General features: G+C 37.5%; 1 pseudogene; it reads right to left on the bottom strand.

The window, feature by feature from the left end:
* Positions 1 to 25,103: 25,103 nt before the first annotated feature.
* Positions 25,104 to 100,300, bottom strand: LOC122747306 (annotated as a pseudogene).
* Between the last annotated feature and the right edge of the window lie 43,879 nt (positions 100,301 to 144,179).

Here is a 144,179-nt window from a genome sequence, read left to right on the forward strand (position 1 = left end):
AAGATATTTCTTTGAAATGAAATACCCTAAGTGGAGTTTCCCAGATGATATGCCCAGAAAGCAGACATAATTGTGCTGTGGTACCTCTCTCTGAAAAAAAAAAAAGTAGCTCTGAATGCACATGGACCAGGTTCAGGCTTGAAGGCTTCTTAATAATTAATAGTGTTTTGACTCATGATTTCCCTGCCCAGGTCTCTCATGCCCAGGGAACATATTGGTCTTGTTGAATCCCAAGCTTCTTTCAAAGCATGGCTCAAGGGGGCAGGTAGGTGGTGTAGTGGATAAAGCACCAGCCCTGAATTCAGGAGGACCCGAGTTCAAATCCGGCTTCAGACACTTGATACTTACTAGCAGTGTGACCCTGGGCAAGTCACTTAACCCTCATTGCCCTGCAAAAAAACAAAACAAAACAAAAAATCAAAGCATGGCTCAAGGGCCACCAGCTATATAAGGTCTATCCTAATTTGGCCTAGCTGTTAGTGCACTATCTTGAAATGACTTTGTGTAATTTGGTATGTACATAATACACACATGCATATATACATGTATCTGTGCACACGTTTTGTCCCCCCAGTAGACCAAGTATCAATGATCTCATAATTATCAAATCTAATAGCCTTATTTCAATTTTCTTCCTCATTAACCGCTCTGTAGCACTTGACAGTGTTAACCTATCCCACCTCCCCTTCCTGGATACTCTCGTGACATTGCTTTCTTCTGAATTTCCTCCCAACTATCAGACCACTCTTTCTCAATCTTCTTTATAGATTCATTATCCATGTCATACCCACTAACTATGAGTATGCCCGCACAAGGTTTTGTCATAGATTCTCTTCTCTTTTATCCTTATACACTCTTGGTCACCTCATCGGCTTCCATACAAATCAGCTTTACATACAAATGCCTTAGAAAACTCCATACATTCAGCTTATTCTCTCTTGTGCTACAGTGCCAGTCTATTGGACATTTCCAAAAGGATGTGTCCCAAGCATTTCAAACTCAAAAGGACCAAACTTCCCCATTATTGTCCAGGGTACCACCATCCTTCCAGTGACCTAGGGTCATAACCTTACTGTAATTTTCATTTCCTCATTTTCACTCAAATCCAATTAGTTGCTAACCCTTGTTATTTTTATCTCTATTACATCTCTTGAATATAAACTCTCCTCTCCACTCACACAGCTACCATCCTAGTTCAGGCCCTAATTACTCCTTGCCATGACTATCATCATACTCTCTTCCCACTCTAATAAAACTTCCTGAACAATTTGGTTTATCTGAACTGGATTTCTTTCTTTTCGGCACAAATAATGCACTCTTTTCTCTTTGCACTGGTTGTCCCACATACCTATAATTTACTCCTTCTTTACCTCTTCCTCTTGGAATCCCTAATTTAAGACTCAGTTCAAGTGCCACTCTCTATAGGAAACCTTTCTTGATTCTCCTATCTTCTAGTGAACTCCTTCCCAAAACTACCCTGAATTTATTTTGTATATAGCTATATGTGTATGTATACATTATCTATCCATCTGTCCATTCATCTATCTATCTATCTATCTATCTATCTATCTATCTATCTATCTATCAATCAACATGTTTCTAGGATTAGAGTATAAATTCCCTGAGGGCAGAGGGCATTTCATTTTTGTGCTTGTGTCCCAGACACTTATAGTGAATATCACATAACAAGTGTATAATAAATATTGGTTGATTGATTGAGGTCACCTTAGAGTTAAATAAGAAGGGAAATAAATAAGAAGGAAGACATGATAAACAATCATGGACACCATTCTAAAAAGACCCTAGCACTTGGGAGTGGATTTTTAAAAGTTCAGAAAATTAATAAACATGATCTCAGGGACTAAAATTCTGTAAGGAAACTGATTCAAGAGAGATGGATATTTTCAACAACAAAATTCAAACAACCCAAACACAGGTTATCCTGATGAAGAGAAAAGAGAGTCTGACTAAAAAAAATGTAGATACACAGCCAACTCATAGGTCAACATACACACACACACATATTTTTATATATTATATACACATATATTTTAAAGACATGTACACAAGTTGGAGGTAAAGGAAGGGAACTGAAGAAGAAAGCAAAAAATTGGTACAATACTATAAGAGTAATGGAGAGGATCACAAGAAAACATTTAGCTGTCCTCAATGAATTCAAATCATTAGGCCCAGAAAAACTCCATCCTTGGGTATTTGAGTGATTTGAGAATTCAATTGTTGAACCATTTTCTCTGATGTATAAAAAATTGTGGAGGATGGGAGTGGTTCTATAGCCCTTTCTGGGTTAAATGTCTAAATATTTATACACACATACATATGTGAAGGCACTTATACACACATACACATACATGCACATACCCATACTGTGTGTGTATGTATATAAGTACCTTCTAAACCTTTGAACTATAGGCCAATAAGATTGCATTCAATTCCTGCCTATTTTGCTGAAGCAGCATATAATATACCTCTTTCACAGAGAAGGGAGGGACAACTTTCAGTTGGCAGGCAGGTACTCAAAGAGAACAAAAGCATCTTTATCAGGAGAAATATTACATCACAGCTGGAAGACTCTAATGAGACCACACCTGTAGAACTTTGGTCTTTTTGGAGGGGAGCGTAGTTACAGACAGATTTAAAATATTTGGATAGATGCCAAGAGGGAAAGGAAATGAACATAATAAATCATGAAGAAAGATCTTAGGACTCAAACTGGACACCTCTTATATATATGACTAGGGAAGCAATAGTCTATGGATAATACAAATATTTCTAGATTTTTCACTACCATGTGGAAGAGGGATGCTTTACTATTAATATTAATTGATTTGCCCCCTGTCCCCTCTGACCTTGAAATCTTAAATGAACTTAAGATTGTGATTTTATTAGACTGTGTGAGAAAATAATGGATTTTGGGATGCCCAGAGGCCCCACTGGAGGGGATAATATTAAGATTGATTTGATTGACTTTGCTGATAAATTGACTTAAAGTTAACAATTAAAACCACACCTAAAAAAACCCACAAAACAGTAGGGGGCAGCTAGGTGGCGTAGTGGATAGAGCACCAGCCCTGGAGTCAGGAGTACCTGAGTTCAAATCCGGCCTCAGACACTTAACACTTATTAGCTGTGTGACCCTGGGCAAGTCACTTAACTCCAATTGCCTCACTAAAAAACAAAACAAAACAAAACAAAACAAAACCACACCTACCTGAAAGCCTGGCTCTCAGAGGGTGTATTCTCTGAACTCTGACCTTTCTGTTCATGGATCACCCTTGAGCTAAGTAAACCAATAGATTTGAAGCAGTGTGTAAGGGCTGCCTCTCCTCTGAACCCACAGAAAGCTTCTGCTCACACAGGCACAGGGACTTCCTCTTGGCCTGAGACAGAGGAGGTGGTGGTGCCTTGCTCTCTCTCACTCTTCTCTCCTAGGTACATAGGGCTTCTGAACTTTCTGAGTCATGTGCTCTCTCTTTACTAATATTTAATATACTTTAATAAATGCTTAATGCCCCCAAACTGGTGCTAAAGCCTCTAATTTATTACTATATTACTACTATATTATGAACCCCAGCTAAGTTTCCTAAAAACTTGGGACAGAAATAGGGTGACCAAGGTAGGTATCTCAGAGCCATGCCTCTGTGCTATGCCTTCTCCCCATGAGAAGAAGTCCAGGGATTTCTCTCTTGGTTTCCCTTCTCCAGCCCCTAAATAAACTATTATCTTATTCTTATTGGATTTGTGTGCAAGAGGGTATAATTCTTTAAAGAGGAATTCTTGGCGGAGCCAAGATGGCCGAGGAAAGGCAGTGAGCTCTCGAACTCATGACACAATCACTCCAAAAACCATCCAAATAATGCCATAGGACAATTCCTGGAGCAGCAAAACCCACAGAAGAATGTGCTGAAATCATATTCCAACCAAGGACAGTTTGGAAGGGTGGAAGGAAGGAGTTTCTGTGCTGAGACAGGAGTGGAGCTCAACCCCACAGTCACCCTGACACAGATCCAGTCCCAGGAAGGCCTCACCAGAGAAAGAGAACTAGGGCAACCACATATAATTTTAAACACCCCAACTGTATGTTCCTTAAGGGCAAGGACCTGTGTTTTATCTGAATTTTTTACAACGTTTTCCACAGTTATTGTGTAATTAAATGAAAGGGGCAAATAAGGGTTCTGTTCCAACCACATGGGCATGCACACATCTGAGTAATATTTACAGTGGAAGAAGGAGACAAGGACAATGGGTTACTCAAAGAGAACCTTTAAAGACTTTCAGAATTCCATGTCCTTTACACAATCACAGATTTGGAAGGAATCTGAGAACCCATTTAGGACCCATTCAGGGGTCCAGGGATCCTAAGAGTCTCTGAAAAGATTTCAGAGGATCCACAAACTTGAATGGAAAAAAAATTACATCTTTGTTTTCACTAATCTATGGGATTTAGCATTCCTTCAATGGTATACAAATATTCTTAGAAGGGACCCATAGGCTTAATCATACTGTTCAAAGCATCCATTACACACACACACACACACACACACACACACACACACACACACACACACACACACACACACATGCAATGTGAGCAACTTCTGATCTTGTCTAATTGATTGTCTATGAGATACTCAACAAGTGGTCATCCAGCCTTTGCTTGTACCTCCTATGAGTGGGAGCCCATTATCTCTCAATTCAGCTTATTTCATTTTCAGACAGCTCTCATTTCTAGGAAGTTTTTCCTTATATCAAGTCTAATTTGGGCCCCAATTTCTATCCATTACTCCAGTTTCATTGGTCCTCTTTGAAAATGGAGGATGACCAAGCAGCTCTCTGTGGACAAAAGTCCAATCAGTCTTCCACTGAACAGTCTTTCAATTACTTGAGGACAACAGTGGTGTTTGTCTTGAGTCTTCCCTTCTGGCTAAACTTTCACAACTCCTTCAACTGACAGAAGTCATATGGCAGGCACACTAAGCCTTTCACTACATGGCTTATTTTTCTCTGGATTTTCTCCAGCTTAACCCTGTTCTTCCTAAAATGTGGTACCCAGATAGGAACACAGTGTCCTTGGTTTGTACCAACCAGAGCAGAGTATGGAGGAACTATTGCCTTATAACAAAATGAACACAATGGAAGTAAAAAATTCCTCTAGACTGATGAGGACTTCATTTTCTGAGCTTTCTTCTGAATTCCAGCTGAGCCAAAGCCATGGTTTAGAGGACTATAGGGGTATACTGGTGACAAAGTTTAATCTTTATTATTATTTTTAAACCATAAAAGTGTTTTATTATTTTACACTTACATGTAGAGATAGTTTTCAAAATTTGCTTTTATAAGATTTTGAGTTGCAAATTTTTCTCCCATCTTCCCTTCCCTCCCCCCTCCCCAAGATAGAAAGCAATCTGATATGGGTTATATATGTACAATCACATTAAACATATTTCTGCATTAGTCATGTTGTGAAAGAAGAATCAGAACAAAAGGAAAAACCTCAAAAAAGAAAAAAAAACAAAAGTAGAAGCAGTATTGGTTAAATCTGCATCCAGATTCCACAGTTCTTTTTTATTAATCTTTATTACTAAGACCATATTAAGTCTAGATAAAAATAATTAAAAAAAGAAAGTCAGTCCTCACCCTCAGTGAGTTTGTATTCTAATGTGGGAAGATAAAACATAAATGGGAGCTGAAAGTGGCAGGCAGAGAGAAAGTGTGCCAGGGAGGCATGCTGGAGAAGCCTGGAGAATTGGGAGTGAGTGAGGCATAATTGGCCTGGACACTTCCTCAAAATGAAGGCTCTAGGAAGAACTTTCCATGCAGGGCTGGGGGAGGAAGGGAGGGGATACATTGGACCAACACAAGCAGGGACTGGTCTTCCAGGGTTAGAATGGTGTAAAAGTATGGTGAGTCAGAAGTGGGGCCAGAGAGTGACGAATTCCCTGACCCCAAGTTAAGGACTCCTGTTACGCGGTGAAGCACTGTTGGAATTCTACATGTTTCCTCAATTGGGCCAGGGAGAGATCTAAGGTGGAAAGGAGGAAAGGGACGGGCAATAGCTGGGGAGAGAGGGAAAACAGAACAGTTGACTGATATACCTTGAAAGAGCCCAGTAGCCTGGATTTATGGGCATTTGCCCAGCTTGGTTCAGGGAGCTCCACATACCCTGGCAACACTTTGGTGGTAGGAGCCTGTGATCTTGTAAAAGGCTCACATTATCGTGTTTCCTGGGGGTGGGGTATGGACAAAGCTGGGGTGGTACATTACAAAGGTAAGTGTGCCTCTCCTGCTGCAGCGAATGTAATGGTTTGTGTACATATAAAGCAGCAACATGTAGATGTAACCTGAGCACAAATTCTGAGTAAATCCTCTAAACACTCCCAGACATGTCAGAAGAGACCCAACAAGTGGGTCTGACAGTGCATCTGAGGAAAGGGCTAGCAGGATGGCCAAGTGACTTACAAAGTCTTTCTTTTCACATGTGAATATTACCTTGGAAACTCATCTTCACATCCATTGCCCTAGAACCAAATGGAGTGAGAACAATTTCCTTACTGTAGGAAATATGAAATGACAACTTGGAGGCAAAAACCATCCTGACTGAGTGGGTTTTGACTTTTGGGGGCATGCAGTTTTCCATTTTTAAAAAAATTTGCAGCCTAAAGAAAATGATATTCACCATATGACTTTAGAAAAAAAGCTTCAAAATAGACTAGTTAATAAAGTGAGGAATGCAGCAACAGAAGGAACTTTGATACCCAAACTAATTTATCCACATCCTTTTGTTAAATTATAATAAAGGATTTATGGTTATCAGATCTCATTCTGAATGGGTCTACCATCCCCAAGGGAAGGACTCCAGGCTCAGTAAATGGTACTATTCAGTCTCTTTGTCTGGCTCCAAACTACCCTCCTTTTCCCTCCCCCTCCAACCTCCATGGATTCTAGGTCCTAAGGGACCAGGATATTAAACCTACCAGTACTTTAGGCTTCCTGTATTCAACCACAGAGTACCTGATGATGCCCAGTGGATGGAAAATCACTTTAATGTGTTTCATAGAGTATTTATAGAACATTATATTAAGTTTACCGCCAATGGAGCAGACACGACTTCTGGTGCATCTAAGAGCTTTGTTCCCATTTAATTATCTTAACTAGACTTTAGGCATCTTCTACCTTTATGCTTCTTTCCACAAGCCTCTGGATCAGTGATCATAGGATCTTTAAAGGTCCTCTAAGTTCCTGGCACATAGTTAAGTACTGAATAAATGCTATTCCATCCATCCATTCATTCATTTGTTCATTCATCTTATCCAACCCCTGCATTTTACAGATGGGTAAATTTAATCACAGAGAGGCAATGTGACTTACATAAAGTCACACAGACGAGTCACGTGCCAAAAGCACAACTTAGGACTTTCCCAGGATTTTCTAAAATATAACTTACACTGAAGGAACTAAAGAAAATAAAGGAAATATTTATTCTCTGTTCCCTATGGAAGGTCACACTTAGGTCATCTTTGGGATTGTTAAGGATCCTTTTAACTGGGTCGATCATGAAATCATTCTCTTAGGTGTTAAGAGAACTAAAAAAATGGAGGGCAATGCTGAAGACCAATCATTTCAGAGTTTTTAACCTGGCCTGTGAAAGGCTGGGATGAATGTTGCATTAATCTATTGGCATAGCAGTGCTAAATTAGGCAAGGAGAAATGTCCAGGAAAGAACATTAGAAAGCTATAATAGATGCTATCCAGGTAAATTCTAGGCAAGGCTGGGACAGATGTTCAATTGAATGGTAGAAATGCAGCTCTTTAAGGAAGGCAGGCAGACATTGTCTCAGATGTCAGGGTGAGGTGTTTGGTTCAGTGCCAGAGGGATGTACCTGCCAGCGAGAGGGAAACTAGCTTCTTGAAAGGAAAGAAAAAAAGAATAAACTGAGGCTTAGTTAACCAATCATTCAACCAACATGCATTTTTTAAAGAACTCACTGGGTTTTTTTTTTAAAAATCGCTTGTCTTTAAGGAGCTCATATTCTATTGGGGGAACAGCACATACATACATACATATATGCATCCATATCTACATACATATATACCAAAACCATGGGACTTCTACCTGGGTAAAAGAGGTAGATTCTGGCATCCCCACAAAAGGCCAAGAAATTGGTTGGAGCAAAATTAGTCTGTAAAACTTAAAAATATCTTTGTCCCATTGTCTCCTTTACTTTTTAAAAAATATAATAAACATTTAAAAAAATTTTGGTGAGGCAATTGGAGTTAAGTGACTTGCCCAAGGTCACACAGCTAGTAAGTGTCAAGTGTCTGAGGTCAGATTTGAACTCAGTTCCTCCTGACTCCAGGGCCAGTGCTCTATCCACTGTGCTACCTAGCTGCGCCAAACATTTTTATTTATAGTTTTGGGTTCCATTTTTTTATTCCTCCTTCCCTCCCTCCTCTCCCTGAGGTGTTAAGCAATAAGATATGGGTGATACATGTATAATTATGCAAAATATTACCATATTTGTCATTTTGTACAAGAAAACTTAATTAAAAGAAAAAAATGAAAGTGAAAAATAGCATGCTTCAGTCTGTTCCATCAATATCAGTTCTTTCTTTGGAAGTAGATAGTATGTTTCATCAATAGTCCTTTGGGATTGTCTTGGATCATTGTATTGTTGAGAAAAGTCAAATCATTCACAGTTCTTCCTCCAACAATATTGCTGTTTCTGTGCACAATGTTTTCTTGGTTCTGTTCACTTCAGTATACACCATTTCATACAAGTCTTTCCAGGCCTTTCTGGGAATAATCCTGCTTGTCATTTCTTATAGCACAATAATATTCCATCACCATCATATACCCCAGTTTGTTTAGCCATTCTCCAATTGATGGGCATTCCTTTGATTTCCTATTCTTAGCTAACCACAAAAAAGAGCTGCTAGATATATTTTTGTACAAATGGGCCTTTTCTCTTTTTGGAGATGTCTTTTTCTTCTTTCTTATCGTAACGTTGTTTTTTGTGGGGCACCTAGCTGCCCCCCTCCTTTCCTTCTTTTTTTACTGATAAAAGTATTTTATTATTTTCCAGCTACATGTAGAGATAGTTTTCAACATTTGTTTATATAATATTTACAATTTCAAAATTTTCTCCCTCCCTCTCCTCCCTCCCCCCCCCCCAAGACAGCAGGTAATCTGATATAGGTTATATATATATATATATATATATATATATATATATATATATATATATATATATGACATTAAACATATTTCTGCATTAGTCATATTATAAGAGAAGAATCAGAGCAAAAAAAGGAAAAACCTCAAAAAAGAAAACTGGCAGCACCAAAAACGAAATAAATAGTATGGTTCAATCAGCATCCATATTCCACAGTTCTTTTTTTTTCTTTCCTGGATTTGGAGAGCCTTTTCCATCATGAGTCCTTTGGACCATTGTATTGGTGAGAAGAATCTAATCTATAACTGTTGATCAACACATAATGTTGATGATGCTGTGTATAATGTTCTTCTGGTTCTGTTCATCTCACTCATCATCAGTTCATGCAAGTCCTTCCAGGTTTCTCTGAACTTCTCATGCTTATCGTTTCTTATAGCACAATAGAATTCCATTACATTCATATACCACAACTTGTTCAGTCATTCCCCAATTGATGGGCAACCCCTCAGTTTCCAATTCCTTGCCACCACAAAAGAGCAGCTATAAATATTTTTGAACATGTGGGTCCTTTTCCCTTTTCTATGATCTCCTTGGGAAGAAGACCCAAAAGTGGTATTGCCAGATCAAAGGGTATGCACAGCTTTATAACCCTTTGGGCATAATTCCAAATTGCTCTCCAGGATGGTTGTATCAGTTCACAGTTCCACCAACAATGCATTAGTGTTCCAATTTTCCCATAGCTTCTCCGACATTTATTATTTTCCTTTTTTGTCATATTAGCCAATCTGATAGGTGTCAGGTGGTACCTCAGAGTTGTTTTAATTTGCATCTCTCTAATCAGTAATGATTTAGAGCATTTTTTCATATGGGAATAGATAGCGTTGATTTCTTCATCAGAAAATTGGGGAATGACTTGGATTCTTATAAATTTGATTTAGTTCCCTATATATTTTAGAAATGAGGCCTTTATCAGAAGTACTGGCCATAAAAATTGTTTCCCAGCTTTCTGCCTCCCTTCTAATTTTGGATGAATTGCTTCTGTTTGTACAAAACCTTTTTAATTTAATGTAATCAAAATCATCCATTTTGCATTTCATAATATTCTCTATCTCTTGTTTGGTCATAAACTGTTCTCCTTTCCAAAGATCTGAAAGGTAGACTATTCCTTCCTCTTCTAATTTACCTATGGTATCACCTCTTATGTCTAAATCATGTACTCATTTTGACCTTATTTTAGTATAAGGTGTAAAATGTTGGTCTATGCCTAATTTCTGCCATACTATCTTCCAGTTTTCCCAGCAGTTTTTGTCAAATACTGAATTCCTATCCCAGAAGCTGGATTCTTTGGGTTTATCAAACAGTACATTACTAGTGTCCTTTACTATTGTGTCTCCTGTGCCTAGCCTATTCAATTGATCCTCCACTCTATTTCTTAGCCTGTACCAGATAGTTTTGATGACAGCTGCTTTATAGTAGAACTTCATATTTGGTACAGCTAACCCACCTTCCTGTGCATTTTTTTCATTATTTCCCTTGATATTCTTGACTTTTTGTTTTTCCAGATGAATTTTGTTATTATCTCCTTTCCTTCTTAACTAAATGCCAACCCCTTTTATTTTCAGCACCTTCCTCTGGGGGTACCTAAGAGCTGAATGTCCTGTCTTCCAGGTGCTGCCTCTTCTGGTCTGTGTCTTGGTTCTATTTGAGCTTTCCGAGGTTCCTACTTATGGGTGAAGTAATGGAACAGTTTTCCTGACCTCTGGTGTTTTTGTACTGAGTTTGCCATTAACCAAATGTGTATCTCTTCGGGCCTCAATTTACTCATCTATATGTATCAGGGTTTAGAGAATGTGTGGGGATGTGTCTAGAGAGGCTATCCAATGAAGCACTAACAGATCCTTAGTTCCCTCTTAGTTCCCTCCCTCTCTTCCCAGAAGCAGGTTGTGTCAGTATTGTTTGAGTATGGCTCTGGAAGGATGAGGGTGGTAGCCTTCTCCCCACCCTGGCAACATGTTGATTTTCCATGGCAGTGAGAGTAGGGAGTTTGCACCTGTTTCTTTTCCTGATTGTAGGTGATTGAACAGTGATCCTGAAACGTATCTAATTGTAGAGGAAAACTCAAGAGTTGGAGAGCTTGGAGATTCTGAGTGCATTAAACTCAAACTTTGACCTAGCTGTCTAGAAGGCAGGAAACTATAGAGAATTGTTTGGACAGTACAAAGCTGATGTCAAATTTAAAATATCTGCCCAGCAGTCCTGCCAAGTGCCTAATGTTTTGATGGTGTTCTTTTGGAAGAATTGAACAGGAGGTATAAGTTATTGAATCTTGTTTTAAATATTTTTTGCTAATGTATATTTTTGAAAGGTTTTTTATTTTAAGCATTTCTTTTCTGTAGAGGAAAAAAATAGCTGTACCACACCTGATTCCCATTGTAAATTGCATACCTTTGTATTTCCCATCTTTGGGGAGATCTTAAACATGAATCAAACCTAATCCATATATAAATTTTCCCTGAGGTGCTAGAATTGGAGTTTAATGAGCTACAGAGTATTAGAAAAAAAGATCTGGACCATTTTATAAGTGGTCAGGATCTCCCCCCACTTCCATCCCCACCCACTCTCCCCCCCTCCACTGAACCCAGTTACTGTTTATCTGGGTACTTAGGGTAAAGGAAAAGAGTACAGCACACCAGTCCCCTAGGCTTCATGGTGAATATTCATTGTTAGGCATAAAAGGGGGGAAAGAATCTGACCTATGAGACATCTAAGGTTATTTTCTATCCTAAAATTCTAAGGCTTATCCATGTCATTTCTCATAAGTCATGTCCATGTATGTCTTTCCTTTTCTATAAGTCAGACATTAGAGCTGAAAATTACCATAAAGATTTAGCCCCACTACCTCATTTTAAAAAGCTTTATTTTCTCTTCACAGTAATTTCCTGATATGCTTCCCCTCCCCTAACTTTCCCTTGTATGAAAGCAAAAATGTCAAATTAAAAACAACCGACACAGTGACCTTTTCTGGTAATGTATGCAATATTCTGCCCCATGGTTCCTCACTTCTTTGCCAAAAGGAAAGAGAACTGTTTCATTTTCTGTTCTCTGGAATAATTATGTTTCAGTTATTCAGAATTCAACATCTTTTTTCAGTTATCTTTTACATATAAGGAAACTGAGGCTGGGAGAAAAACTAGAGGTCACCCACCTAGTTTGTAGCAGAGCTGGAACTCAATCCCCGTCTACTACTTGGTGTTCTAATGCTATTTTCATTACACCACATTGTCTCTCCCATTAATAGTTACCTGTCCTATATTTCTATCTCCTCATCCTTTTGTGCCTTCTGAAGTGTCCAAGGTGACAAGGACCTAATCTGATAAACTAACCTGTGCTACTAAGCTAATAGAAGACCTTTGAGGAGGACATTTCTCTCCCATCAAGCCCCCTCCCTTCCTTTCCAGCTAATACATTTATTTGTCTTTTAAAGACAGGTCTTTGCTTTTATTATCAAACCTCAGGGATTAAATTCTGGGGCGTTATTTCAGGTCAGATAGGAGGGGAATATGGAGAATATTTTCAAAGAGGAGAGTCCACCTCTATTTAGGTCTTGTCCAGATGATTCACAACAGCACCATAGTGACTTTTGGTTGCTGAAGGGTATGCCAGAGGAATGTAATCTCTGGTCAGTCTTTCCAAGGTGGAAAGGCTTCTTGTATGAGCTGAATGATGGACATTGTATATATTTGGACAAATAGTCTGGCTAAATTCAAAGCAGCCACTAGGTGATGTTTCTTTTTGGCCCTGAGCTACTCACAAAGCTATTCCGGAAGTCAGGAAAGAGCTACAACTTGTCTTGGTGCAAGAAGAGGCCACATTGATGAAATCACCCAATGGGTTGGAATAAATCATTTCCCACACCCTTCATCTCTAAACCCTTGTCATTCTATGATTCTTAATTCTTTGTGACCTCTAGTGGTGGAAGAGTGTCTCTGCAACTGCTTTTATTGGGTTACTATTTCCCCTACTCCAACCCTGCCTACATCATCTCTCCTTTCTTTAGGTTTACAGTTTGGAACAGGTTGTTTTTGTTTTTGTTTTGTTTTGTTTTTTAAGAGAAGCACTTTGTATATGTGTGTATGCATATATGACACAAACATATATGCATACACATATCCATTACTGGTGGTGGTGGTCAGGATAGAGTTTTAATCAGTCAGCCAATAAGTATCTATTAAATCCATGCACTGTGCTCAGCATTAGGCAGAGGCATTTAATTTTTCAGCTCTAGAAAAGCATGATAGCATGATTTTGTCAGTGTAAGGAATTTCCAGTGAAGAAACTCTCTACCAATGTAGATGGGCAATAGAACTACAACTTAAAGTATTAGAAAGTGGCCGCTAAAGTGAAAGGTATTTTCCTTAAATTGAATTTGTCTTCTGGTACAAGGACTGAACAAGTATTTTACCAAGTGCCTACCATGTGCCATGCACTATACTAAGTGCTTTATAAATATTATTTCAATTGATCTTGTGAGGGAAAAAATCCATCCTCTTCTCAATAATTCTCAGGAACTCAGCAGCGAGGTGACAAAGGCTTTATTTTCTTCTCATGAAAAGGAGGCACCCTAGTGTGCAGCTAGTGGGTGCCCCAAAAGGGGGCTCACAGGCCCTGTTTTATACCCTAGTCCCTAACATGAATGGACCTTCCCCTTTTCATCACAATCTATGAGCAAAAAACTAGCTAATCGGAACGCAGTATTCCCACCCCTCTTCCTTGTATGGGCATAACTCAGGAGTGGACCTTATACTTCCTTATATGGACAGAACTCTGGAGAGGACCTAATTGAGACCAGGGCTCCTTGAACCATGTGACCTTGCTAACCTGAGGGGGAGGAGGGGATCTGAGACCTTTGTCCTACAAACAGGTCAGGGGAGTATGACTGACTGTTATATCCAAATTGAGAGGAGACAATTACCCATTTCTCACAATCTTCACAACAGCCCTGGGAGGGAATTGCTATTAATACCGCAATTTACAGTTGAGGAAACAAAGGCAAACACAGGTTAAGCTCAGGGTCAGAAAGGTAGTGTATGAGGCTGAATTTGAATTCAGGTCATCCTGACTCCAGACCAAGCTCTCTACCACTGTAGCTGTTTCTGTAAAAGCCACTGACCAAAGTTTGCAGTCCTAGTTCTCAAGCTTAGACTTGTAACTGGGAAAGTCACCTTCCTTCTCTGGGTCTAATCTGTAACATGGGACCAATAACACTTGTACTACCTAACCTATAGGGCTGTTGTGAGAAAAATGCTACATACTCATAGAAATATTTTATTCTATATTTCTATTTTTATAGAAAAATGACCCATATTATGTAAATAAGTATTTTTCATATATACATAGTTGGAATTTTAGCGTAGCTTTTGTGGCTCTTTAAGTATAGGTTCTGAAGTAGAAGATTAAGGACCATCCCTTTTTCTGACTTCCACCTATGGAATGTGGTATTGGCCATGTCTAGCCATACCTTTTCTCCTCCCACCGGGCATTTCCTACTTCCTTATTACCCCTCTCAATTCTGCAAAGAGATTTTCTCTGCACATGTCTGAAAGAGAAGGGAAAAGGAGTGGATGACAAATTGTTACCCAATAGCCCAGTATTGTCCTATTCTGCAAAATTCCTCTTCAGCCTTCTAACCCTGGGAAATCCGGCTTTTCTGTAACCCTGTCCTCTGATTGGTGAGTTCTTCCCAGAACCTCCAGTTTGAGAAAGTACCCAAACCCTCCTCATGTTTACTCTTTTAATCTTTCATGTATATAGTAAGTGCTTAATACATTTTGTTGATTTGACACAGATAAGCCTAAGATCCAGTTTAATTCTGCCTTTGGCGAAGTTTATAAAGAATATTAATGATCAAAACCATAAGATTTTCTTCCAATTTGGAAAAAGCCTGGCACTTTTGGATCAGGTTTGGTCCTTTCTGTATCTTTATAGCAATACCAAACACAGTTCCTCTTTGTTGCTGTTTCACTGATCACAAACAAGCAAATACACAGCTCAAAAGCAAATAAAATTAATCCTTTATGTCAAATGGGCTCACTTTGATACTGATTAAAACAGCAAGTAAACAACTTTAAAGAAAAAGAGGGGCGGGGGAGTGGTGCAGAACTACACCAGCTGCCTGAATTCTTGGCTATAGGAAACCTCAACAATAATTAGACACTCCCAAGTCTCTGGCCACAGCTGTCCCATCTGCCCCAGTACAGCAAGGACTCAGCTGGCCTAATGGAACCTGGGCTCATCCACCATCAATCTGCTCTCAGCTCAGTCTGTCTCCCAGAAGTCCATACCCTACTCTTTCCCCCCAACCCTATCTGGTGTGTTTGTATGTGTGGTGTCTCTCTGTCTCTCTCATTCTCTGTCGCTCCATTTAGTTTCATATTGTCAAACTACTGTTGCTTATGCTAAAACTAGGGCCTAGTTTAAAAATCCCCACACTGTTCCCAACACCATTCCTGAGAGGATGTGAATCCCTCCCATGTCAAGCTGAAGACAAAGCTGTCTCCTTCAAATTACATCTTCCTAGACTTCTACCAGTTTTCCCTGCCACCAAAGGCCTAACTGAAATCATACTACATTTTGTAATTTAGAAGGAAAAGCACTGCCCACATTGATCATTTCCTCTGGGAACTCTTACTCACCTTGCATGGAACATCACTATTCTCTGAAATAGAAATAGTTTGGGAAATTCTGATCAGCCATATTTGAATAACAAACACAGAGACTCTAGTCTTTGAGAAAATATATTGACAACCTACTCTGCCTTCCCCCATCATTCTTCCAAGTTTACATTTTTTTTTTTTTGGCAGGGCAATGGGGGTTAAGTGACTTGCCCAGGGTCACAAAGCTAGTAAGTGTCAAGTGTCTGAGGCCGGATTTGAACTCAGGTACTCCTGAATCCAGGGCCAATGCTTTATCCACTGCGCCACCTAGCTGCCCCCCAAGTTTACTTTTAAATAGAATTTGAGGATTAAAGACCCCCAGGATGATTTGTTCCCTCTTGTTCTAAAACTAATTACTTCTCCAGAGAGTGAGGCCTAAAAAGCACCAGACGTACTCAGAGAGGACTGTTTAGCACACCTACTTCTGCCACTCACTGGACTGACCTCTGCCTGCTCTTCCAAGGAGGGCAGACATAATGCAAGTTGAATGTGGGTAAGAATCCCTTTGGGGCCACGGCTCTAATCTCCAAACAAAGTAGCCAATTTGAAAACATGAAGGTTTACTGTAAAAGTATCCACTCTGTTACATACCCTGCCCCTCCACAGCCATTCCTTTTCTGGCTAATCATGGAGTATTCATTGAGTGCTCCCCAAGTGAACAGCAGGCCCAGACAACCTGTCTCCAGACTCACGTCCCTCAGTCCTAGAAACCATGTGGGAAAAAAAAATAGAAACTTTTTCAAGAGCTTGACATATTTTGACATTTTGGCAGCATTCTTGAACATTGATTTTTGACTGGGGTGGAGGGAAGAGGAGGAGGAAGAGAGGACAGAATTTCAACTTGCACAGCTGATTTCCATGATAATAATCTCATCTATTTATTACTGGACAGGGGATAGCCAGGCAAGGGTGGGGCAGGGGGGGAAAGAAGGGGAAGAGGACAGAAAGAAAAAAAAAAGGAAACAAAAAAAAAGAAATTTACATGATAATTTATTATATATTTAAAAGGAATAGCAAGCTGTACAGTTTCATGTGCAATCATCTTTTTTTTCCTTTTTTTTTTGTTTTTAGTTTTAGTTGGGTAATGAGGGTTAAGTGACTTGCCCAGGGTCACACAGCTAGTAAATGTCAAGTGTCTGATCCTGGATTTGAACTCAGGTCCTCCTGAATCCAGGGCCAGTGTTTTATCCACTGAGCCACCTAGCTGCCCCTCACTTCCTAGCTGCTCCTCACAATCATCTTTTTTTTTTTAAAAAAAAAATACTGTTATAAAAATGCTTGTTTTATTCCATAAATTAAAAATAAATTTAAACATTTAAAAAAATAAATAATAAGGGTATTTCCAATAGTTTTGTTGACCAGGCCTGCAGATAGGGTAATTTCTTATTCAATTCCTTTATACTTATTTCCTCCTTCTCCCATCCTCCTCCCTCAAAGTCCAGGGGCTTATACAGGGGTTTGGTAGGAGAAGACTCAAGTCTCTATGCTTCTATACTAATGGAAAGGTATAGGGCCTACATCTGTGATTTTCTGGGTAAAGGGGAACATCTACCAATTCAGTGCAACCCCCCTCTCTACATCTGTAGACTTTGAGAACTGCCCAGAGCACTGCGTTGAATGACTTGCCCAAGGTCACACAGCCAATATGTGTTGGAATTTGAATCCATACCTTTCTGGCTTCAAAGTTAGCTCTCTATGCACTATACTTCATACATATGTATTACAGTAAAGAATGAAATGGCATGTACTCCCTCTCTTGCATTACCATAACATTTAGATTATAGAAGGCCTGAGAGTTCCCTGGAAGGCAGACTCCACCCCTTGGGCTTGGGAGCCCATGGCATCACCCCCTAGGGGATCTTGAGGGCAAAGAACCTATTGCATTTGTGAGTGGGATGGGAAGTACACCCACTGACCCCTGTAATAGAGACTCGAGGAGAAAGGAGGCCGAAGCATTGATTTTATTTCTTTCGAAAGAAAGGTGTACCACACTCACTGGGACAACCAGGAGGTGTGACACACCGGGGATTAGAAATCAAGCAGTTTTTATACTTTTTACAGACATCTAACTTGAAGCAAAAATGCGGTAATTGGGTTCAGCAATAAATCTTTCTCCTGGGATGTTCAGTGATAAGTCCCTCTCTCCTGGGTCAGAGTGCCCCAACCTCAGGGGTTCAGCCATAGGTTATTTTGCAAAATTTCATGTTTCAGCAACAATTTATCATATCTACATAATGTCTCGGGGCAGACCCTATGAAGCAATTTTTAAGTTGATATGCCTATATTTAGAAAGGGGGGATAGTAGCTTCCTGTTATGCCTCTCTCTAGAGAAAAAACAGAGAGAGAGAAATAGGGGGCTTTAAGGGGCTTTAAGACTTTGAGATCAGATCACTAGGCCGTAGGGCAGGGCACTTTCCATCTCAGTGGAGGGTCACATCCATATGTCCCTCTCATTTGGAACAAGGGAAACATCTTAGTGATGGGTTAGGCCAGTTATGCCTCCTGGTGTTTTAAACTGAGTGCGTATCAGCAGTTAGACAACCTGGCATGAAGCCTTTCCTGCAAGCCGAGATGATGGCTCACAACCAAAATGGAGAAATATCTAGTAAGCTCTGTGTCATTTCTAATATTCCAATTGACATGATAAAATTAAAGTAGGCTGAGGCCAAGTACATCTCTCTTATTATTATTATTATTATTTTTTTTTGCAGGGCAATGGGGGTTAAGTGACTTGCCCAGGTCACACAGCTAGTAAGTGTCATGTGTCTGAGGCTGGATTTGAACTCAGGTACTCCTGATCCAGGGCCAGTGCTTTATCCACTGTGCCACCTAGCTGCCCCTCTCTTATTTTTAATAGAAGGTTTTCCTTTATTTTAAATATCGCTTTATCTGGTATTTTTGCTGTGATAATTCGAAGGGAAAGAGACTACACCTGAAATTTCAATGATAGAGGGAACTCCTAATTGAGGTACTCCCACTACCAATGTAAGTCTACATCTCTGCAATTTAAAGTCTTTTAGGTTGGCAGTGAGAGGTTTAGTGACTGGCCTAGGACCACAGCCCAGATGTCTCAGTGATGGGACTTGAACTCAGCCATCTATCTCCTACGCCATGCTGCCTCTTATAGTTGTATATTTTTATTTTTTTAAGGTACCAGTAAATATACTGCTTCCAGGTGTCCCAAGTATGAAGATAGCTAACCATTAGCCATTGTTACCATTATCAAGTACCACCATTTATCTTCGTGGAGGCTGGAAATAGAAGTGAAACTATTAGTAAAGCCCTCTGTGGAACCACCTGAAATCTTAAACACTTAGAAATGATAACAAATCATTGTACTATCTTTTGAGGCTTAGCCTAAATTCCCACTCCTCCACAAAGGCTTCCCTAATCATGCCAGTGGCTTCCCTCCTCTGACCTGTTACTGAATCTTAGCTTCTAGTTAACGCTAGTTTTTTACTGTACTTGGTTTAAATAAGTGTGAACTTCATCTATTCAACTAAATTGCAAGTTCCTTGAAGGTAGGACTATGTTTTTTTATTTCTTAAAATCCTGTTCATTACTGAGTCCATTGAAGTTACTCCATAAATACTTTAAAAAAAAATTAATTTGGCGGGCATCTAGGTGGCGCAGTGGATAAAGCACCAGCCCTGGATTCAGGAGGACCTGAGTTCAAATTTGGCCTCAAACACTTGACACTTACTAGCTGGGTGACCCTGGGCAAGTCCAAGTCACTTAATTCTCACTGCCCTGTGGGCAGATTTGAACTCAGGTCCTCCTGAATCCAGGGCTGGTGCTTTATTCACTGTGCCACCTAGCTGCCCTCTTTCAATAAATACTTATAACTATATCTATACCTATGCACCAGTGGGGGCCCATCTGTATAAAATGCCATTATTCCTTACCTTTACTTTTAAGACTCCCTAACTTCCTATTAAATGATTTCCTTGTTAGGTAATTCGGAAGCTAAGTAATATTCATTTATTTGTTCATTCATTCAAGAAAATATTTTTTAAGAGTCTCTTCCATGATAGATGCTATGCTAAGTCCTGGGTATACAAAGATGAAATTAAAAACCAATTTTTACCCTCAAGTAAATTGCATTCTACTGAGGGAGGGGGATGGGGTGGGAGGGAATAGAATATTTACACAGATAAACAGGACAATCTGCAAAGAAGAGATCTAGTAGTGTAACTAATGGGAAAGACTTCTCATAGGATGTGACATCTGAAGAAAACTAGAGTCTTGGAAGCAGAGGTGGAGGAATATTGAATTTACATATACACACATGGACCCCCAGTAATGTACAGATATACAATATACACACATATATCTGTTATATGTATATATACCCATACATATACACACATATATCTGTTATATGTATATATACCCATAACCCACACACATATATCTGTTATATGTATATTTACCCACACCCACATACATATATCTGTTATATGTATATATACCCATACACACACATATATCTGTTATATGTATATATACCCATATACACACATAGATCTGTTATATGTATATATACCCATACAGACACACACATATATCTGTTATATTATATATACCGCTACATATACACACATTTTTCATGCACATACACAGACATATAGAAAGCTGAGTTGGATTTCCCTGTGAGGGATAAGACCACAAGGGAGGAAACTGCTGCAGATCCATCAGACAGGGAAAAAATGATTTTTTAAAAATGTGTAGCTGGGTGGGGGAGGGGAGGAGCAGTTTGGTGAGATCTAGTTGAATGTGGAAAAGTAGGTCAGGAACAGGCAGCAGGCAGGATGCTCTAAGGGGAGGGAATCCATTTCATCAAAGTCTTAGGTGGCATTTTAGGAAATGAAGACCTCAGAGATCTCTCAGAAGATGATTGTTTTCCTTTTTTTGTTTTTTTAATGTATATATTTTTAGGTTCCCTGTCCTCTTCCCTGCAGTCGCCCGAAATAGTAAAACCGCTTTTTAAATGCTAGTGGTGTGAGAAAAGCACCCACCTTAGAGTCCACTGCCACCCACCCAGGCAATACTACATCCATATTAATAGACTTTTTTACACATTTGCTGTTCTATACGTAGTCTCAGGACATATTCTTCAGGGAACGTCATTTATTCTAAGGGGGTAGAGAATTAATATTCATGAGAGCACCTCATCAAGAAAGCATAATGAGATGCTCTCCTGCTCCTTATTCTAACTTCATAATAGTATTTAACTCTAAGTGGTTGGGGATACATTAAAAAAAAAAAATCCACACTCTCTCTAATAGTGTCACTTGAGTTCCTGAGATCATAATCACAGCCTGAGCCGTTCTTGCCTATTGGTCTTGACTCTCCAGGGTTGGTCTTCTCTTAATGGTTAATGAAGAGTAGCAGGGGCCAGGAGACTGAGGAGAGGGGGGAGAGGAAGGAGACAGAGCTCTGACTTCACTTTAATTACTTTTCATAAACATGCAGTGAGTTTCCCACAGATCCTATATAGGGATTTTTAGCTTTAGCTCAAGATTTTTAGAAATCCTTCTTCTTTTTTCAGGCCCATCCTTGCCCAAGCCCCAGCACTACAAGCTTGCATAAGGTAGAGCACCTCATTCCCTTTTATATCTCCTTACATGGAGAGGGCAGATGAATAATACTAAACACATTTAATATAAATGCTAACTATTACTACCAATAATTATGAAAATTATTAAAAGCTAACTTGTGTATAGTGCTTTAAGTTTTGCAAAGAAGTTTACATATGGCATCTCATATGATCCTCACAACAGCATTGGGAAATAGATACTATCATTTCCTGGTTGAAGAAACTGAGATAAACAGAAGTTAAGTGAGATAACAAAGCTATTAAGATCTGAGGCAGGATTTGAGCTGCAGTCTGACCTGGCTCCAAGTCCAGCACTCAACCCACTAGGTTGTAACCTGGCTGCCCCATAAAGCCCTTTCTTCTTCTAAGAGCTGAGTAGCTATTCCAGTTAGGGTTGTTATCAAGTAGGCCTGTGTTGGGGGAGATGCCAGCTTCCCTTGCCCCATTGTCCTGCTGATCATTTGGTAGAATCCCTAAAGGAGCCTGAAGGTCAAGAGTCCTTAGCCTTTCTTTTATTTTTATTTATTTATTTTTTGCAGGGTAATGAGGGTTAAGTGACTTGCCCAGGGTCACACAGCTAGTAAGTGGTCAAGTGGCAGGACCTCAGAAGGCCAGATTTGAAACTCGGGTTCTCCTGAATCCAGGGGCTGGTACTTTATCCACTGTGCCACCTAACTGCCCCCTTAACCTTTCTTTTTAAAATTAAAAAAAAAATTTTTTTCTTAGTTCTTAGCCTTTCTTTGTGTCATGAACCCTTTTGACAGTCTGATGATCTTGTAATCGTGTTTTTAATGTATAAAATGAAATTCATGGGATTAAAAGGGGTTACTGGTATAGTGAAATACAGCTATCAAAATATTTTAAAAAAAAATAACAAGTTGGGTCAGCTAGGTGGTTCAGTGGATAAAGCACTGGCCCTGGATTTAGGAGAACCTTAGTTCAAATCCGGCCTCAGAACACTTGATACTTACTAGCTATGTGACCCGGGCAAGTCACTTAACCCTCATTACTCTGCAAAAAGAAAAAAAAGAAAAAAAAATAACAAGTTCATACACTCCAAGTTATTGATGGATCTCTCTCAGATAAAAATTCAGTTTCTTACCCTCCTCCCAGCCACCAAAAGTTGATATTAATGAGGTATGGCAAGTGAAACAATCTATGTAAAGCCTTTGAAAATGTTAAATTTCTTTATAAATGCTAGCTGTTTTGTTGTCACCACTGATGCAAACAGTATAACTAAGCTTGGCTTCAGTAGCCCTGGTGGAATGAAGCCCATAAAGTTTGACTAGAACCTATTAGACCAAGCCAGCCATTTGACTCAAAAATATCTGACTTTGTGCAGGAAAGGTTCTAGGTGAACAGAATGATGCACCACTATATGATACTATAAATCAATCTACCAGGACTGCCTAATTCTAAAGGCAGAAATTGTTTGAAAGTATAATGGGGAGAAAGAGGCCTAGAAAAGGGACAAGGACCCACATGTACAAAAATATTTATAGCAGCTTTCTTTGTGGTGGCAAAGATTTGGAAATCAAGGGAATGCCCATCCATAGGGGAATGGCTAAACAAGTTGTGGTATATGAATGTAATGGAATGCTGCTGTGCTGTAAGAAATGATGAGCTCTTTTCAGTAGTGCAATAATCCAAAACAGTTTCAAAGAACTTGTGATAGAAAATGTTCTCAACATCCAGAAAAAAACTGTGAATTATGAATGCAGATTGAATCATGGTGTTTCTACTTTTGGACTGGTTTTTTTTCCTTCATTGAGGTTTTTCCTTGGTGCTCTTATCTTCTTTCACAAGATGACTAATGTAGAAATATGTTTAATGTGATTGTACATATACAACCTATATCAGACTGCTTTCTGTCTTGGGGAGGAGGGAGGGAAGGGGCGGGGGAGAAAAAAATTTGGAACTAAAAATCCAGTGAAAACAAATGTTGAAAACTATCCTTACATGTAATATGTAACTGGAAAATAATTAAAATAACAAATTTTTTAAAAGAAAGTATAATGGGAGGATCCTGGATTTGTAGTCAGATTGATGTGGGGAGGGATTTAACTGATCAAATTGATTGAGAAGCATCCCAAAGAATTACAAAACTCAGTGACTAGTTTTCCCAAGTTTATTAGAATACTGTGAGGCTACAGGGAGAAGCGCCCAAAGAGATGTGTCCTCATTTTGGGAGATGGAAAAATGGTTATATTTATAGTGTAAAAAAAGTATGTTATCTCCTCATTATCTTAGGGAGGTCTTATCCCTAACCCCTGAGCCAGGTACCTTTTTCCTAGGAGGTGTGTTTTGGGGTTTACATGTCATAAAGTGAATCTAAGGACACTTTGGTCTTTTCTGTGCATGTTCATAAAGAAATGCTCAAACTTGTCAGAGCCACTGTGTTTATGATATCTCTTTAACTTTAAGATCTGGTTTCTAGGTGTCCTGTCATTCTAGGTATATTAATGGCTATTAATAGCTAATGGTGGGGCAGCTGGGTGGTGCAGTGGATAGAGCACTGGCCCTGGATTCAGGAGTACCTGAGTTCAAATCTGGCCTCAGACACTTAACACTTACTAGCTGTGTGACCCTAGGCAAGTCACTTAACCCCAATTGCCTCACTTAAAAAAAAATAATTAATTAATTTAAAAATAGCTAATAGTCCCTGGTTACCTTCCCTAAGCTTCTGTTGATATTGTTGGTTGATAGGGACTTGAACCCTCTTGGTTACTGTTGATAAAAACTTAGATATAAGTTTCTCTGTTAACCCTTCTAGCTACTATTGATGGGTTGTCTGTTAACTCTTTTAGCCTCCTCCACTGAATTTCATGTCATTATAGACAAATTCTATGAAGTGATTTGGGTTTTATGAAATTAGGGTAATGGTATAGATAGAGCACTCTATACACACTGTAGAAACCAGAAGAAAGACAATCACAACATATTTAAAGTCTTTTAAAAAGGTATCTGCTAGGGGCAGCTAGGTGGCACAGTGGATAAAAGCACCACCGGCCCTGGATTCAGGAGTACCTGAGTTCAAATCTGGCTTCAGACACTTGACACTAGCTATGTGACCCTGGGCAAGTCACTTAACCCCCATTGCCCTGCCAAAAAAAAAAAAAAAGGTATCTGCTGACCAGAACCAGAGTTAAGGGTAAGTGAATGATTTTACAGTTTCTCACTGCTCAAAACAGCGAAACCTACCTATCCTGTATTGTTACCTTTACCCAGGGAACCTAGCATTTTTATTATGAACACTGGGTGCTCCTTTAAATATTGGTTAAAGATGAATGTCACAATGCAGGGAGTAGCAGGTTAGATGAAGAGTAAATAACACTTGCATCAGCTTGGGTGTAGCTTTAATTACCTGCGACTGTGAACTCATGCCATTATTTTTGCTCAGTCCTGATTTGTGAATGCTGGTGGAGCCACCCATTGGAGCCTGAATGGTACATTGTCATCAAAACATCAACTTAGTTACTGACAAGAGTTACTTAGGGGAGATACTGGGAAGCTGTCTATTAGTCAATGCCTACTGATGCAAGCTTACCACGAGGGTGATGCCTGCTTGTTACTTGAGGGGACAGCTCTGCACACAGCTGCTCACAGCTGTTGGGTGGCAACAGCCTTGGCCAGAAAGACAACTCGAGAAATTTCCAGGCACAGATGTGCTGGCAATTGCTTGAATATCTTCCAATGCTTAATTAGATCAGTACAGCCCGCAGAGAAACATGCTCCAGACAATGTAGCTGTCCCACTATGGGGGTTTATCTGGAAGGCAGACTAGAGGAAAAAAAGACATTACAATTGGTGAGAAGATAGAGATAGCACTCAATAAGAGGCTAGAGGGAGAAGGGAATGAAAAGAGATGATAAGATAAGTTACCTTAACCCCTTAAATTTATTGGAGTCACTTCCTACTAAGAACATTTCAGTATGATGTGGTTATTTGAATGAGCCTCTTGAAAATCATCTTACTTTTAGAAAATTTCCCCAGCTAATTACTCTTGCCCAACCACTAATCTCTCCCCCTTCTATTGTTTTCTCTCATTCAATGCAGTTTTATGTTCAAACACTCATTGAAAACAAAGGGACAGCTCCCTAAGAGAGAAAATTAGATAAATTCCAAAATCAAGTTTTTGGTCTAGATGGTGGAAGGCAGAAACAAGATGTATATGAAGACTTTCTAGTTTATAACCTTGTAAAAAAGTGAAAACAGGTACAGATAAACCTCAGCCTTGTCTTAATTACATTTTTCAGTAGAACTGCCTAGAATCTCCATTCAACAATAAAAGAAATTATTAAGTGCCAACTATGTACAAAACAAGAAAAGCCAACTGTCATAGGATCATAGACTGAGACTGAAAGATAGCAGGGAGCTAAGTCATAAAGGGTTTTGAATGTCAAACAGAGCATATTTGTTCCTGGAGGCAACAGGAAGTCAGTGGAGTTTATTGTGGGGGGTAGGGGTTGGGTGGACCTAATTGGACCTGCATTTTAGAAAAATTACTTTAGTGAATGAATGGAAGATGGATTAGAATGGAGAGAGACTTGAGATAGGCAGACCCACCGGCGACTGGTGATCCAGACATCAGTGATGAGGGCCTGCACCAGAGTGGTGGCAGTGTCAGAGAAGGGGTTATATTGGAGATATGTAGTAAAGATGAAATCAGCAAGCTTTCATAAAATATTGGAGGGGTGGCTTTAGAGATAGTGAGGAATCCAGGATGACTCCTAGGTTGCAATATAACATAACTTCCAAGAACTTAATTCTTACTTCTTCTAAGAATTTAACTCTATACCATGATTCCGAAGAACTTCATCATTGTTAGGACATTTAGAAGGATTCTACATAGAAGGTATGGGAGAGAGTTGATTATGTTTGGATGATGTAAAAAAAATGGGTGGGCAAGAAAGAGGGATACCCTAGGAGAAGGGGGAAGGGAGAAGAAGAATGGGGAAAATTATCTCACATAAAAGAGGTGGCAAGTAAGAGCTTTTACAGTGGAGGGGAAAAATGGTAGTAGAGTGATGCTGAAACCTCATTCTCATCTTTTTGTTTGTTTGTTTGTTTGTTTTTTAGTGAGGCAATTGGGGTTAAGTGACTGCCCAGGGTCACACAGCTATAAGTGTTAAGTTGTCTGAGGCCGGATTTGAACTCAGGTACTCCTGACTCCAGGGCTGGTGCTCTATCCACTGCGCCACCTAGCCGCCCTGTCCTCATTCTCATCTAAATTGAATCAAAGAAGGAAGTGTGTGTGTGTGTGTGTACACACACACACACACACATTCAATTGGGTTATAGAAGTCTATCTTACCCAATGGGGAAGTAGGAAGAGAAGGGGATAAGAGAAAGGGAGGGAAGTGATAAAAGAGATGGCAGATAAAGGAAGGCAGTGGTCAGAAGCAAAACAAACTTACAGGGAAGACAGGATAAAAAAAGAGAAGAAGAATAAACAGAAAGAAAATGGGAAGGAGAGAAATGTGCAGTAGTTATCATGAACTCATACATAAAAATGGAAGTAGATAGCAGAATGGATTAGAAAAACCAGAATCCAACAATATGTTGTTTATAAGAAACAAACTTGAAACAAAGAGACACACAAAGTTAAATAAGGGGCCAAAGTAGAATCTATTATACTTCAGCTGAAGTAAAAAAGGCAGGGGTAGCAATCATGATCTCAGATGAAGCAAAAGCAAAATAGACCTAATCAAAGAGATAAGCAGGGGAATTCATCTTGCTAAAAGACACCATAGACAATGAAATAAACGTGTACCAAATGGTATAGCATATGAATTTCTTTTTTTTTTTTTTTTGTGGGGCAACGAGGGTTAAGTGACTTTCCCAGGGTCACACAGCTAGTAAGTATCAAGTGTCTGAGGCCAGGATTTAAACTCAGGTCCTCCTGAATCCAGGGCCAGTGCTTTATCCACTGTGCTACCTAGCTGCCCGAATAGCATATGAATTCTTAAAGAAATAGTTAAATGAATTATAGAGGAAATAGGCAGTAAAAAGTATACTAGTGGGGCACCTCAAATTTCCCCTCTTAGAGCTAGATAAATCTAACCAAAAAATTAGAAAGAAGTTAGAAGATGAATATAATTTTATTTATTTTATTTATTTTTTTATTTATTTTTTTTAGTGAGGCAATTGGGGTTAAGTGACTTGCCCAGGGTCACACAGCTGGAAGTGTTAAGTTCCTGTAGGCCGGTTTGAACTCAGGTACTCCTGGTTCCAGGGCCGGTGCTCTATCCACTGCGCCACCTAGCTGCCCCCGATGAATATAATTTTAGAAAAGTTAAATTCGATAGACCTCTGGAGAAAACTGAATGGAAATAGAAAGTAGTATACCTTTTTTCTTAGCTGTATATGGCACCTTCACCAAAACTGATCATTTTTAGGGCAAAAAAAACCTCATAACCAAATGCACAAAAGCAGAAATAATAAATCCACCCTTTCAGATTATAATGCAATAAAAATTACATTCAAAAAATGGCCAAGGAAGCATAGATTACAAATTAATAACTAAATAATTTAGTTCTAAGGATGTCAAAGAACAAATCATAGAAACAATCAACAATTTCATTAAAGTAAATGACAACAATTGGACAACACAGCAAAATTTTTAGAATGCAGCCAAAACTACTTAGGGGAAAATTTATATTTTTAAACACAGGCATCAATAAAAGAAAAAAAGAACATATCAATAAATTGGCCATGCAACTAAAAAAACTAGAAAAAGAACAAATCAAATGTCCTCAATTAAACACCAGAAAAGAAATTCTGAAAATCAAAGCAGAGGGTAATAAAATGGAAAGTATTTTTTTTTAAATGTGGGGGGAAAGCCAGCAAAAGAAAGCCACTGGTTAATTAAAAAAAATTTTTTTTTGTAGGGCAATGAGGGTTAAGTGACTTGCCCAGGGTCACACAGCTAGCAAGTGTCATGTGTCTGAGACCGGATTTGAACTCAGGACCTCCTGAATCCATAGCCAGTCCTTTATTCACTGCACCACCTAGCTGCCTGATTAATTTTATTTTTAAAAAAGAAAGAAGAAAGTAAGATTGCAGGTATCAAAAATGTAAAGGGTGAATATACTGCCAAAGAAAATGAAATTAATACAATTATTAGAAGTTATTTTTCCCAATTATATGTAAGTAAAACTGATAATATAAGTGAAATTGATATTTACAAAAATATAAACTATCCATATTAAAAGAATAAATCAAATACTTAAATAATCCTATCTTAGACAAAGAAATTGAACAAACCATAAATGAGCTCATTTAGGAAAAAAAATCCCAATGACCAAATGGATTTAAAATGGAATTCTACCAAAAATTTAAGGAAGAATTAATCCCAATACTTATAAACTATTTGGCAAAAATAGATAAAGAAGGAATCATGCCAAATTCCTTTTGTAACACAAATACAGTTCCTATACCTAAACCATGGAAAGCAAAAACAGAGAAAGAAAACTATATACTAATATTTTTATTGAATATGCAAAATGTAAATTAAACATCAGCAAGGAAATTATAGCACTATATCACAAAGATGCATACGACCAGGTTGGATTTATACCAGGAATTCAGGGCTGGTTCAATCTTAGGAAAACTATAACCATAATTGACCATATTAATAACAAAATCAACAAAAATCATGATTATATCAATAGATGCAGAAAAGATTTTGAAAAAATACAATACTCATTCCTATTTTTAAAATGCTAGAAAGTTTAAAAATAAATGGAGCTTTTCTTAAAATGATAAGTAGTACCTATCTAAAACCAAGAGCAAGTATTCTCTATAATGGAGACACAATTGAATCCTTCCCCAAAAGATCAAGGGTGAAGCAAGGATGTCTATTAACACCAATTTTATTCCGTGTTGTATTAGAAATGCTAGTTATAGTGATAACAAGAAAAAGAAATTAAAGGAATAAAAATAGACAATGAGGAAACAAAATGATCATATTTTGCAGCTGATATTATGGCATACTTGGAGAACCTTAGAGAATCAACTAAAAAACTAGTGAAAATAACTAACAACTTTAGCTAAGTGGCAGGATAGAAAACAAATCCACAAAAATCATCATCATTTCTATCTATTACCAACAAAGTCCAGCAGCAAGAGCTAGAAAGAGAAATTGCATTGAAAATTATTGCAGAGAATATAAAATACTTGGGAGTTTACCTGCCAAAACAAACCGGGGAACAAACTGTATGAAGACAATTACAAAACAACCCAAATAAGGACGGATCTACAAAATTGAAGAAATATTAATTGCTCATGGGTGGGCTGAGTTAATATAATAAAATGACAATTCTACCAAAATTAATTTACTAATTCAGTGCCATGCCAACTGTTAAAAGTTATTTTATAGAAGTAGCAAAACTAATAATAATATTCATCTGGAAGAACAAAAGGTCAAGAATATCAAGGGAAGCAATGAAAAAATATGTAGAGGAAGGCAACCTAGAAGTACTAGATTTCAAACTATATTGTAAAGTGGTAATCATGAAAACAATCTGCTACTGGATAAGAAATAGAGTGGTTGATTAATGGAATAGATTAGGTACACAGCACAGCAGTAAATAACCATAGTAATCTAGTGTTTAATAAACCTAAAAATCCAAGCTTTTGCCTAAGAACTCATTATTTGACAAAAGTTGCTGGGAAAACTGGAAAGCAGTTTGACAGAAACTAGGCATAAATCAACAGTTCATACCACATGGTAAGATAAGGTTAAAATGGATAAATGAATTATATATAAAGGGTGATATCATAAGTAAATAAAGGGACCATGGGGAAAATGTACCCGTTATATCTATGGATAGGGTAAGAGTTTGTGTCCAAATAGAAGATGGAGTAGAACATGAGAAGTAAAATACATTATTTTGATTACACGAAATTAAAAAGGTTTAACAGAAACAAAACTAATATAGTCAAAATTAGAAGGAAAGCTGGAAACTGGGGTTTCATGGAAATTTAGAGCAAGTGTCTCAGATAAAGGCCTTATTCCTCAAGAATATAGGGAACTAAACCAAATTTATCAAAATATAAGCCATGTTCAAATTGATAAATGGCCAAAAGTTATGAACAGGCAATTTTCAGAAGAAGAAATCAAAATGCAATAGTCACATGAAAAAATGCACAAAATCATTATTGATTACAGAAATGCAAATTAAAACAACTTTGAGGTACCACCTCACACTTATCAGATTGACCAATATGACAGAAAAGGAAAATGACAAATGCTGGGGGGGGGGTGTTGGAAAAATTGGGACACATGAGCTGTGAACTAGTCCAACCATTCTGGAGAACAGTTTGGAACTATGCCCAAAGGCATGCCCTTTGATCCAGCAATACCACTACTAGGTCTGTATCCCAAACAGATCAAAGAAAAAGGGAAAGGATCTATTTATATAGAATATTTCTAGCAACTCTTTTTGTGGTGGCTAAGAATTGGAAATTGAAGGAATGCTCCTCACTTTGGGGAATGGATGAACAAGTTGTAGTATATGATTAGAATAGAATACTATAGAAGTGAGCAGAACAAGAAAACATAAACATTGCACATAGTAACAGCATATTGTAAGGATGATCAAGTATGAAAGACCTAGCTATTCTGATCAGACAGTGATCTAAGACTCAAAGGACCCATAATAAAAATGCTATCCTACCTCCAGGGAGAGAACTGATGAACTCTGAGTGCAGATTGAAGTATACTTTTTTTTCCACAAATATGATCTCATTTATTTTTAAATATATTTCCACATTAGTAATGTTGTAAGAGAAGAATCAGAACAAAAGGAAAAAACACAAGAAAGAATAAACAACAACAACAAAAGTGAAAATAGTAAGCTTCAATCTGTATTCAGACTCCAAAGTTCTTTTTCTGAATGTGGAGAGCATTTTTCATCATGAGTCTTTTGGAATTGAGAAGAGGTAAGGCTATCACAATTGATTATCACACAATGTTGTTGATATTGTGTACAATATTCTCCTGGTTCTACTCATTTCACTCAGCATCAATTCATGTAGGTCTTTCCAGGTTTTTCTGAAATCCATCTGCTTATCATTTCTTATAGCACAATAGTATTCCATTACATTCATATACCACAACTTGTTTATTCATTCTCCAATTGATGGGCATCCCCTCAGTTTCCAATTCTTTGCCACCACAAAAAAGAGAAGCTATAAATATTTTTGTACATGTGGGTCCTTTTCCCTTTTTAATGATTGCTTTTGGATATAGTAGTGGTATTTCTGGGTCAAAGGGTATATGCACAGCCTTTTAGACATAGTTCCAAATCATTCTCCAGAATGGTTGGATCAGTTCACAGGTCTACCAACAGTGCTTTGTGTTCAAATCTTCCTACATCTTCTCCAACATTTATCATTTTTGTTTTTTTAAAAAATCATATTTACCAATTGGATAGGTACCTCATGGTACCTTAGAGCAGTTTTAATTTGCATTTCTCTAGTCAGTAGTGATTGAGAACATTTTTTCATATTGCTGTAGTTAGCTTTAATTTCTTTATCTGAAAACTGCCTGTTCATATCCTTTAACCATTTCTCAATTGGGGAATGACTTGTATTCTTATATATTTGATTCAGTTCTCTATATTTTAGATATGAGGCCTTTATCAGAAACACTGGCTGTAAATTTTTTTTCCCAGCTCTCTGCTTTCGTTCTAATCTTGTTTGCATTGGTTTTGTTTGTGCAAAAACATTTTAATTCAGTGTAGTCAAAATGATCCATTTTGCATTTCATAATGTTCTCTATCTCATCTTTGGTCATAAATTCTTCCCCTCTCCATAGATCTGACAAGTAAATTATTCCTTCCTTTTCTAATTTGCCTATGGTATCACTCTTTATGTATAGATCATGTAGTCATTTTGACTTTGCTTTGGTGTATGGTGTAAGATGTTAGTCTATGCCTAATTTCTGCCATGCTATTTTCCAGTTTTCCCAGCAGTTTTTGTCAAATAGTGAGTTCCCTCTTATTCCCTCTTAGAGCCAAATCAGATGAGAGTAAGGTTGAAATAATTCTTACCCCTCCTTCTTTCCCTCTATTGTAATAGGTCTTTTGTGCTTCTTCATCTGATGTAATTTACCCTATTCTCCCTTCCCTTTCCTATTCTCCCAGAATAATCCTTTTTGTTACCCCTTAAGGTTTTTTTTAATATCATCACATCAGAACCAACTTATACCCACATCTTCTGTCTGTGTACTCCTTCTATCTGCCTTAATAAAGAAACAGTTCTTAAGAGTCACAAATATCTTCTTTCCATGTAGGGCTGTAAATATTTTTTAACCTTATTGAATAACATATTTTGTTTTTTCCCCCATTTTACCTTTTCATGCTTCTCTTGAATCTTATATTTGTAGACTGAATTTTCTGTTCAGTTCTGGACTTTTCATTAGGAAAATTTTAAAGTCCCCTATTTCATTGAATGCCTATCTTTTCCCCTGAAAAATTATGTTTAATTTTGCTGGGTAGTACATTCTTGGTTATAATCCCAGTTCCTTTGGATATTTGGATAGTCCAAGTCCTTTAATCCTTTAATGTTGAAGCTGCCAGATCCTGTTAATCCTGATTGTTGTTCCTTCATATTTAAATTGTTTCTTCCCAGCTGCTTGCAGTATTTTCTCCTTTATGTGATAATTCTGGAATTTGGCTATTATATTCCTTGGAGTTTTCCTTTTGGGGTCTCTTTCATGAAGTGATCAATGGATTTTTTCAATAACTATTTTTTCCTCTGGTTCTAAGACATTGAGGCAGTTTTCCTTGATAATGTCATGAAATATGCTGTCCAGGATTTTTTTTTTATCATGGTCCTCAGGTAGTCCAATTATTCTTAAATTGTCCCTCCTGGATCTATTTTCCAGGTCTCTGGTTTTTCTGAAGAAGCATTTTATGTTTTCTTCTACTTTTATATTCTTTTGATTCTGCTTTACTTCTTCCTGTTGTCTCATCAAGTCATTAACTACCATCTGCCCGATTCTGAATCTTCAGGAATTATTTTCCCCAATCAGCTTTTGTACTTCCTTTTCCATTTGGCCAATTACATTTTTTAACGAGTTGTTTTCTTCACTCAATTTTTGTCCTTCTGTTAATCCACTGTTGGTAGAGTTGCGAAAAGATCCAACCATTCTGGAGAGTAATTTGGAACTATGCCCAAAGAGCTATAGAACTGTATATCCCCTTTGATTCAGGAATGCCACTGCTAGGTTTATATTCCAAAGACATACCCACCAAAAGAGAAAAAAAAAAACCTATTTGTACAAAGATATTTATAGCAGCTCTTTTTGTGGTAGCTAAGAATTGGAAAACAAAGGAATGCCTATTGACTGGGGAATGGCTAAACAAGCTATGGTATATGATGGTGATGGAATATTGTGCTATAAGAAATGAAAAGGAGGATGATTTCAGAAAGGCCGGGAAAGACTTATATGAACTGATGTATAGTGAAGTGAGCAGAACCAAGAAAATGTTGTGCACAGAGACAGCAATATTGTTTGATGAAGAACTATGAATGACAACTGTTCTCAGCAATACAATGATCCAAAGGACTATTGATGAAACATACTATCCACCTCCAAAGAAAGAACTGATATTGATTGAACAAATGCTATTTTTCACTGTTTCATCTTTTTATTCAAGTTTTCTTGTACAAAATGACTAACATGGTAATGTTTTACATAATTGCACATGTATAACCTCTATCTGTTTATTGCCTCAGGAAGGGGAGGGAGGGAAGTAGTAATACAATTTGAAACTCAAGACTATAAATAAAAATGTTTATTATTTTAAAAAAATTCTCCTTTTTCCAAACTATTGACTCTCTCTTTCATAACTCTCATTTGTTTTCCCTATTTTTCTTCTACCTCTCTTATCTGGTTTATAAAGTCCTTTTAAAACTCTTCCAAGAGGGTTTTTTGGTCTCAAGACAAATTCCTCTTCCCCTTTAAGGCTTCACATGTAGGTATTTTGAGATTGTTGTCCTCCACTGAGTTTATGTTTTGGTCCTCCCTATTACCATAGTAATTTTCTATGGTGAGGGTTTTGTTTTCTGTTTCTTATTCATATTTTAGCCTCCTTCATAGCTTTTAAAGTTTAGTTCTACTTCTGGGGTACAGCATGCACTGTCCCAAGTTTCTTTTGCTGGAAGTCAGGGACCCAGTCACTGGCTTTCTGCTCTGAGGCCTTAGCAGCTTGCAGCTTGCTCACTGCACTAGAGTGGCTTAGCCTAGTTGGGCCTGCTGGGTAGCAGATACCCCAGTAGGCAGATTGCCTTCTGTGTTGGGGATGGAAGCCTCACAACTGTCCTGCTGTACCACTAGCTTGATGAGCTAGGGCTGAGGGTCCTCAGCTGCTGATCTGTGCTGTGGCTAAGAGCCTTTTGCTGGCTTGCCCAGACACCATCTGTACTGAGCTGTGCTCCCCTTTTACCCAGGTGCGACAGACCTTTACTGAGGACCTCCCAGGTTATCTTAAGCTGGAAGACTGTTTCACTTTGTCTTTTTGTAGGTTCTGCAGCTCCAGAATCTGTTGTTTCTGAGGGAAATTTGGGAGAACTCAGGCAACTTCCTAGATTCACTGAAGCATATTTTTAAAACTTTCTTTATGGTTTTTGCTTTTTTTTTACATGTCTAATATGCAAATATGTTTTCCATGACTTCATATGTACAATTGATATCATATTGTCTGCCTTCTCAAGGGGTGCAGGAGGGGCAGGAAGGAGGCAGAAAATTTGGAAATCAAACCTTAAATTGTGAACATTATTTTTTTAAATGTAATTGGGAAATATTTAATGAGATAAATAAATAAAATACATTAAATTTTTTTTTAGTGAGGCAATTGGGATTAAGTGACTTGCCCAAGGTCACACAGCTAGTAAGTGTTAAGTGTCTGAGGCCGGATTTGAACTCAGGTACTCCTAACTCCAAGACTGGTGCTTTATCCACTGCACCACCTAGCTGCCCCAAAATATATTTTTAAAAAGAAAATTCAAAGATTTTTTTAAATGACATCATCACTTCCCTTAGGGAATCTTGCATGACTACAAAAATTCTGTTTTACTGCTGTTAAGTCTAATGTAACTTTAGAGTCCACATATTTTTTCAATAACACTAAGTATATAAGGAAAAGTATAACACAGAGAGAGAATAAATACCAAATATTTAACTGAATTCACTAATTAGAAAGCTATCTTGCATCTCCAGTTGCCACACCCTCAGGGTATGAGTCAAAGCTAGAATGGACTCCACAGAGGCAATGCAAGTTATAACCTTTCATCTTCTTTAGGACAGAGGCCCAAACTCTTGAATTCACCCCAACATAGTTTCATATCTTCAGGAATGTTCTAGAACTTCCTTTGAAAATCACCAGTATTTATGCTGTTGCTGACCTGGTTTTAGTCCATACCTACTGGGTTTTTTGAAGTTAAAGGACCTGTCAAACTAAACAAGTACTGGTCTACAACCAAAGTATTCTGATCACATTTTTTCCCTTTTCAGAAGTTTGTATTTGCTCCTAAAATCTCAAACAAAATGTCAGTTCATTTCTTTTTGTAGTTGGGGGATGGAGTGTAGAGGGATTCTACCAGCTGTCTCTTAGCCTATCTTAATTGTTCTCATCTGCTACAACTCTCCTAGTTGTACCTTTAAATCTATCTTTAAATCTCATCATCAAAAAAAACAAAACAAAGCACAACAGAAATCTCATCATCTCTGTTTCTGTCTCCTCCTGCTCCTCTTTCCCCTCTTCTCTCCTTTCCTCCTCCTCCTTCCAAACCATTTCTTTCCCTCTCCCAAAATTCTAATTGTCTCACCTGGTTCACCCCTTTGCAAGGTAGTCACATCACTTCAATCCCTTTAGTGAACTTCTCATTTGTTAATACCTATGTAGCTATAATCACAATGCTTTACACATTGTGTATGCCTACTACATATCTATTTAGTTGAATTGAATCCTTTACGTGTTTTCATGTGTCCATTACTTGTGTTTATGTTTGATTTTCTGTGCTTTTTAGAATTGAAACTCCTTGAAGACGCTTTATTCTTTAGTAATAGTATTCAGTGGATGCCAAAATGATGTTGTTGACAACTAACCAATTGGCTTCAAGAGCGAGATTTCTACCAATTTTATTTTGTTACTAAAATGATAACCTCCATCTATTATGCACAAATAGAACCTTAAAAATAAGTTTTCAGTTCAGGATTTCATCCCTACATCTGAGCTTAAGCTTTAAAGTCAGGTCACTTAGATTTAAAATGACTTTGTCAGGAAAAATACTTGTCATTTCATAGCCTGCTTCTGTCAAGTAAGTTTGATTCTTCAATTTTTAATTCTCCAGGGAGATTTAAGGACATAAAAGGTTTGAGCTCTGCTTTCAGAAATACACATGTGACTCCTACTATTTAAGCATTGTGTGCTCATCAGAGTTTAATTTGACTTCACCTTCAATGGTTATCATGACCTTGGAAGAAAAATTTGAAGACTTCATTAACTATTCCTTATAAAATAACTAACATTGTAGAATGAGAATTTGTGACTCTACTTAAGATATAGTATATAAAGTCTTAAGATTAAACCTTTGAATTTGACATTGAATGTTTGCTTGTGATATTTACTTTATAGTAATTATTTCTAGCAATTGATCAGAATGCTATATTGAGAGGGCAGGGATGTAAATCAGATAACGATTCCAGCTAGCATTTTCAGAAAAGAGAAGAGAGTAGAATCTACAATCCAGTAAGTTTGAGTTGCTAGCAAACTTTTAATATGTCTTATTAAAGGGATGCTTGATGAACACATAGACAAAGAAGCAACAATCACATAAAGCACATCATAAAAGTTTATACCAGACTGTTAAGCTCCTTGAGGGTAGGGACAATATATTTTTTACCTTGGGTCTTCTCTATTACACCTAACAATGCTTTTCACTAAAATGAAATTTAGAAATAAATTATTCATTGAATTAAATTCTTCACATGATATGAAGTTTTCTTTCACTGTTTTTCTTTTCTTTTTCTTTCATTTTTGTTTTATTATCATTTTATTTTTATATAGAGTTCACTTCTGAATATATCTCTCCCTTTCCCCTACTCAGTAAGCTTCCCTTGTAACAAACATAAGAAAAAGAAAAAAATTATTTAGCAAAACCATTTAATGTGTGATGTTTAAAATCTAGATTGTGTGATCGCCTTAAATTAAAAAGCTTCAGTACCAGTCTTTGGGCATTAAACATTTATTAAAAGCATACAGGTATTCACATGGAGTTCAGAAAGTTAAGAAAAAGAAGGCCTACCTAGTGTAGAGGTCTAGCCTTGTCTGGTTTCTCCTCAAGTCCTCCATCACCAGCCTGCTTCAACCACGAACTCACTAGCAAACTGATTGTGGAAGCTTTTTATAGGTCTTGAACAGAGGCGGTCCTTACACACTGCTTCAAACTGATTGGTTGGTGTCCTCCAAATCCATTGGTTCACTGAACTTGAAGGTGTTCTCAAGTTAAGTTCAAAGTCTAGCTTCTGAGAACAATACCTTCTTAAGGCCTAGCCAGGTGTGATTACAATCTAGTTAACTTTGAAGTAGACTAATCAGCAGTCAGTCACTCTCACTTGATACAATCAGTTTAGATTAATCTCCAGGTGGGTCTTTGAGTATCTGCTAAATCCCATTATTTTATCACAAATGGCATATTTAATAGTTTGTTTCCACTTTCCTTCACCTCTTCAATGAAAGAAAGGAAATACATCTCCCTAGTTCTTCTCCAAGGCTAGACGGTGATAATTTCACAGATATCAGTTTCATTTTATTGTGCTTTCCCATTGTGCAGTTATAGTTAATGTGCATATTGGTTTCTTGGTTCTTCATACTTTAGAAGGCAGTGAGCTCTCAAACTCATCACACGATCTCGCTCCAAAAAACATTGAAATAATGCCATAGGACCATTCCTGGAGCAGCAAAACCCACAGAAGAATGTGCTGGAATCATCTTCTAACCAAGAACTGCTTGGAAGGTCAGAAGGAGGGAGCTACTCTGGTGAGAAAGGAGTAGAGCCCAAGCCCACAGTCACCCTGACACAGATCCAGTCCCAGGAAGGCTTCACCAGAGAAGGAGACCCCCAGAGCCTCTGAATCAGCTGCAGCACCAGTGTCATCTGGAATTAAGCTGATGTCTGGTGAGAGGGCTGAGCCCTTGGAAGGGGGGAGACTACAAGGGTCTATGCTGGTGGTGAGGCAGAACTTGGGAACCTGCTGGGAACCAGGAGGTAGGCTTGAGTAGCAGTGACCTGGGTTGGGGAGAGGCTCGTCAGAGCTGACAACCACAACACACAAAGCTGGTTGATTAGCAAGTTGGTCTGGGGTCATCTATGGAACAGGGAACAGGCCAGGTGAGTGAAGAACCTGATCCTCCTTAAATCATACCACGTGGGACTTCTGAAGCTTGGGATACTGCAGCCTGGAGGAAACAGTGCCCACTTTAAGGAGCTAAAAATCAAAGTAAAAAGAAAGGCAAGATGAGCAGACAGAGAAAGGTAAGGAGGGGCAGCTAGGTGGTGCAGTGGATGAGCACTGGCCCCTGGAGTACCTGAGTTCAAATCCGGCCTCAGACACTTAATACTTACTAGCTGTGTGACCCTGGGCAAGTCACTTAACCCCAATTGCCTCACTAAAAAAAAAAAAAAAAGAAAGGTAAGGACCATAGAAAGTTTCTTTAGTGACAAGGTTCTTCATACTTTAATTTGCATCAGTTCATAGAGCATGTCCTCTCAATTTTCTCCAAATTCTTCATATCCATTATTTCTTATGGAACAGTAAGATACCATTATAAGAATCTACCATAATTTGTTTAATAATTCTCTAATTGATGAACATCTACTTTGTTTCCTGGTTTTTCTTTGCTAACACAAAAGGGGTGCTATGAGTATTTTGGTGTAGATAGAATACATCTCTTTGTCTTTAACTTCTTTGCCTAGCAATAAGATTACTGGATCCAAGAGTGTGAACATTTTATTAATTTTTGAGCATAATTTCACATTACTTTCCAAAATGGTTGGACCAAATCACAGCTCCATCAAGAGCATGTGTCTATCTTTCTGGTGCCTAACACCTACTATTCCATGTTTTCCTTATTTGCCAATTTGCAAAAGTATACAGGGAAGGTTAGAATTTTTAAAAAAATCACCAAATTATTCAATGGTAACTTCATAAACGTCAGATTGACAGAGAGGTTTAAATTACTTCCTTCCTTCCTTCTTTCATTCCTTCCTTCCTTCCTTCCTTCTTCCTTCCTTCCTTCATTCCTTCCTTCTTCCTTCCTTCCTTCCTATCCTTCCGTCCTTCCTTCCTTCCTTCCTTCCTTCCTTCCTTCCTTCCTTTCTTTCTTTCTTTCTTCATATCTTCTTTCTTTCTTTCTTTCTTTCTTTCTTTTTTTGGTGAGGCAATTGGGGGGGTTAAGTGACTTGCCAGGATCACACAGCTAGTAAGTGTCAAGTGTTTGGGGCCAGATTTGAACTCAGGTCCTCCTGAATTCAAGGCTGGTGCTCTATCCACTGCACCACCTAGCTGCCCCCTGGTTTAATATATCTTAATTGTGTTAGACTACATAGATTACTTAGAAATAACAATTTAAAGACATAGTGTAAAGGATGTGGTTCTTTGGCGCCAATTTATCTCTTGTTATTCTTGGCTTTGTCTGATTAGTTTGGATAATTGTCTTCAAGACTATATAATTTTTATGTCTGTAATCAAATTATTTAAATATAATGAATAACTAGATACATGGTTTTATTAATTAATTAATTAATTTTTTGACTGGGGCTATGGGGGTTTAAGTGACTTGCCCAGGTCACATAGCTGGTAAGTGTTCAAGTGTCTGAGGCCGGATTTGAACTCAGGTACTCCTGAATCCAGGGCCAGTGCATTTATCCACTGCGCCACCTCACTGCCCCCCCAATTTAATTTTTTAAGAAACAAAAATTATTTTTTCTCTTTCCACTATCATTGGAAAAGAAAAAATAACCTCAAAACCTTGTAACAAGTACACATTGTCAAGCAAAACATGTTTCTCCATTGTCCCATGTCAGTAAAAATGTCTCATTCTGCATACCAGCTCCATCACTTCTTCCAAAGCTAATCACCTCCACAGTAACCCCAGAAAGGAGGAAGCACATGTATTTTCTCTATTTTACAGATGGGCAAATTAAGAATATTTACCCATAATGACACCCTTATATAATATCATTTCAAAACTGATTTTTGTTGACATCTTTAATTTTTTTTATATCACCAACATTTTGCTCAGTATCCAGTCCATTCCCTCCCTCAAGATTGGAGTTGATTATTAGTTTCCTCTCTTCCTAAACTGGAAAGAACTACAGATCCTAGAGTTGTGTGATCAGCCACCCCCCCCCCCCCGTAAGAGATCATTAAACTAGAATTTCCATAAACATATCAAATTAATAGAGGGGAAAGTGGGCATTCTTGCTTTATTCCTAGGAACTACAGAAGTATTTCTTCTAGTGTATCCACATTGGATATGACGCTTGCTTCTGGTTTTTGATAAATACCTTTTTGTAGTATTAGAAATGGTACCTCTATGCCTATACTTTGTTTCTGGAATAAAATGAATATTGAATTTTGTCAAAGACTTTTTCTGCCTCCATTAAGATAATCATTATGTTTGGAATGATTTGTTTGTTTTGTTTTTGCTAGGGCAATGAGGGGTTAAGTGACTTGCCAGGGTCACACAGCTAGTAAGTGTCAAGTGTCTGAGGCTGGATTTGAACCCAGGTACTCCTGAATCCAGGGCCAGTGCTTTATCTACTGCACCACCTAGCTGCCCCTGGTTTGAATGTTTTTGATTTTAACATGATTAATTGTGTTATTGTTTTTCTAATCCTGAATCATCCTTATAGCTGTGTAGATAACCAACTTGATCTTAATAAATAATGTCTTGGAATAAATTGCTGACATGATTTTATTTATCATTTTTATATCTTATATCATTAATGATATTGGTTCTAGAGTTCTGCAGAGCTTTCTTTTTCCCTGCTTTAGGTATTAGGACTATACTTGCCTCACAAAAGGATTATAGTAGAATCTTTTTTTTTCTTTCAGTCCTTGGAATATAAATTAGCATAGTATCACTTTTAATTATTCTTTGAAAGTTGGATAGAATTCTTAATCCCTTAAGGACTAAAGGTCCTTTTCTCTCTCCCTTTGGTAGATCCTTTATCATCTACTTTTATTTTCTTTTTCTGAGATGAATAAAAGCTCTATCTGATCCTCAGTTATTTTGGATATTTTATATTTTTGAAAGTATTCCTGTATTCCTTTTGTGTTCTCAGTTTTGTTGACATAGGTTATAATATTATTTTTGCTTTTTCTTGTTTTGTTGTGATTTTAACTTATTTCCAATTTTGTTGATTTGATTTTCTGCCCTCTTCAATCAGATTAGTAAAAGGTTTATTTAAGTTTATCAACTTTTTCAAAGAACCAAACTTTTAGTTTTATTTATCATTTCTATAGTACATTTTTGTCCAGTTTATTTTTTGTCCAACTTCTAATATCTCTGCTTTTTTGGTTCATTTTATGTTGCTTATTTGTTTCTGTTTATAAGTGCATGTTCAGTCCACTCATTTTTCTATTTTGTTAATTAGTATACTATTAGAAAAATTCAAACCTGGATCTCCTTATTCAAGTCCCCCAATCCTATCTAATAATGGGGGGAGGGATGAAGGCCCTCTTTATTTTATTCAGATGCCAACTTATGCTTTATGTTCCCCTTTTGATAACATACCAAGTAAAAGATGCCTTGGATAGGTGGAAAGTTCAACTCTGAAGAATACTTTGAGGATCATAAATTTAGAGTTGGAAGAGTCATTAGTGGTCATCTAGGCCAAAGCTTTTTTTTTTTTTTTTTTGAGGCAATTGGGGTTAAGTGACTTGCCCAGGGTCACACAGCAGTGAGTGTAAGTGTCTGGGGCCAGATTTGAACTCAGTACTCCTGACTCCAGGGCCGGTGCTCTATCCATTGCGCCATCTAGCTACCCCTGGGCCAAAGCTTCTTAAACAGTGGATCCCAACCCCATATGGGGTCATGTAACTGAATATGGGGGGGTCACAAAAATTGGCAGCAGTAAATAGTTATGTATACCTATTTAAGTACCTATATACCTGGGGTAACATAAAAATTTCTTGGGTGAAAAGGGATCGTGAGTGGAAAAAGTTTAAGAAGCCCTGATCTAGGCCAATCCCTTTATTTTAGATATATGGAAACTAAGACTCAGAGACTTGCCCAGTATCATTCTTTGGCTCACATAAGAGTCAGGCTTTGGACCCAAATAAGATACTGTGACTCCAGAGTCAGCGATCTTTCCACACTACAACACTGCCTCTCAACAGAAAAAATTTCTTGAAGAGAAATTAATTTAACAATGCTAGGCCAATGGAGCGTGTTCATTGTTGTTCATACGTTTCAGCCATGTCTTACTCTTTGTGACCCCATTTGGTGTTTTCTTGGCAGAGACAGTGGAGTGGTTTACCATGTCTTTCTTCAGCTCATTTTACAGGTGAGGAAACTGAGACAAACAGTGTTTAAGTAACTTGCTCAGAGTCACACAGCTAGTAAGTGTCTGGGGCCAGATTTGAACTCAGGGAGATGAGCCTTCCTGGCTCCAGGCCAGGCACTCTACCCACTGTGCCACCTAGCTGCCTGTTTAAGATAGTGACTCAAGGTCAAATTATCATCACCTAGGAAATATTTGTATATGACTTAAGTTGCTGTCAGCCATCAGCTGATGGGTCACTTTCATGTGTTTATCAGTGTCTTAGAGGATCATAGATCTTAAGCTGGAGGGAACCCTAGAAATGATCAAGTCCATCTCCCCCATTTTGCAGATGAGGAAAACTGAGGTCCAGACGAGGTTAAAGGACTTGGTCAAAGACATTAGACCTGAGAGCTAGCTGCCTGATTCCCACATTCCCATATTTTCCAGGTAGAAGTAACAGAGTTAGGATTTGAACTTAGGCCTTTTGACTCCAATTCTCTCCCTGTCTCCACTGTGCTGCATTGCCTCCCACTTCCTCTTCTGTCATTAATGCTCTCCTAACATTTGTTGGGGGAAGGGGAATAGATTTTCCCATTTTCACAAGTGCTACTTATTAGCAAAGGAATTTTTTTTGTTATATCATGATTGATTTTCCTTCGTGAAGAATCATTTTTACTGTACCAAAGATAGCTAGCTAATGTATGCAGCTTCCCTTTTATACCATTAGTATTGTGCAAGTAAAGGAATCGAAACCTTTTTATTATCAGTGGATAAAAGCTAAATTATTTTCTTTATTTGAGAATTTTATGCAGAGAATTTTTAAAAAAATCAGACCAAAGAACAAACCTAATTGACAATTTTATTGTGTCTAAAAAGCTCTTGTCAAGTCCAAATTTAAGGTAATGAAATGACCGGAAATCATTCAGGGAGATAAGACAGGACTATATTTACATATATGGCATGGAGGTCATCAATGTTGATTAATTTTTTTGTTTTGTTTTTTGGTGTGGCAATGAGGGTTAAGTGACTTGCCCAGGGTCACACAGCTAGTAAGTGTCAAGTGTCTGAGGCTGGATTGAACCCGGGTTACTCCTGAATCCAAGGCCAGTGCTTTATCCACTGCACCACCTAGCTGCCCAATGTGATTCATTTTGAAAAATGTTTTGAGTAAACTTTATGGTAGCAAACAAATTGGTAAGCCATTGATATGACAAGTTGTTTCTCACCTTGACATTTATGACAACATTAAGTGTTAGGCATTTTGAAGATAAGGAGCTATTATTAATTTCTATCTAATTTGCTGGCAAGAACTTCAGCCCCCACATGAGCATTTTCCCTTCTTTGCAGAAATCATGTGATTGATTCTCAGGTTAAGAAGTATTGAAATGATATTACTGAGCTCTCTTGGATTCATATGCTAGAAGTTCATTAGTTAATATGGATAGATGATCACAGGATTTAGAGCTAAAAGAAACCTTAGAGATTGGAATCTAACCTTCTTATTTGAAAGAAAGGACTAGATGCCCAGAGAAGTAGAATCCGTTGCCCAGGTCCATGCAGGTGAAACAGGTCCTCTGTTTTCATTTCTACTGTTCTTTTCACAAACATTATGGTGACCACAGAAGTGGATGGAACCACAAAGAGATCAATTAATTCTTTCTCTGACCCTTAAATTTGCAGAACTTCTGAATGATATCATGGTAGAATAGGGGTGGGAAGTGGGGAAAGCATTAGGAAGCTGGGACCTAAATTCTAATTCCTCCTCTAGAACTCTGTCATCTCAGGTAAGTTGCTTAACTTTTTTTTAAAACCTCATTTGCTTCATTTATAAAATGAAATAAATGGTCCTTGGCTACTATCATCTAACTGACTCTTTTTGTATCTCTGAGATCTGAGAATCTCAAGTGACTTAATGTTCATACATGTAATACACACACACACACATATAATTTATATACATAGGGATGGGGCCTGAACCTATAATTTCATAGGCTGGCAACTCTAGAGTCTTACACAGTTGCCCTAGACACTGAGAAAGTTAAAGGGATTTGCCTAGGATCACATAGCAAGGATGTGTCCCAAAGTAGGACTTGAACCCAATTCTTTCTGAATACCAGGTTAATGCTCAATCCATTATTCAACAACTTTCCTTCTTATCCTAGATGTATTAATGTTGTCTGTGCCGAAGCTGTTCAGATTCAAATAATCAAAGTGTTCTTTTTAAAATTTTTTTTGCAATTGCCCCTATCATTTGGTTAAGAATACATATCTTGGGGCAGCTAGGTGGCCTTGGATTCAGGAGGACCTGAGTTCAAATCTAGCCTCAGACACTTGACACACAGGGTCACTGTGTGACCCTGGGCAAGTCACTTAACCCCCATTGCCCTGCAAAAAAAAAAAAAACAACAACAACAACAAAAAAGAATACATATCTTATCCATAGCTGTGAGAAGTACATGATCTGTTTTCTCTTCTAATTTTTATAATCTTTAATGTTAAGGTAACATATCCAGTTAGAATGTACTGGTTTTGTTTTGTTTTTGTTGTGTTTTTGGTTTTTTTGCAACGGCAATGAGGGTGTAAGTGGACTTGCCCAGGGTCACACAGCTAGTAAGTGTCCAGTAGTCTGAGGCCGGATTTGAACTCAGGTACTCCTGAATCCAGGGCCTCGTGCTTTATCCACTATGCCACCTAGCTACCGCCTGTCCTTGTTTCTTTTTATCATTTCTGTTGATATTCTAAATTTTTGTTTTGCCAAATGATTTTTTTTAAGTGAGGCAATTGGGGTTAAGTGACTTGTCTAGTGTCACACAGCTCAGTGAGGTGTTGGAGTGGCTGAGAGCCAACTGTTCAGACATTTGAACCTCAGGTAATCCTGACGCTAAGGGCTGGTGCTCTACTCAGAATGCGCCACCTAGCTGCCCTTCTCAAATGAACTTTTGTTATCATTTTATCAAGCTATGTAAAGTATGTTTTGGGCATTTTGAGTAGCAAAGCAATAAAACTATAAATTAAATTTTTAGTATACTTTGCAGGGTTTTTAAGCCTCAAAGAGTGTTGTGCTTTATCAAAGGCTTTTCCTGAAATCTATTGAAATGATCATGCAGTTTGTGATATACAATTGTGAGAAATTCTTTGTCTCAATCATTGGATCTAAGTTTCTGGTCCGAATAACCTAGGTACTTCATTAAGGGTCTCTAAAACAGCAGGTGGAGGTGGTCCAGTTTCCCAACTATGCTAGACTAGGTTCAAACAAAGCAATATGGTTTTCTCCTATTTCCAAAAATTGAAAAATAATTTCCTCACAAGACTGAAATTAGACTAGGCCCATATTGAATAGAAACTAACCTAGCTCAGAATTAAGTCACAAGATGGAGTCAGTGTGGTTCACTCAATTCCCACAATTAACCACTTGGTGTCCTAACCTCCTTAATTCCCTCCCTGTGTTGTAACAAACCCAGGGCAATATCCCACAAGATTCGCCCATAGCAATCCAGGGAAAGCAAACAATACAGTGCCGCATTTGATGTGAGCTGACTATTTCAAAGGGGTTTCCCAATCCTCTCAGTACTGGTTTCCCTTAAATTATTAATGAGAAAACTGGTTGCTCAGGTATGTAGAATGAAACCTCCTGGTTGTGTGGCTGTCACAACATGTGTAACCTAAGAGTTGGAACCCGTAAGGACTTCGGAGTATGGGACTGGATTTTCCTTTTCTACCCTTAGTTTCTATTTTTTTTCTCTCTCTCATTCCTTCCTCACTTATTAGCCCTCTCTCATCCTGCATGTCTTTAAGTGACGAAAGCTTTCTCTTCCCCAGTGCAGCAAAAGCATAGCTGTTCTAGGCAGAAATGAGCTAACAAAGACAAAGGACCCCAAGCAGCTCCTTTGGAGCAGTGAAGACAGATTCATCCTGAGAAGGGACAGTGGCAACTTCCCCACAACGAAGCACAGCCTGGACTAGTGGAGTTAATGTGAGTTTCATCCCTCCCTGCCGGCCAAACACACCACCTACTTCATTAGAGGCATGTATTTACTTTGAGTCTATAGCACCAGTGGACAGAAATGTCTCCCAGCACAAATGGGATCAGTATGTTCTGGCTGTAAGAGAGTGAGGGGGAGTGAAATGGGGAATTAAACTCATTCCACATCACTAATGGATGCTCTAAATCTAACACATTATACAGGCTCCACATCACTGCTCCAACTATTATCCCTGGCTTACAGCTCTGTAAGGATTTTTTAAAAACCAAGCTTCTTTTGACTTAACTGTTCAGATGAAATGCGATATATTTCTTCTCCTCCGTTTGTTTCAATGGGCAGGGGGTCTTCATGACATGATTACAGATAAAAAATTCTCTCCATCTTAGACATGGTACAAGTGGAAAGGGTAATGAATTTGGGGATCTGAGGACCTGGGGTTCAAATCCTTCCTCCGAGGCTTTTAACTGTGTGCATTAGGTAAGTCACTTACACTCTCTGAACCTGAAATGAAGGTGTTTGGATTGGATAACTTCTGAGGTCCCTTCTGGCTCTTAAACTTAATAGGATCAGAATCCTATAAGATAGCCTTGAAAAAAGTGCTATGACTATGAATGCATTCACTTGTTACCAATGAGGAAATAAACCTCTCCACACTTAACAAGGCCAGCTCTCTGGAAGAAAGATTCTATCTCCAACCAGGCCCATGCTTGAAATCTTTGCAGTTTGATAGGACCTGCTGGAGCTGGCCCTCAGAGGATTATTGAACCAGAGCTGGAACGCAGAAGCATATCAGAGGCCATCTACTCCAAATCTCTTAATTTCCCAAATGAGGAAAACCTAGAACTCAGGGAGGTTGTGTCTTGCTAAAGGCCATATATGGTAAGTATCATTGGTAGCATTTGAACCCAATTCTCTGAATTCAGTCAGTGATTTTCCCACTTTACCATCCTACTGGCTCAGATTTCAAGAACCCAGACTCACCTTCATATGATAGTAGGAATGGGAGGACAACATTAGTGGAAGTTGGTAAATAACACAAGGTGAAATAAGGACTCACTAATGCCTTTAATCTAGGGTTATTTTAACCATTTTTTTGTCTGTCATGGACACCTCTGGCAGTATGGTGAAGCCTATGGACCCCTTCTCAGAATGATATTTTTAAATGCATGAGTAAAATATATAGAATTACAAATGAAACTAATTATATTGAAACACAGGTGCCAAAATATTTCTTTAAAACACAGGTCAAGAACCCCTTCCCTAGCCTGAGCAGTTTTAATAATATTTTTATTAAATATTTCCTGTATTAACTCCTCTGATAGCTCATCACAGTGCAGAGGTTATCCTGTATTATCGAAGATTATAAAAGAGGAGTAATAGTTGAGTGGAAGGAAGAGAACAAGTATTTATTAAGTGTTTACTGCGTATCAAGAACCACACTAAGTGTGTTATAAATATGATCTCAGTTGATCCTCAAAACAACTCCATGAGTTAGGTGCTATTATTATCACCATTTTACAGATGGGGAAATGAGGCAGACAAAGATTAAGTGACTTGCCCAGAGTCACACAGGTAGCAAGTGTTTGAGCTTGGATTTGAACTTGTCTTCCTGACTCCAGCTCCAGTGGTCTCTCCACTATGCCATCTAGCTGCCTCAAAATAGAAAGTGTTACTAGGTTGAGAATTTTAAAATCTGGATCTGGCTCTATTACATACTACCTGTGTTATCTTGGGTAAGTCATTTCATTTCTCTGTTCCTTAATTTCCTCAACTGTAAAATGAGGCTCTTGGTTGAGATGATCTCGTCTACATCGATGGATGCAGTAGCTACACTTAAGAATTCACATATCTCAACATTTTAAAGCATCAGTTGGTAAGGGGAAAAAGTCATACATCAAACCATAAAAATTTACAGAGATGACCAGCAGATGGCACCCATGTTAAAAAACCATACCACGGTTTTTTTCAAAGAAGGAAGAAGGGATGGTGTCAGAAGCATGGATTAACTGTCCTTGGAACATATCAAGAAAAGAAAAAGCCATTTTGTATTTCATTTTGGGGGACCTCAAGGCAATATTTTCAAGAAAATTCTCCTGGTTTCCTTATTTCTGGAACACCCCAATAGTTTCTAAGAGAAATCACGTAAAAGAAGTTGGAATCAATTAGGAAAGAACAAAGATACCACCCATAGCTTAGGTAAAGTTTCATGACTTTTAAGAACTGGCAGAAATAAGAACAACAAACTAAAAATCTCCAATTAAACACCAACTTAGAGACACTAAAAATTAAAGGTGAGATTAATCAAATGGAATGTAGAAAAACCATTGAATTAATAAATAAAACTAGCAGCTGATTTATGAAAAAAACCCAAGAAAATAGATAAACCATTGGTTAATGTTATTTTTTAAAAAGACAGAAGAAATCACATCAGTAGTACTAAAAATGAAAAGGGTGAATATACCACTAATGAGATGATATCAAAGCAATTATTAGAAGTTATTTTGCCTAGTTATGGTGCTAATAAATTTAATAATTTAAGTGAAATAGAAGAATACATAGAAAAATATAAAGTACCTAGACTAACAGAAGAGGAAATAGAATATCTAAAACTATTTTAGAAAAAAAAATGAACATACCATGTTTTTTCCTAAGAAAAAAGCGTCAGGACCAGATGGATTTACAATTCTACCAAACATTTAAAGATTCCAATTCCAATATTAAATAAATTATTTAGAATATTAAATAAATTATTTAGAACAATAGGCAAACTCCTTTTATGAAACAAATATGGTGCTGACACCTAAATGAGGAAGAGGAAACACAGAGAAAGAAAAATCTAGACCAATTTCACTAACGAATAAAATACTAACTAGGAGGGGGCTACAACAATATATCACAAAGATTATATAAGTGTGACCCAGTGGGATTTATACCAGAATGAAGGGATGGTTTACCTGAGGGAAAAACTAATCTATGTATTCACTGCCATCACAATTAAATTACAAAAAAAATTATTTTACTGAGCTATAAAAAATATTTTTTATTTGTACAAAATCTTAAACTATGAGTCAGTAATTTCAAAACTATCTGATACTGCTAAGAATAGAGGAGGTGGATCACTGGAACAGAGTAGACACACAATACAGTAAGTAGGAAATAATTATACTAGCCTTATATTTGAGAAATGAAAGGATTCAAGCTTTGAGGATGATGATTCAATATTTGGTAAACATTTTTGGGAAAACTGGAAAGCAGTCGGGCAGGAATTGGATATAGACCAATATCTCACACCATTTACCAAAATAAGATCAAAATGGACACATGACATAGATATAAAGGGAAATATCATAAATAAATTAAAACATGGAATGTAATGTGAAATTCTTAATAATCCCCAAAATGAACTTGACTATTTCTGAATGAATAAAGAAAGCAAAATTTCCTTTAAAAATTAGAAATGCCCTTGCAGTCCTAAAGACAGTGGTAAAAATCAATCTAATCTTGATAAAGCATTAATCAAATCACTTACAATTATAATATTAAAGGCTACTATAATATTATAATTTTATAATATAATATTAATATTATATAATATTATAATATTAACGTTTGATTCAGTAAGCATTCATTAGATGCCTTCCATGTACGAGGCTCTGTGCAAAGCCCTGGGAATACAAAAACAAAAAGGAAAAATAATTCCTCCTTCAAGAAACTTACAGTCTCCTGGGATCATGGAAACAGTAGTTTCAAGGCAAGTTGAGGAAAAAGAAAATGCTGACAATTGGGGTGGGAATGGGGACTTCAGAAAAGGTTTCCTGTAGGAGGTGGCCATTAAGCTTAGCCTTGAAGGAAGATAGGTACTCACTCTAAGAACCAGAGGTGAGGGAGAAGTCAAGGATAATCACCTAAATTTGTGGTAACTAAATAAGAGGAAGATGGTTCCCTCAATAGAAATGGGGAAATCTGGATGAGGGCTGGATTTAGGGGGAAGATAATGAGTTTCATTTTGTACATTTTTTGTACATATTTAAGTGGAGCTGTGAAATAGTCAGTTAATGAAGAAAGACTGAAATTTTAAAGACAAATTATGGTTGTGTATATATACATATATACATACATATATATATACATATACATATATATGGCAGTTATCTGCATAGAGAAGATAATTAAACCCTGAAGAGCTGATGAGATCATAGGAGCATTAACATAAAGCTAGAAGGGACCTTCAGAGGCCATCTAGTTCAACCCTTTCATTTTATAGATAGGGAAACTGAGCCACTGAGATAGTGAACATAAGAGATGGAATTTGAATCCAGGCACTCTGCTTCCAAAGAAGATGTTCTTTCCACTATGCCTGAATCACAATACTTTCTACATAGTAAATGTTCAATAAATGCCTTTTTATTAATTTGTTCATCTATTCATTCATTCATTCATTCATTAGAGAGAGCAGAGAGAAGAAGATGTAAGAGACACCCGTTGGATGGGTGAGAGATGGATGATGATTCAGTAAAGGCAACTGAGAGGTTGCCAGACAATTTTATAAATTGTAGACTTCATTCATTACAATGGTCACATCAAAGAATCAATAGATCCATCAACAAGTATTTATCAAGTGCCTTCTATGAAAAGATAAAGCTATTTCTACCCTCAAGGAGCTTAAATTCTAGCAAAGGAGAAACTGTACTATGTATTTACAAAATGTTTTCCAAATAGATAGAAAGTAATCTATGATAAAAGTGCATTAGCAGCTCGTCAAATTCTGAAAATAAATGATCAAAGAGTCAACTGCTGTCGACTCTGAAAATACCGAAGAGCTCATAAAGGTTATACACCAACTGTTAAGTCTGAAAAATAAAACGAAACAAAATAGTGGTTATAAGCAAAAAGCATTATTTATTCCATCGGAGGAGAGAGACTAGATGTCGTGCACTAGTCAAAGAATCAACAGTGAAGTGTAACCAGTGGTGAGGCACAATTGCAAGAGAGGCAAGGCTGTCTAGTGACAAGAAGTCTATTCATGCTAGTGCTTGCCTGAGCTCAGGATCATCAGTTCTGTGATTTAGTTGCAGCAAAGTTCATCCAGAGGGTGAATGCAAGGGATTGTTGTTATGCCAAGCTCAGGGCACAGCTTGCTTATTGGGCCTTGGCTCTGGAAAACAAGGTGTGTCCTAATAGTAAAAAGAGAGGAGTGAAAATAGAGAGGTGGTCATGGCATGGGGATCCTGACAAGCTATATGGGATCAGGAAAGGCCTCTTAAAATGGTGACATTTGAGCTAAGAATTGGCAGGTGGTTAAGAATGAACACTTCTAACTTTAGACATATCTTATATTTAAATGATTCCTAATACATTATAGAGTCATCTAATAGCTAATATTTGTATAGTGCTTCAATCTGCAAAATGATTCAGATATATTGTCTTATTTGATGCTCACAGAAACCCTGTGAAGTAGGTTTTATTATTATACCCACTCTACATATAAGATCAGTCTAGACAATTACTTTACCTTACTTAAAGTACATGACGATATGTTGCCTGATACCTTAACCAGGTTAGAATATATATTGGTTAAGTAGGTATGAATAATGCCTTGGAAATTTTCATCAACCAAAGAAAATAGGCTATAAACTAAGTATGAAAAATCTTTTGTCAATTTAGATGTCTTTCATTCCCCAAAAGAGAAAAAGATATATTTGTACAAAAATATTTATAGCAGCTTTTTTGTGGTGGCTAAGAATTGGAAATCAAAGGAATGCCCATCAGTTGAGGAAATGGCTAAAAAAAACTGTGCTATATGATACTGATGGAATATTATTTGTGCTATAAGAAATGAGAATGCCTGGCAAGATTTGTATGAACTGTTGTATAGTGAAGTGAGCAGAACCAAGAGAATGTTGTGCACAGAGACAGCAATGTTGTTTGATGAAAGAACTGTGAATGCCTCAACTATTCTCAGCAATAGAATGATCCAAGATAATCCCAAAGGACTATTGATGAAACCATACTATCAACCTCCAAAAAAAACAACTGATATTGATGCTATTTTTCACTTTCATTTTTTTCCTTTATTCACATTTTCTTGTACAAATGACTGATATGGTAACGTTTTACATAATTGCACATGTATAACCCATTTCTGATTGCTTACTGCCTCAGGGAGGGGACAGAGGAAGTGGGGGAAGGAGGAATAAAATTTGGAACTCAAAACTACAAATAAAAATTTTTATTATTTTAAAAAATAAATTCTACTTTGAGGGTGTAAAAAAAATTAGAGGTCTTTGAAAGCCATTGGATACCAGCTGTGTGACCCTGGGCAAGTCACTTAACCTCAATTGCCTCATGAAAGAAAGAAAGAGACAGAGAGAGAAAGAAAGAAAACTAAGAAAGAAAAAAGAAATTAAGAATGAATGAGTGAAAGGATGGATGGAAGGAAGGGAGGGAGGGAGAGAGGAAGGAAGAAAGCCATTAGATGCACTGGGGGAATGTTATACAGGAGATATAGATAGATAGATAGATAGATAGATAGATAGATAGATAGATAGATAGATAGATAGATAGATAGATAGATAGATAGATAGATAGATAAGATAGATAGATAGATAGATAGATAGATGATAGATAGATAGATAGATAGATAGATAGATAGATAGATAGATAGATAGATAGATAGATAGATAGATAGATAGATAGACTTGGTCATCATCTGTGGGGTTTGTGTAAAACAAATTTATTGGTTGGATTGGAATCGAGAATTTGAACATCTAACAGCTTAATGGTTGAAAGCTCAAACCAAAGCCCTAAGAAGGAATCACTTGGGGTAGATATAAGTGAACAGTTTCAGCTAGCTCTTCCTTCTCTTTGAACAGAAGAGAAGCTTGTGAAACTTCAGAAAAGAGGAAGATTTGAATGTTTGGCATCCTTCCAGTATAGATGGGCAAACAGGAACTGGTAGCAGTGCCTATTTGGGAAGCAAGTACAAACTGAATGCAATGAGGAAAAGTAGATTCAACGTTTTATAAGTCCAGCAGAAAACGACAACATACACACACACACACACACACACACACACACACACACACACCCCTAAGAGTAATATAGTAATATCTTTGGACTCTAGTAAAAGGACTTCCTTCACACATGATTTTGTAACTTCTAACATATTTAACCAAAGAAATGTATATGTATGTAAGTCCCTTTAACATTTAAATGCATTTCAATATGAAAGCCTCAGAACAAAAAAGTCATCTTTCCATCACAAGTATAATAGCATTAAAATAAACACTTGTGGGGACAGCTAGGTGGCACAGTGGATAAAGCATGGGCCCTGGATTCAGGAGTACTTGAGTTCAAATCCGGCCATCAGACACTTGACACTTACTAGCTGTGTGGCCCCTGGGCAAGTCACTTAATCCCCATTGCCCTGCAAAAAAAATTTAAAAATAAACACTTGCTAAAATAAACAATATTAGTGATATGCATATACATGTCTGTTTATATAGTATATATATGTGTGTGTGTGTGTGTGTGTATGTATGTATAGTCATATTGTTGCTTGAGCCCACAAAAGCACAACATAAATACAGAATCTGATTTTGTCACATGTGTTCAATCAACCTTGCATTCATTTTCCCCTGGATTGGAACATACTCACAGGCTTTTGGGGGACATTGTTTTTGTATCATTCTTTTTTTTTTTTTTGGTGAGGCAATTGGGGTTAAGTGACTTGCCCAGGGTCACACAGCTAGTAAGTGTTAAGTGTCTGAGGCCGGATTTGAACTCAGGTACTCCAGACTCCAGGGCCGGTGCTCTATCCACTGCGCCACCTAGCTGCTAGATACACTTTCTTAAAACTTATTAAGTTTAGTTGACTGATATTAAATGATAATCATGGGGAAAGCATACTGGTGGGGACTTCTGAGCTATAATCTTAGATAAACACCTTCAATATCTCAGGGCTATCCCTTATGCTACTGAGAGGAGATACAACAGCCTAGTTCTGGGGACTGAACTTGTCAGTATAAATGGTGTTTGAAAGAGTAATTAAAGATGTTTTATTAAATACAGATAAGCAAACTGGGCTTAGGTAACTTGCCCAGGTTACATAACTAAGAAATAGCTGAAGGTGGATTTGAATTCAGGTCTTCTCTACTCTGAGTTCAGCACGCTATCCATTGTGACACTACATTATGACATTATATCCTACCCAGAGCCAGACCTGTACCTTCCAAACTCCAACACCCCTTGTGTCTACTCTACTACCTCCACAAAAGCCATATAGTTATAAGATTGAGTCATAAACTTACTCAGAAATACCAAAACATGTTTTTTTTTCTTTCAGATGTAGATTTTGGTAGTTAAATGTAATGATCATGGTCTAAAATTGTGTGTTTATTCCTCTAAAAAAATGTTCAAAGGAAACTGATTTCTCTGGCTAGTGTTTTCTAGTATTTTGTTTCTAAAAAGTACTTCAAAACAGTTGGCAAGTATTAAAGCACTATGTAAATGTACATTGTCTTTAATGTTATCATCATCATCGTAATATCTCATGTAGATGAATTCACTGACTCAGGGGCCACCCTTCCATTTTTGGATTATTAGGAAATCCTTTATTATTTTGGACCAATTTTGCCTCCCAGGAATTTCTATCCACTACTCTTCTCTCTGAAGCTACTTACAATAAGTCTCCCACTTCTACAAGACTATTTCAGTTACTTGAAGACAATTATTATTATTTCCTCTAAGCTTCCTCTTCTCCTTCAGACTAAATGTCAACAGTTCCTTTGACTGTATAAATGTATATAAAAGTATTTTGTCAAATGAAAATCATCATACAAAATATAAGACATGATCATTCTTGCTCTTGTAATTATTATTATATGATACAACTTCAAATTCCCTTAGCATGCAGTTCACCCTCTGGATAACCTCTAGTTTGTTTTTTTAAAAAATTAAATTCTTGGTTGAATTATGTGAAAGGCACTGACCCAGGAATACTAGAAAATGCAATACATGGTCCTTGCTTCCAAGGAACTGGATGAAAGCTGTTTACAAGGGCAAACTGAAATGAAAATGAAAATGTATTTTGGACTTTTAGCACTATGTGAATCCGGAACTGAACTGTTGCACCTGAGACGGGAACAACAAGAATGTTGGAATTCATTTGATTCATTCATTTGAACTAATTAAGCAATAATGGGTCCAGGCACAGGCATTTCATAGGGATTAATGATCAGCTATAGAGTTGATAGTCTGTGGAGAAATTAAGGTCCATTAACCTCTGCTGGTCATTAGCTAACTCATCGGACATACTCTTGTGCCAAATTAAAATGATTTCCTTTGATAAAAACATTTGGGGGGTTATTTTTGGCACTGGGTAAGGGTATATCTATGCAAAATGAAATGGATACTTAAAATAATTATCTGGATAATTTCAGTTAATTTGTTTTCTTGATTATCTGGATATTTTAAGCAAGGATGCTTTTTAAAATTTACTATAAGTCCTTCCATTTACAATTCATACACAGACACAACATCCCTTCATGCCCAATCACTTTAATAAGGCCAAGGATTGTCTTGCTTTTATCTAGCACTGGCAAACAGTAGGTGTTTAATAAGTTACTGTTTATGCGTTGACTGACTAGGATCATAACCACCCTGAACCACTTGGGGGGACATTTGGTGATGCTTGAGCTTTAAATATAGGGTGCCATTGCTCCACCATATTATTAACATTTAATATACCCTATAACTATTTCTAGGAGACAGCTTGGTTGCTCAGTGGATAGAGCACTGGATCTGGAGTCAGGAGTTCAAATCTGACCTTAGATACTTACTAGCTGTGTGACCATGGGCAATTCACTTAATTGCTATTTGTCTTAATCTACTGGTGAAGGAAATGGCAAACCACTCCAGTAACTTTGCCAAGAAAATGCCATGAACAGTATGGTCCATGGGATCGCGAAGAGTTAGACACGAACAAACAATTAACAACAAATATTTCTAGAGCTTTATGGGTATAAAATTCTGGAATATGATACAAGGCTGGAGAGACCTTCAGAAATAGCCATTTTACAGCTTTACTGATTCAGTGAAGACTATTTATGATATTGCTATGGAATCTATTGTAATGGATAGAGAGCTTGTTTCATCATCAGAAAGACATGAATTCAAGCCCCACCTCTGACACTTTCCACTATGTAATCCTGGATAGGTCACTTAACCTTTCAGTGAGCCGGGCAACTCTCTAAAGCTCTGAGCAGGTGTTCATCTGCATTGATAAAGAGAATTTTCCTGCCTGTTAGTCCTAATTCTAATGAAACCACGGGTCCAGGTTATTCTCCCTTCCCCAACCCCAAATTACAGACATTTTAAAGCCTATCTCCACACTGAATGTAGATATGATGTTGACTGTAGCTAAACTCTCTCAACTTGCAGGAAATTACTTTATTTCATGGCATGCTTCCCTCAAAGCATTGGAACCATAAAAAAAACCTAACTAGAAATATCAGGCAATTACCCCCTATTGAAATAATCAGCTCTTAGGGATTTTTTTCCCACTTTAAAATATGCCAACATATTTCCATAAACATTAAATATCTCTGTGTGCATATAAAGCATATTGATTAGAACCATACAGGTAAAAGTAAATGTCTCTAACTTCATGATTTTAAAAGTATTTAGCTATTGAATAAGGGCTCTAGCAACTTTTGTGTGGATCAGGGTAGCCTTTTGGTTACAGTCTTAAATTCACTGTTTGTATTATACAATAATTGCTGTTTTTCACACACCCAGATTGATGTGTAATCCACTGCAAGAAGACCCAAAACTTTCCAAATTATGTGATTCATGAGGAGTTTTTTTAGAGTTCAAGTCTATGAGAGATAAGCAGTTCTATATCTTACTGTTCATCAATGTGGTACAGTAGAAAGAGCCCTGGATTCAGAAAAGGACTTGGGTTTGAATCTCAGCACTGTCACTACCAGTATCACTTTGGGAAAGTCACTTCAAAGCTCTGTTTCTTGGTTTCTCTCATCTGTAAAATGAAAGGGTTAAGCTTGATTATCTTTGAGGTTTCTTCTAGCTCTAAATTATATGATCCTATAAGCTACATAAAGTAAAAAATGTTAAAGATAAAGTGGGTGGAAAGCAGACCTATCACCAAAAAACATATTTGCACTAATCCAGCTCATTTTATTGTCATGAAAATAAGTCTTTGCTTTAAGCCCTTAAGTTTCTTTGAAATGCTGTTTCATTCATTCATTCACTTAACAAATATAATGAGATGAGCACCAGAGGCCCCGTAGTTCTTACCTATATAACCCAGGGCCACTTCCAATGGACCACCTGTATTCTGACTCAGTTCAGAAGGGCTCATAAACAAATGTAGAAAGGCAGAAATATTAAATATATTTTTTGTTGTTTGGTTTTTGGGGGTTTTTTTGCAGGGCAATGAGGGTTAAGTGACTTGCACAGGGTCACATAGCTAGAAGGGCATAATAAAACAATTTCCTTATTGATCACTAAATCAATTAAATCAATATAAATCAATTGAGCCATTCACTCAATTGTCTTTAAAAGGAGAAACTCTGCCCTCTCATTTTTTCTTCCTCTCTCTGCAATGTATGGGTTGTAACACTTTCTTTGGGTCTTCCTATGGGGTGGGGTGAGAAGAGAAACCTTGTCCTTCACCCCTGGAAGTTATGGTTGCTACTCACACGATATGACCCACCAGAAGTGGCCCAGGGTGTTACAGTTTGGGGATTTTCCTGTTTACTCTCCATTACAAAAACATTTATTGAATACTTGCAATGTGCAAGTCATTGATTGTGCTTAGGACTGAAGATCATACCACCACAATTCGAGTACCAACTGAACTTAAATCTAGTAGGGGGAATAAGAAAGATGGGCAAACTACAATATTAATAGGATATAATTAGTGTAATCTGATTGATAAAGACAAAGTGCTGTCAGAGTTCAGAAAAGGGAGAGAAATATCTGCTGATGGGGTGGGCGGATTAAGGAAGGTTCATGGAGGAGGAGGTAAGATTTGAGTTGGGTCTTGAAGAATGGGTAGGATTTTAATAGACAAAGGTTGTGTGGAGGGGCATATTATAAGAAACAGAAGTGGAATTAGTAGAGATTAGTACAGTCCAAATACACAGTTTACTTGGAGAATAGCTTGCTTTCAGTCAGTCTGAAATAAAGCTTTTGTGAAAGGGAGAAATGGTGTATATATATATATATATATATATATATATATATATATATATATATATACACACACATATACATATATATATAAACACCATTTATATATAAATACCATTATATATATGTATATATGTGTGTATATATATATGTATATATATGTGTGTGTATATATATGTATGTGTATATATATATATATATAAATGTGAAGAGAGTTCATATTTGAAAAGACACTCTAAGGAGAACTCAAATTAGCATGGGAAATTGAGAATGCCAACATCCAGAGCAGGACATGTGTTTCCTTCCTGACCAGTGTGCTTGCATCCAATGGTGACCAGTATCCTTATGTCTCCCCTCAGTATGTTCCTCCAGCCTTAACTGCCATATAACTCAAACATCCCAAAATTCTCCTATCTCTTGGTTCTCTTTCCCATTTAACTGATCCTTCTCAGTCTCTTTTGCGGGATCACTATTTATATCATGTCTTCTAACTATCCACTCTGTCTTGAGCTTTCTTCCCTCCTCTTTATATTCTCATTTCCAAGGCTCTGTCTTGAGCCCTCTTCACTTTTCTTTCTATAGTTTATAATCATTAATTAGCTTGCATTTAATTTTTATCTCTATGAAGATATATATCTTTCATCTCTATGAAGACATCTATCTATCTATCTATCTATCTATCTATCTATCTATCTATCTATCTATCTATCTATCTATCTACCTGCTGTTTTTCTTCTGAGCTCTAGTCCCTCATCATTATCTACCTCTTGGACATTTCAAACTGGATATCCCATAGGCATCTCAAATACAATTATATCCAAAAAGAACTCATTATCTTTCCCTTACTCCTTTAATCTTTTTTCTGAACTTACTATTTCTGTTGGGGGCACCACGATCCTTCTGGTTACCCAGGTTTGCAACCTCAGTGTCATCAATAATTCCTCACTCTACATATACAATCAATTGCTTGATCATGTAGTTTCTACCCTCTACCACATTTCTCATAACTTCTCCTTTCTCAATACTTACAGTGGCCACTACCTTAGTACAGACTGCCATCTACTGCCACCTGGACTATTGCAATAGTCTCCTAATTGGTCTCCCTAACAAATCTCTCATCAAATCTATTGCATTGTAGTCAGTAAAAGATATATTTAAGGGGCAACTAGGTGGCGCAGTGGATAAAGCACCGGCCCTGGATTCAGGAGTACCTGAGTTCAAATCTGACCTCAGACACTTGACACTTACTAGCTATGTGACCCTGTGCAAGTCACTTAACCCTCATTGCCCTGCAAAAAAACCCCCAAAAACCAAACAACAAAAAATATATTTAATATTTCTGCCTTTCTACATTTGTTTATGAGGTTTTTATTCCTTAGCACATGATCAAACCACACTTAGTATACAGTGTTCAATCTGGGGGCTTAGCTGAGTAACATCCAAAGGAGGTGAAACAAGGTGATAAAAGGCTTTGAGGTCATGTCATATAATGATCATTTGAAGTAGTGAAGGATATTTAGCCTGAAGAGGAGAAGAAGTAGAAGGTAGCATGATACTTCCTCCTTCAAGCCTTCAATAATATTCTTGTGTGGAATCAAGATTAGAAGCTAGAACAGAGACAACTTTAGGTTCAAAGTAAGGAAAAACTTACTCATGATAACTACCCCAAAGCACAATAGTTGGCCCCAGAAGGCTGTGGGTTTCTTCTTTCTAGACATCTTCAATAAGAAACTGTACTGTGGCTTGGCAAAATTGTATGGGGAATTCTTATTCAGGTATGGATTTGACTAGATTGACTCTGACATTCCTTCCAACTTTGAGATTCTGTGATTTTAGAGACAATGGACATTTATTTTATAATTCACAGAGATCATGGGGTTTCTTGATGGAGCATTCAGATCAATAAATCAATCAACAAGATTTTTTGGGAAGAATCTTCTACATACCAGGCACTGTGCTAGGCCGTGAGGATACAAAGCCAAAGACAGAACAGTCTCTGCCCTCAAGGAGCTTACAGTCTTCCAGAGAAATATTTATCCTATGGGAACAAGTACATTAACAGCTGGAGGATCAGGAATGGCTTAATGCAGAAGATGGTGCTTGAGCTGAATCTTGAAGGTGTAATGACTGGAATGATGCCACCTGCTGGAGACTTACTATAGCAAAGCTCCGCCATGAGGAGAAGGCGTTTGAGGGCAAGACATCCGGCTCTTTGGCGTCAGGAAGTGATGTTTGCTTGTGGGAGGAAGAGGGGGCAAGGCTGGTGCTCTCCCGTTCTTTCCTCAGGACTCGGGTGGAGAAGGGAGCTAGAAATGCACTCTCCCTTTAATAGATAGATGAATCTAGGCCTTTCTCTTTCTCTTCACCAAATTCTTATTCTCCTTAATAAGTGCTTAAAAGTCTAACTCTTGCTAAAGCTTATAATTTATTGGCGACCACTCATTAGATATTTTAGACAGACTAGCTAGAATTTAATCCCCTTATAAAGGAAATGAAGGATTCTGAGAGATGAAGGGAATATATTACAGGGATAGGGAAAATGCTAATCAGTTCAAAGGCATAGAGATGGGAGATGGGGTATCATGTGTGAGGAATAATAAGGAAGACACTATGTTTGGAGTATGAGGAGGAGGGTAATATAAACTAAGACTGTAAAGATAGGATGGACCAGGTATTGTAAAGAGATTTAAATGTCAAACAGAAGAATTTCTATTTGAATCTAGAGGTGATAGAAATCCATTAGAATTTACTTTTAGTTGAAGAGTGACATGGACAGATGTGCTATTTAGGAAAATAGTTTTGGCAGATGAGTTTAAGAAAAAGTAGAATAAAGTAGAGTAAGACTTGAGAAAGGGACAGCAATTTAGGAAACTTGTCTCCTAATTGAGGAAAGAGATGATGAGGGCCTGAAGATAATGATGGTGGCTGTATGAACAAAGAGAAAGAGACATAAATTAGAGATTTTGTGGAGATAGAAATTACAAGGTATGGGTACAAATTTCAAAAGTAGGTAAGTGGGGCAGCTAGATGGCGCAATGCATAGAGCACCGGCCCTGGAGTCAGGAGGACCTGAGTTCAAATCCGGCCTCGGACACTTAACACTTACTAGCTGTGTGACCTTGGGCAAGTCACTTAACCCCAATTGCCTCACCAAAAAAAAAAATTAAAAAAAAAGTAGGTGAGTGAGATTGAGTAGAAGAAAATGCCTAAGGTTGTGAACTTTGGAAAATGGAAGAATGGTTGTGCTCTGGATATTAACAGGGAAGTCGAGAAAATGGGTTTCAGGGGAAAGATAAGTTCTGTTTTGGACACATTGAGTTTGAGATGACTATAAGACATCCAATTTGGGGCAGCTAGGTGGTGCAGTGGATAGAGCACCGGCCCTGGAGTCAGGAGGACCTGAGTTCAAATCTGGCCTCAGACACTTACTGGCTGTGTGACCCTGGGCAAGTCACTTAACCCCAATTGCCTCACACAAAAAAGAAAACGAAAAAAAGACATTCAATTTGAAATATTCAATAAGTAGTTTGTAGTACAGGATTGATACTCAGGAGATAGAATGAGGCTGGTTATATAGATTTGCTATTCATCTACATGGAGGTAATAATTAAGCCTATGAGATCTGATGAGGTAGCCAGGTGATAGAGTTGCTGTTGTTTGTCCTTCCTTTTTGAAGAGGATCAATTATATCATTGGGTGATGTCTTGTGAGTGAAATGGATTTAAGTGAGGCAGTTGCACAAAGTCATAAGCCTCACTCTCTTCCAGAGTTTTCAAAGTCCAGTGGCAGGACAAAAGTCATGACATCAATGTCTGACCAAGCTCTAAGCACTCCGTAGTGCTTGCTTTCAGCCAGCTTCAAGGCCAGTGGAACAAATTGTTCTGATCCACCCACACCACTGGGGAGAAATCTTCACATGTTCAGAATGGATATCCCCCTGACTCACCAATGGGTTTGAGGCCTGTCAGTTACCTTCAACCTAGGTTAGCTCATTGGCTGAGATGGTTTTACTGATGTGTGGCCACTGCACATTGTACAGCTTCTTGGAGCCACAGGTGAGAAATGGGTCACTGGTTGGACACTAAACATGAATGAGCAGCCCTGAAAAGGGCTCAGCAAACTCTCACACAAGAGGCACTAGTCTTAACAATGAATATTCTATGTAACCCAAGTGATAAAGTGCATATATAGAGAGAAGAGGACACAAGACAGACCCTTAGTACGAATAATGGTGATGATGCAGATAACAATGGAGCAAAGGACTGAGGAACAGTAAGATGGGTAGGAGAAAGCATCACAATATATGACAATAATCTCTGCTTCTGATATGTGTAAGAAAAATAGGAAATATTCTGAGAGAAGGGAGATTGAGATGTCAAAAATACAACTAAAAGAGGAGCTATGGGAAGTTTGCTCTCCAGGAAAACCAAAGAACTCTAAGAGTTAAGCTGAGGTAGTTTGTCACTGAATTAATTAAGTAAATTAGAAGGAAAAAAAGAGTCTGAGGCTTCTGTCATTGAAGCTATAAGGGAAAGACTAGAAATCGGATGAATATTAGTGAGTAAGTAACCCATTGTAATGGTTTATTATTTAACCCATTATTTGTATATAACAAATTGTTGTTGGTTAGTCATTTTCAGTCATGTCTGACTCTTTATGACTCCATTTGGGATTTCCTTGGAAAAGACACTGGAGTGGTTTGCCATTTCCTTCTCTAGTTCATTCTATAGATGATAAAACCGAGGCAAAAATTTGCCCTGTGTGACACAGCTAGTCAGTGTCTGAGGCTGGATTTGAACTCAGGAAGAGAATATTCCTGACAGCAGGCCAGTGTTCTATCCATTGTGCCACCTAGCTGCCTAACTTAAATATAATTTAGTAATAATGTTGAAGATTACCTATTTGAGAAGTTCTATTCTGTATCAAATAAAAAAAACCATACTCATATCTCAGATAAACTATGTCTTCAATGCCAATCAATCAACAAGTCTTTAAGTGCTTGCTATGTTCCAGTGCTGGGATTAAATAGACACAATTGAAAAATTTCCTATCCTCAAAGAGTTTATGATCTCTCGATCATGAGACTGGTATCATGAGGGTAACAGCTTATGGGATCAGTTTTCAGACTTAGGATCATAGTATATAGAGTTGGAAGGATACTTTGAGATCATCTAGTCCAATCCTCTCATTTTGCAGACAAGAAAACTGGGATCCCATTGAGGTTTGGGAGTGGGGAGGGGGGAGAGTAAACTTACCTAAGGTCACATAGGTTGTGGAGCTCAAGTTTTGAACCTAGGCCCTCTGAACTCTCATTCTTTCCACATTTTTTTTACTAATTTGCAGGGTATAAGGTAAAAACCTTGGAGTTGTTTTAATTTGCATTTCTCTTATTCTTGGTGATTTGGAGCATACTGTTATATGGTTGTGAATACTTTGTAGATCTTTTGAGAACTATTTGTTCATATCTTATTGGAGATCTAATAGAGCTCTTAATAAAATTTCTCTACCTCTTCGTCTTCTGTAACATATATTGTTATATAAGCTACAATTATTTTCATGATGGCCTTTTTGCAAATACTTACCATGATCATTATAATAGGAAATGACCACATTTCCGAGCCATGTAATGCCACAGAATTATAGAATCCAAAGAATTATGGAATTATTATTCTTGTCTAGCATTGCTCATGTCCACTATTAAAATGTAGGTAAATCATCAACATAAATTCATGGTTTCTTCCAAGAGATTTGGCCACATGGTATTACTTAATCCTCCTTGACCTTAGTACTCAGTTTACTCAGTACTGAGATTAGAAGGAAGGCAAAATGTTTTAAATTTTAATTAAGGATGATGGTTGAAGTTATATTTATGTGAGAAGAGGATAAAGGTAACAAGGGAATCAAGAAAGGTTGAAGATGGGGCATTATTGGACTGGCAGACCATAGAGTCAAGACTAGTAGGAATAATATTGAGTTAACATACTTGGACAATAAAGAGAAATTAAGAGACCAATTATCCCAATAAAGCAAACAAAATAAATCAACAAATATTTATTGTGATTATTATGTGCCAGGCACTGCGCTAAGCACTGGAATCCAAAGAATGGTAAAAGTAGTCTCTTCTCAGGTCTAATATGGGAGGCAACATGCCAACAACTACATACATACTACAAATTATACATATATATATATATAAATACTATACTATACACATATATTTGTGTGTATGTGTATCATAAAAATTGGAGATAATCCAGAGACAACGTACTAAGGTCAAGGAAGATTAAGAAAGATTTCTTGCAGAAGATGAGACTTTAACTGAGACTAGAAGGAAGAAAGGCAAAATATCCAGGACAGAGAGAGTTCCAGGAATGGAAGACAGCCAATGAAAATTACATCAGACCATCTAGTCCAACCATCTCATTTATATTCTTGGAAAATGAAGGACTTGAGACATTGTGATTTGTCAAAGGTCATTTGGGTAATAGTAAATAGCAGAGCCAAGATTCATCCAGGGCTCTTTTCATTGGCAATAATCACAGATGGAAGGCACCAGCATTAAATGGAATTGGGAAAAATTTCTTTTAGAAGGTGGTATTCTTTCAGGGATTTAAAGGAATTCAGGGAAGCCAAGAGACAGAGATGAGGAAGGAGAAAATTCCACATAAGGGGACAGCCAGTGAAAATGCCAAGGGCCAGAAAGTGGAGCATTTTTTTTTTTTTTTACAAAGAATAATGAGTATCACTAGGTTGCAAAGTATGCAGAGAGGAGTAAAGTATAAGACAATTAGAAAGGTGGGAAGGGGCCAGGTTATGAAGCACTTTAAAAGCCAATGAGGGGGCAGCTAGATAGCACAGTGGATAAAGTACCGGCTCTGGATTCAGGAGGACCTGAGTTCAAATCCGGCCTCAGACACTTGACACTTACTAGCTGTGTGACCCTGGGCAAGTCACTTAACCCCCATTGCCCCCCCCCCAAAAAAAAGCCAATGAGAGAGGGGGCAGCTAGGTGGTGAAGTAGATAGAGCACCAGCCCTGGATTCAGGAGGACCTGAGTTCAAATCTGGCCTCAGACCTTGACACTTATTAGCTGTGTGACCCCAATTGCCTCACACAAAAAAAAGTCAATGAGAGTATTTTATATTTGATCTTGGAGGTAATAGAGAATCAGAATGATTAATAGTGTGAATAATAAACCATAATACAGGCATACCTCATTTTATTTCACTTCACAGATATTGCAATTTTTTTTTTAGCAAATTGAAGGCTTGTTGTAACCCTGTATCAAGGAAGTCTATCAGTACCATTTTTTTCCAGTAGCATGTGCTACTGCATCACATTTTGGTCATTCTAGCAATATTATAAACTTTTTCACTATTATTATATCTGTTATGGTGATCTGTGATCAAAAATCTTTGATGTTACTAATGTAATTGTTTTGGGATGCCGCACACTGCACCCATATAAGATGGCAAACTTAATAGATAAACATTGTGTGTATTTGGACTACAACAACCCTCCATTCCTGGCTCTCTGACTCTCCTTGGGCCTCCCTGTTTCTTGAGACACATCAATACTGAAATTAGGCCAATTAAAGGATAAGTCAATTGATTTGGCAAACTTCATTGTTGTCTTCATTTAAGAAATTGCAGCAGCCATTCCAATTTTCAACAACCACTACCCTGATCAGTCAGCAGTCATCAACATTGAGGCAAGAGCCTCCAGCAGAAAATGCATTACCACTAGCTGAATTCAGGCTCAGATGATGGGTAGCATTTTTTAGCAATAGAGTATTTTTAATTAAGGCATGTACATTAGCTTTTTTAGACATAATACTATTGCACATTTAATAGACTATAGCATATTGTAAATACAACTTTTATATACACTGGGAAACCAAAAATTTGTGACTCCCTTGATTGCAATATTTGCTTTATTGCAATGGTGTGAAACCAAACTGCAATATCTCTGAGGTATGCCTGTAATGAACTTGCTGAAATAATAAAACAAATTAGTGACAGAAATAGAAATAGAACTAGAACCCAAGACTTTTGGTGCTTAATCTAGTATTCTTTTCAGTATTTCATGCTTCTTTTTCTATCATTCTGTTTGTCCCCTTTCCAGTAGGAACAAATAACCTGACCTAGGGACCATTACTATCTACTACAATTATTGACATTCATAATGATAACTCTAAGTCATTAAATAGTATGTCCAGTATACTCTATTTAATAAGGCAGGGGATTATAAGTTATATTTAATAAACATTCTTCACTCAAAAATGGTAGGTTTAAAATTTTTTTAGTGATTTATACAACATACTTATGGAAAATTTATTCATCCAGACCAACTCACATCCTATGATATTGGATAAATGTGTAATGATGGTATTGGATCTACACCCTTTAAAAATAAAAATGAAAACTTGTAATAACCTACTTTTACACGAGGTGGCAGATGTGCTTTTTCCTTTGTCCCTTTCACTACAGTATTTGTCAGTCCTTAGGTATCCCAAACTAACAAATGATCAAGATCTAGTGTCTCTTTTCCCCTTGGTGAGATTTTATAAATTACCATTTACCTTTGCCAGGGCTACAGTGAGGTCATATGACTACAGTTTATTCAGTAATGATTTTGTGTAGGAGTCACAGCAGATTCAAATCATTTAAGTCTATTTCTTATCTCTATCGTTTTTCTAAGTTTCTTTCCAGATCCAAACTCTAGTATTCTAAGTAAAATTCACAGTAGGCTGTAGAGTTTTAGGTTGATTGACACATGCTTGTGCTTCTAATCAGAGAATTTCTGACAAAAAGAACAAATAACATGATTTAATGGTATTTTTTTTTTACCATTGCAGTTAGGTTCAAAATAGTAATGATACATATTCATAGTAAAGGGAAATGTTACTTTATGTATAAAAATTTTAACAGCTCACTCATTCTTTTTATCAATCTGCTAGAACTGTCTGCTTTAAGAACCTAAATGATACATTTCCAGTACTATTTTTAGTTGAAATAAAAGTACTCATTTTAATGTGTTAAGGAATCAATTTATTTTCATTCTCCTTCTTTTGTATTCCACTAGCCTACAATTTATATCTTTCCTAGTCAGTCATATTTTGGGCAGATAACCTTCTAAGTACTTTTCACCAACTCTAAAGAGCAATAAATATTAGGTTTCCTCTGGGTCGCCAAACAACTGCTAGTTTCCATGCAGGTTACACTACCCTATAAACTAGGTCAAAAATTGACTTTAGATATTGAAACTATTCAACTTTATTAATCAACTTTATTCTGAGATGACTTATCGAAGGATTTGGATTTCCAATCATAGAGCTCTGCTTCAAACTCCAGCCCTTGTTCAAATCCTAGCCTGACTACTTTCTTATGTGTATAGTCTTATATTGGTTGTCTCCAGGCCTTGGTTTCCACATTTGTAAAATTAGTTTCCTATTTTAGATCTATAATCCTAAAACTTTATAGTAGAATTATATGTAGACACAAATAATTATCTTCATCTGTCCTACTAAAGAAAGGTGTTGAGATTAGGAACTATGTTATATTCAATAATAAGTACTTCATATATAAATTATTCCAAAGATTACTTGTTGAATTAATTAATCAATCAATGAAGGATGTACATTTAAATAAATCACTGAATTAATAAGAGATATAGATTTGTGAGTTATTTAAACTTTATCACACATTTTACTAACATTAAAGGTTTTTTCTTCTTAAAGAGAAAAAAAATCTTTATTTTGTTTCTAACCTCATTTGTGATTAATTCTGCAACAATGTCTCATCTCAATGGCTTTTTAAATGTTTTACTGAGGGGCAGCTAGGTGGCGCAGTGGATAGAGCACTGGCCCTGGAGTCAGGAGTACCTGAGTTCGGATCCGGCCTCAGACACTTAACACTTACTAGCTGTGTGACCCTGGGCAAGTCACTTAACCCCAATTGCCTCACTAAAAAAAAAAAAAAAGCTAAAAAAAAATGTTTTACTGAATTAATTTTAAAAAGAGGAAAATTCCTAAGCATTTCAAATTAATTTGGTCAAATCCAATGAAAATATACTTGTGGCATTTATGATTTAGCGTGGCTTCATATTTAGCATAAGGTTCACTTGAAACTTTTTTTCACCCACGTATTGGCTCATTTTATTTGTGTGGAACCTAAGCTGTAGCAGGGACTTAGATAAAGTCTAACAAGAAGTTACTGAGTATATCCTAGCATTCTTAGTGCCTGCTGTAATATTTAAACATGAAATTCAATTCACAGAATCACAGGATCTCAGACTTAGCAGATAAACCAGACCACTTTAGTACAACTACATATGAACAAGAATTTCCTCTATAGCATAATTAATAAGTGGTCATCCATCCTTTGTTTGAATACCTGCAGTGGAGGACAACCATTTGCCTCACAAGGTACCCTCCTACACTTTAGTACAACTCTACTTGTTAGGAAGTTTTTCTTTACATCAAACCTAAATCTTCCTCTTTGTCATTTCCATCCACTGCTCCTAGTTCTTGTCCTCTAGAGCCAAACAAAAGAAATCCAACCCCTTGACACCCATTGCTTGAAAATATCATGTCCTTTCTAATAGATCATGTCCTCCCTTCTCTCCTTCAGGCTAAACATTTCCAAACCTTCCAGCTGCTCTCACATGCTATGACTTCAATGACCGCTGGGCGCCCCCCCTCCCCCCCCCCCTTCCCAGTAGCTCTCCTCTGGTCACTGATTACTTTCACAAGTATAGGTGAGTAACGAACCCTTCCAAATCCTCAGTTTTTCCAAATCACAGGGTTGTGAGAATAAACATAATTTGGTTTTCTTTGAGAATCTCCTTGTTAGATGAAGTATATTCCTTATCCCCAACTCACTTCCCGACCTCAACTTGTGGCTGTTAGGTACAAATGTGACAAAGTCTTGTACTCTGAGTTTTCCCATGTTCCTTATTAAAAACGTCTTCCTCGTTCTCCTGAAATTTGCCTGCCCTCTGCCTTTGTGCACATCCGGGAACAGAAGGTCTATGTACAGGACTGCTTTTACTAACCTTAGGGTCTGGTTTCAGTCTGAGTGAGTCGTGCTGATGGGAAGCTGGAATGAGGGACTGCTGCAACCTTGGGCCTGTGTAAACTTTTGGAAGCAAGTTCCCAATTAAAGAGTCTCCAGGGATACACTCCAAGTCCACACAGCATTCCTCTGAGGGCAGAAGGTCAATTGAGATGGCAGCATGGCTGGGAGCCAGAAAGCTGGTTGAAGGCTCCAGGGCACACACTGCACATGCTCCTGGGACCTCCACAGCATAACTCCTCTGGCCTTAGTCACAGAGTATTATAGAAGTAATGAGAATAAAGCCAAGCTGTAGTACAACAAGGTTGTATCTAGGCTTTTGGAGAAAAACATATATCAAGGCAGAATATGGACTTTAGCCAGACACTATAAATAGAAATCTTCTATATTTGAAATTACGTTATTATCTAGAAATAAAGTTGGCATGCAGAGTTTTTTAAATCAAGGAGTTGGCAATATTTTGGGAGGAAGAGTCAATAGTCATTACAGTAAACAAACACTTATTAATTGTTTTCTATGTGCTGGGGACTGTGCTAAGCACTGAGGATACAAAGAAAAGTAAAAAAACCCAAACCCCCCCCCCCAAAAAAAAACCCCAACCAACCCTGCCCTCAAGGAGTTCCCATTCTAATGGGGGAATAACTATTTTTTCCCATTCATTGAACAAATATTTATTGAGCATCTGTTATGTGCAATGCACTGGACAGGGTGCCATGGTGATTCCAAAGATGAAAACTGTCCTTGCCCTCTTCAGAATTTTCTTTGTAATGCTAAGCTATAGACATGCATATGTTCTGGGCAGAGCTGGTCCTCTAAGCAGAAAACTTAGAACTAGAGCAAAAGGAGTGGCTTCCTGCAATTAAAGTTTCAAGTAAACAAGAATCCAGGCCTTATATTCCTCCCCTTTCACAGACAGAACTATGATATAGGCCAAGTTCATTATCAACACCCCTGTGTCTTCTTCATGATGGTGCCTCCCTTTAAATACATTTCCAAGTCCAACCGCGGTCATTCTGTGTTTTCTTACCATTCCTGGGCTTCCTGAAGCCCCAATTTTATGACCCTTACCTTCTTATCAGAAATCCATATTCAAGAACTGAGGTTCTTAACGAGAGTCTACTCAGAGGGGCTGTGAATTTGGATTGGGGAAAAATTGCATTTTTATATTCACCAGTCTTCACAATTCTTCAATTATTTAAAAATATTATCCTAAGAAAAGATCTCGAGAAAGGACTGAGAAAGTCTTCACCAGACTGTCAAAGGAATCTAGGATACAAAAACAGATTAAGAACCCATTCATGCTAAGATAAAAATCTGTGTAAATAATGAAAAAAGAATCCTCAAAAGTGATGTCATATATTACTCAGACTCTTTTTTTGGTCAGATTTATTTCACTTTCTCTATATTTGTATTTTAATGGTGTGATTGTTAAATGCCTTGAGCCGATATTTTAGGCATTGTTGCATACTTGTCATTGCTTTGGGATAGGAAAATCTTTCATCAAAGCTCCTTAAACCATACTACATGGATTCCTATACTTTGCCACCTATGTCTAGGGCTGGTTCTGTTCTCACATAAACAACAAACATGTCTAATTTAATGTAGCCTGCCTATGATTGACCTCATTCCCAAATTCTGCCCCCACTCAAATTCTGCTTTTATTCTAATTAAGCAACTTATTTAGAGCTCTGGGGAGCTCCTAATGTTCCATGTTCCTATAATTTCTGCCACTTAGAAGACATCGATGCTCAAGTCCTAAGAGGGAACCTCCAATTCAATTTGACAAGCATTTTTAATGATCTTTTAACATTTTGAAAATTATTTATTTTTAACATTCATATTAAAAAATGTTGAGTCCCAAATTCTCTCTCTCCTTCCCACCCTTCCCTCATGCATCAAGAAGGCAAGAAATGTGATATCAATTATACATGTGAAATCATGCAAGACATATTTACATATTATCCATGTTAAAAAAAGAAGAAAAATAGAGTGAAAAATTATTCTTCAGTCTTCATTTAGATTCCATCAGTTCTTTGTCTGCAAGTGGACAGCATTTTTCATCCCAAGTTCTTTAGGATTGTCTTGGATTATTGTATTGATTAGAATAGCTAAGTCTTTCATAGATCATCATACAATATTGCTGTTACTTGTATACAATGTTTTCCTGGTTCTGTTTACTTTACTTGCATCAGTTCATGTAAGCCTTCCCAGTTTTTTCTGAAACCATGCTGTATGTCAGTTCTTATGGCACAATCATATTCCATCACAATCACATACCACAACTTGTTCCCCCATTCCCCAAGTGATGGGTACTACTCTCAATTTCCAATTCTTTGCCACCACACAAAGAGCTCTATAAATATTTTTGTACATATAGATCCTTTTCCTTTTATCTTTTTGGGATACGGATCTAGTAGTGGTATTGTGGGGTCAAAAGGTATGCACAGTTTTATATCTCTTTGGGAAAAGTTCCAAATTGTTCTACAAAATGATTGGATCGGTTTGCAACTCCACCAATAGTACATCAGTGTCCCAACTTTTCTACATCACCTCCAGGATTTATTGATTTCATTTTCTGTCATATTTGCATTTCTCAAATCATTAGTGAGTTAGAGCATTTTTACATGACTACAGATAGCTTTGGTGGCTTTTTTTTTCTTCTAAAAATTGGCTGTTTATATCCTTTGACAATTTACCAATTGGGGAATAAATTGTATTGTTGTAAATTTGACTCAATTCACTATGTATTTAAGAAATGAGGTTTTAATCAGAAAAAACTTGCTATAAAATCCCCCCCCACACACACACACACCCAGTTCCTGCTTTCCTTTTAATCTTGGCTGCATTAGTTTTGTTTATGAAAAACCTTTTTAATTTCCTGTCATCAAAATTATCCATTTTACTTCCTCTGATCCTCTGTATTTCTTCTTTGGTCATAAATTCCTCCCCTATAGATAGATATGACAAATAAAATTTTCCATGGTTCCCTAATTTGCTTATGATATCACCCTTTGTGTCTAAGTAATATATGCATTTTGACTTTATCTTTGTAGATGGTGTGAATGTTGGTCTATGCCTCATTTATGCCAAACTGCTTTCAAGTTTTCCCAGAATTTCTTTTTTGTGGAATAGAAAGTTCTTGTCCCCAAAGTTTGGATCTTTGAGTTTATCAAACACTAAGTTACCATGGTCATTTACTACTATGTCTTATGTACCTAATCTATTCCACTGATCCAGCACTCTATTTCTTAGCCAGTATAAGACAGTTTTGATGATTGCCACTTTATAATACAGTTTTTCATTAATTCCTTTTACATTCTTAACCTTTAATTCCTCCAAGAAAATTTTTTAATTATTTTTTCTAGCTCTGAGGAATAACTTTTTGGTAGTTTGATTGATATAGCCCTGAATAAGTAAATTAATTTAGGTAGAATTTTCATTTTTATTACTTTAGCTTGGCCTATCTGTGAGCAAGTAATATTTCTCCAAATGTTTAGATTTGACCTTATTTGTGTGAAAAGCATTTTTTAATTGTGTTTCTATAGTTCCTTGATTATTCTTGGCAGGTAGACTCCCAAGTATTTTATATTGTCTGCAGTTATTTAAAATGGAATTTCTCTATCTCTTCCTGCTGGACTTTGTTGATAATATGTAGAAATGCTGATAATTTATGTGGATTTATTTTATATCCTGCAATTCTGCTAAAGTTGTGAATTATTTCAACAAGCTATTTAATTGATTCTCTAGCATTCTCTAAATATTCTATATAACTCTAAGTATACTATGTGCTATATATGGTCTGCAAAGAGTGATAGTTTTATTTCCCCTATTCTAATTCTTCCAATTTCTTTTTTGTCTTATTGCTATATCTAGCATTTCTTTTTTAAAATAATAAACATTTTAATTTATAATTTTGAGTTCCAAATTTTACCCCTCCTCCCTTCCATCTTCTGTTCCCTCCCTGAGGCAAAAGGCAATCAGATATAGATTATATATGTGCAATTATGTAAAACATTACCATGTTAGTAATTTTGTATAAGAAAATTTGAATAAAAGAAAAAATGAAAGAAAGTGAAAAATAGCAGTCTTTGTTCAATCAATATCAGTTCTTTCTTTGGAGGTAGATAGTATGCTTCATCATTAATCCTTTGGGATTGTCTTGGATAATTGTTTTGCTGAGAATAGCTAAGTCATTCATAGTTCTTCATCAAACAGTATTGCTGTCTCTGCGCACAACATTCTCTTGGTTCTGTTCACTTCACTATACATCAGTTCATACAAGTCCTTCCAGGCCTTTCTGAAATCATCCTGCTTGTCATTCCTTATAGCACAATAATCTTCTATCACCATCGTATACCACAGCTTGTTTAGTCATTCTCCAACTGATGGGCATTCCTTTGATTTCCAATTCCTAGCCACCACAAAACGAGCTGCTACAAAGATTTTTTTTATAAATAGGTCTTTTTCTCTTTTTGGGGATGTCTTTGGGATATAAACCTAGCAGTGGTATTGCTGGATCAAAAGGTATGCACAGTTCTATAGCCCTTTGGACAGTGTGGACAACATTTCTAGCACAATACTGAATAATAGTGGTGATAAAAGGCATCCTTGCTTCATCCCCAATCTTATTGGGAAGGCTTTTCGCATATACCCATTGCAGATAATGCTTGCTGGTGGTTTTAGATAGGTACTACTTATCATTTTAAGGAAAGTTCTATTTATTCCTAATGCTTTCTATTGTTTCTAACAGGAATGTGTTATATTTTATCAAAAAGCTTCTGGTGGCAGCTAGGTGGCATAGTGGATAAAGCACCAGCCTTGGATTCAGGAGTACCTGAGTTCAAATCTGGCCTCAGACACTTGACACTTACTAGCTGTGTGACCCTGGGCACATCATTTAACCCTCATTGCCCTACCAAAAAAAAAAAGCTTTTTTTGCATCTATTGAAATAATCTTATATTTTTTTGTTATTTATACAATCTAGTTTTCCTAATATTGAACCAGCCCTGCATTCCTGGTATAAATTCCACTTGGTCATAGTGTATGTTGACAGGCATTTATTAAGTACCTACTCTGTGCCAGGAACTTTGCTAGCTCTGGAAGTACAAAGGCAAAACTCAACAGTCTCTGCCCTTAAGGAGTTTATATTCCTTTGTAGGGGAAAATATATGCAAACAAATATGCAATATGTGCAAGGCAATGTTCAATGGGAGCATGTAGGTCAAAAATGAAGGACAATTTGTTAACAAAAAATCGGGGTTTCAGAGGGTACAAAAGGATAGAGAAGAATGGGAAAGGTACACTGGAGAATGGGGCTGACATTGATGGGAGCAGGGAATGGTGGTCAGGGAAGAGATTCACTTTAGAAGCATAGAGATTCTGAGTGGAGGCACAGAGCAATAGATTGTCATGTACTTCACAGGAAGAGATATAATACTGATTTGGTTATCAATCCCAGAGATAGGGGTGGAAAGTGGGTACTATGGGAAAATTTGACTGGGACAGCAACCTGGTTCTGTCTTATGATCAAGGAAGTGGTTGGGGAGGTACAAAGGAGGACCCAGGGCAATATGATTCTTTTCAGGTTAGGGTTAGGAATAGGGCTTACATCTGCACATGCCCATAGGCACACCTGGGAGAAGGTGACCAGTTTCCCTCCAAGGAGCACTCTGCCACTCTCAGAGTATTTGAATAGGCATTGAAAATTCAGTATCAATTCTATAAGAAATATGTTTCATCTTCCTACCCCAGAGGTGATCAAGAGAAAGATGGGATTTTGCCAATGGAATAGCTAGCTGTGTATGCTCAGAGTTAACTGGATACCACATATAGTTTCTCAAAAAGAGCTGAAGGGGGTGAGGAGGGACCAGCTGCCCTGAAATGACTATGTGTGACAGACAGACAAGATGAAAAAATGGGGACAAACCCTTAAGAGGCCTAACACGCAAAGGGCTAAATGGTGTTGAGTCCCATTTTGCATAGGGAGCAACAGCAACAAAAATATATGGTAAAGCTGTCAGAGTACAGTAGCTGCCAGCCCAACATTAGTTTTATAAAATGTCCTTTTAAACATCTGTCATTTCTCCTGACAGGGAGCATTGAAATGAACTGGTTCACTCCTCTGGAACCAGAGGAAATTTAATATTAATATTCTGGACATCTGTGAAACGGGTGAAATGGGAAGTCCTGAGAATGTTCTTGCAATAATGAGAGCAAAGAAGAAAGAGAGAAATGGAATGATAAAGAAATATTTACAAAAGGCGTGTCAGAAAAAAGGTCCCTTAAAAATGTAAAATTAGGGAGCTTTTCTCAAACCTAAAAATAACCTCAGAAATCAGACACCTGGAGAAAGGATTTGTTTGGATAGTTTGTCTCTGATGACTGTCAAAGCTCAGGAGACAGGTCTAATTTGCTCTCATGGAAGGTTGCTCGATTTTGGATGCACTAGTTAAGAGAGGGAACGAGACATTCTTGATTGTAAGACAAGATGTAGGCTGGAAGCCAGTTTTGAAAAGGGGAATTAATAAAAGCAAACTGGATGTTGCTGCCAGACATTGAACACTGCTTACGTTGTGTCTGAGAGATCAGCACTGTTGGAACACTGCTTCCTTGAATCCCAGTGGGAGGGTGGGAAAAAGGAAGGTTATCACATTTATAAAAAATGGATTTTAAAAATCATCAATATGCCAGCAAATGGAAGTTAGCCTTAAGAAGTGGTGATCTGCTTGTGGGTACCTAAGTACTTAAGGTCTGGAGTTGCCAGGATAGACTCATTATTAGAATAAAAGTGGAGAAATAGTTTTTCTTCACTCATATTTTGATGGCTTAATGGGACTTATTAATAGAGAAGCTACTTAGGAAGACAATAGCCAATTTTCTTTCTCATCATGAGTGAAGTAGCAAGTGGACTAAGCTCTAAGATAGTTTATATTCAGCATAGCCTTGAATACTAATCTGGTTCTAAGTTACTTGGATGACCTGGGAGACAGGAAGCCCCAAGGACTTAGAATTTCTTTGTTCAAGTGATTTCTAGAAAATCTAATTGGTAAGAGCAATTAATACATTTTTTTTTTTTAGTGAGGCAATTGGGGTCAAGTGACTTGCCCAGGGTCACACAGTTAGTAAGTGTTAAGTGTCTGAGGCCAGATCTGAACCCAGGCACTCCTGACTCCAGGGCCGGTGCTTTATCCACTGCGCCACCTAGCTGCCCCCAATTAATACATTTAAATATTAGATTAAATGAAACAGAGGAGATGGTGTAGGAGAAGGAAAAAGAAGCTAGGGCACAAAGTGTGGTTCAAAATTCTTTCTCTCTCTAAATTGTCTGCATGTGTCCATATTAGACCCTAAGACACTATGAAGGCCCATTATTGCATGGCCAAGTCATTAAACTCTCGTGAACAGAATGCATTGTCAATAGGCTCATAACTGTGGAATCTTCCATCATTCATCCCTCTCTCTCACTGCTCTTCCTTCTTCCAGCCTCTAATCAGGATCCAAATCCTGCCAATACTAAATCTATAATATCTCTAGTTCCCCTCCCCTTCCCTCTACTCACACAAGTCCCACTATGACAGATGATTCAGCTACGTATAGGACAACTGATAGATGATTTACCTGGGGAAAGAAAATGTCCCATATATGTGAATTATCAGTAGATTAGGATATTAGGAAGTGGGAAATGAACTACAGATATAAATTATTGGTGATATCTATGGACAAAAGGTAGAGATAATATGGATAATAACTGTATCACCATAGGAATTTACATATGTTCTACAAATTGTGCCTCTTGTAGCATGACCAGGACATGCTAGGCTTTGGTGGGGGAGTGGCAAGAGAAGCGACTAATAATATTAGGATGATAGTGTTGGGAGAGAGTATTCATAAACTCATAAGAGCTGGAAAGGATCTTAGAGATGATCTAATCCTAAAAAAGATGAGGAAACCGAGGCAGAGTGTTTATTGCAGAGCCATGATAAGGGGCAGAAATTCTAAGGTAAGAGGAAATAGATCTCTTGGTTTGGAATTTATACCAAGAAAGTTATTGTTGATTCCAATACTCTTTGCTTTCGCTTATGGTTTTAGCATATCTAGGAGAAAGTGACTTGGAATACTTATTTCTTCCTACCCATCACTTTTTTTCTTTTTCCCCTTTATATTCCCTCCACTTTCTTCCACTGACCTCAGAACTGGAAAGAATATTAGAAACTATTTAATTAAGGAATTCTTTACCTTTTTAATGCCGTGGACCCCTTTCACAGTCTGGGGAATCCTATGGACCTCTTCTCAGAATAATGTTTTAAAATGTATAACACCAGGTGTATTGAAATATAGTTGTCAAAATACTTAACCTCCTCTATAAGGGCAGAAACTATATCTAATTTTATCTTAAAATCTCCCCTAGTGCTTAGAACACTGCTATGTATATGCTTCCATACAAGATGTTCCAAAAGTGTTAGTGTAATTTTAAGTTTTAATAACTTAAATTTTAAGCTATTAAATATTTCAGCTTTTATAGCTTAAAAACTGTACTGATTTTTGGAACACAGTATTTCAATGGACCTATGATCTCATCAGTGTGGGGACTATATCCAATAGAATGGCACAAATCACAGCCCATCTATGACTCTTGTTCATATAGTCTCATAAATCTTCAACAGAAGTCCCACTTGACATGCTAGCGGCAGGCATCTAGGCCTCTTGACATTACATAGTTGCCAGTTGTCTCTCCTGGATAAGCAACTGGCCCATCTCCTTCTTTAGTCATACATTTCTTTTATGATGATTATCTTTCATGCCCCTTTTTATGTTCAGTTCCTTCTTGGCAATCTCTCTATGTTTCTCCAAGTGTTTCAAAATCTAGGGAAGATCCACCCAAGTCAACAAACATTTATTAAACACCTTCTGTATGTGTAACAACTTGAACCAAAATTTTAAAGCAACTTAAATGTCCCCAAACAGGGGAATGCATAAACAAATTATAGCAGCTTAATGTAATTTGAATGCTATACTGCCATTAAGAATGACAAGGGAGTGGGAAAAGGAATAAGAATTTGTATAGTCACTACTATGTGCTAGGCCTATGCTAAGTGCTTCACAAATATTTCATTTGATACCCAGCAAGTAGGAGGAATACAAAGAAAGATGGAAAGACCTTTAGGAAAAATTCCAAAATAAAAACAAAAAACCTTATTGGTGTACATTTATTATGGTATAGAAGAAGGAAAAAAAATGAAAGAGAATGCAGGAACAAAGAATATTTGAAAGAAGTGACTTGGAGGGAGTGACTAAAAAGGTATTATGATATCTTATGCATTGAAATTAATTAAGGTAAATGTTAAAAGTTACTAAGCAGGGCAGCTAGGTGGCGCAGTGGATAAAGCACCAGCCCTGGAGTCAGGAGTACCTGAGTTCAAATCCAGCCTCAAACACTTAACACTTACTAGCTGTGTGACTCTGGGCAAGTCACTTAACCCCAATTGCCTCACTAAAAAAAAAAAAAAAGTTACTAAGCAAATTTACTTAGCTGTATTGAAGATCACTACTAAGTTTTCCACAAACCATGTGCATGCTATGGTGTTCATTAATGTTAATTGTGTTGAATTGAATTACCCCTAGCCATAGTCTTCTCTCTATCCTCTAGAATCTCCTATCACTAATTTTATTTATACCTTTTTTATTTTACTTGCCATATTCAACCATGTATTACAGTGATTTGTGGGAATGACCCTTTTCTTACTAAATGGAAAACTCTTTAAGAGGAAGAAACTATTAAATTCCATTTTCCAAATATTTATCAAGAGTCTGCTATGTGTAAGGCACTGTTTGTTCTAGGCACTGTGAGAGAATATAAGGGTGTGCAGGATTGTCTTTGACCTCAAAGAGTTTATTCTTTACTGTGTGGGGTCTGGGGGTAGTTTGTGGGACTCGATATTTATACATCTCTAAGGTAGGCTACAGTATAAGTCAAAAGAGAGCACAAACAAAACATTTTGGGGATGTAGAGGATGGAGTACGTCATACATTTTTGTAACACATATACATGAGATAACATTTGGAAAGTACTTTGCAGACCTTAAAGTGCTCTATAAATGTCAGCAATTATTACATGAAACATAGTGGGTAGAGTGTTGGTCTTGAAGGCCTGGGAGATGCAGTACTGCCTCTGACATGCTGGCTATGTGACTAGGCAAACACAGTAATGCTCTACCTGACACTACAGTTATTTGGTTTCTGTTGTTGTTTTTGTGATTTTTTTTTGGATGCAAATTTCCCTGTCTTGCCCAGTCCTAAGTGCAATGGTTGGACCTGTCCCTAATTCTAGTGAGGCTAGAAAGCTTAACTGCTCTGGTTTTAGAAGCATTGTATCCTCAGGCAGCCTGCTGACCCTCCACTACTTAGCATATTGGCTCCAGGATTAATATAGCCACCCCACTAGCTTTAGCCCCACTACAGCTTAGAACTCCAGAACTCCTGAACTCTGTTTATCCACCAGCCTCAGCTTCCCTAGCAGCAGAAACCACTGTCATGTACAGTTATTTGTGTACTTGCCTTATCTCCTGTATTTGACTGCAAACTACCCCAGTTCCCTTATATGAGCTCATCTCCTTTTACTTTGTTGCTTAACAAATATTTAAATGAACAAATGAATGTATGAATGCTAATGAATGCACAATAACTCACAGTTATCTATTACTTTTAGGATTATAACAAAGGAATGAAGGGTCTTGGCAGACAGAGGGTACCTTAGAAGAGAAGTGATTCAGAAAGGAATGGGTAGATAGGTTCCGAAGGTCATATTGGGCATACATCCTGCTCAATGTGAAGATGGCTTTGAAACATTGGGAGAAAGGAAATCATACTGAAAAGGGAAAAAAGATGAATAAATTAACTGGAACAAATAGAATGAAGTAAATGAGGAATGCATACTGGACCCTGACCAAAACAACAGCAACAATAATAACAATTTCCATAAAGCTTAAGGAGACACACAACATAATTTTTCCTTCCTCATTTTCCCATGTTGCTCCAAAGTACCTCAGATTTTTTTGCATTCTTAATGATTGTCATACCACATAAACTTTATTAAAAATCATTTCAGTCTGTATTATTAGAGATCAAAGGGCTTGAGTATTTGACTTTTAACTTACCTAGCCTATCTTTATCCCAATTAAAATCTGCTGATTTTAATGAAGCATTTAACAAAATACAAAGAAAGAAGGTAAGTTGGCTTACCAAATGTGTTTCTAAGCCTTCTCACCTTTTAATTTGCAAGCATTATATGACTCTTAAAGTAAATGCTTAATATTATATCCTTTGTATTGCAATATACCCAGATGGTACTTCAGATACTAAACACTTAATTACTAGTGGGGTAGAAGTAGTTGCAAGTCTATAGCTATTTCTCCTAATTCCAACAATATTTAGTCAGAAACTGGAACTGATTGTTACATGCTAGTACTATTATTTGTACCATTTTCCACACTGTTTTCTTTCTCCACACTCCTCTCTCTTAATATCTCAAGTTTTGCCCTTCCTTAATAAATGCTTAAAAAAGCATATAAACTAAGGCATAACAAGGTAGATGAAAATAATAAATCCAGAGTTGAGCTGTTACCTAAATATGCCTTGTAGAAAAATAACTGGATTTATTCCTTCAAGAGCAGACTGTTTTTGAATGATAAAAGTAGCCCCCAAAATCTGATGTTGGAAGGGTGTAGTAAATTGTTTTCCCTTCAGATAGTGATATATTTAAATTATGTCATGTGTGAACCTTGTGACCACAGAACACCTAATTAGCTATCTATCATACCAATATGATAGAGAATTGCCCTACCTACCAATGTTTCCTCTCATTTTTTAAAGATATCAGCAGATGAGCAGATTACATGAGCAATAACTATGAAGATGAAGCAAAGATCTTACAAGTATCTCCTACATGCCCTTTTCCCTGCCTTCTCTCTTTGGTCAATTTTGTCCTCTCCCTACTCTGTAGACCCCATTGCCCTGCCATGAAAGTTGTAAAAACATTTGGACCTTTTAGGGAACCAATTCACCAATTGATTAAAGAAGCATTTATTAAAAAACATAGGAAGAAGCCAGGAAGAACAGGACCAATTTAGAGAAACTTTCTCCATGCATAGGCGACCAGTCACTACTATTACAAACGTAACTAGGATGGGGCCATAGGGCTTTGCCCCAAGCTGCCTAAATTTAGAGGATCCTTACTGCATTTATACTCCTTCAGAAGCACAAAAGCAACTGAACTTAACATCTACTTAGCAAGAATATTAAGCTACTAGATGATGTATTTCCTTCCCTGGCTAATATTAGGTGAGTTTCCTATTCCCTTCATCATCACTGAACTATAGGGTCTCTAGCCATAGGGGGCCAGTATTCCAAGATCTCTGTTTTCCAATTGATTTTGACTTTTAAAGTAGATTTGAAGGTGCATTTTGTAAAGATTGTCCTGGAAACAAAAATTGCTAGTTAGAGCTCTGACTACTGTAAATGCACCACCAAAAGATAGCTTTTCTTAGGGCTTCAAAGTGTTTTATTCGATTACATTTCCTGAAATGCCACTAATTAGGAAATTCATTTAGTTTAATAAACTTTCTCGTTTAAAATTTCAAAGATCTCTGGGAAAGTAAAGGGGATTGTTTCTTCCCCAAACCTAGCTGAGATCAATTGCATTACAGGAATAGGAAATTTGATAGAGGAAAGGGAGGTAGGTAATTTGGAAGCACAAATCACTCCAGAAAGTAGCTGGGGTGCTGTAGAAGGTTTAAAATAGCAAATAAACACCCAGTGTCCAAGAAGAAGGAGACTAGAAAAAGAAGGGGAGATGGGAACATGCCAAAGTTAAACTTCACCTCTTTAAAATTTTTGCATATGGGTGGCCCAATGTCAAGGAAAGGGAAAAAAAATTATCTTCTTTTTTCCTTCTCTTTCTTCTCAGGAGTCAGCATTTGGGTTACAACAGTTAATACTATAATTCAGCTATATGAAGCTTTGGAGCCTGGTCTGGAAACTTAATTATTATTTATTTATAACATTATTTCTATGGGTAAATATAATTGAATTAACTGTAAAGCTAGTATGCATTAGCAGTATGATATTGTACCCCCAAATACCAATCAAATCTTAGAGTCTTGCCCATAATATCTGTAGCACCCCCCTGTGGCTACTTTACACTCAAATATTTGATTTTCATAGAGTTAACTACCCTAGGTTCAAGGTACTTTGCCGATCCACACTACTAAAACTATAGCTCATGAGCCCCTAGGCAGTACATCTGAAAAACTATAGTAATGGGCAGCTAAGTGGTGCAGTGGATAAAGCACCGGCCCATGAGTCAGGAGGACCTGAGTTCAAACTCGGCCTCTGACACTTGACACTTACTAGCCGTGTCATCCTGGGCAAGTCACTTAACCCTCAAAAACACAATAAAACAATAGTAATGCATTATAGCATTTTCTCTATAAACCTAGGGTGACACAATCTTCCACAACTACACAGAAATGTCACTGAGAAAAATAGTCACACATAAAATACACCAGTGGAGAGGTTCATGCATAGAGAACACAATGGCTCCAGCACTTACATCTCTAGCACTGTAGGATGCCATGGTCCTTTCTGTTACATGGTGTTCTCACAGTACTCCCCTCCGGGTATAACGTGTGCCAGGCAGATTGTTCAGCTGGGTTCCCTGGAACTGTTTCTGAAACGCAACTCCTAACTATCAGGGCTGTTACTGTTTGTCCTTTGTTCTCCAAGAGGACCATGACATCAGGTGATGTCATTACTTGCACTGAATTGGGTTTAAGTGAGGGAGGACTGTGCAAGGTCACCAACCTCACTGTCTCCTCCAGAGCCCATTCCCATATAACCATGTCAGCCCATCCAAGGGTCCGGTCCTTCCCTCCCCTCACCTGCCTTACCCTCCCCTTTCCTCCACTCCCCTACCCTCCACTCCCTTCCTTTCCCTTCCCGCCAAAGGAGGAAGGGGTTAGGAATCTGGGGCATGAATGAATTCCCCCGGTGGCTCTGTTTTCTTTCTGTTCTTCTGTGTGTCCCTATACGATTCCTTGAGCCCAGGCTAGACCTTGGAACTTTGGTCTAAGTCACAGGGAGGGAGAGCCGCTTGCAATGGATGGATAGAAGGAGGGTCGGGTGGGTGGATTTTGCCTCCAATACGTGCTGGCCGGGAGGCTTAGTCCCGTGCATCTGCACATGTACCTGCCCACGAGCACGCCACACACCGGCCCACGCACCCGCTCTCCCTCCATACTCTCCTAGGTCCTAGCATCTGCCTTCTAAGGTTTGACTGCCAGAAAGAGGTGAACCGGTGTCTTGGGACCCCTTAACGAGATCAAGGGGAAGAAAAGTCAACGTCCGCAACGGCTATGCGCTGAACCAAAGCTGCCCATTCCTATATGACCATCTCAGCCCATCCAAGGGACCTTCCTTCCTTCCTTCCTTCCTTCCTTCCTTCCTTCCTTCCTTCCTTCCTTCCTTCCTTCCTTCCTTCCTTCCTTCCTTCCTTCCTTCCTTCCTTCCTTCCTTCCTTCCTTCCTTCCATGTCAGCCCATCCAAGGGTCCGGTCCTTCCCTCCGCTCCCCTGCCTTACCCTCCCCTCTCCTCCACTCCCCTACCCTCCACTCCTTTCCTTCCTTCCTTTCTTCCCTCTCTCCCTCCCTCCCACCCTTCTCTCTCCATAAGATGGCCTCTTTGCTACCAGCACCACACTCTTCATAGGTACTTCTTGGTGTGGTTCTTTTTTTCTAATTAGTATGTCTTTTCTTTTAAAAGGACCATTAAAGGTATGACTGAGCCTTCAGCTAATCAATGGCCAAATGCCCCCGAATTCCATCAAACATCCCTGAAGAACTTTGCCTCTATTTAAGATATTAATGCGTCATTCTCTATGTTACCCGCCCCTTTATAATCTGAGATTTTATCAGTTGGGCTGGGGTGGGGAGAGGCAATCGATCAGATCAACTTCTTTTAGAGCACACATATCTTTGTGTGTATATATTCATATATATGTGTGTACATATATATGTGTATATATACACATACACACATATATACATATTATATATATATATGAAATATAGAAGATGGTTAACCCCTTTTTAAATGTGAAAAATCTGAGGCTGAAAAGTGTTAAGTAACTTGCTCAGGATCATGTGGCTTAGAATCCCAAGGCAGAATTCTATTCCAGATCTTCCTGAAATATATCTAGGGTTATATCTGCTAATGTCACACTTTCACACTGCTATATCCAAGCTAAAATATAAAGAATACTTTTATATTTTTAACAAACTGTGATTTCATCTTGGGCACTGGGTATATTTACTATCTTAAACCTTTCTAAGATGCAGTAGATAGTTTTAAACAGTTGTTGTGCCTAAAAAATTCATTGCCTTCTTGCCAACCTTGTGATGAAGTAATCTGAATTAACTAGTACAGTCTTAGGAAAATGGGCATATAGGCTGTCACCAAGCCTAAAACTGAAACATTTTTAGTTTAGTAAGACTTGTCTGGGCTTGTGATCCCCTGGTGTTGCCTTTGAAAACTAAGGGTCAATTTCTTTTTTTGTTTTGTTTTTGCGGGGCAATGGGGGTTAAGTGACTTACCCAGGGTCACACAGCTAGTAAGTGTCAAGTGTCTGAGGCCGTATTGAACTCAGGGCCTCCTGAATCCAGGGCCAGCGCTTTAACCACTGTGCCATCTAGCTGCCCCGGTCAATTTCACATCACAATAAAGTGTTAGACTAGGATTTTAGTGGAGGAAGTAATGGGGATACAAAAGTAAAATAAGTGGTCCCTGGATTCATGCATTCATTTGTTCATTCAACATGCATTTATTTGCCATTATTGTATTATGTTCTGTACTAGCTTCCTTGTAGGCATGAAACTAGTAGTAGAAAGGGTGACAAGACCAGGACTCACAATCTTCTGATTTTAGGCATTAGAAACAGAAGTTCCTAAAATTTCTTAGTTCATAGCACCCTTAGTGTCTCACTATTTTTTTCACAGCACCTCTAGGCAAAAAAAACCCAACAACAACAACAAAAAACCAACTAACAATTCCATTTGCTAAGTACTTAGGACAGAAAAGCTTAAGTACTTATGTCCTAACAATGTGGTAACTTTTAATTTTTATTTATTTATTTTTTGTGGGGCAATGAGGGTTAAGTGACTTGCCCAGTGTCACACAGATAGTGTCAAGTGTCTGAGGCCGGATTTGAACTCAGGTCCTCCTGAATTCAGGGCCGGTGCTTTATCCACTGCACCATCTAGCTGCCCCAATGTGGTAACTTTCTGAAAAAAAAATACACAAATTGAAAGAGAAATAATATCTTTATTTCTTTCTTAAATAAATACAATTACTCACTAATGTGATGTATGAATCTGTTGGTCACCAACCAACTTTTCAAACCTTGGAATCAGAATGAGCACTATGATTTTTTGCACAGTACTTACTTCTTATCACCACAATTGCTAAATACCTAGCTTCACAAAGCTATGACAACACAAATAAGACAGTTCAAAAAACTATTTTTGTAGCTGAAAGTACAAGTAAACAAAAATAAATATTTCCCATTCAACAATAGCATTAAAAGGAATGAAGCATGATCTAATGTTGCAACAATGAATTGCCTCAAACTATTAGTTCTTGAAATATTCAACAGAGAAAGAAAAACTGATGGGCTGAGAAGTTAAATATCCCAGAGAATGGAGAAAAAACTATATCATCTTCCAGCAAAAGAGGGACAATAATAAGTCTGTAGTGGACTATATGTTAATGAGTATTCTGAGATGGAAGCCTTCAGGCGATGGGCAAGACCAGAAGATCCATCAAAACCATCTCAAGTCCCACCCACAATAGAAGTTGTCCTGCTGAGAATAAGAAAAAGACTATGGAGCTCAAGGAATACCTTCCAGAAATGAAAAAAATGAAGACACAGAGGAACAGCCCTAGGGAGCAACCTTCTTAAGTAAGCTCAGCAAAGAGCCATCTCAGCTGATCAGGAGAGTCATTCATCAATGAAGCATCCAGAAATGAACTTAGTAGAAATTCCAAGAAAGACTCCAGAGTTTGCCTTCCACTTAATTGAGGGGAAAGAATATTTTGTAACAAACACTTCATGTTTTAGTTCACTCTCTCCAGGGACCAAGTGGGTTTGTAGAGGGGATTATGTGCTTCCCAATTTGGGGAAATGTACTTTTCTCCTCTTTATGACATCTCAGTAAATATCTCATTGTAAAACCTAAAAAAGAAATAAAGGAAGAAGGAGCAAGAAAAAGAAAGAGAGGGGCAGCTAGGTGGCACAGTGGATAAAGCACTGACCCTGGATCCAGGAGGATCTGAGTTCAAATCCGGCCTCAGACACTTGACACATTAGCTATGTGACCCTGGGCAAGTCCCTTAACCCTCATTACCCCGCAAAGAAAGAAAAAGAAAAAGAAAGAGAAGGGAGAAGAGAGGAAGGAGGAAGGAAGGAGAGAGAAGGAGGAGGAAGGAGAAATAAGGAAAGAGTAAGAGAAGAAGAAAGTCCTTATCCTCAATGAACTTACAAATTAGTAAGAGGGATGAAAGATTCTCATTTCCTATATAAGTACAAACAGGACTGTAATGTTAGAGTTCACATGTTATGGTTACATTCTCCTTGATGGCAAAAAGTTTAGTATTTTTTTAAAAAGTCCTTAAAGATCTTTTCTACCTTTTGTCTGGTTTTTGTTTTTCCTGCAGTTTCATTCCTAACTGAGTCCATCCTCAGGATGACTTTGCCTACCTGGGTCTCTTGTCAAGCTTTCTCTAAACGTGTTATCTCCTGCATTACATCTCATTGTTTTATGAGGCAATAATGCTTATGGTACAGGACTATCTTCCTAAGATTTCACAATCATCTACCAAATGGTTTTATTTCACAAGCAATCAATTGTTATCTGACTAAGGCAGCTTTTGAGTTCCTTTGGTTTCTCTATTATAGTAAATAATTTATATTATTTCAACTTATTATTTAAATTCATACAAGTGTGATTGTACTTTTCTCTATTTCCCATTTGAGGCCATTAGTAACTTGTTTAAATAGGTCAAATTGGAATTTTTTAATACCACCGCTTTTTCTCATTTTAATTCTTTCTTATAGCTTTGCATTTATTTTGATCTTTGCTCTCACAAGTTAGTGATCTGACTGTACCTAATTTAGGAACAACTCTCAAATCAGTCATGATTTGAGGTGATTTTCTGTCCATTAAAATATCATCCATTTAATTTTTTGTGATGTTTTTCAGTGCTCATTATATCCAATGCCTTTTGATTCTCTTCTTGAAGAAAGTATTCACCATAATTAGATGTGAGGCTTTGATGTAGTCTACAAATTATTGGTCTCTCTAATTCTAGTTCCTGAACCACATTTTTCAATATTTTTTTTCACCATTCTCACTTATACCACTTAATCTCTATCTGCCTCAGTTTTCTCAACTATAACATAGGAATCATACCTCACTGAGCTGTTGTGAGGATCAAATGAGATAATACATGTAAAGTGCTCAACAGTTTCTAACACATACTAGGTGCTTAATAAATGATGCCCACCTTTTCTTTACAATTCCTTAGTCTCAAAATACAGGAGTGATTTAATTTGAAGGACTTAATTGAGTTCTTCATAGAATTTTTCTACCTCCTCTTCTCTGTAACAGATGACAGTGCATAAGCTACAATTATTTTCATGCTTGTCTTTTTTTTAAAAAATCTTATCAGGAACACAGGGATACAAGATGACCAAATGTTTCCATGAACATTGATGTTTCTTGTTTTTGAATTTGTGATCAAACCAACTCCAACACTTTCTGTAACTGCTTTTCCAAGGAAACCCTGTGAGCTATCCTTCCATTTGGCTGAAACTTCCATTTGTCTTCTGGTTTTATGAATGTCAAGAATGTCAAAATTGATAACATTCGGTTCCTTTTTCATTAAATACCTTTTTGGGGGGGGGCAATGAGGGTTAAGTGACTTGCCCAGGGTCACACAGCTAGTAAGTGTCAAGTGTCTGAGGCTGGTTCATTAAATATCTTAAGGAATGGTGGGGAACTCTGAACCATAAGGCCATGGACTGCCTGTGTGAGACAGCATAATTATCCTACTGTAAGGAGGGTAGAATAATTATGCTATCTCTAACAGGCAGTTCGTACCCTCAAACAATAACAAAATGGGAGAGTAGAAAAAGCTAGGGGAACAAAAGGGAAAAGAGGACATTGTTCAAACTTAGAATCCCAGGTTTCTAAGATTCTTGGGGCAGAGAAGTAAGTGGAGAGGGTTAAGGTTAAAGAAGGCTACAGGAAGGCAGCTAGGTGGTGCAGTGGATAAAGCGCCGGTCCTGGATTCAGGAGGACCTGAGTTCAAATGTGGCCTCAGACACTTGACACATTACGAGCTGTGTGACCCTGGGCAAGTCACTTCACCCTCATGCCCCCTCCCCCCAAAAAAAGAAGGCTATGGGAAGAGTGCAGGCCTTTTGATCTAGTCTCATAAGGCTCACCCACAAAAAAATAAACAGATTAATATTTAAGGTTAGGGTTAGTAAAATTTCCAGATGAAGGAGAAAGCCTCCTGTGTTTCTGCAGATCTTTTTTGCCTTCTCTATTATTGCCTGAAATTCTTGTAATAGATGACATAAATTTTTCAAAGACCATAGATCCAGAGCTGTAAAGAACCTCAGTGATTATAGAATCCAATCCCCTCACTTTACAGATGGAGAAGCAGAGGCCTAGGGAGATCCAATAATATGTCCACAGAAGTGGCGTCCATAATTAGAAAGAAAAGGATTTAAAAGGCAGATACTTGAAAGAGTTAACAAATGACTGGGGAAAAGTTTCAAGCAAAAAGTAAATGGGAATGCAAAAGCCTTTCTAGGTTTCATAACTGGAGGTAGAAAGATTGGGAAGGGGAGGCTACCATGATCAACAAGGGAGCAAAAAGAAGAGAGTGGCAAACATGATCTCAGGTTGGTAGAAGTTATTCCCTATTGATCTTTATCGGTGCCTAGAAAATTGCAGCTTTTGTCAAAGGTTCTTTATGGGGGCAGCTAGGTGGCACGGTGGATAGAGCACTGGCCCTGGATTCAGAAGGACCTGAGTTCAAAGCCAGCCTCAGACATTTAACACTTACTAGCTGTGTGACCCTGGGCAAGTCACTTAACCCCAATTGCCTCACCAAAAAAACCAAAAAAAACCCCAAAGGTTCTTCATGTCCTGCTTGATGATGATGATGGCAGGGGTGGTGGTGATGGTGATGGTGATGGTGATGGTGATGATATTTAACCCCATGGGAGGAATATCTAATGTTTCTTAAAACACTGAAGGTTCATTTTAAAATTTCTTTGGGATCTTTAGGATCTGGGAATGAATTAACCATTGTAATTTGTAGAGACAAGCTATTCTCTTGTATTTTGGATTCATGATACACTTTAAAAAAATTAATTTCCAGTTCCAAACTCCCTCCCTCCACACCCTCTCCCATTGCAATGATTGTTTCTAAAACCTGGAAATCTCTCCTCCCTCACCTCCACCTTTTGTTTTCCCTGGCTTCCTAGAAATCCCACATTCTTCACGGAGGACTTCCCTAGTCTCTCCAGCTGTTTGGGCCTTCCTCTCTAAGATTAGCTTTCACTTGGTATGACTGTTTAAGACGGACCAGCACAATTGGTGAGAGAGCTTTCTGGGCCCTTTTCAGGGCTTCTCATCCACCTGCAGTGTCCACCTGGCACTCAACACTCACTTGTGGTTCCAAGAAACTGTAGTTTGCATAGAGTCCATACCCCAGTAAAACTGTCTTGGCAGATGGGCTAAACCAAGATTGAGGTAACCCACAGGCCTCAAATGCATCAGTGATTTGGTGGGGTATCTACCTCAAGTATGTAAAGGCTTCCCCCAGCAGAATGGGCAGATGAGAATAATTTGTTACAATGGCCACGAAGGCAGCTGTATCAGGTGTTGTGGAGTGCCTAGAGCTTGGTCAGACATCAAAAATGCTGATGTCATTCACTGCATCCTGGACCATCACCAGTCATCCTGACTTTTTTCTTTCAATTTTCTTTCAATTTCAAAGACTCTGGAAGAAAGAGTGAGACTGAAAACTTTGAGCAACTTCACTTAAATCCAATTCATGCACGAGTCAAGATAACACCCTGTGGTATCATTGGTCTTCTTCAAAAATGAAGGACAAACAACAATAATCTTTCATTTGTATTCTATCTATCTATTTATCTATCTATCTATCATCTATCTATCATCTATCTGTCATCTATCCATCCATCCATCCATCCATCCATCCACCCATCTACCTATCTACCTACCTGTATCATGTATGCAATTATTTACATGTTGTCTCCCCCGTTAGAATGGGACCATCTTTAGCTCAAGGGTTGTTTTTGCCCTTTTTACAACCCTAGTGCTGATCACAGTTCCTAACATACAAATGCTTATGCTTAATAAATATTTGTTAACTGACTGACTTCACATCAATAGTGACATAAGCCACAAGTTACTGAAGGCTCTCTTCTTTCAGTTCTCACAAAGAATTCAAACATTTTTATTAGGCATCTTTGTTCTTATTTTCTCTCTCTTTCTCTGTCACTCCTGTGCAAAAATTCTAGTGTCAATTGTGTGTTGCTGTGGGAAATGGGAAGGCCTTCTGTTGGCTCTTAAAGACAGATGGCATGTGATAGCATGTGCTGTGCCATGATGTTCCTTACTCCCCAGTAACTCTGCAAAAAGCAGAGTATTGGATAAATTCTTGACTTGCTTTACTGATAATTTCATCTTTTGGAAAGGAGAGTTAGTGCTGCTCTGAAAAAAAAAACAGAAGAAAAAGATAGCAAGGTAGAAGTTACAGGAATTTTGAAAGACAGTGACTATATCATCTTTGGATTCCTGGTGGTGAAAGACAGGCATTCTGAACTAAACCGGGCACCCCAGACTTTAGGAAGGCACATTTTAAGAAGGCCAGAGAAAAGATTCCATATGATTCAAGCCTTATTACCTTTTTGTGTGTGTCATAGTGGCAGAAGCCTATGCACCTTATCTCAGCATAATGTTTATAAATAATTGAAGAAAACACTAAATTCCAGTTAGAGGTCAGTGAAAATGGGGATGTATTTTTTACTCATTTAGGATGAAATTTATCCACCAAACTCTAGGGGACCCTTTGACTCCAGATTAAAAACACTTCCTCAAGAGGAATGGCAATCTTAACAAACCTGAAAGCTGACGAAATAAGAGATTCCAGTGAAGAAGGAAATAAAGGGTGTTGGTATCTGAAGAAATCCAAGTGACTACTTAAAATGTCCTTCAATGAGGTAAAAAATTTTAAAGAAGACAGAAAAGCCAGGATTCCTGAGTTTGAGAAAGAGACAACAAAAGAAACACAAGGAGGTATCTAGTACTTCTTCAGGAAGAGCAAATGAACAAAGTGATACACCATTAAATAGATAGGACCTTGCTGGTAATTGAAATCCCTGAGAGAACACTGGCCAGAATAGCTTCTGTTTTCATTAGGGTTTGAAAGAAATATCCTAATTTGCAAGTAGCTAAGGGAGAAATATTTTTCATTTCTTTTCATTTTCTATTATTATTATTATTATTATTATTATTACTCCATCTGTGAATGAAGATCCAAAAGTTTTTTACACACTTACACACTCATATTACCTAGGGCCCTGAAAAGTTGTCAATAGGCCAGGGTCACTCAGCTAGAATTTGTCAAAGAAAAGACTTGAGTCCACATCTTCCAGAGTCCAAGCTCCTCTTGTTGTAATTTATAAATATGACAGTCACAAATATTTAAGCACACAGAGAAGAAAAAAAGAGTATATGTGTAACCACAAAATTTTGTACACTTTGTTTCTTAAAATGTATAACAATTTTAACAAGACAGTAATTTGTTTCCATGTATTCTTCTGAATTTATTTCCTTTTTGTGTATTTTTCTGGATTTGGGTTATATTATTATTTGGTTATTATTATTATTATTACTAACATTGTTATAAACAGTAGGTATACATATCTATATTTAAAATTTTGGGGCAGCTAGGTGGCACAATGGATAGAGCACCAGCCCTGGATTCAGGAGGACCTGAGTTCAAATCTGGCCTCAGACACTTGACACTGTGTGACCCTGAACAAGTCACTTAACCCCAATTGCCTCACCAAAAATAAAACCCAAACCCCCAAAATAAAATATAATGTTATACATGTATATATATATATATATATATTTATATATGGTTAACCTCTTTACATATATACTTGATCCCATCCATTCCCATCATCCTCAATTATTTTTCTTGAAAATTCCAACTCTTTTAATGTCTTGCTTCCCTTCCAACTGCCTCCAAATATCTCAACCATGTTCATGTCTCTCTATCCCTACAAATATTCACTACCATCCCCTCAAACTATCATCCCATATCTTTCCTCTCTTTGTCAGCCAAACTCCTTGACAACACTGTCTACACTCACAGCCTACACTCCCATTTCTCAGCAAGTTGCAATTCATCTTCTAAATTCATCTTCCAACTGAAACTGCTCTCTCCAAAGTTACCAGTGATTTTTGAATTGCCAAATTTGCTGATCTTTTCTCAGTCTCCATCTTTCTAGACCTATTTGCTGGATTTGACACCATTAACCATCTTTTCTTTCTGCATAACTCTCTTCTATTTCTTCTCCATCCTATTTGACTTCATCTCAGTCTCCTCTGCTGACTCATCATCAAGTCTATGGCCATGAACTTCTGTCCTAATACCCCTATTCTTATCTCTTTATACTCTATCTCAGTGATCTCATTAATTCCCATTTGATTTAACTATCATTTCTATGAAAATGACTCACAGATTTATATATCCAGACCCAATTTCTACCAAGAGCTTCAGCATGGCATCAATAATTGCTTATGAGACATTTCAATCTAGATAGCTCTCAAAACATCTTAAACCCAAGATCCCCAAACTAAACTTTCCTCTCAAATATTCCCCTCTTCCAAAATTCCATTTCTGTGAAAGGCATTATCATCCTTCTAGTGTTTGAGGTTTGTAACCTCATTATTTTCCTTAACTCTTCACTCTCATTCACCCCACATATCCAACCCCAAATTTGGCATCCACATTACTCATATATGGCTTTTTTTTTCTCTACTCACCTTAGTTCAGGTCTTCATCACCTCTCATTAGATTATTATGATAGTCTCCTAATTGGTCTATTTGCCTCAAGTTTATTCCCACTCCAGTTCATCCTGCACCATGTGGCCAAGGGAATTTTTCTTAAGTGTAGATGTGACCCTTACTCAAAAATTTCTAGTTCCTGGCTTCAACCTATATTTCTTTCTTTCTTTCTTTCTTTCTTTCTTTCTTTCTTTCTTTCTTTCTTTCTTTCTTTCTTTCTTTCTTTCTTTTTTTTTGCGGGGCAATGGGGGTTAAGTGACTTGCCCAGGGTCACACAGCTAGTAAGTGTCAAGTGTCTGAGGTCGAATTTGAACTCAGGTACTCCTGAATCCAGGGCCGGTGCTTTATCCACTGCGCCACCTAGCTGCCCCTCAACCTATATTTCTAGCCTCATTGGAAATTACTCTCTCTCACACTCTGAGATCTAGACAAGTGGTCTTGCTTTCTGTCCCCATACACACAACACAGTATCTCTCATTTCTCTGGTTTACCATGACTGTTTCACAGGCTTGGAATGTTGTCCCTCTTTACTGCTTCCTTAAAAAGACTCTCTCTTTCTCAAGCACCATCTTCTGTATGAAGCCTTTGCTGGTCCCTCCAACTCCTACCAACCTCCCTCTCAAACTACCTTGTACTTTAAATACAAACTAGTTGTTTTTATGTATTTACTTTGTGTTTACACTGTATAGTCTCCCTCATTAAAATATGAGCTCTTTGGGAGTAGGAATTGTTTCATCCTTTGTAATTATATCCTTGTACCTAGCATAGTGCATGACACATAGTAGATGCTTAATAACAGTTTATTGATTGGTTTATATTATTCTTTTGGTTCTGTTTTCTTGATTTTGAATTACTTTATGTAAGTCTTCTCATTTTTTTATTTTTCATATTTATCATTTCTTAGGAAACAATCAAATTCCATTACATCCCCATACTATACTTTGTTTGGTCATTCTTCCCTTGTTGGACCCATGGATTGCTTCTAGTATTTATGAATAATGCTTCTAGGGATATTTTTGTGCATATGTCTTCCTGCCTCTTCTTTTCTTTTTCTTTTTGGCAGGGCAATGGGGGTTAAGTGACTTGCCCAGGGTCACACAACTAGCGTCAAGTGTCTGAGGTCGGATTTGAACTCAGGTCCTCCTGAATCCAGGGCCAGTGTGCCACCTAGCTGCCCCTTCTTGCCTCTTCTGATAACATCCTTAGGGTATATTTGTAGTTGTGAGATCATTGGATCAAAGAGCATAAACAGTTTTATAGATGTAACTTTTTAACTCCATGGCATTTCTAAAACATTTGAACCTATTGACAACTTACCAAGAGTAAGGGGAACGACCAGCAGAAGAGAAGACCAATAGTTCATAGAAGCCGATATCCAAGCGAAAAATCTTGGCTCCTATTCAGATTTACAAAGAATGTAGAACTAGAGAGATAAATTTGGCCCTATGTGTATCACTGAGACTTGGTGGGATAGGATGCACTGCTGTCTCTGGGTGGCATGCCTTATTCTAAAGGAAAAGAGTAGAAGAGGAGACAGTGGATGGATGTGAGGAAATCCACTATCTTAGGGGTGAAGCACTAGGGTAAGGATTTGAAGGACAAACGGAAGCAATATTATCATGGGAGAGGAAGAATTAGATAAGGAATTCAGGAAACAAATCATAAACCTATCATGGAGTAATACTGTTGGCCAGCAGAGGTCACTGTGGCTGGTTTAGGATGTGAATTTCTCTTGAGGGTCAAATTTCCTTCTCTCCACCCCTTTCACCCCTTTCTGAAGGAGGGGTGGGGTGGGGACAGAGGCCCCAAGTAAAAAGTAATTAATCTAGGTGAAAAGAATGGGATTAACTCTTGAGAGTTTTCGTCAGGAGTGTGCTTCTAAATGTTTAACAACCTGCCCTCTGAAAACTCCCAACATACTTTTACCTTTATCTCTCAAGGAACTCACCTTTTAATTGAGGGAGACATTACACAAAAGGGAATTTAGTTGTAAAGAAGATGAAAAGGCCTGGACATCTTAATGTTGCAACAGTGAAGTAGATCATAAGGTCAAGGCAGCCTGAGGCAAGGTCAGTAGGTCAGATGACATTGCCTGGACACAAAGACTTCTGAGAAGCTTGAGAAACATCCATACAAATGAATAGAAGATGAAGTAAGCAGAACCTGGAAAATTACAGAAATGTAAATAAAAAGAACAAAATAAAACTGAAAATTGAAATTTAAAGCTGTTTAATGATCAAGCTCAGCCCTGGAGAAGACATGAAGAAATGCACTTTGCTCTGTTCCCTGAAGAGATATGGATGGAGTATGGGAGGACATATATGTGTGTGTTTATTGTTCAGTTGCTTTCAATCAATCCTGGCATGGTTTGTCATTTCCTTCTCCAGCTCATTTTACAGATGAGGAAACTGAGGCAAACAAGCTTAAGTGATTTGCCCAGGGTCATACAGCTAGGAAGTGTCTGAGGCCAGATTTTAACTCATGATGAGTCTTCCTGACTTCAGGCCCGGTCCTTTCATACACATATGCATATAAATACATACCCATATATACACACCCACACTCATAAAATTTAAGAAAGAATAAAGTGATTAAGAAAACAAAAGGTGGGTGTTTTTTTTAAATCTGCTATGGTCATGTTGAAGGGCAGATGGTATCATGTTACCTGACAGAATATAATTTAAAAGTTGGAAAGGACAGTAGAATTAATCTAATCCAAGCCAGTCATTTTTACAAGAAAGGAACAATTCCAGAGGAGTTATGACTTGCCCCAAGGTCACATAACTAATTAGTAGTAGAGCCAGGACTAGATTCCAGGAATACTGACTCCCAGAGCAGTGTCCTTTCTGTTTTAACATGTTGCCTGATCAGGCAAAGATACCAGAGAGAGCAGAACCACTTCACTTCTCATTGTTCATCTTCTCTTTTAAGGACAAAGATCTCCAAATTGAAAAGAGTGAAACAAACAAGGATGAGATGGAATTGAAGACCCAAATTGGTAAGAACATATGTTTTGGGATTAGGTTACATAAAATGACAAGTATTAGATGAACCATAATTTGGGAAAGGCATTGACCAACTGGACTGTAGCCAGTGGAAAGTAATTCAGATGTTGAAGGGTCTTTAGTTCATGCCATATGAGAATCCTTCAAAAGACTACCTCATGCATGGGTTCTCCTCTTAAGAGCACAGATACTTTAAAGAAGTACAAATTTCCAGGATCAGACAAACTTTACCTCAGAATTCAGAAAGATGTTGTTTGCATGACCAAAGAACTATAATCTGTTATCTGATACATGTACATATATATATATATGTATATATATGTCTTCTTACCAATTCAGTGCATATAAGCATACACGTGCACACACATGTATACACACATACCATAAACAAACATATATGTATGTATGTATAACACACGTGTGTGCATACCTATGTGTGTTGATTATGCATGTATATGTACATATAACAAGGTGGAACAGTGGACTTAGAGTCAGGAAAACATGAGTTCAAATCTGGCCTCAGACACTTAGTAGTTATATGATTGTGGGCAAACCACTTAACCTCTGTCTGCCTCAGTTTTCTCATTTGTAAAATGGGGACAATAATAGCACTGAACTCTTAGAGTTTTTATGATGATAAAATGACATTATATTTTTCCATTCATAAAACTTATGTTTTACTTATAGCAACTTCATGAACATGTTCTTGATAATTATGCTTGGATTATTTGTGAAAATTACATAAAACATTAAATAAAGATAGCAATCGTCCAAGTTATTTCCCAGTTAATTATTTTTACAGCATATGCATGTTAGACAAGTATCCCCCAAAAATCACAAAAGCAAAAAAACCTTTAAAAAGTCATATGCATGGCTTTTGGGGTTTGCTGCTGTGCTTGATATACAGTGACTTTATGGATATACAGAAATTAATTTTTACTGCTTCTTTAATTGTACATTTGTTCTTATGTTTCCTAAAGCACTTATTTAATTTTTATTTAAGTATAGCAAAAATAATGAAAGCAAACAGCAGGTAACTTTACAAATAATGGAATGTGAACCATTTCTGCCATTGTCCAGAGTAAATTGGATAGTTTAAAATATTGTATTAAAAGGGACACTTTTGCAATTGTAATTCATAAAGGTGTACACATTGAGATTATCTACTTCACAGACACACATAGTTTCACATGTAATATCTATTGAACATCTGTTTCAACCACAGTCATGAATGTTTCAATTCTAAAGTGTTCAAAATAACTACATCTATAGCTGGAACCAATTATTCTTACCCCCACCCCAATACCCACCCCTTGCCTGACATGACAGGCTAATATGTAGGCAGTTGTTTTTTTTGTTCTGCTTAGATATGGAAGCTATTTTAACACTGGCCTTGTGAAATCACAATGTAACAAAAGTACCATTAAAAAAACCCATGTAAAATATGTATAAAATTCCATATTCTCATATTGGCCACTTCAAATGAAAAGAAAGAACTCTCTAAATGTTAATAGCTCCACTCCACTAATATTAAACATAAAAACCATATGGGAAATACAGAAATCCAAAAGAGAAATAATAAATAGTTGACAAAAATTGTATACCAGAACTATTTGTGGAACAGCATAGAGGATAAATGATGATCTCTACTGTCTGAATTTGTGAATGAAGCAGAGAAAAGTTGGAAAGTTGGTGAATTCTCTGCTTCTTCTCTTGCTTTGGCATCATCTTCGTGGGAATCCAATGTCTACAATGGCTAATTGTTTCTCAGTAAATGAATTATCAGTATACTGTCTTTGTAAGATTCTTCATATAATATATCAAGTTCGTCAATAGCTTCATCAAAAGCCATCTTTGCCAAGGAAGAAGCTTTCTCTGGAGAGTTCAGGATCTCCTATTGTTGTTGTTGCTTCTTGAAGAGGACTGTGACATTGGGGTTATGTCATAACTTGCACTGAATTGGATTTTTAAGTGAGGGAGGGCTGTGCAAGGTCACCAACCTCACTTTCTCCTTCAGAGATATCTGGATCTAGTGGCAAGATATACATCAGGACAACTGGGATGGGCCCTGATGTTTAAGGCACTTGGGGTTAAGTGACTTGCCCAGGGTAACACAGCTAGTGTCTAAGGTGAGATTTGAACTCACATCCTCCCAACTTCAGGGCCAGCGCTCTATCCACTGCACCACCTAGCTGCCCACAGAACATAGAGAATTCCACGGCCAGATCTAATGTTATAGCATGCATAGATTATACTCCTTTTTGCTCAGTTCAAATACTTCTTGATATGTTTGTTATGATTGATCCAATATTCCTTTCTTGTCTTCTGCAGTAGGGACCTCAGCCAAACAATAGGACTGGTCTCCTTTCATTTTCAAATAAAAACATGACTTTCTGTTCATGAAGAAAGCATTAGGAATCCTGAACTTTTCCATCAGAGATAATGCAACATTGCAGGTTTTTAGCTCTTTGTCAATTTTCCCTCTATATTCTTGAGCCACCTGCTGTTTTTTCTCTGTACCTTCCATTGATTACTCAGTATTTGAGATGACAAGATGACACCCAGGTTCTCACAACACTATTTTAAGCAACACAGAGAAGATTCTTCTTGGAAGATTCTTCTCAGTTCCTTGCTCAGTTTTAGACTTCACACAGATTGCCATGTCATCATATCTCTCCCCCTGCTAAGCCAATTTAACCTTCTATACCAGCTCATTTTTATCCATATTCTTCTTGGGTGGGAAAAAGTTGTCTTACATGAGATAATATTGGTAAAGCACTTTGCAAACTTTAAAGTGCTATGTAAGGGATGGCTATTGTTTTTATTCTATGAGAAATCACATATTAATTTGTCTATATGAAGTCATAGAGATTAGGAGAATAATTCAAAGATTAGTCAGGCAAGTATCTCAGGTTAAATGAAACGAGAATGAAGTTAGCAATTCTTTCAAATGATGGTTAGTGTTACAATAGGTTTGCATTATGTAGCAGGGAAGGATTTAGAAGGTTAGATACCTGGAATGCAGAACTGAAACAATGGAATTCAATTCAACTCAGAGGCATATACTTGGGACTAATACCAGTCAATTTAATCAGGATTGCAGAGACCATGTGTTCACTTGTCTTGTTTAGACTCATTCATCTACCATGACAACTGCCTTATCTGGCTACAAATGGACTATTATTAACTGGCACAAAAGTATATGATGGAAAACAAAACTATACAAAATTATAAAAAACTATTGTGGATTAGATTTATCTTGGAAATCTGGGAACAGTGAATCCATGATATTTGAGGAGTAATTGGGTACAGTGGATAGAGTGCTAAATATGAAGTGAAGAAAATATGAATTTGAATACTACCTTGGATATGTACTATTTTTTTGACCCTGGCTTCATTTAAGTACTCCTAGCCTCAGTTTCTTTAGTTAGGTGGTGCAGTGGAAGACCTGAATTTAAATCTGACCTCAGACACTTACTAGCTGGACCTTGGGTAAATCACTTAATCTCTATTTGCCTCTGTTTCCTTAGTTGTAAAATGGGGATAATGATAGCACCTACCCCATAGAGTTGTTGTGAAGATATACTAAAACAATAGATGTAAATCACTTTGCAAATTTTAAATTGCTATATAAATGCCAGCTATTAAAAAGGAAAGATCACTGATTCCATAAAGCCCTGCATTTTCACAGTGGGTTGGTTCAGGTGGTGTTGACATGATACTCCTGAGGTCAATAGCCATACTGAATCATGTACACAATAAAAATTTGTGTATTGAATCAAAGACAAACTCAGTCTTGATCCATACATGAACTTGTGGTCATGACCTTCTACAAAATATGGTAAAGGGAGGCCACCATGATACACAGGCTCAATAGCTAACATCTTGGTGTTACAAAGGGGAAAATGTTAAGATTCCATAAAATACAGACTGGTGAGCTCAATGTGGATCTGTGGTAAACTGCTAGGATGGATTATTCTACAGATGATTTATGAGAATTTAGGAAAGAAAAAGATAAGTACTGGGTGCCGACATGGGTTATTTAAGAATAGAACATAACAAATGAACCTGTTGTTGATTTATTTTAGTCATGTCTGACTCTTCATGACCTCATTTGGGGTTTTCTTGACAAAAATACTGGAGTGGTTTGCCCTTTCCTTCTCTAGTTCATTTTACAGATGAAGAACTGAGGCAAACATCATTAAGTGACTTGCCACAGAGTCATACAGCTAGTAAGTATATGAGGTTGGATTTGGACTCAAGAAGATGAGTCTTCCTGACTCCAGGCCCAGCATTCTATGCACTGTGCCACCTTGCTGCCCTTGACAAATGAACCTAATTTTCTTTTAAAAGATGAGCATTAGACGGGCAAATCAGGGAGATTCTATAGACAAAGTTTATTTAGAGTTTAGTTAAGAATTATAAAAATCTTCATATACTTTTTTTTTTAGTGAGGCAATTGTGGTTAAGTGACTTGCCCAGGGTCACACAGCTAGTAAGTGTTAAGGGTCTGAAGCCGGATTTGAATTCAGGTACTCCTGACTCCAGGGCCGGTGCTCTATCCACTGTGCCACCTAGCTGTAAGACAGAAAAGTATAGGCTAGATGAAAGTTTAGTTAGATGGATTCAGAGCTGGTTAAACAGTTTTGATTAGTGGATTGAAGTTGGTTTAGAAGGAGGTTTTAGTGCAGTACCACATGGCAGAGGCCTAGAGAGGCTGAGTGACTGGTCTTGCCTCAGATTTTTATGAGCTGTGTGATACTAATCCAACCACTTCAGTTTCCTCATCTGTAAAATGGGGGTATTAATATCGCCCATCTCCCAGGTTTGTGGAAGGATCAAGTATGATATCAAGGAAAACCCTTTGCAAACTTTAAAGTGTATGTATCCCCAAACTTTTAATAAATGCTATTTATTATCATTGTCATCATCATTATTATTTTCAATGTACCATGTTGCCTCTCCAACACTGGCTCAGGTACCATAGAACTCAAGCTAATTGACCACAAGCAGAGATTGTTTTATTTTTGTGTTTATATTTCAGTGACTAGCACAGTGCCTTGCACATCATAAGCACTTAATAAATTTTTAAAAAATTGAATTAAGGAAGACACTGATAGACTGGTGTACATCTAGAGGAGGGTGACCTGGATGTTGGAGATTCTGGATACACTGCCATATATGAACAAAATATTTTGGTGAAGAAAATAGGAATGTATAACTTGGAGAAGAGAAAACTTAGAATGCTAGGATCCTATGACCTAGAATTAAATATGATATTTTAGACATAGACTAACAAGTGCAAAATATAGTGAGGGTCCTATTATAGCTCTCTTCAAATATTTAAAGGTCTGTCATGTGGATTATGCTTTCGACTGATTTTGTCTAGCAGGCAGAATGAGGATTAAGGACTGGGAATTGTAGGGGAGTGAATTTAAGCCCATTATAGGGAAGCACTATAAAATTAGAACTGTCAAAATATAGGCTAGACTGTATCAGACTCAAATGGAAGGGGAGCCACTAATCTGTACATAAGGTGCCTTATGGACCACATATCAGCTTTGTTTTAGAATGTAATATTACCTGTGTTTTACTGTGTGTTTGTTTATTTTGCTAAGCATTGCCTGATTTCATTTTAATAATCTAGTTCAGGATGCACTAGAGAGTGTTGTCCCAGGGGTCACATGACATCTCTGGACTATACCACCTTGGAAAATAGTGAGTTCCCTGTACCTGGAAAAAGTTATAGGATCATGTATGTATCAGGAATGTTAATGAAAAGACTTCTTTATTGGGTGCCATATTGCTATTTTATTTTGATTCATTTTGCCTTCCCAATTACACTGTAAGTTGCTAAAGATCAGAGACTATATTTTATATTTCTTCTGTATTTGCCACAGAACCTTAGAATAGCACTAGGCATACATGTATTCAACAAATACTTTTTGATTGATTGAGGTAGCAAATGGCAGAAAAGGAGAGGAGTTAATGGTTTGGTGACCCTTCTAAACCTTGAAATAATCTTTAACCCTTGTCTTAAAACTGTTCTCCAAGGTATGAAGACATATGACAGGACACTCTAGCAGTTACTAGTGCAGATTGCCACCAATGACCTGATTTGTCATTCCCTCTGGTATCTGTCCAGGATAAAGTAGATCAAAGGTGGCAACTCTAATGACATATTTTTTAATGACATGTAAAAGCCTTTTGTACTTTGGGTAAGCCTTCTCCTAATGATAAGGGGACTTTAATTTCTAGAGCTATTATATTATAGAGGTTTTCTTAGGCTGTATTGAAACATTTTAGCACTCAAGAGTAAGTTGGTGAAAGTCTTACTAAATTCTGTCCTGATCAGATGTGGAATATTTTGTTCAGTTTTGAGTGCCACGTTTTCAGAAGGATCAAGCTTGAAACCACCCAGAGGAAGGCAATCAGGATGATGAAGGACTTCAAGGAAACATCATATAAGTATCATTTGGAGAAACTAGGGATATTTAGCCTAGAGAAAAGAAGACTTTTGAGGCATGGTAGCCATCTAAAAAAATTTTTTTTTTTGGCGAGGCAATGGGAGTTCTGTGACTTGCCCAGGGTCACACAGCTAGTAAGTGTCAAGTGTCTGAGGCCGGATTTGAACTCAGGTCCTCCTGAATCCAGGGCTGGCACTTTATCCAGTGCGCCACCTAGCTGCTCCCATGGTAGTCATTTTCAATGTTTGAAAGACTTATTTAGAAGACAGATTAAAATTATTTGTCTTGATCCCAGGAGGCAAAATTAAGAACAAATAAAGAAGCAAATTTGAGTTTGATGTATTAACTTCCTAATGATTAGAGTGATGCAAAAGTGGAATTAGCTGCTTCAAAAAGTATTGAGGTTCCCCTTTGTTGAATGTCTTCAAGCAAAGACTGTAGGACAACTTGTTGAGGATGTTGAAGGAGGGATCCTTGATGGGTTAGGTACCTGAGGTTCTTTCCAATTCTAACATCCTATCATTGTGAGGGAATCATATTCCCTCTCAGATTTCAGGGACTTAAAGTGGATGAAGACACAGGCCAGCAAGCAATTCATAGACCAGTTCCATGATCCCTATGTGGTTGTCACCTTTAACATAGTATAGCAATTCCTTGCTTAATGACGCAGGGAATCCATTCTGGAGGGGTTCCAGTGAGAGCAAAAGTGCCTTAGTGAAAATAATGTATGTAGAAGGAACACTGTAGAAAGCAGTTTGCTTAGAAAGCATCATCAACCACTCAAAGCCCATAGCTGATGGATATGTTTACATGTTCCCCAGTGGAAGAACTACTTTATGAGAAGGATGCATTTCAAAAGGAGACCAAGTAAAAACTGCTGGACCCTTGATAGCCACGTGTTTCCCAGTACCAAAAGGATCACCAGCATAACTGCTCATCTGCTGTATAGAAGAAGGGTGGCTTACATGTCAGCCACCACAATACAGGGTACAAATGTGAGCTTATTGAAACTTTAAGCAGCACTGAGACTTTTGGGACACTTTAAAATATTCTATATGGTTTGCAAAGCACTTTACATAGATTATCTCATAGGATCTTCAAAATAATCCTGCAAGAAAAGATGCTACAGATAGCACTATGTTCATCTCATAGGTGAAGAAATGGAGTAAAGGGGGCTCAGAGAGATTAAGTGAATGGTCACACACTTAGTAATTGTTGGAGGTGGAATTGAATCCAAAACCTCCTGAGGCCAAGTTCAGCAATCATTCTGTCCTAACACATTTCCTCAAGCATCTTTTCCTCCATTCGATAACTTTCCATAACCTCTGGTCCAGTGTCCTAAACTCTGTGCTTACACAGATAAAAATCAACATGTTGGGAACCATCTCAAAAGTATCACTAACTTTTTGACCTTCTATCTACCTCCATGTAGAATTTTACTGGGAAAATATCTGAACATATCTTTTGCATAGCTTGTTTCTATGAGGGTAAAATCGTTCCATGATCATAAGGAACCATTTAAGAAAAATGTATTTGTCAGGCACAAAACAACATTTATTCCACCTCAAAAAAAATAGGAAAACCACAAAGGGCTCATAGAAACTGATAAACAAATGCAGTAACATATATGTGATTTGTATAAATAATCAATATAATTATTCTCCCTCTGTGGGAAGTGAAAACACTATCCTACAGTTCCCTAATTTCATAGCACACCCTGTGGTATGAACTCCCTTTGGAAAGGAAATGAACTTTGACTACCAGCAGGGTACCTCACCACTACCACCAAATGTTCTAATGAGTCCCACTTTTCACGGGGGCATGTACAGTCCTCCAGACTCACGGTGCCATTCTGTGGTATTTCTTCCCTTAAGAAGGGAAACTCTGTTGGTGTTGCCAAAGAGTCGATCCCATTCCCAGTGTATGTAAAGTATCTGAATAATTTAGGGGAATAGTGGAAGGCAAGACCTGGGCCCTTTGCTGCCCATACTTCAGCTTCATTCCTTTCCTGATTCTTCTTCCAGCCCCCTCCCCCCAGGTATATAATTTCTTTCTCTAAGGATCATGCTACTAATGAAATTTCCCTGATTCCTTTGAAAGAAGATTGAATCCCTATACACTTGAATTTGGGATTACTTGCAAAGCAACCCTTGAAGTTGGTGCTGCCCCATAAATCCCTCTTCTCCTGCTAGAAAACTAGCCTATGCAACCTGTTAAATCTATTTTCTTTGGCTAGACAGCTGGATTCTGAGACTCAAACTTGGAGGGCTAGAGCTCTTAAGAATTCTCACCACTAAGGTGATTCCCCTCTTCATGGCTACCATGTGTCTGAAAGGTTACACCACTGCCTCTCAAAGGTTTGGTCCAAGAACTTGGCATTTTCTAGGAACTCTTCCAGGCCACATGAACAAGCACATACAGCTCTGATGATGTTCTACCCCAAGGCTACCATTAAGCATTTCTTGGAGGGAAGTGCAACCAAGATGGCAAAGACCATGAAGAAATTCAAGTCATCTCACCTCCAAAAGTCTTCTAGAAATATCTAGAGAATGCATCTAATGAATAATCCAAGAAAAAGGTATAGTGAGTAATCTTTCCTTCCCAGGTAGGCATAAGGAGACAGAGTAGATTGTAGACAGCAGGGGCAGAGTCTGACCAGGACCACACCACATGGAGCACTCTGATACTCAGGGAAAGGTTTGGCATTGGGGGAAAGGGAGGTCTAAGACCCATACTAGAGCAACATGGCCCAGTATAGGCTTTGGGAAAAGGTGTCAACTAGCAGCTTTGTTGGCCTCTACCCTGGTCACAGATCCAGAGCAGATCTGAAAAGAAGACCTTTGCTCAAGAGTGTCATTCTGGAATAAGGAATTGTTGTAGGCCCTAAGAAGTGCCCTAAGAGAAAAGTAAGGTCAGAAGCAAACAGGGGTATGGCTTGAACCACAGGAGAGGAGTAAAGTCTAACTTTCAATTTCTATTCCTGTCTGAAGCATGTGGAGGAATAGCAAGGGCAAGAATCCCAGACCAAAGGCAGGGTACAATTCTATCACTTTGAACCAACAGAGCTTCAAAAGTTGGGTGAGAGCAGCTGAGTCCAGAAGTCTATTGTTGCTCACACCCAAAGCCAGGTCAGAAATTTGCAGGGAAGGGGACAACAATCAGACTTTTCTATGGGTCAGACCACTTTGGGAGTGCTACAAGCTTATAGGTCCCTAGCCTGAGCCATCCCTCAGAGTCTAGAATAACATTCAATAGTCCAAGAAAGCAACAACAAGACTAGGCTAGACTTTCCCTCCAGAGGTTCAAAGAGCCCAGCCCTGAAACAAGCATTTACTAATTTCCTATTTTGTGCAAGGCACTGCACTTAACACTTTACAAATATTATTTCATTTAATCTTTATAAGGACCTGTGGGGTAAGTGCTATTTTTCAGCTGTGTCCCACTATTCATGACCCCATTTGGGATTTTCTTAGCAAAGATATTAGTGTAATTTCCCATTTCCTTCTCCACCTCATTTTACAGATGAGTAATTGAGACAGAGTTAAATGACTTACCCACAGTCACACAGCTAGTATCTGAGGTCAGATTTGAACTGGTGAAGATGAATCTTCCTACCTTCAGACCCAGCCCTCTCCCCACTGCACCATCTAGCTGCCCAAGTTCTATTACTATCCCCATTTTAGAAATAAGGAAGCCGAAGTAAAAATAAGGACAAGTAACTTGCCCAGTTAGTAGGTATCTGAGACCAGATTTGATCTCAGGCTCTCCCTGACTCTAGGTGTAACACTCAATCTACTGTACCATCTAGCTTCAAATATGAGAAAGGGACTGGAGAGTGAGGGAAGGGGGAAACTGCTGGTCTAAATCATATTTACTAATTACTATGAATTAAAATGATAGTCTTAATTATTTACTGTGATCCCTATAGCATGACAAAAAGGGAAAACAAGCCTCATGTTAATGATAACCATCCTCTTCCATAATGGGGACTCTGTACACTGAAAGCCTTTGATGGAATATATTTATTTTGAAATTAGGCTTTTGGGGGTATCTAGATTTAGATATTGACTGCCAAGGTCCAGGTCTCTATAACCTAAGTAGAGTCATCCTAAGTGGCTCGATTTGGCCGATGCATCCATCTCTCTTATACTATGATTCATTTTGCAAATGGATTTGCCAGAAAACAGTCTAAATATAGCAAAGTAAAAAAATGAGCCTTCAGTGGAACAGTCGTTGAGATAATACACCCTTTTAGAGGACAGGACAGTTGTTGCAGAAATGTCAGGGTGAGAAATGCTCATTAGTATTTCTCAGTACCACAGACTTTTTAGAGCTTGGATTCTATAGACCAAGGAGTGTGAGACCCAAAGTAGTGGAAGGACATGTTCAGGGAAACACAGATTGTCAGTAGCAGAGTCAGAACACAAAGTCAAGTCTGCCCCTGAAAATCAAGTGTTCTTTCCCCTACATTACAGCTACCTCCTACTTAGCCTCAATGTTGATCCTGACATACTGTATTCTCACTGCAAACCAATCAGTAGACATTTATTAAACACCTACTATGTGTCAGGCACTGTACTAACCTTGTCAAACCAGTCAGCCAGCCAATCAACAAACATTTATTAAGTATTTATTTTGTACCAACTACAGGAGTTACAAAGAAAGGGTTAAAAAAAAGTCCCTGTCTTCAAGAAGCCCACATTCTAACAGGGCAGGGGTGGTGGGGGGGAAGGTGATAGTAGGAACATACTAATATTGTATATACAAGATATATGTAGTGTAAATGGGAGGTGATCACAGCAAGAAGTGGGGAATATATACTGGATAATGTGGAAAATCTACTCTGTTGGCCAGAGGTAGAGCTGCTGTGAAAACACTGAGAACAAAATGAATCCAGGCATAATGACTCACAATTAGTCTAGTTGAAGAACTGTTGGCCTGTTGAAGTCTATCTGGCTAATTAATAATAATAATAGCACTTCTATGGACTTAAAGATTCACAAAACACTTTATAATTGTCTCGTTTGACACTCACAAGAGCCTAGGGAGGTAAATGCCACTGTTAGCCCCATTTTACAGATGAGTAAATTGAGACACTGAGAGGTTACATGACTTTCTCAGGCTCATATGCCTGATGTCTATGGCAGAATTTGAACTCAGATCTTCCCAATTCCTTTCCCAGTATGTGGAAGTGTGTCCACTTAGTGAGTGTTAATTGGTAAGGCAGAGCTTGGGCCCATCTTATAAATTGCCTGTGGATCATGCCATTCCTCTATAACTAAGGTCATTTCTCTGTCCAAGGCTTTTAGTAGTACATTATGATGCAGAAGGAGCTTTGAATCAATGCTTTTGCTTGAGAGAAGCACCATAATGTAATAGCAAGAGATTCTGGTGTTAGGAGACTTGGATTCATACTCTGACATTTAGTCTTCATCCAATAAACATTTTGGGGGGAGGATGACTTAGAGGCTCCATGGAAGAGTCAGAACAGCCTGTGATGCTAAAGCAATAGACAATTTTATTACAGGATCATTTTGCCTTGTACAAGGGAAGATAGAAGACCCAAAAAGAAATTGAAATGAGAAAGGCAACAAGGATAAAGGGAGCAAGGGTATAGATGAATTGGTCACGAAAAAGAAGATTCCAAAGTCCAGCACCCTTTCGAAACTTAGTCAGCAATGGTGAGGAAGATAGGGGAGTGAGTAACCAGGCCTCAGGTAAAATGAGCTATAGGCCACAGCAGGAGGAGGAAAATATCAAAGATCCAGCAGGATATGATCCTTCTGATCTGGAACCCAGATTATAACAGATCCACCCTGCTCATCTCAGTCTGGTGCAGGAATACCTGAGTCGGCCCACCAGTGGGGGAGGCAGGGGGCTTACTCAGGCATAGCGGCCTGGTTTACCACATCTGGCTCTAATTAGCAGGACTTCCTTGAACATATAAGTATCTAGTCAGTTATGAAGAGATCCAGAAAAGGTGGTTTAATAGGCAGGAGCATGAAGTATATCTAGAACAGGGCCACTCTGTTGCAAGAGAGAGTAGACCCAGAAGTCTAAATATTTTTATTCTACTACACTGTGTGTCCCTTGGTCAGCCACTTAAATTCTCTGTTTCAGACGGCCCATCTAGAAAATGGATATAATAATATTCTACTACCTACTTCACAGGCTTAATACACTATATAAGTAAACATACATCCAGAACAGAAAGGGTCCTCAGAGGTCAGCTAGTCCAACACCCTCATTTTACAGAAGAGAAAACTGAGATTTAGAGATGTAAGGTCACTCTCTCAAGGTCACACAGGCAATAAGGGTCTGAGGGGGGATTTGAACACAGGCCCTTTGACTCAAGAGCCAGGGTTCTTTTCCCTGTACTACACTCCCTGTACTTCTACTGGCTCCAAAGGAGACAAAGGAGGGAGTTTCTTACATGAGTCAAATCACATATGTGGACCCCAAAACAAACCTTCCTATTGATGACCATCAAGAACACAGAGCTCCTCAAGCTTCCCTTTATTAAATCCAGTACTTTGTCTATAATTTCACTGGATTGTGTGTCTTAATAAACAATAATCTATTGATTAGAGCTTTAAAGCCCTGGTTTAAAAAAATGATCAGGTTTTGGTACCAGAAATACCTGGTAGCTTTGGGTTTGGGTCTTTGAGGGAGACCAGTGGATAGAGTGCTGGTCCTAGATTGAGGAAGACCTGAGTTCAAATCCAGCCTCAGATACTAGCTACAAGGACAAATCCCTGGACAAATCACTTAATCTTTATTTGCCTCAATTTCCTCATCTACAAAATGGGAATAACAATAGCGACTACCTCACAGGGTTGTTGTAGAGATAAAATGAGATATTTGTAAATGCTTTGAAAACCACAAAGTATCATATAAGTGCCAGAAATGGTTAGTGTAGAGCCCCTATGTATAGCAAGGCGGTACTCCTCCATGTAGCATAAGGGTGTCATATGTCTCAAAGGGAGGCAGAATAGAAATCTCTAGCCTCATCTCTCCCCACCCTTCATTAAGGGAACAGAAGCAGGAGTTTGAAGCCAGAAGTTCAGTTCTCCTCAGAGAGAAATGGTACTGGGGTAGAATTATATATATGTGCCACCATAAATATGATTAGTCTAGGGATTATAGTCTCAGGTTCAAGTTAAACTTCGGAGTGCTATTCATTAATGAGGAAAGGAGGACCTCAACCTTTACAGCCAATGATATAACACTTGGCTCAACACTTTACAGCCAACACCATTCCTACCAAATACCAGTTCTACAATGTACACACGTAGTAAAAAAAAAATTAATTTATCCAAGTTGATGGCAAAACAGAATTACAAAATGTAGGAGCACTCCCATTGGGATCTAGGTAACAGCTTCATACAGGATGCTCTCAGAAAAACCTGGGAAGACTTACATGAGCTGATGCAAAGTGAAATGTATGGTGTACAGAGTAACAGCAATATTGTAAGATGATCAGCTGTGAATGACTTAGTTATTCTCAGCAATACAGTGCTCTGAGACAACTCTGAAGGACTTATGATAAAGAATGTAGTCCATCTCCAGAGAAAGAACGGATGGTGTCTGAATACAGATTAAAGCATATTTTTTACTTTATTCTTCTTGAGGTTCTTTTGTCTGTTTTCTTTCACAACATAAGTAATATGGAAATGTTTTGTATGACTAAACGTGTAAACATATCAAATTGCTTGTGTTCTTGAAATGGGGGCGGGGGAAGGGAGAGAATTTGGGACTCAAAGTTTTAAAAATAATGTTAAAGATTGGTTTTACATGTAATTGGGGGGGGATTTAAAAATCTATTAAGTAGGGGCAGCTAGGTAACACACTTAGACAAAGCACCTGCCCTGGACCCAGGGGACCCTGAGCCCAAATCTAGCCCCAGATATAAGCCACCCCACTCTTCCTGCCCCACACAAAAAGGATAAACAAAAAATAAATGTCTTACAGATATCATATCTTCGTATGTAGTTCATACCGGTGCCCTCTAAGTATATTCCTTTTAGTTGCCCTAATACTGAGAAAGTTCTTATGAGTTAGAAGTATCATCTTCCCATGTAGGAATGTAAACAGTTTAACCTTTTAGCATTCCTCATGATTTCTTTTTCCTGTTTACCTTTTAATGCTTCTCTAGGGTCTTGTATTTGAAAGTCAAATTTTCTATTAAGTTTAGGTCTTTTTATCACAAATACCTGAAAGTCCTTTTTCACTGAAGTTCCATTTCCCCCCCTGAAACATTATACTCAGTTTTGCTGAGTAGGTGATTCTTGGTTGTAATCCAAGTTTCTTTGCCCTCTGGAATATCATATTCCATGCCCTCTGATACTTTAATGTCGAAGCTGCTGGATCTTTGGTTATCCTGACTGTAGATCCACAGTACTTGAATTGTTTATTTTTAGTGGCTTGCAATGTTTTTTCCTTGACCTGGGAGCTTTGGAATTTGGCTATAATATTCCTGGGAGTTTTCATTTTGGGATCTCTTTCAGGAGGTGATTGATGGATTCTTTCAATTTTTTTTTTACCTTCTGCTTCTAGAATATCAGGGAAATTTCCCCTGACGATTTCTTGGAAGATAATGTCTAAGCTCTTTTTTGGTCATAATTTTCAGGTAATCCAGTGATTTTCAAATTATCTCTCCTCAATCTATTTTCCAGTTCAGCTATTTTTCCAAGGAGATATTTCATATTGCCCTCTATTTTTTCATTCATTTGGATTTGCTTTATTGTGTCTTGATTTCTTATAAAGTCATTAGCTTCTATTTGCTTTATCCTAATTCTTAAGCAATGATTTTCTTCAAAGAGATTTTGCACCTCCTTTTGCATTTGTCCAATTTGGCTTTTCAAGCTGTTGACTTTTTTTCATGACCCTCCTGCATCACTCTTATTTCTCTTTCTATTTTTTCCTCTACCACTCTCACTTTCCCCTCTACTACTCTTACTTTGTCTTCAAAGTCCTTTTTGAGGACTTCCATGGCCTGAGGCCAATTTACATTTTTCTTGGAAGCTTTGGATGTAGGAGCTTTGACTTTGTTATTATCTTCTTCTGAGGGTGTATTTTCATCTACCTTGTCAACAAAGAAACTTTCTGTGGTCTGCTGCTTTCTCTGCCTGCTCATCCTGCCCACCTATTTCATGCCTTTTAACTCCTTCTTAAAGTGGGCCCCTGCTTTCAGGATGCCTGTCCCAAGATTCACGGGGTCCCAGGTGGTACAATTTAAGGAGAGGCTCATTCTCAGCCTGCCTGGCCTGTAAGTAACCACAGGCCTGTTTGCTTTTTAATCTGGAAGCAGAAATATGATTGAAATCTGATTCTCTGTGGTCTGCCTGTGTCCCTCCCCCACTGGGCTTCTGCCACTCAAGTCTGCTTCCTGGGCAATGTGCTCCACCTCTGTGCCCGCAGAGATCCCCACTATTTCCCCCCAGACAACCACTGGACCCCCTCACCAGTCCATGAGTTGAGATTCAGAAGAAGCCATTGATGCTAATGATTCCAAGGCTCTGGAGGCATGGTCTGCCAGTGTAGGGGCCGAAATTTAATATATGGAGCATTAATTGGGTGATTCGCTGAAATATTGGGGTCCCGGAAATAATGAGGGACCTCTAGGTTCAAAGTTCCCTCCCCTTCAAACTGCCCTTTTAGATATTTCTCCCAGGCCAATAAGAAAGGAGCCTTACAGCTTCTTTTCCACAAAAGGATCAGATTTTATTACTTGGGAATTAATTAAACAACAAAGGTGAAATGAATAAAAAATCAAAGATAAGGAAATAGGGAAAAAGAAATACAGATAAATCCTCCTAACTCTAACCTAAGTCTATACAATCCCCAGATGATTTCTAATTAAGCTAATTCAAAATAATGCAGGGTTTATTGTGTTCACTCACCACACCTGGGAAGTCTGTTACCTTTCTCACATCACCAGGAAACAGAGAAGAGAGAGAGCAGCCAACGGCGAGAGTGTTCTGAGAGTGTTCTCGAAGTGACTTCTTCCCTCCCCTCAATGAGCATTCAATCTCCCTCCCCCAAAAGGGGAGGTCCTTCAAAAACTGCCTATGGAGAGTTCTCCTTCTGACCTCAGTAGTGACTTCAGTGTGGGCTAGGTGTGCCCCCTCCCAAATGAGTCAGCTAAATTCCAATAATTTTTACCACAAATAATTTTTACCACACTGGGACTGGATCTGTGAGAGCTCCTCTGATATAACAGACCACTCCTGCAAAACTTCTAAGCCACCTTTGACTGGAAAATAATCTCACGGGGTAGCTAGGTGGCGCAGTGGTTAGAGCACCAGCCCTGGATTCAGGAGGACCTGAGTTCAAATCTGGCCTCAGACACTTGACACTTACTAGCTGTGTGACCCTGGGCAAGTCACTTAACCCCCATTGCCCCACAAAAAAAAAAAAAAAGGAAAATGATCTCACTCTGTTCTTTTGTGGGGTTTGCTGCTCCAGCAGTTGTCTTATGGCATTTTTGGAGGTATGTGGACAGATCTGCTGGGAGCTCTGAGAGTCACAGCCTTTCCTCTGCCATCTTGGCTCCACCTCCCCCAAGACCATAAAATTCAATTTTTAAGGTAACCTAAAAAGTCTCCTCTTTGCAGCCAGCCTTTCTATTGGCCACTGTCCTTCAGCTATTATTGACTATGCAGTAAGAATAGAACGCCCTCTAATTTGGCATCATCATTAGTATGGAAAAAAATAAACACAGGCTCTGAGAGCATTTACATTTAGATCTCTCATTTTAAGCCATATGGTGCAGGGGTTAGAGGGACGGTCATGGGGTTAGGAAATGGGAGTTCAAATCACACCCTCTGACACTACCTGTGTGAATTTTGGTAAGTCACCTTCTCTAGGCCCATTTTCCTCATCTGTAAAATGAGAGGGTTTTACTAAATGGCTTCTGAGGTCTGTAAGATCCCCAAATCTATGATCTTAACTCCTACTATAGTGCACTTTTCATTATAACATGCTGCCTTTCTCATATACTGTCATGAATTGTCACTTAAATGTTTCATACAAGAAAGTACAAAGTTTAGCAGCACAGATCATATGCTTTGCCACTGCACCCTAAGGATCATGGGATTATTCCATCTGATTTGCAGCTGACATCTTCCATATGCATTATCTCCCCCATTAGAACGTGAGCTCCTTGAGGTCAGGGACTGTCATACTGTTCTATCTTCGGTGCTTAGCAAAGTGTTTCTCACATAGTAAGACCTTAACAAATGAGTCATTCATTTGTTTAGTCTGTAAATACTGTAGGCATTCAGAAGGGTAAGAAATAACTATAGCTAGGAAAGACTTCTTCTTTCCTTCCTTCCTTCCTTCCTTCCTTCCTTCCTTCCTTCCTTCCTTCCTTCCTTCCTTCCTTCCTTCCTTCCTTCCTTCCTTCCCTTTTTTTCTCTCTTCCTTTCTCTCTTCCTTTCTTCCTTCCTTCCTTCTTTTCTTCCTTCATTTCTTCTTTTCTTTGCTAGAGCCCATTAGATTTTATCCTATGCAATATAAAAAATAGTGTGCATTACTTAATATGTAATCTTTTTTACTTTATGAAAAATAGAGGATGGGAAATATTTTCAAATCAGATTTAAGAAAAGTAAAAAATGAATCCAGTAATTTCATGTGTCCTCCCATCATCTCTGAATACTATATGAGCTAGCATTACCTAAAAATTAATATTATACTAGGTATATTAGTAATAGCTATCATTTATATGTTACTTTAGGGTTTGCTAAGCACTTTACATATTTCATCCCAATTGAGCCTTAAAACAACCCTAGGAGCTAAGTGCTATTATTATCCCCATTTTACAGATGAGGGAAATTAGGCACATAAAGTTTGCAACTTGCCCAAGTCACAGCTATTAAATATTTGAAATAAGATTTGAACTCAGGTCTGCCTGACTCCAAGTCCCACATTCTATCCACTGTGACCCCTAACTAGAGATTTCAAAGATTATTAATTCATACTAAGAAGCATAATTAATCTTGGTTCTTCATATTATTTAAAACTATAAGAATAACTTATATTTACATGGCATTTTATGATTTTCAAAGCACTTTCCTTTCAACCCTATATTATTGTCACTATTTTGCAGATGAGTAAATTGAGGCTTAAAGCAATTATGAATACTTGCCTGTCACTCAACCAGTAAGAAAACCAACTGTTCCAAGTCCTCGTTAAATACACTTCTTGCTATACTGAAAGGTTATTAAATTTGTTTTTGTGTCATGGACCCTTTTGGCCACATGATGAAGTCTATGGACCTGTTCTTAAAATAATATTCTTAAATACATAGAATAAAATACATAGGATTACAAAGAAAGCCAATTATATTGAAATACAATTATTAAAATATTTTTAAAAAATAAACCCATTGACCTCAGTTAAGAATACGTGCTCTGAGAACCAGAACATTCTACACAGTAACAGCAACATTTTGCAATGATCAACTATGAGAGACTTAGCTTTTCTCAGCAATGCAATGATCCAAGACAATTTCAAAAGACTTATAACAGAAACTGCCCTCCATATCCAGAGAAAGAACCATGGAGTCTGAATGCAGATCAAGGCATAGTATTTTCACTTTTTTCTTGTTGCTTTTTTCTTGTGTTTTTTCCTTTTGTTCTGATTCTTCCTTCACGACATGACTAATGTGGAAAAATATGTTTAACATGATTAATCACATATAGCCTATATGTTATTGCTTGCTGTCTTGGGGAGGAGGGAAGGAAGGAAAAAAATGTGGAACTCAAAATCTTACAAAAATGAATGTTGAAAACTATCTTTATATGTAATTGGGAAAAAATAAAATACCATTAACTGAAAATTTTTAAAAAGCCAAAAAGGGAATACCTACTCTGTAGCACAGAAGCCTTTCATTGATAAAAATCTTCCAACATATATTTATTAGATATGCTACTTAAACAATGATTTAACAAAAATACATCTCTCTCTCTCTCTCTCTCTCTCTCTCTCTCTCTCTCTCTCTCTCTCTCTCTCTCTCTCTCTCTCTCTCTCTCTCTCTCTCTCTCCATCAGAACTAAGTGACTTGCCCAGGGTCCCACTAGTAAGTGTCTGAGTACATTTGAACTCGGATCCTTCTGACTCCAGGGCCAGTGCACCTATTTCTCAAAATTTATGTCATAACGAAGATAATTTGGCTTATCCCCTAGAAAGTTACTTTAACTATTAACTTACAGTATTAATAAATTTAGAATCAATTAATATTTTTACCTTCTTTAGAAAAAATCATGCATCAATTCCCACTTTCACATCCTTCTCCCACATCCCACTCTGGTTCACTGATGTTCTCATACTTTGTGACTTGAGCTCAAATCCTGACTCTAATACTTATGACCTGTGTGTTTATAGGCAAGTGATTTCATCTTTCTGGACTTCAGTTTCATCTGTAAAATGGGTTGGAGGAGATGATCTAAATCTATGGATTTCCAATATGTCTTTTTGTATGTCTCTAATAACTCTTTAGCTGACTTTTCCTTGCTGGGAGAGTGGTTTTAGGATGTAAGGTTCCTCCCTTGTGCCCTAAAATTGAATATAATAAAATAGCACATTAATAGAATAATAGTCAAATAACTTGTTACTATGTAGCTATAAGCTATCAACCTGTTGTTCTTTTTTAAATGGATCCACATAATGTTTCCTTGGTTATTCCCTGTGGGGAATATGTGAACAATGTTTCCCGTGGTTGTAGGTCTGGTCTTGCTAAGTGAAGATCATTTCTGTGAAATTGTTCTCTGGTTTTCTCAGTACCAGTTTACATTCTATAATTTTTTGTCTGGTGTTTTGTGTCTTAGGAATAGAATGTAAATCTTTTTTTTTTTTTTTTTTTTTTTTAGTGAGGCAATTGGGGTTAAGTGACTTGCCCAGGGTCACACAGCTAGTAAGTGTGTGTTAAGTGTCTGAGGCCGGATTTGAACTCAGGTACTCCTGACTCCAGGGCCGGTGCTCTATCCACTGCGCCACCTAGCTGCCCCGCCACCTAGCTGCCCCGAATGTAAATCTTAAGAAATCGCTAGGAGCTCCTTGAGGGCAAGGAATTTTATGGGATTTTTTTGTTTTTGTATTGCCAGGGTCTAGTGTAGTCCCTGGAACATATTCAGTTGACTAGTTATTATACTTAATTCTTGAAGAGGACCAAAACGACATCATACATAGTAATTATTTAATCAATACCTTCTTGGAACAGGTAGGTGGTACAGTGAATAGAGTGCCAGGACTGGAGTCAGAAAGGCTCATCTTCCTGAGTTCAAATCCAGACTCAGACACTTAGCAGCTGTGTGACACTTAAACATGTTTGCCTCAGTTTCCTCATCTGTAAAATGAGCTGGAGAAAGAAATGGCAAAGAAAATCCCAAATGAAGTCACAAAGAATCAGACACAACTGAAAATGAAGAACAACAAGTTCCTTTCTTGAAGTATTATTTATCACACCAAGGGTGTGTATGTGTATGTGTGTGTATGTGTGCATGTGCATATGAGCATTCATCTATGAATGAAATACAGTCTCAGTCTCTATATATATTCACCATACAATCCCTCCCAATCTGGCACAACTGTAAGAATTCGGGGTAATGAATTTGTGAGACAATGTCTCTAGAATTTGGCTCTATGACCCAGTATAAGAACAATAATTATCTCATATTGAAAAAGTGTGCCACATTTCTGGACAATCTAAACTCTTGGGAATAACTTTTCTCACCTCCCAGTGTTCCTTCTGTTTAGAAGGCTGGCATCATGAGAGCCTTTTAGGTCAGTTCATAAAGTTCCCTTCACCATGTCCCTGCCTTTGTTTCCATGACAGGGCACTCCAAAATGTAGCACTCCCCAGAATAGGACATGATAGCTATTCTCGGTGCTCCCTTAATGGCAAAGAGGAAGGTGGCCAGTTTGCTCTTACACTTACTCCTATCTTCCTTGTCTGAATAAAGTAAGCAAGGTCAGTATGCATCACCTCTTCCCTTGGCATTTCTTGGCATATGTCCTTTGAATCAGTTATCAAGTGCACGTTTTACACACTGTGCAAAACCTATCTTATCTTGTTTTTCTGAAGCATCAATTTTTATCAACGGCACATTTGGACTTTATGTCATGGTGGCTTTAAAAAAAAGTACTCTCTCTGCTTATTGGCCTTGCGTTATGCCAATATGTCTGCTTTGCTCCAAGAGCACATCCAGATCTTCTCTGAATAGATTAATGAACCTAGTTCTAAGTTTAGGTGTTTCTCTGATAGCAGGAATATGATACCTTTTTTGGCCAGGTTATTGTGGATTTGGGAGCAAATATGATTTGGTTGGGGCAAGGGGTATTAAAGGGCAGCTAGGGGGTACAATGAATAAGGTGCTGAATCTGGACTCACCTTCCTGATATCAAATCTGGCCTCAGGCACTTGTTAGCTTTGGGACCTTAATCCTACTTTCCTTAGTTTCCTCATCTGTAAAATGAGCTGGAGAAGGAAAGGGTGAACCACTCCAGTATCTTTGCCAAGAAAATCCAAAATGAGATCATAAAGAGTCAGGCAAAACTGAAATGACTGAATAACAACAACAAAATCAGACATAAAGGGTTATATCATAAATAAATTAGAGGAGAATGGAAATTTTTACCTGTCACATCAGTGGTTTTGACCAAATAAGAGATAGAGAGGAAAACAGGAAATATAATGAATAATTATGATTACATGAAATTTAAAGGGTTTTGCACAACAGAACCAATGCAGCCAAGAAAAGCAAGAAATTGGGAAAAGAATTTTTCCAGCAAGTTACTCTGATAAAGGCCTCATTTCTCAAATATATAGGGAACTGAGTCAAAATTTTAATAATACAAGTCTGATAAATGGTCAAAGGAAGCAAGGCAATTTCCAGAAGAAATCAAATCTATCTGTAGTCATTTGAAAATACTCTAAATAATTATTGATTAGAAAAATGCAAGTTAAAACAACTCTAAGGTACCACCACACTTCTCATATTGGCTAACACAGCAGAAAAGAAAAATAATAAATGTTGGGAAATAAATGAGGAAAAATCTGGACATTAATGCATTGTTGGTGGAATTGTGAACTGGTCCAACCATTCTAGAGAACAATTTGGAATTTGACCCCACAGTACCACTAGTATATCTGTATCACAAAGAGATTAAAGAAAAGGACCTTTATGAATAAAAATATTTATAGCAGCTTTTTTGTAACGGCAAATAATTGGATATGGATGGGAATGCCCATCGGTTGGGGAATGACTGAACAAGTTGTGGTATAGGATTGTGATTGAATACTATAGTGATAAAAGAAATGATGAGGTGTGTAGTTTCAGAATATCCTGGTAAGACGTACATGAATTGATGCAGAACCAAGTTAGTGAAGTGAGCAGAACAAGAGATCAATACAAATAGTAGCAACAATATTGTAACTGATCAACTGTGAAACACTTAACCAGTCTGATAAATATAATGATCCAAGACAATTCCAAAGGACTCATGATGAAAAATGCTATCCATCTCCAGAGAGAAAACTGATTAACTCTGAATGTAAATTGAAATATAATTTTTTCACTTTCTTTTTCTTGCAACATGGCTACTATGGAAATGTACTTTGCATGATTTCATATGTATAATTGATATCATACTGCTTATCTTCTCAACAAATGGAAGAGGGAGTAGAGGGTGGACATATAGGACAAAAATTTTTTAAATGTTAAAAAATAAGTTTAATAAATTAAAAGTCAATTTTTTTTAATTTAAGGGGAAAAAGAATAGTGTGCTCTAGCTAACTCCAGGATGCACTAATGGAAAATGAGAAGAACAGAAGGCCGAGAAATAAAAAAGCATCAAAGCCATTGTATTGGTTTAGAAGAGCAAGGCAGGATGCTTTGTTCCTAGAATGGAGAAAAATGTTAGTTTAGAGAATTTCTTGGAGCACAGTCCAGTTAAGTTTAGTTCAATGACAATTTATTTGGTACTTGATACATTCTAGGCACTTTTCTAGAATCCAAAGGAAATATAAAGTTGAATTAGATGTAGTACTTGCCCTCAAGGAGCTTACAATCTAACTGAATTGCATAGAGCAGCAGGAACATAATTTGAGTCAGAATTCAGGGGCCTGTAAAGAGAAGAATTTAAAATTCATGGGGATCTAGGCCTTTGAATGAAAGGAGAGTGTGGCAGTAAGAAAGCACAACAACCCAAAAGTTAGGTCCAGAGAATAAGATAGTTAACCGGAGCATGGGGATTAAAAGGGTTAGGTGAAATTATGGAATGTTTTCAGTGTGGACTCAATTAAATAACAAAAACTATAATAATAACTAATATTAAGCAGTTACTAAATGCCAGGCATCATGTTAAATATTTTACCAATATTACCTCATTTGATCCTCACAACAACCCCTGAAAGAAGGTGTTATTATTATCCTATTTTGCAGTTGAGAAAACTAAGGTAAACAGAGTTTAAGTGGCTTGCCCAAGGTCACACAGTAAATAAGTGTCTGAGGCCAGATTTGAACTCAGGTCTTTCCTGACTCCAAAACCAATGCACTATCCATTGTGCCACTTAGCTCCCCCAACTAAATTAGTAGTGTGTCACGATAAATACTAAGTTTGGGTTAGAAAAATATAATGTCTGTATTCCAATATTCCTTATCACTCAGTAAAATTACTCTGTACTTTGAAACAGCTGACCATGCATGCTATCTGGGGGTAGATAAGCCAAAAGAAATGAAAAGATAAAGAACAATCTTTTCTTTAGGGCCATGGGCTATGGAGAGAGTCTCTTTTCAATTCCCTGGGCTGGAATCAGTGTGCAATGTTATTTTAGAGAAGCAGGTGGTGGGAACCCAACCAAGGAGACTGTCTTTTTCTCATCTCTACTTCATCCAATAGCTTTATACTTCATGCATAAATAGATAATACCATATATATTTATAACAGAAATCTACTAAATTTTAACTTGTAGCTGGAATTAAACTTAAGATGTAGCATATCCTAAGCTCCACTAAGGCAGATCAACTCTTGATTTTACAGGTGCTGATTATCCAGCTGCTAGTTGTTCCAGGGCATTCCCTTCTCCTCTTTGCTGACATTTTCTACTCATTGGCACTGTCATTAGATAACAGGTACTAAGCAGGCATTCATATTACCTGAAGGTTACTCAAAATAGCCTTCCTTAATGTTTCAAATTTCTCCTCTGTAGCCATATAGTCTTATAACCCAATTAGTCATGCAGGTGAGCAATTCAGAGATACCTGGGAAGACTTGCATGAACTAATGAAAAGTAAAGTGCACAAATCTAGGAAAACAATGACTACAATAAAATAAAAAAACTTTCAAAAGACTTAATAATTCAGTCCAGTGAAATAACCCACCTTAATTCTAAAAGAGTGATGATGAAGGATGTTTCCCACCTCTTGGCAGAGGACTCAAGGTACAGAATGAGTTATGCATTTTCAGACATGGTCAATGTGTACATTACTATAAGAAGTATCAGATAATAAAGTGGAAAGGAATAATGGAGGATAAAGCCAGTTTAAAGGATCCTAGCAAGATATGTAATTAAGTAAAGTCATCCCAAGGGAAGTCATGGATAGACATGGAAGAAAGACTAGAAACACAAGAATAATGGAAAATATTTGCAAAAATTATTTCAACAAGCTGGCCTTTCCATCAAGGACGGTGAAACTACCATACCTAAATCCTAACAGCACAGCCCCTGAGATGCTTACAGAGGAGGCAGAAATGGTACTAAAGAGAACAAAGAATGAAAAAGCAGCTGTATTAGACTGAAATATAGAAGGAAGATCCATGCTGAAGGCAATAAAAATATGAGGACATTGAAGGTCCAATATACAAGGTATCTAACAGAGGGGAAGAATACCAAAAATGTTGAAAAATCCACAAACTTTACTAATATAATGAAAAAAGGTGACTGAGTAAATATTAAAAAATACTATATGTCTACTTCCCCAAAAATTTTCATGAAAGTCCTCTATATGTGAACTGAGGACTTCCAGGATGAGAGTTTTACTTGGGAAGAAGCAAAATTTTACAAAAGAAAAATCAGCAATGAAAACCATATACCATTTCACAATTAGTTGAAAGATGAAGACAATGAAAGATTCTGTTATTTTTATTATTTGTTGATCATGCAAAAGCAATTGATTCAGCCAAACAAATACTACCGCTACAGACTTATTTGTGGGAAGGTGTCTTCCATCTATACATTAAGATCATTCTGGATTCCTAGGAAGTTGTAAGAAACAGACATCACTGTGTAGATTGACCCTCAGATAATAAATATTAGTTTGCGCTTAAGAAAAAGAGATGTATGGGGGCAGCTAGGTGGCACAGTGGATAAAATACCAGCCCTGGATTCAGGAGGACCTGAGTTCAAATATTACCTCAGACACTTGACACTTACTAGCTGTGTGGCCCTGGGCAAGTCACTTAACCCTCATTCCCCCCCACCACCACCACCACCAAAAAAAGAAAAAGAGATGTATGTTCACCAAAGATGTTTGCTACTATGGTAGAGGAGATCTAGTGTGAAGTCTAAGTCTTGTAGGAATTCACTATGGATAGTGAAGTCCTATAGATTGGTGGTGTCAAACTCAAATAGAAGGATCTCTGTGAGGCTGCATATTGGCTTAAAAACACAAATTAACATTATCTATGTTGCATTGCATTTTTCTTTATTTTGTTAAACATTTCCCAATTATGTTTTTATTTTTAAGTTATGAAATAAAACAAGCATTTCCATATGATAGTACAATAAAAAATATGATTGTACATGAAATTGTAAATCTACTCTGTACAACTTGCTATTCCTTTCAAATGTACAACATAATTATCCTGTAAATTTCTTTTTTTTTCTTCCCTTCCCTCCCCCCACTCCAGAGATGGCCTACCACTAGACACAAATGGTAGATATATGTAAAATTGTTCTATACATACTTCTATTTATCAGTTCTTTTTCTGGATGCATATAGCATCTTTCTCCATATGTCCTTTATGCTTAAATTGGGTATTTATAATAGACAAAACTTATTCACTCAAAGTCATTCTTAAAACAATATTGTTGTTACTATATACAATATTCTCTTAGTTCTGCTCATTTTGCTCTTCATTATTTTGTGCTAGTCTTTCCATGTTTTTCTACAATCATTGGAGCTCATTGTTTCTTATAGCACAGTACTATACCATCACAGTCATATACCACAATTCGTTCAGTCATTTCCCAATTAATTGGCATCCCTGCAATTTTCAGTTATTTGTTGCCACAAAGAGAGTGGCTATAAATATTTTAGAACATATATGCTCTTTTCCTTTTTCCTTAAACATTTTGGAAATAAATCAAATAGTGGTATTGTTGAGTCAAAGGGGATAGGTAGTTTAATAATTCTTTGGGTATAATTCCAGATTACTCTCCAAAATGGTTGGGTCATTTCACAATTCCACCAACAATGAATTTGTGTCCCAATTTTTCCACATCCCCTCCAACATTTGTCATTTTCCCCTTCTATCATTTTAGCCAATTTGGTGGGCATAAAATGATATCTCAAGGTTGTTTTAATTTGCATTTCTCTAAATCAAGAATGATTTAGAGAACTTTTTCATATGACTAAAATTGTTTTGATTTCTTCATCAGAAAACTGCCTGTTCATATGCTTTGACCATTTTATTAATTGGGGAATGACTTGTATTCTTATAGATTTGACAAAGTTCTTTATATATTTTAGATGAGACCTTTTTCTGATACTGTCTATGTTCCCCTCAACCCCAATTTTCTGCTTTCCTTCTGATCTTAGCTACATTTGTTTTGTTTGTACAAAACCTTTTTAAATTTAATGTAATTTAAATTATCCATTTTACACCTCATGCTTCTCTATCTCTTATTTATTCATAAATTATTCACATATACATATGTCTGATAAATAATATGTTCTATGTTCTAATTTTCTTGTAAAATCTCTATATCTAGATCACATATCCATTTTGACCTTATCTTGGTAAATGGTATAAAATATTGGTTTATGCCCAGTTTCTGCCATACTGTTTTGCAGTTTTCTCAAATAATTTTTATCAAATAATGAATTCTTATCCCCAAATCTTGAATCTTTACACTTGTCAAATACAAGGTTATTATGTTCATTTGCTTCTGTAAATAGTATGTCTGAGGCAGCTAGTTGGCTCAGTGGATAAAGCACTGGCCCTGGAGTCAGGAGGACCTGAGTTCAAATCCGGCCTCATACACTTAACACTTACTAGCTGTGTGACCCTGGGCAAGTCACTTAACCCCAATTGCCTCACACACACAAAAAAGTATGTCTACTCTATTACGTTGATCTACCTTTTTTCTTATTCAGTACATAATAGTTTTGATAATTACTGCCTTATAATATAGTTTAAGGTCTGGCACTGCTAAATCTCCTTCCTTTACATTTTTTCATTATTTCCTTTGATATTCTTGACTTTTTGGTTTTCCAAATGAATTTTATTATTATTTTTTCTAATTCAACAAAAATTGGTAATTTAATTAGGATGGCAATTGAATAAGTAGATTAGTTTGGGTAAAATGGTCATTTTTGTTATATTAGCACTGCCTATCCATGAGCAATTAATATTTCTCCAATTACTTAAATCTGATTTTATTTGTAGATTTGATAATTTTGTTTGTATAGTTCCTGGGCTTGTTTTTGCAGGTATACTTCCAGGTATTTTATAATGTATGGAGTTATTTTTAATGGGGTATTTTTTTTACTATCTCTTACAGAGTTTCATTTGTGACATATAGAATTGTTGATGATTGATGTGGATTTATTTTATATCCCACTACTTTACTAAAATTATTATAATTCAACTAACTTTTTAATTGAGTCTTTGGGATTTTCCAATTGTATCATCATATCATTTGCAAAAAGAGATAGTTTTATTACTTTGTTCCCTATTCTGATTCTTTTTATTACTTTCTTTTCTTATTCATATTGTTAGGATTTCTAACATGATGTTGAATAATATTGGTGAAGGTGGACATCCTTGTTTCATACCTGATCTTACTGTGAAGGCTTCTAGTTTATCCCCATAATTTTAGATAAATTTAAAATTTAATTTAATTTTAATACATTTAGAATTTTAGATAAACTAGATATGATAGATATCTGGAGATAATTGGATGGAAATAGAAAGGAACACATCTTTTTCTCAGAAGTTTATGGTACCTTTACAAAGATTGACATATGTTAATATATAAAAATTTTATAGTTAAAAGAAATATTAAAAGGATCCTTTTCAGATCATAATGTAATAAAATCATATTTAATAAGGGACCAAGGAAACATAGATTAAAAATTAATTGGAGAATAACTTAATCTTAAAGAATTAGTGGGTTAAAGAATAAACCATAGAAATAATCAACAATTTCATTAAAGAGAATGACAATAATGAAACAATGTATCAAAACCTATGGAATCTAGCAAAAACAGTGATTAGAGGAAATTTTATATCTCAATAAGCAGAGGAAGAGCAGACTAATGAATCGGTTATGCAATTAAAAAGCTAGAAAAAGCTAATTTAAAACCCCAATTAAACACTAAATTGGAAATCATAAAAATTAAAAAGGAGAGTAATAAAATCAAGTATAAAAGTTTGTTTTATGAATAAAATAAACTATTGGTTAATTTGATTTTAAAAGAGAGAAAACCAAACTAGTATTAAAAATGAAAAAAGTGAATATATCACTAATGAAGAAGAAATTAAAGCAATTCTAAGGAGTTATTTTGCCTAATTATATGGCAAAAATTTAACAATTTAGAAGAATATTTACAAAAATATAAATTGCCTAGATTAGCAGCAAAAGAAATAGAGTATCTAAATAAGCCTATTTTAGAAAAAGAAATTGAACAGGCCAGCCATCAGTGAACTTCCTAAGAAAAAAGTTTCAGGAAAAGATGGATTTACAAGTGAATTCTATCAACCAAACATTTAAAGATTCACTAATTCTACTATAAAAGAAATTATTTGGAATAGCAGGTAAAGAAGGGCTCCCACCAAGCTACTTTTATGAAATAAATATGATAATGACACCTAAACCAGAAAGAGTAAAAACAGAGAAAGAAAATTATAGAACAATTTCATTAATAAATATGGATGCAAAAATCCTAAATAAAGCTAAAATATTACAACAGTATATTACAAAGATTATACATTATGATCAAGTGAGACTTCTACCAGGAATGCAGGGATGACTCAATATAAGGAAAACTATGAATACATTTGATTACATCAATAATTAAAGTGCAAAAACCACATGATTATATGAATAGATGCAAAAAAAGCTTTTGCAAAGTTCAACACATTTTTATTTAAAACACTTTAAAGTATTGGTATATGGATAAAGCACCATACCTGGATTCAGGAGGACCTGAGTTCAAATCTGGCCTCAGACACTTGACACTTACTAGCTGTGTGACCCTGGGCAAGTCACTTAACTCTCATTGCTCTGCAATAAGTAAGCAAATAAATAAATAAATAAATAAATTATTGGTATAGATGAATTTTTCCTTAAATTGATAAAAAGCATTTATCTAATACCATTAGTAAGCATTACTTGTAATGGGGGATAAACTAGAAGTCTTCCTTATTACATGCTAATGTAGTTCTGGCTGTAGGGCCTCAAAGTGGACAGCTTTGATCTAGATGCCCCTTTTTGAGGGTAACATATTGATTATATCAAATCCTAAGAAATTGCAGAGACTCCTGGAAGAAATCTATAAACATTATCTACCACCCAAATTTCAATATACATCTGGAGGGACACCCTATAGAATTTGTCCTACTGTCTATAACATGGACAGATGGTATAGTTAAACAATGAAGTAGGCCCGGATATGAAAATGAGAGTGGGTTTTCCCCAACTGCTTTGGGGAAATTTCCAAGTTCTTTTTCTGATTATATTTCCAATGAAAGCAAGATGCCATCTTTTCAATACTAACATTTTTGTCAATGTTGCTATATGACAGCAAGATGAGGACAACCACTGCCTCTGAGGAACTAAAACAGTATCACAGAAGGCTGCAACCTATAATCAACAAGAAAGTTCAGATCAAGGAATTATATGATGTGAAGGGAAGATGGACTGGTCACATGGCAAGAGCAAGGAAATGCAAGTGGAGAGTCAGAATATTGAGTTGATAGCTATATGATATCAGAAGAGAGTAAGAAATGCCTCAAGTAGATTGGGGGAATACTCCTTCCCCTTACTCCCTGGCAAACTTTTGGAAGAACATGGATGAGAATCATTCCTCTCCAGGATACATTTCTGATTCTCTGAACTTTCTCTGCCATGCCTCTGAAAACTTTTCACCCTAGAAGTTCACTTCACCCCCAAGAACTCTCACGTTGGAAGTACTCTCCTCTCTTGTGGCTTTTCCCTCTATTGTTTGGTTGCTCCATGAACCTCCATTTTAAGGAGGACGCTGAGGCCAGTCACATTTCATTCCTCTCCTAGCTGAATTCTTGATTCTCTGGACTTTCTTTACCATTACCAAGGTCATCCACTGCATCCTGGGTCATCATTAGTCTTCCTAACTCTTGTCTTGCCACTGAACTTTGTTGACTAAAAGAGAGTGAGGCTAACAACTTTGTACCAACTCTGCCTCACTTGAATCTAATTCATTCAAAGTCAAGATATCCCTCCATGATGTCATTGGTCCTCTTCAAAATGAAGGATTATCAACAATAACAACAACAACAACCATTACCTACCTCATACCACCATCACTACCACCACACCATCCTCCATATCAGGTAACTTCATTTCTTCTCTCCTACTTTGAAATTTCCTTTATGTATCATCTCCCCTATTAGAATGTAGATATCTGGCACTTAGCAATCACTTAATTCTTGTTGGCTTAACTTTTATAGTTTAACTCATGATCTGTCTTGTCAGAGGGAGCTCACTAATGAGTGATATTATAGATTCATTTGCCAATTTGAGTATCACCAGCCACTAACTCCCCCTTCACAACTCCCCTTCCCTGAGAAAATTAACATAATCAAGTAAAATAAATTCACACATTGGTCATGTCTGAAAATGGATGCTTCAAACTGCAACTCTGGTCTATCAGCTCTATACTCAGAGATGGGAAGCATGCTTGATTATCACTCTTCTATAGTCAAGATTGGTCATTACATCAAATAAAGCTCTTATGTCCTTAAAATCATTTTCCTTTACATTTTTATTGTTTATTAAGTTGTTATCCTGGTTCTACTCACTTTACTCATAATTAGTTCATACAAACCTTACCAAAGTTCTCCAATTCTATCACATTCATCATTTCTTTTCTTTTTTTTTTTTTTTTGCAGGACAATGGGGGTTAAGTGACTTGCCCAGGGTCACATAGCTAGTAAGTGTCTGAGGCTGGGTTTGAACTCAGGTCCTCCAGAATCCAAGGCTGGTGCCTTATCCACTGTACCACCTAGCTGCCCCTCATCATTTCTTAAGATGCAATATTCCATTACATACATATACACTGTATTCAGTAATTCTTCCATTGATGGGCACCCAGATTTATTCTATAACAAAAAATGCTTCTATAAATACTGTTAAACATATGAATTACTTCCTGTTGTCTTTGACTTCTTTGGGTTAAATATATGCTTTGAAGTGATTCTGCTAGATCAAAGGGTATGCACAGTTTAATGATTTTTTTGGGTGGTCTTGGATTTTCAAACCTATAGAACAAAGGTTTGGGAAGGTGAGGTTTCCTACCAAGCTAGAAAGACTTCAGTTATGAGCCTTGTAACAAATGATATGTATGTTGGTTGTCTGATGATCAGTTTAGCTAAGTTAAATTTGCCCACAGAGTGATAAATTGATTCCACTACGATTCATGAAACTGTCTACCAAGCCCTGCAGGTGTGATGGAATACCTCACTGACAAATTGATAAATCCATGAAGTCTCATGTCAGTCTTGCCTGTATTAAATTAAAGGGTCTGATGAGAGAAAGTCAGCAGCACAGGATCATAAATGGAGTTGAAAAGGTACCTAGATACCACTTATTCCAACCCTCTCAATTTACAAATAAGGAAAATTAGAGGCAGAGAAGTTAATACTTGCCCAAGGTCCCACTGGTTAAGTGGAAGAATGTGGATTTGAACCCAGGTCCTCTGACTCCAACGTCTCTTTTTATTGTACTTATGTACATTGTGGTTTGAGATTTCTCCAAAAGTCCTGCCTCATCATGGCATACAGTTATCAAAATCTGTGCCAGAGCAAAACAAGCACTGACAGATTCTAGGAAGCTGGAAAGGATTCAGATATACTAACAAAGATTGGCTATGACTGCTTTCAGGGAATAATTACAACTGACATTTTTCTAAACCTTTATAGTATGCAAATGATTTTATATGCATACTATTTGATCCTTACAATAACCCTGGAAATTATGTGTCATTGTCTCCATTTTATAGATGAGGAAACTGAGGAAGGAAGAAGTCAAAGTGACTTGCCCAGTGTCGCACATCTGGTAACTGAAGCCAGATTTCCAACTCGGATCTTCCTGACTCCAGGTCTGGGATTCTATCCATTACTCCACCCAGCTACCTATTCAGAAAGGAAAGAGGTCCACATTTAGTGAAAGGAAAGGGTGTCCTTCATTTCAGGCTGATCCTTATGTAAATGAGATCATTTGGTGCTCTTTTAGGATCTAGGGCAACTAGGTGGCACAATGGATAGAAGGCCAAGGCTGGAGTCAAGAGGACTCCTCTTCATGGATTCAAATCCTACCTCAGACATTTACTAGCTGTGTGACTCTGGGCAAGTCTCTTAACCCTGTTTGCTCAGTTTCTTCATCTATAAAATGAACTGAAGAAGGAAATGGCAAACTATTCTAGTTTTCTTGCCAAGAAAACCCCAAATAGGGTCACAAAGAGTCAGACATGACTGAAAAATGACTTAAGAGGATCTCAAAAATCCTAATTTTAACCTCATGAACCATTATTGGTTATTAGGAGAATAAAAAGTCCATAGATTATATGAGCATAGATTTAGAGCTGAGATAGATATTAGAGATAATCTAGTCCAGAGATTCTTAACTTGGGATCCATGAATTTTTTAAGTTGATAATTGGGTGGCAACTAGGTGGTGCAGTGGATAAAGCACTGGTCCTGGATTCAGGAGGACCTGAGTTCAAATCCAGGCTCAGACACTTGACACTTACTGGCTGTGTGACCCTGGGCAAGTCACTTGGCCCTCATTGCACCACAAAACAAAACAAAAAACCATAAATTGATCGTTGTATTTTAATATTATTGTTATCCTTTGCAACCCTATGCATTTAAAAACATTAATCTGAGATGGTCTACAGATTTCATCAAATTTCCAAAAGGTTTTATGACATTAAAAAAGTTATGAATCCCTAATCTAGTCCTATCCTTTCATTTTTACAGATGAGGAAACAGAGAATCAGAAAAGTTAAGCAACTTGCTAAGGTCACAGAGGTAATAAATGTCAGGACTAGGATTTGAACCCAGGGCTTCCAATTCTAAATAAAGTATGAGTTCCATTGTACCAGAGGTGTGAAATATGCAATGTAGCAGCACATTCCTACCCCCAATACTCCATAGTGTCACTGGAACCAGAATTGGGAAATATTTAACAAAATAAATTAAAAATACAATAAAACATAGATAATATTACATTTTAAAATGAAGTCAATATGTGGCCTGCAGGATCCTTATGTATTGTGTAATGACTTCCATTTCTATTTGAGTTTGATACCACTACACTACAACTACACTACATGTTTCTATATAAAACTCCATTCTCCATCAGCAGCTCTGCTTGGTTTTGTTTCCACAAAACATCATGTCCTCCCTTGGTGCCTTCCCCCATTACCCTTTTTCAGCTTCCTTTTGTGTGTTCTTTACTCATTAGATTGTAAGCTCATTGAGGGCAGGGACCTCTTATTGTATTTCCAGTTCTTAGTGCAGGGCCTCTCACATAGTGGGTAGTTAATTAATGTTCATTGAATTGAATTGAAATGCTTCCAGGAAAGCTCAGTCCCTATGGACAATTGATCAAGGCTGAATTTGCAAGAAAACGAATCCCGGGGAATGGCTAAACAAACTGTGGTATATGATGGTAATGGAATATTACTGTGCAGTAAGAAATGACAAACAGGATGACTTCAAAAAAGCTTGGAAATACATGTATGAAAGTGAGAAGTGAGAAGATCCCAGAGAACATTGTACACAGAGACAGCAATATTGTTTGATGAAGAACTGTGAATGACTTGACTCTTCTCAACAATACAATGATCCAAGACAATCAATCCCAAAATAATTCTGATGAAACATACTACCCACCTCCAAAGAAAGAGCTGATATTGATGAAATACAGACTGAACCATGCTATTTTCACATTCTTTCACTAAGTGATAAATATGATGATGTTTTGCATGATTATATATGTATAACCCATATCGGATTGCTTGCCGCCTTGGGAAGGGGGAGGGGAGGGAGAGATGGAGGAATGGAGATTGGAACAGAAAAACAGACATAAAAATGTTTAATCTGAAAAAAAGAAAGAAAATGAACCCTGTGATAGCCGAATACTTGAATATCATGTAGCAGCTGTAGGTTGCTTTAGGCTGTCCTTATTCTTCCATGGTCATTTTATTTTAAATGTTTTTTAAATACCTACTTCTTAACAAGCTTTTAAAACTGGAAACAGAAATCACTGACTGGTTTTTAAGCACCCACTTGCCCAACCTATTCCCATATCCGAAACATCCTCACAGGACTCTCTGAAGGGGATCATCATCGCCAAAGAGTCATTAGTGAAGCAACTCACTGAGAATTCTGAGAATCCCATTCCCAGGGAAAAGACTGCAGAGTGTGCATTTGTGAAAGCAGCAGTCTCAATCAGGGGAGCTACAAAAAAGCTGCTCCCTGCCCTAGATGAAAGCTCAAACATAATCATGGTTAAGACCCTGCCTTTAAATAAAGGAAGATGAAGGCAGGTCAAAAGTTCCTCTTTAAAGCAAAATGTCAATCCCTTGCTGAGCCCAGAGAACTAAAACTTAAAAGGGCAAGAAATGTTTCACAGAAATTGAGAGAAATGTTTTTTTTCCCCAAAAAATCAGGCTTTTCCCTATAGATCTCCTCTCTGGAGCAACCAGAGTGGGAGTTCATTTTGCTATCCTGGGGAAAGTCACTGATTACCTTTTAGAACCTTTCCCTTTCCAGGACATGCCTAGGACTTGCCAGACCTGGTCCTTGGATTAGATCTTCAGACTCCTTAATATGCATACTCATCTCCCTCCCAGTCTTACCATACACATTCATTTCTTCTACACTGGGATCTTATTTTGCTACTTCCACAATGATAAGCAGTGTTATGTTTTTCTTGCAAGATGGTCACTGACATAAGATTCTGAAAACCTCCATAAGTTGAAACCAGAGACTTAAATTTTTAAGGCTATGAAGCCTCATTGTAGAAATTGGCTCTTTAGGTTGGAGAAGGAAGAAGGGATTTCCACAATAATTCATATTATCATTTTTAAAGGAGAGCAACATGGGTACTTAATACTCGAAATGAGATCACTGATAAAAAGAAATGGTATTTTACTTATTTTCTAAAGGCCATTTGTGTTTCTTTAAAAACAGTAGTAGAAATTTATAAATTTACAAATATATAAATTTATTTATCCTGTATGGAATGGATTAGACTTACTTAAGGGATAAAGAAAATGTCAGCCTGGTTCTCAGGCTAGAAATTTTATTCCATATGGGGGTGGTAATTGATAACAACAGACGTCAAGTAAGTCTGAACCTCCTAGAGATCAGAGGGATAACTATATGGTATTCTGGATGAAAGGTCAAGCAAAGACCGGGCATGTACAAAAGAAGAAGCAAAAGGGGGGCAGAGTATAAGGGCTGGAGAAGTACATGCACGTTGCTTATCCTGGGTCCCTTTGTTCTTGAGGATAAGACGGCTATTAAATACTGTTTGTTAAACATGGATCCTTTTACTGACTCACTTAAAATTTTTTTTGAGTCTGGGGAAAATATTCAGTCGAATAATAATTATCCCACTCAAGCAATGTAAAGTCAAGAAGAGAACTAGCTATGGAGACTAAGGATCTGGGTTCAAATTTCACTTATATCACTTAGTAATCATGAATTTGGGCTAGTGTAGGTCTAGTTCATCATTTTAAAATGAGGTCGAACTAGATAGTCTCTAATAGTTTCTTTCTGTTCTGAGTTTATGATCCTGAGACTTTAACTTGATATTTTTAAAGACAGAAAAGCTCAAATAAAACTGGAAAATTGGATAGCATGGAGAATAATTGTGTGGCCCAAGGACAAGCAGCATGGTGGAGGGGGTTTCCAGCAATTCTCAGTAGAAAATAACAGGGTAGTTGACTGAGAATAACACTTTTGTCCTCAAAATGTCTTTGTATCAAAACACAGGGAATGGGTGGCAAAGTGAACTTGAAATTTAATACAACAAGGTATATTCAATATCAAAGTTATCATTCAGACTTCATTGGATGGGAATCATGACTTGAATATGGCAATTAAAGGATTGTCCTAAAGAAGCAGAACTAACATAAGGGAAGGAGAAGTTAACATTGCATGTCAAGAATGTATCTAGCAGGGGCAGCTAGATGGCGCAGTAGATAAAGCACCAGCCCTGGATTCAGGAGGACCTGAGTTCAAATCTGCCCTCAGACACTTGACACTTATTAGCTGTGTGACCCTGGGCAAGTCATTTAACCCTCATTGCCCTGGGGGGAATATTGTATCTAGAAGTATGGAAATCCATGAATTTTAGAAGAGAATGAAGAACATAAATAAGAGAAAAATGGAAACAGAAGTGATATTAATATGTAAATTGCCTAACCAGTAAGAAGATATGGATGATGGGGGAAGCTAGGTGGTGCAATGGATAGAGCACCAGCCCTGGATTCAGGAGGATCTGAGTTCAAATCTGGCCTCAGCCACTTAACACTTACTAGCTGTGTGACCCTGGGTAAGTCACAACCCCAATTGCCTCACACACAGAAAAAGAAGATATGGATGATGCTTTGCTAATTCAGATTACAAAATTGTAATAGAAACCAACTAAAACAGTGATTCAGTAGGATTAAGACTGGGGGCTGCGGAGGGATAGTATGGTGGTTGACTTCTAGAAGTCTAATTCTGTTAAAAACAAGATCTAATAAATTTTAGTTGAGTTGCTGGCAGTTTCATCAACTCAAAACTGGAGTTCTTAATATAGGGTATATGAACTTTTAAAAAAAATTTTGATAACTGCATTCAACATAATTTGTTTCCTTTTAAATATTATGTACTATATATGTATATACATACATACATGCATACATACATATGTGTGTATATGCATATATATATACACACACACTATTTTTATAAATTTAGAAGCATTATTTTGAGAAGGGGCCAATAGTCTTCACCAGACTAATAAAGGAGTTCATCACACACACACACACACACACACACACACACATCAACAACCCCTGTCTTAGGATGCTAAAGGTGACAACAGCTAACCTGCTCTTAATTCTACTGAGTAAGAAGAATGTATAAATGACTGTAAACTTGTTGAATTTCATAATAGAGATCACTAGGCATAGTTGACCATATATCCTAAACTTTAAGAGAGAAGATTTCAAAGAATTCCAAATTACTCTAAGCCTGATGATAAGGAACTCTCAATGGGAATACAGAAGAGCCAGAATTTACATAATGAAATTTTGATTAATCCATTGCAATTTTGATAAGAAAAAAAGAGGCATTTCCTCCCCCCCAAAAAAACTAGTGGAGTAACACAAAGAACTCTGAAAAATTCACCTTGTAAAAGGACACATGTACAAAAGGTGAAAAAAGAGCCACCTACAATGCCATGGTCAAATAGAAAGGAGCATATAAAAACAGTGGCATGAATTCTAAATCCCAGAATGAGCTGAGATTTCAGCCCTGCTTCTTGGATAAGAGGATCATAGATATAGAACTGGAATGAACCGGAGGCTGTCTAGTTCAATCTAAGTTAAGATTAACTATGGGGGCAGCGAGGTGGCATAGTGGATAAAGCACCAGTCCTGGATTCAGAAGGACCTGACTTCAAATCTGGCCTCAGACACTTGACACTTACTAGCTGTGTGACCCTGGGCAAGTCACTTAAACCTCATTGCCCACCAAAAAAAAAAAAAAAAGCAATTTGCCCAGTGTCACACAAACAATAAGCATCAGGGGAAGATTTTTAACTAAGGCTGATGCCATTTTACAGATAAGAAAACTAAGGCTCAGAGAGGGCCCATAGCCAGTAAATATTAGATTCAATTCCAGGTCTTGCTGACTCCAAGTCAGTTAAGTGGAACAAACGGCTTCTCAATGTCCCAACATCATCTCAAATTCAAAATGTCTAAAGTGAAACTTATCTCCTTTCTCCCCAAACCAGTTTCCACTCCTCACCTCCCTACTTTTTGAATTGTATCAGCATTCTTCTAGTCTCAAAGCCATCCTTAGCTCTTTCTTCATCATATTCAGTTATTCATGGAGTCCTTTCCATATTGTATTTTTCAATGTCTCTCATGTCCTTAGTACTTCAATAGGCTCAATGCTAAGTGCACTTCCAGTCTCCAGTCTCTCCCACTTCTTCAAAACATGGATGGGAGAAGGAAAGAGTTTGAGATGAGACCAAAACAAGGGAAGGTGGAAGGGAGACGTTGGATGCTCCCTGCTTACCTGTTTAGGGGTAAGTTGGAATTAAAGTTGCCAAAGGAAGGTATCTCCAAACATTAGTGAATGCTATATGTGTCTACTTGTTGTTGGCTGTCTTTCCAAAACAGATTTTGCTCTTATGATGAGCCAATCAATTATACAGCTGAATCCAGCATATGTCTTCAATTACAATGATTTATTTACTCCATGCTCTTACTATGTACTGAAACATGCTAGATAAAGGTGATTAATAAGATTGAGTGTAAAAACATGAATAAATAAAACTAATAGTTGGTTTTATGAGAAAACAATAAAATATATAAACCATTGGTTAGATTTATTTAAAAAGAGAGAGTAGGAAAACAAATCACTAGTATTAAAAATGAAAAGGATTGGGGCAGCTAGGTGGTGCAGTGGATAGAGTACCAGCCCTGGAGTTAGGAGTACCTGAGTTCAAATACGGACTCAGACACTTAACACTTACTAGCTGTGTGACCCTGGGCAAGTCACTTAACCCCAGTTGCCTCACCAAAAAAAAAAAAAAAAGAAAAATGAAAAGGATGAATATATTACTAACAAAGATGAAATTAAATTAAAGCAATAAAAAAGGAATTATTTTGCCCAGTTATATGCCAATAAATTTAACAATTTAAATAAAATAGAAGAATATTTACAAAATAAAAATTACCTATATTAGAAGAAGAGGAAATAGAATATCTAAATAAACCTATTTTAGAAAAAGAAAATTTAAAAAAAGAAAGAAAAAGAAATTGAACAGGCCATCCTAAGAAAAAAGCACCAGGACCAGATGGATTTACAAGTGAATTCTATCAAACATTTAAAGATCAACTAATTCCAATACTAAATAAATTACCCTGAATAATAGGCAAAGAAGGGATCCCACCAAATTCCTTTTATGAAACAGGTATGATACTGATACCTAAACCAGGAAGAGTAAAAACAGAGAAAGAGAATCATAGACCAGTTTCATTAATGATATGAATGCTCGAACTTTTCCCAGTCTTCAATTTGTTATTCAAGGTACCAAGAAGCCCAAGAATGGAATGAAAAGGAAAAGATTTATAGGGTAGAAAATCTGAGGAAAGAGGTGGTATTAACAACAGAGAGAAGGTGGTAGGTAGCCATCAAAATCATGTGCTAACTTAAATGAAGGTCCATTTCTGTGCAAGTCCTCTAAGCCTTTTTGTTCCAAAGAACCCATGATGCCTAGTTACCCATTTTCACAAAGCCTTCTGGGATGCTGCAGACACACATACTTTTGAATATTTGACCCCAATTGCATACAGATTCTTCCAGATGACCTTCAATAGGAAGTCACATACATGCTGCTTTGTTAAAACTGCGAAACTTTGGGGGCAGCTAGGTGGCACAGTGGATAGAGCACTGGCCCTGGAGTCAGGAGGACCTGAGTTCAAATGCGACCTCCGACACTTAACACTTACTGGCTGTGTGACCCTGGGCAAGTCACTTAACCCCAATTGCCTTACCAAAAAAACAAAACAAAACAAAAAAGCAAAACAAACAAAACTGTGAGACTTTGAGGAGAGGGTCATTCAAGATGAGCAGGCACAATAAAATTGAATTACTGTAAAAATCTATATGAAAAAGAATGTCCTTTTTGCCCAGGCCCTTACAAAGTATAACTAAGTACTTTCAGGTACCAACTTTTAGGTGCCTTCCTCCCCTTGGTATTCTAGTAAATATTTCTTAGGGGTTTATACTTCAACCACTCTCTCTTTGCTCTGCCTCCTTTTAGATGAAATTTTATTACCTTTCACAAGTGAATGTAGCATCTGACCCTCCTCATACACATTTGGGCTTTCATGGAAACTACTCCAGGTTCAAAGACATAGTTCAGGTGACCCCAATTATATGTCTACTTTCACAAGCCATTCAGAAGACTAATCAAGGAATTAAGGGACTATTAAAGTTTAAACTGGACAAATAGATATCAGAATGGACACGCCTAAGAAGTAAGGGAGCTAAGTCCAATAGGTATGGCTACTACTTGAGGGACGACTGGGGACATAGATAACTCCAGATGGCCGAACCAGTACCCCTAATTGAAGCTTTTCTCACCCTACCCCAAAAGGAACTTTCCATTGGGAGGTGGTTACCCCATCTATCCTCTATAAAAGTTTTGGCCATTCTTCTGTTCACTAAGTCATCTCCTTCCCTTGAGGGGAAGTCTTCAAGAATTCCCTCTTGGTCACTTTAGTGCCCAAATAAAAGACCATTTTATTCTAACTGGACAGTGTGTGAGAGAATGTAATTCTTTACAGAGGAATATCTAAGGACCCTACCACCCATTACCCCCCTGACAGTTAAAAGCAAATTAAATGAGATCTCGTCATATACTTATGGGGGTGTACTTTCCCCATATCTCCATAATCCCTGTGCATGGGAAAGTATATATAATATACATAGGTCATAAGGGGAACATACATGAAGGATACAGGGAACACATGTTACCACATATAGAAACATGTGTAAGGGCACACACCCGAAGGCAGTCTGGCCATAATACACATTATGGCCAGGACAACTTTTATCTTTGATTCTGTAGAGATGCTAATGTTCTTTGGTGATATCATCACACTGCTTCTTGCTTTTCTCTGCTGGGTAAGTCATCTCTGTGGGATGCCTCCTGATAGTATAGTTGCCAAATTTCTCTCTGCTATCTGCTAGGCTCCATTCCTTTGTGCTCTATCAACTGAGGTGCAGTAGCTTTCCCTGGCAGGGAAAACAACAAACTCTTTAGTGCATAGCTGAAGGTTATAAGTGACCACACTCAGTCAAGCTGCCACATCTTTTACTGCTTTTCTCCAGGACAAGATCAAGATCCTTGGTTTCAGACAATGTATGTTTTGATATTTCCAGAAAAATCTCTTTTGTTGTTGAATTGTTTCAGTCATATCTGACTCTCTGTAGTCCATTTGGGGTTTAATTGGCAGAGATACTGGAGTGGTTTCCATTTCCTTCTCCAGCTCATTTCACAGATGAGGAACTAAGGCAAACAGAGAGATAAGTGACTTGCCCAGGGTCACACAGCTAATAAATATCTGAAGCTAAATTTGAACTCAGGTCCTCCTGACTCCAGGGCCAGTATTCTATCCCCTAGCTGCCGCAGAAAATTTCTTGACTCTTGTTAAATTCCTGACTATTACTCATGTAGAGGATTCTGTCTAAAGAATCCCAGAGGACTTACTTGGGAAATTCCTTTTGGAATACACATAAAGCTAGGTCAGGAAGAGAAGCCTAGTTATAGCATTCATGGTCCCCTCTAGGATCCACATTCCTTCCTTTATTATATATCTGCCAGCAACAAAGTATCTGCATGTTGAGTACACTCTAACACAAATGTCTCTTCTCCACAAATGTTATGCATTAGATAAATTTTGCTCCCATTCCCTGATTTTCCTTTCTGACAGTTCTGATATGAATAGTTCAGCTGAAAATAAAATAGTTGAAAAATATTTCAGTGAGCAAGTTAGTATTATTGAATAAATTCAAAAGACATAGAACCCTTCTCCAGGAAGAGATATAGAACTGGAGGTCTCTACTCTTCATAAGCAATGTGTAATAAAGCTAAGCTCTCATGGTCATTCTGGCCTTGGAAACAGTTCATGTTCCCTCTTATCTAGATGAAAACGAGAAATGAAGGCCATGTGATAGTGCAAGTGAGGTAGAGAGGTACTTCTCAGCACTCTTTATGACAGGTGCTTATTTTAGATCTCCTGGCCTACCTCCCACTTGAAGATAACAGTGATTTCTTTTGTACCATGGGTGCTGAGGTTTTGTTGATAGATCCATGCATCAAAAAGGCAGTCATGGGGCAAGCTCACTTACAGAGCTGTCAGTAGAAGTGAACTCTAGTGGGATGGAACCTAAGGGCCATTCTCTCCCTGACATTCCACTCGCCTCCTCTTCCCCAGGGTGATCTTTTGAGCTAGGAGTACAATGTTAATGTGTTCCTGGCAGGTAGCCCTGTAGTTCCTGACTGCTGTAGCCATGGATGTCCAAGCTTCAAATAAAACCACAGCAGAAAAAATATTTATGGCCCAGAAAGGCATTTTTGCCCTACTACAACCCCTAAATGAGTCAAATCAAGCACTTGGAAAGGAGAAAGAAAAGAAAGCAGGGACTGGGACAGTTGTGGTTAGAAAAATAATTTCAGGATCATTTGGCTGATATATTTAAAATACCCCAGAGGATAGAAGAATGCAGTAGATTACTGGAAGAGTGGAAATGATTACAAATTCCATCAGTGCACCCAATTGCCATTCCTATGTTCATCTGTCGTTTTGGAACCCATTTTGAAAATAATGATTAGAGAGCAGTCTTCCCCTTTCTGCTGAAGAGAAGGGAAATGTTTTAAAAACAGTTAAGCAAGGCAAATGAAATGGTTGGAAACCATCCACCACTAATTATAGAATTCGTATAATACAGTGGGCAGAAAGGGCATTGGATTTGAAGTCAGGGGACCTGAGTTCAAATCTTGGCTTTTCCCTATGACTTTGGACCTTATGACTTCATGGGCCCAAGTTTTCTCATCTATAAAACAAGGGGGTTGATATAGATCAGTAGTCCCCAATGTTTTTTTCCCCATGAACCCCTTTAAATAAGAAAAATATATAGATTGTTAAGAATTCCCAGGGTAACTTAATACTACTCATAATATTCTTTTAAATTTATTTTATTTAAAAATCTTCTAAATTATAGCAGAAACAAACCTATAATGCTTCAAACATGTATATGTTTGTTGTCACAGAGGAAAAATGTAACATAATTGTGTAATCATTTACTGCTCAAGGTGCTATTAAAGAGATTTTAGCATAAGTCCCTTTGACTATCATCATGAATCCCTAAGGGATTCTTGAAACCACTTGACTGGATGAACTCTGAGGTTTCTTCTGGTAATAAATCCATGAAACAAGAAAACTGTACTGCTGTTCCTAATAAGATCTAGGTTGGGGTCAGACACTTAGTAAAACCAATTCTTTGGGACCATTGGTCAGACATTTAGTATCTCTGAGTCTTAGCTTCCTTATCACCATCATACTGTATAATACATAACTAAGCCCAAAAGGCAATCAAACTGTGCATACCCTTTGGCCCAGCAATAGAAGTACTAGGTCACATCCCAAAAATATCATAAAAAGGGAAAAGGACATACATGTACAAAAATATTTAGAACAGCTCCTTTTGTGGTAGCAAAGAATTAGACATTGAGAGGATGCACATCAGTTGGGCAATGTCCAAAGTTATGGTATTTGAATGTAATGGAATACTATTGTGCTATAAGAAATGATGAGCAGGGGACAGCTAGATGGCGCAGTGGATAGAGCACCAGCCCTGGAGTCAGGAGTACCTGAGTTCAAATCCGGCCTCAGACACTTAACACTTACTAGCTGTGTGACCCTGGGCAAGTCACTTAACCCCAATTGCCTCACTAAAAAAAAATTTTTTTTAATTAAAAAAACCAGAAATGATGAGCAGGCAGATTTCAGAAAAACCTGGAAAGATTTACATGAACTGATGCAAAGTAAAGTGAACAGAATTCAGGAGAATACATAGTAACAACCACTTTGTGCAGTGATCAACTATAAATGACTTAGCTCTTCTCAGCAATACAATAATTGAAGACAATTCCAAGACTTATGATGGAAAGTGCTATCCACACCCAGAGAAAGAAATGATGGAGTCTGAATGCAGATCAAACCATATATTATTTTCACTTTCTTTTTTTTCTTGTTTTTTTCCTTTTGTTCTGTTTCTCATTTCACAAAATGACTAATATGGAAATATGTTTTACATGACAGTACGTATATCACCTATATCAAAATGCTTACCATCTTAGGGAGGGGGGAAAGGGAGGAAAGGAAAAAGAAAATTTAGAACTCAAAATTTTGTTTAAAATGAATGTTAGGGGGGCAGCTAGATGGCGCAATGGATAAAGCACTGGTCTTGGATTCAGGAAGACCTGAGTTCAAATCCAGCCTCAGATACTTGACAGTCACTAGCTGTGTGACCCTGGGCAAGTCACTTAACCCTCATTGCCCCTCAAAAAAAATGAATGTTAAAAACTGTCTTTACATGTAATTGGAAAGAATAAAAATAGTATTTCAAAATCTAAAAAACTTAGTTTTTCCTCATGGAATTGTGAGCAACCATTTGGTATGTGATCATTGTCTGGTCCTAGTATAGTTTATTGGTTGAGTTCTCAAAACTATTTTTAGGTATTTGTCATCTGTCAGTCCATTTGTTGCTATTTATTATTGTTGGTTTTGTTTGTTGTCATTAAGAGGAAGAATAAGATAACAGAGAGGCATCCTTGGAATAAGGAATGCCTACATTTAAGTTGTGCCTCTGTCAAACCCACCATGCCCCATGACCATGGGCAAGTTCCTTAGCCTCTGAGTGCCCCAGGCAACCTTTGAAGATGATAAGTTATAGAGAAGTTGCTGATATTCATTGGTAATGGTATTTTCCACACTAGAAGGTCTTCACAATGATGGAAATTACAGTTCTAGGCTAGATGTAGAGAAATTGTTGCTGCTTATCCTTCGTTTTCAAAGAAGACCATGACATCAGGATGATATCATGACTTTCAGTGAATTGGATTTAAGTAAAGCAGGGCTGTGCAAGATCACCAACTTCACTCCTCCAGAGCCATCTTGGTCCAGTGGCAAGATATAGATCAGGATGACTGAAGTTCACCCTGGATGTTTAAGGCAATTGAGGTTAAATGATTTGTCCAGAATCACAAAGTTAGTAAGTGTCTGAGGTAAGATTTTAACTCAAGTCCTCCCAGCTTCAAGGCCAGTGCTCTATCCACTGTACCATCTAGCTGCCCCACTAGATACAGACATAAATAATTAAGTACCTGAAATATCTCAAAGTATATAGCATTACACTAAGAATTTGGGTATATTTATAAAAATAAACACAATTTTGCTTTTATCAAACTTAAGGTTTTTAAGTACTCAGCTGACATATGTATATGTACATATACATATTGTATACACATATATACACATGTATATATAAATATTTTTCTAGAAAATTCATATTATGTATAATGTATAATATGAATAAAAGTTCAACACAAATAAAAAATATATGTATGTAATATATTTATATGTAAATATCTAACTATCATACATTTACACATATATGTAGAATCATTTCCAGAATATATAGACTCATTCTTTAAAATGCAGGGGGGGGGGTAGAACCATGATGGTAGAGAAATTGCAGCAACTCAACTGAGCTCTCCCCCAAACCCCTCCAAATACCTTTAAATAATGCCATAAGACAATTCCTGGAGCAGCAGAACCCACAAAAAGAC

This window comes from Dromiciops gliroides, chromosome 3, assembly GCF_019393635.1.
Source record: "Dromiciops gliroides isolate mDroGli1 chromosome 3, mDroGli1.pri, whole genome shotgun sequence".
Lineage (NCBI taxonomy): Eukaryota > Metazoa > Chordata > Mammalia > Microbiotheria > Microbiotheriidae > Dromiciops > Dromiciops gliroides.